This window comes from Micromys minutus (genome assembly GCF_963924665.1).
Source record: "Micromys minutus genome assembly, chromosome: 9".
NCBI classification, from domain to species: Eukaryota; Metazoa; Chordata; class Mammalia; order Rodentia; family Muridae; genus Micromys; species Micromys minutus.
The window spans coordinates 4,370,564-4,514,742 of record NC_137978.1 but is presented as its reverse complement, the minus strand read 5'-3'; the positions used below and the strand labels follow the sequence as shown (position 1 = coordinate 4,514,742).

At 39.5% G+C, this 144,179-nt stretch overlaps 1 protein-coding gene and 1 pseudogene across 3 annotated transcripts; both read left to right on the top strand.

Moving 5' to 3' along the window:
• Positions 1–60,772: 60,772 nt before the first annotated feature.
• Positions 60,773–140,831, top strand: LEPR (leptin receptor; the record flags this gene model as incomplete). 2 transcript variants are annotated; one of them, XM_080921068.1, is made up of 19 exons in its annotated part: positions 60,773–61,047; positions 70,363–70,422; positions 74,361–74,699; positions 77,593–77,716; positions 85,299–85,504; positions 89,533–89,675; positions 91,300–91,444; positions 96,834–97,124; positions 97,267–97,384; positions 99,838–100,037; positions 101,528–101,676; positions 101,972–102,131; positions 102,247–102,329; positions 117,246–117,462; positions 119,988–120,170; positions 124,316–124,411; positions 126,244–126,349; positions 127,404–127,479; positions 140,025–140,831. In XM_080921068.1, the coding sequence occupies exons 2-19, from the start codon at positions 70,383–70,385 to the stop codon at positions 140,829–140,831; spliced, it is 3,483 nt and encodes a 1,160-aa protein (XP_080777194.1). In that variant the 5' UTR covers positions 60,773–61,047; positions 70,363–70,382. The 2 variants fall into 2 exon arrangements, with proteins under 2 accessions (XP_080777194.1, XP_080777195.1); XM_080921069.1 differs by lacking the exon at positions 140,025–140,831 and adding an exon at positions 137,552–139,205.
• On the top strand, positions 76,926–77,352 carry LOC308424164 (large ribosomal subunit protein uL22-like; annotated as a pseudogene). The gene has a single exon. The product of its transcript is annotated as a large ribosomal subunit protein uL22-like (transcript).
• Positions 140,832–144,179: the final 3,348 nt, after the last annotated feature.

The window sequence follows — 144,179 nt, the reverse complement described above, 5'->3', positions numbered from 1 at the left end:
GGACTTATGTTTGTGTGCTTTTCTTCTTTTGGTTTCCTTGCGTGATTATTATTATTATTATTATTATTATTATTATTATTATTATTATTATTATTATTATTGGTTTCCCTGCATGGTTATTATTATTATTATTATTATTATTATTATTATTATTATTATTATTATTATTATTATTATTTATTTTGCTTTTCCTTGGGTGTAGTTTCCTTCCTTGTGTTGGATTTTTCCATTTATCATCCTTTGTAGGACTGAATTTGTGGGCAGATTTTGTGTAAATTTGGTTTTGTCCTGGAATATTTTGGTTTCTCCATCTATGGTAATTGAGAGTTTTGCTGGATATAGTAACCTGGGCTGGCATTTGTGTTCTCTTATGGACTGTATGATGTCTGTCCAGGATCTTCTAGCTTTCATAGTCTCTGTTAAGAAGTCAGGTGTAATTCTGATTGGTCTGCCTTTATATGTTACTTGTTTTCTTTTTCCCCTTACAGCTTTTAGGATTTTTTCTTTGTTTCGAATATTTGGTGTTTTGACTATTATGTGTCAGGAGTTTCTTTTCTGGTCCAATTTATTTGGAGTTCTGTAGGCTTCCTGTATGTTCATGGTCATCTTGTTCTTAAGGTCAGGGAAGTTTTCTTCTATAATTTTGTTGAAGATATTTACTGTGCCTTTTAGTTGATATTCTTCACCCTCTTCCACACCTATTATCCTTAGGTTTGGTCTTCTCTTTGTGTCCTAGATCTCCTGGACATTTTGGGTTAGGAGATTTTTTTGTTTTTGCATAGTTTCTGAATGTTTTGTTTATGTTTTCTGTGTTGTCTTCTGCCCCTGAGATTCCCTCTTCCATCCCTTGTAGCCTGTTGGTGATGCTTGCATCTGTGACTCTTGATTTCTTTTCTTTTCTTTTTTTTTTTTTTTTTTTTTTTTTTTAGTTTTCTATCTCCAGAGTTGTCTCTTTTTGTGTTTTTATTGTTTCTATTTCTATTTTCAATTCTTTCATCTGTTTGGTTGTGTTTTCCTGTAGTTCTTTGACAGATTTTTCCTGTAATTGTTTAAGGGAGTTATTTTGTGCATCTCCAAGATCCCCATCATCATCATGAAGTATGATTTCAAGTCTAAGTCGTGTTTTTCTGGTGTGCTTGGTAATCCACTACTTGCTGTGGTGGGAGAGCTGGGTTCTGATGTTGCCAGGTTGTCTTGGTTTCCGTTGCTTAGGTTCGTTTGCTTTCCTCTTGCCATGTTATCTGTGATTATATATGATATTGTTGTCTCTGCATGAAGCCTGTCTCTCCTGTGGATCTGAGGGCCCATGGGCTCAGGAAGGAAATTGCTTCTCGGTGTTTGTAGGTCGGCAGTGAGTTCTGATGGCAGTGACTTGGTTCTGTCTCTGTGGGTTCAGGTGGGGGGTGCTCTTTTGAGGCCATTCTGGAGCTCAGCTGTGTGCAGGAAGGTCCCAATCCAGGAGTGCACCATGCTAGTCCGCCTCCAGGGGCTCCAGGCTATCCCTCCTGACACAGCCTGAAGGGTGTGTGGGATACCCTCTGGTGGCTCAGTTACAAGAGCACTTCCAAGGCTGTTCTGGGGTCTCTGCGGTCTGTGGGCGGTACCGAGTCTTGATGGCAGTCACCTGGCTCTCTTGAGTGGGCTCAGGTGGGAGAGCGCTTGCAAGGCTTTTCTGTGGGCTGAGCCATGTGCAGACGGGTACTGAGTCTTCCTTCCGCTTAGGATAGAAAGCGTTCTTCCGAGCTCCCAGGGATCTGTGCACAGGCGGGCTGACTGTCCCCGTGCAAGTGGTCTGGGCCTGGCCTTGGGCCGGAAGTGTGCACCCCTGTTCAGTCCTGCTGATTGAACAGAGAGTTCTGTGCAGCCTTTCCCGAGGTAGAATGTGAGCAGAAGTTGACTCACCCTTATGCTTAGAATGGAAAGCCCGCATTTTCTTTATTGACGTTTCAGATTATCCCCTTTACTGGTTTTACCTCTGAAATCCCCCTGTTCCTTCTCCTCTTCCCCCTGCTTCTATGAGAGTGCTCCCCCACCAACCCAATTCCATTCCACTTCCCTGCCCTGGCATTTCCCTACACTGGTTGGTTCATTGAGCCTTCACAGGGCCAAGGACCTCTCCTCTCATATGCAGCTGGAGCCATGGGTCCCTCCATGTGTACTCTTTGGTTGGTGGTTTAGGCTCTGGGAGTTCTAGGGTGTCTGGCTGGATGATATTGTTTTTCTTCCTATGGGGTTAAAAACTCCTGTAGCTCCCAGAGGAACTCTTGGTCCTCATGTATATAGGGAAGATAGGATCTGATGTTCACAAGTGGGTTTGGTCAACTAGATCTCAAGTTGGTTGTTTGTGTTATCTCACCAGCTGCATGGTTCAGTTACTAGAAACAGAAACTTGGCAATGCTGATGTAAGTAGAAAAGGTCCCAAAAAAGAACAGTTCCCAAGGAAAGCCAATAGGTAACAATCTTGAAGAAACAACCTGTAGCACTGGGAATACAGGCCTGGTGGGAGACTTGAGACTGTTCCCTGTAGCATAGCACACCTCAGAGATTGCAATGGGTCCCTTCAATGTTGACTATCCAATAATGGATGCTAGGGCATGTCTCACACTTCCAAATTAGTGGATAATAAATGTATGCATTAATTTTCCTTTCTCAAAAAATTAAAATTTAGCAGTGCTAATAATTGTCATGCAGTTATTAATTACCAATGCTTTGGCTGTCATCTATGTATCTCTAATGGCCATAAATTAAAGCATGAATATACTAGGCTTCTATCTCGAGACTTCATTCTCTCTATCACCATATTCTACCCAGAGGTCTTAAGACCTCTCCCAAAAGTCTGCTTGTTCTCGACATAACCTCAGGTCTTTAGCACATGTTACAGAACAGCCTGTACTCCAACAAGCCAGGTTTCAGCACCTACCTCCACCCCAACAACCCCTTTCTTGGATTGTTTTTGATTCAGAATCTCAGCATGGAGCTCTGGCTGTTCTGGAATTCACTAGGGTAGGTTCAAATTCACTGAGATCCTCCTGCCTCTGCCTCCTGTGTGCTGGAATTAAAGTTGTGCACTACCACATCCAATCTTGTCATCCACCTTTAATTAGCCAGCTAAAAGAGCCAAATAAATAGTGAACTGATAAAAACTAAAATGAAAGAGAGAGGAGGGAAGGGGAGAGAGGCCAACAGACATAGAGACAGAGAAAGAGAGTGAGAGATGGATTGAGAGTTTCTTAATAGGGCTACACTGGGAAGAGGGAAAAAGATGCAATGATGTCAGTCCATCTTTCCTAATGTGAAGTTTGGGATTAAACATTTAGATCTACGTTTAATTAAGCAGTCTGGCCAAGGTGTTGTCATGTCTGTTACTCTCTCTGTTCCAGTCTTTTCTCAAGGAAGTCTGACAAGTTACCAGCACTGTGTAATGCTTATTTCAGGTGTGGTTTGAATAGGTTTGGTCCCTATAAACTCATGTGTTTGAAAGTTTGGCTCACAGGGAATGGCATTATTAGGAAGTGTGGCCTTGTTGAAATAGGTGTGTCCTGTGACTTGGAGGAAGTGAGTCACTGTGGGGTCCCATGCTCAAGCTTCCCCCAGTGTGGAAGAGACAGTCCCCTCCTCCCAGTGACACACTTCCTTTTATCAGACTTCCCTGAATCCATTCCCAACTGGGAACCGAGTATTCATACATTTGAGCCTATGGGGGATGTTTTCATTCAAACTATCACACTTGTATTTATCTTTTATAGGTAGGTGGCTCACATTTCTATTTCTAGGACAGACTCCTCTCACCCCCATAATACTGTGTATAGCTGGCAGTGTATCCGTTCACTTTAGTCTCCATGAGCAACACCAAAGGTCAAGTTCTTGTTTTTCTTTAAGCCTCTAGTTTCTTGGGCCACAAAACTTGGAATGTTTGAAAAGCTTCTCTGTTTTTAGAATCTTACAAAATTTGCCCTCTACAAATATGCAGTCCATTAGCTTTCGTGTATTCAAGAGCTGTGCAACCACCACCTCTAATTTCAGAATGTGGTCACCATTCCACATGAGGTTGCATATGTGTTAGCAGTTACTCATTTTCCCTTCCCTGCCCCCTTGGAACTCCAGGAAATGCTATGGCTCTGGAGTCTGTCTCTATAGGTAACTAGTGTGCAGTGGGTCTGCGAAGGCAAGCCTGTGTTGCAGCTCCAGATTAAGGTTGGGTTCGAGGACTTAGCTTGCTGTTTTATCTTGTCTCTTAACTCAGCAAAGTAGCTTAAATGGTTAGACAAATGGTTCTCGAAGTGGGTGTACTTACACAATACTTTCCAGAGATTCTATGAAGAGCCCTCATCCCCGTGGCTACTAATGCAACGTACCCTAGCATATTCTGTTGTTTAGGATTCCGGAATTCATGTGCATGTTAAAGTGTACATTTTTAGAAATTGACTTGTTTTCCACTTGATTGCTTTTTTCCAGTTATACATGTTATATCTACAAACCCATCATTCCAATAAGTGGTTATTTAAAATTTCCCCAAACAAGTTAAAATACAAAATAGCCCCTTAATTGCTGTTGTGGTTTGAATATGAAGTGTTTGCCACAGGCTCATGTTTTGAACACTTTGTTCCCAGCTTGTGCTGTTATGGGAGGCCTGGGGAAACTGGGAGATAGAGTCAGCCTGAAAGATAAAGGTCACTGGGCATAGATCCTTGCAGTACTTTGTCCCAGACCCCTTTTCTCTGTGTTCACCATGATGTGAACAGCTTCCGTAGCTCTCCTGCCACCAGCAGGCCCAGAAACTCAGAGCCAAGTCACCAAGAGCTGACCCTCTGAAGCTGATAATTAATGTAGTTAGGAACAATGAAAAGGAGGGAGGTTTGAGAAGCCATGAATGAGGGCACATACCTGTAAGCTACAGCATTCGGGAAACTGAGTCATTAAAATAATGGACAGTGTGGGCAACACACTATTGTACATGGCAACTTCATACAACTTACCTGTCAATCAAGAAAATAAAGATGAAGTGGCCAACACAAAATGAACTTCTTTGGTGGAGAAGTGGGCTTTTGTTTCCTTCCTTCCTTCCTTCCTTTCTTCCTTCCTTCCTTCCTTCCTTCCTTCCTTCCTTCCTTCCTTCCTTCCTTCCTTCCTTCCTTCCTTCCTTCCTTCCTATCTTTTGTTGTTATTTTTGTATTGATTTTTTCCCCCTTTGAGAGAGATCGAACATGAGACTGAGTAGAAAGGAAGGGAGGATATGGGAGGGGCTGAGGATGTGGGAGGGGCTGAGGATGTGGGAGGGGCTGAGGATGTGGGAGGAGCTAAGGGAGGGAAAAGAGTATGATCAAAATGTATTGTATGAAAACATTTAATAAAAGAAGAAATTTTTCTACACTTCCACTGTTTCCCTCTTTTTCTATTTAGATCAGTTTGTGAATCCATTTACCATGCCCCCTCCCCAGCAAGGTGTGGTCCAGAGCCCAGAGAATACATGTTGACATTTCTAGCTTCTTGTGTCCCAGAACAAAGAAATTGATGAGCAACACATGGGTAGTGATAGAAATAGAAACAAGTTTATTAAAGTAAAAAAGGGAGGGACATTTATGAGGATGGGAATGGGTTAGAGAGCTGGGCCAGGTCCATGGCCCAAAAGCCTGTGGCCATAGACTTGTCCTGTATACCCTGGTTACCCAGTGTCCACTTCATCCCTCACTCAAAGATCATGGGAATTTTCTAGAAATCACACCCTCTATTTTATTACAGGTAGCCCAGGTGTAAAGGGGGTTCCAGCCTTTGCCAGCTGACTTCTTTTGTGTTAATATTTTTGAATAAAAATGTCAAATATTTCTGTGTGTGTGTGTGTGTAATGTGGGTGCTTGTTTGTGAGTATAATTGTGGGTACACACATTCCAGGACACACTGAAGATCAAAGAACAAATCTCAAGTGTTAACTGTAATCTTTCTTTTGTTTGAGACAGGGTCTCTTTGTTGTTTGTTGCTGTATGTGCTAGGCTAGTTGGCTGAGGAACCTCAGAGAGTCTTCTGTGCCAGTATCTCATCTCTTGCTAGAAGCACTAGAATTACCAATGGGTGCTAATGAGCTCATCTTATTGTGGGTCTTTATGTGGCTTGTGAAGATTTGATTTCAAGTTTTCATGTTATATAACAAGTATATCTTCCCAACTTTCATGTATTTAATCTTGATGCCTCCTTTTCCACCCTTACTGTCCCATATAAGCACCAGTCTTAGTCCAGAAACTAATATTGCAAAACCTATCTGAAGTGATGGCTAATTTTATATGCCAATTTGACTGGGTCATGGTGCCAAAATAATGATTAACTGTTGTTTTGGATGTGTCTGTGAAACATTTCTGGATGACATTAACATTTGACTAATTTGTCCCAGGGAAGTAGATTTCTTTCTCCAGAAGTGTGGGGGGAGAAAAAGAAAAAAGAGCCAAATAAAAGAGACTTTCCTCTTTCTGTCTCATTCTTAGAGGTGGGGTACTAGTCTTCCCTTGCCTTTGGACTTGGACTCAACTGAATTGACATCATTGACACTCTTGGTTCTCAGCCTTTGGACACAGATCAGGACAATACTTGAGTGTCCTAGGCATTCAGCATGCTGACTAGAGATATTGGCAAATCTCAGTCTGTATAATCATATGAACTAATTTTTCATAAAAAGTCAGTCAGTCAGTCTGTCTGTCTATCTACTTATCTATCATCCACCATTTCAATTGGGTTTGTTTCACTAGAAGCCCTATTTTCTTTTTCTTGTTCATTTTTTTTAAATTCACCTCATCTGACTTTGGTTTTTTAAAATTAATTAATTCCATGTATGATTACAGTGTTGCTGTCCCCAGATACACCAGAAGAGGGCATTGGATCCCCACCACAGATAGTTGTGAGCTACCATGTGGCCTCCAGGAAGTGAACTCCAGACCTCTGGAAGAGCAGCCAGCGTTCTCTTAATCACTGAGCCATCTCTCCAGCCCATTACTTCAGTTGTTTTATGCGTCCTGTTTCTAGTTGCCATATGGCAACTCCAATTCCAGTTTTCCTGGCATTGAAACCCAAGACATTCTAGAGAATCCAAATCTGAAGTCAGGGAACAAGCTTATAGTCTTCCTACTGATTTTCATCATTAGTTACCGATGAGATGCTCATTGCCTTGAATTACATGATCCCTACCTGATGGGGTGGAGGCACTATTGGTACAAAAGTGGCTTTAAACCATTTGCCTACTTCCCTTCTTAGATCTTTCACTTTCCTGTAGTTTTCAAAGGAACAGGATGTAGTCTTCACTGCTTTGAGGATCTTCAGATATGTATCTATCCAGTGAATGGGGTTCATTATTAACATGTCAATTTTCCAAAAATTGATCTACAAATCAGTTCAGTGTCATCACATTTCTAAAAAAGTAATGAAGAAAATGTACTAGTGCTTGGTAGGCAGAGGTAGGCAGATCTCCAAGTTTGGTTAGCCTATTCTGGAGTTAAGTTCCAGGTCAACCAGGGCCATGCAGAGGAAACCCTGTCTTTAAAAAAAAGAAAGAAAACAAACAAACAAACAAACAAACAAACAAACAAACAAACAAAAAACACCCAAAAATAACTCCAAAGAAATAACCCCTCTAAAACAAACCCCTCAAAACAAGAGAGAAAATTAATATACTATTTTAATTTTAGATGTGTTGAGGATACCCATATAAATTAGTTGATCAGAATCCAAAATAGAAATATATCTATCCATAAATGGTCAATGTTTGATTAGAAAAAAAATTTCTAAAAATAAATCAAGACATGTAAGTTCTGTGATCTTATGAAACATGCTTTTAACTGGGCAAGATAGAGACTTTTTTTTTAAAAGAAAGATTTATGTATATAAGTACACAGTAGTAGCCATCTTCAGACACACCAGAAGAGGGCATTAGATCCTGATACAAATGGTTGGGAACCACCATGTGGTTGTTGGGAATTGAACTCAGGACCTCTAGAAGAGAAGTCAGTGCTCTTAACTGTTGAGCCACTTCTCCAGTACTCTCCCTTCCCCCACAGAAACTCTTATAAAGAAAAATATTTAATTTGGGCCAGCTTCAGAGTTCAGAGGTTTAATCAATTATTCTCATGGTGGGAAGCATTGCAGTGTGAAGGCAGACATAGTACTAGAGAGGTAGCTGACAGTTCTACATCTGGATTGGCTGGAAGAGAGTGACACTGGCCTTGGCTTGAGCATCTGAAACCTCAAGCCCACCCCCCAGTGACATATTTCCTCTAACAAGGCCATACCTACTTCAACTAGGCCACACCTCCTAATAGGCCCACTCCATATGAGCCTATGGGGGCCATTTTCATTCAAACTACCACAGTGGCTAAGATTGAGCCTAGATACAAGTTAGCAAGCCACATTCTTCTGTGATCTGTTTCAGTTCTTACTTACAAGGTTTCTATTTCAAGTCCCTGCATTGTCTTTCCATGATAATGGATTGTAACTCTGTAAGGCAAATAACTGCTACCCCACTCCAAGTTGCTTTTCATCTTGGTATTTATTACAGTAACAGAAAGCAAACAATAATACCCCTCCTAGATGGCTTTTGGGGGGGGGTAGAGAAGCAAAAAATAAACTACTAATACATTGTGCTAATGAAAGTGAAAAGACAGCTGGTTGTGGTTGTGCATGTTTTTAGTTCCAGCACTCAGGAGGCAGAGGCAGGCAGATCTCTGTGAATTTGAGGGCAGCCTATTCTACAGATTGAGTTACAGGACAGCCAGTCAGGACTGTTAATTAGAGAAGTCGTGTCTTGAAGCTCCCTTTCTCTCCAAAAGAAAGAAAGAGAAAGAAAAGAAGAAAGGAAAGAAAGTGAAAAAGCAATAAAGGAAAAGATATAGACTATTACGAATATGGACTTAGATGTTAATGGAGACTTGTGCCCAAGACACAATAGTCAGGAAAAGCTTACTAAGCGTATGACATCTGAAGGATGTAGAAGACAGCCTAGTCCAGGCAGTAACTAGAGGATAATCCAAAAGGAGGGATAAACAAGTGCAGAGTCCTGAGCTAGAACACATCTCCTCCTGGCTTGAAGCTTGAGGGGTGAATATTATGGTTACTCCATTAAGTGTGGGAGGGCTGGTTATATCCCCCAGGGCCTCAAAGGTCCTTGGAAGGACTTCAACATTTGCTCAGAGATGACAACCTATAACTGTCCTGGCAGGAGTGACGATATCCTAAAGATGTGTTCATCTCCCTGCACCTCTCAGACTGTTGAGATAATAGAACCTAGGGAATTGGAATTTCTCCTGGGAATCTTCATGTTGCTGTTCTGTTACCAGCTAGAGATTTGTTTCCTAGAAAGAGTTTTCCACACAGTGCTGGCAGCTGTGAGGCAGGAGCTGGGTTGATGATTTGCCACATCTTGTCCAGGAAGGGTAGCTTGCCTACCATTTTAATTGACTCTGACGCAGGCCCCTGAAAATGGATTTGTGAGGAGACAGTTACTGGAGCTCTGTGCTTGTTCTTCTTTCCAATATGGCTACACCGAATAAATCTTTCTCTGCTCTACCTCATTACTTTTCTCTGTAATTAGCCTGTTGGGGATAGGTGGCAGAGCCTAACTTGTTAGGGCTGCTAGGGCCTGAGGTTTGACTCTAAAAACTTCTGGTAATGAAGCTAGGACAAGAGGGTTTTGAGAAGGCATGATTTGACTCCTAATGGGCTTACTCTAGTGCATTTTAATTAAAAGTATTCTGTAAAGGGGGAGGAGGATGCTGTTCCAAAAATCACTTTTCCAAATCTGTCTTTGAAAGAAAGAAAAGAGAACAACAAACAACTGCAAACATAAATAAGTGCACTTTGCTCAGGGACAGATGGCTAAAGCAGTGAGAGTGAATCATAGAGTCACAGAATCACAGTTATGTCAGAAGTGCTCAGGAAATAGCTCAGTCCCTAATTAATAATTCTGTGCCGATAAATTTAGCTAGTATCAAGTGGAATGAGATAAGATCTTATGGGAATATGCTTCCAGTAATATTGGCAGAGAATTCTGTATAAATTTTAACTGAAACTCTGTCCTAACAGAGTTAAGCTGGATGTGTCATGTCCTTTGGAATGACTGCTTGGTTCTGGTATTGAGCATAGAGGCAGAGGTGTTGGCATCTGATTTGGTAGAAGGGGTTGAGAGTCAGGTAGAAGAAACTAGGAGACTGTAAAAGTGTGGGTGTTGTGACCCTGTGCCACTTGGGGAACTGCTGTTGGTGTTCACACTTGTTTAAGTCATTGAAAGGTTTTAAGTTTGGAGGCTCAAGGTGTCTTTTATGTAAGAGATTTATTAATGTAATGGAGTCCACTTTAATCCAATATAAATCAAACAGAACTCAAACACCAGGTCAATGCAAATGACAAGAATTTATTGTGACCAGACCCTCCTGCTCGATCAGAGCCACAGAACAGACTCAGAAGCTGAGCTACAGTTCTGAAGAGAAATTGCACTGCATATGTAAAGGATTAACCACAAAGCTATGGGGAGAGAGTGGGTTTGTCCTTATAATAAAAGTTATTCAGCTATTGAGGCATCCTCAGCTCCCCTAGGGTATGGGACCTTGAATTTAGTTTCTCTCTATGATTAAATGGAGTCTGAAAATTAAATGGTAGTTCTTAGAATAAGTTTCCTTTGTTTGAACCAGACATCAGGTGAATAATGCCAGCAACAGACATAGCATGGCAGGCTATGAGACAGAAGTCTCTCCTTTAGGTCTCAAGGGAAGGGAATATTTCATGTCCTACATGAATAATCCACACCATAGACTTATTGCCAGGCTGTGCCTGATTCCTGAGCAACAGGGAATTGAGAGGGAGCCCCATTTTCCAGGAAAAGAATGCAGGACCCAAGCTGTGGAGGAAATAGGAAGAAAGGGTATATCTGGTTGAGGTGCACACACTATAGCAGTATCCCTCCTGATGTGGGGTCTGTTGCCTGAGCTTATAAGAAAATAGCTGGAGTCAAATGAGGTGAAGGTCAGACGGTAACAGAGAAGAACCAGCTCCCAGGGAGTAGGAGAGGTAGGATGGGGTAGGGAGGAGGGGTAGGGACCAAGGATGGGATGGAGGGGAGGAGAGGCAACTCACTAAAATGGTTTTCAGTCAGATCAGCAGCTCCATTTCCTACTTCTGTCGGTGGCCTGTGCTTATAACCATTGAGATGGACATAGGAGGATCCTTGGGAATCTCCAGTTTTCCATCTTAGTTTCAGTTTTTAATTGGTGAGCCTTGGCTTCCAGTGAGAGACCTTATCTTAAAACAACCAACAACAATAATAACAATAAAATGGCAAAATGGGCAGCTGTCTGCAGAACAATACCCATGGTTGACCTCTGGCCTTCACATACATGTACATATACCTCCTCCCCAACACACACACACACTCTCTCTCTCTCTCTCTCTCTCTCTCTCTCTCTCTCTCTCTCTCTCTCTCTCTCTCTCTCTCATACACACACACTCTCTCTCTCTCTCTCTCTCTCTCTCTCTCATACACACACACACACACACACACACACACACACACACATTCTTCTCTCTCTCTCTCACATACACATTCTCTCACACACACAAACCACAAAAAGCAGGTTTATTTTCATACAGAACAGACTCAAAATGTAAAAATCACCACAAAAGCACAGCTGGATAATGAGCTGGAGGACACACGGGCACCCATGACACAAAATGGGCAGATAACTCTTTGAGAGAAATACAGGATTGAAGAAAATTTAATGTTTGTGAGCTAATGCAAATCAGGATGACTACAGATTTTGTTCATCCATCTTAAAGTACAGATGAGACAAACTGAATGCTTGGTATTTTTCAAACCTTTCAATTTGGTATTTGATACTAACAAGTAGTTCCCTCAGACAGGCACAGCATCAGACATTGTAATCTACCCCCAGTCAGTGTATCTCTGAGGCTCCTGTTTGTGCTTTTGACAATTTGGCAGCCATTTTGTCATTGTAAGATATAGATAACGTTTATGAACATGTGCTATGAATGAAACTAGGTCCAAAACAAGTGCTTGCCAAATTCAGAGGTTATAACCCCTGTCCTTTGATGTCAGAATAGTGTATCCTAAGGTCAGTAGTAGAAATTATAATGGCACTTTAGAGATGTCCTATTTCTTGATTTCTTGATGGTTCTCTAATGTGTAGTTGGGTGTGATCTGGGCCACCCCAGTGATTTCCCTATTGACCACTGACATTGAAAATGATCGCTGATCACAGAGCAGTGTCTGCCAGACTTGTAGGGTTTCTTCTTATTCTGTGTTCCAAATTTTGTCTTCATGCTTTTCCAACTTTTGTCATTCTGAACATCTTACATAATTCTATTTTCTTCCTTCTTAGTATTTCTTTTCCCCATGGCTTCTTGTTTACTTTTTGAGTGGTGACCCTAGACTTTGCAATATAAGTTTACATTGAATTTAACTGTACTTCCAAACAACTACACACAGTTTCATGAATACCATGTCTTGTAACAGCAAAACAACCAAATTTTTTCCTTTTTCCTCCTGCCATGGCTACTGTTGATTTTTACTTGTAGGTTAGCATGCATATAAGCACACACAAGGGATAGCCATCCATGCATAACTTCATGTATTTCTGGTGCTTATAGAACAAGAACTAAAAATAAGGACAGTGTTTTGTTTAACTTAACCTCTCCCTTCTCGAGACAATTATATTAGGCATGCCCTAAGTTAATATCTTTACAGATGCGCTGCAGTTCTTGTCTTAAGTTTTCAGCTTTTTATTTTTTGTGTTCTTGGCTTTGGAGGTCTCTGCTATTACGTCATCCAAGACAGAGAGTCTTTAACCACGTCTACTAATAGCCTATCTGAGGCATTGTGTTTTAATGGGTTTTTCCCCCTTTTCTTGCATTTCTTTTGATTTTTTTCTTATTTGATTAAACTCCTAATTTTCTCTTGCTTGCAGGCTGCTTTATTAGTACAGGTTTTCATGTACTAATCACAATTGTTCTAAAGTTTGTGTCAGGCATGCAGGCACCCCTGCTGCCACTGTTGCTGTCTAATGCTTTTTCTTGAAATTAGGTCTTCATCTTTTAGTAGGTTTTCACGCCCTTTCTCCCTCTCCTCTCATCTTGCTCAGGTCAGGACTAAACTCACATTTTTTTTTTTTTTACCTCAGCTTTCTAAATAACTGGGATTAGAAGACTGTATGACAGCAGCAGCTTATATATATAGCTGCGCCTGATGTGCAGGGTACACTGTTGTAAATGGGCCTCTCGTGGCCATTAGGTAGAGGGGAGCAGAGCATACTGTAGACTTTCAGTGAGATCTCAGAGTGAGACGCTCCTAGGGAGGGAGTCTTGAAAGTCTTCCTCTTTAGATATGCAAGGAAGACTAGAACGGGTTAGAATTATCATTTCCCTTAGGCCAATTGGGTTCTGATAAGGCACCAGCTGGTTAGGTGGTTAGCTAGCCTCTCCATAAAGACACATCTTGTTAAGAAGAGAGCACTATCCACAGTCTGAAAAATGTTTCCAAATTGTTTCTGTCTTTCCCTGCACTTCTTGAAAGAAACATGAAAGGTGGGGGAGGGTAGGGAGGGTAGCCCCCCCCCCCCCCCCCCCCGGGCATTTACTCTGCCTGGCCAAGCCCTTTGGGGACAAATTCTCTTACATCTAGGTCGACATGACCTGTCAACACTCAGATTTTCCTTTTGACTCCAGCAACCCACTGATTACAGTTTTCATCTTGCTATCTCCTGTGTAACTAGTTCCTTCAGACTGAAAACATTTACTCCTGGAGGGTTGCTCCCTTACACCTAAGAAGAAAACGCTACTCATAAATCTCAGAAAGATCCTGAAAAATTCAAGATTCATGCCCTCTCTCCCCAAGACTATATAAACAGTAACAATTTCAGGAGATCTGTGTAAATCTCTCTCAGGGAGCTTGGAAGAGGCAGCTTTTATGAGCTGTCACCCATGTTGGTTAGATTTTGGTGTTGTACCTGGCTTCTGGTCATCCATGCTCCTGTGGGTAAATGCTCACTCCCACTCTTTAAGTACACTCCATGCACTCACTGGTTCACTAAGCTAACCTTGGGCAGGACTGTCTCTTTGGTCATTTGTTGGGATGCTGTGCGTAGGGTGAACAGATGATCACATCTCATATCATGTGCAACATTTATTATTCTATCAGGTTCTGCAGAGGTTTCTTGGTTGATAATTTCTAATTGTCTCCCTACATCAAAACAAAACTAAAGAACAAAGCAAAAACCAAGCAGATGGAAGATGGGCTCCATTGTTCATCAGGATGGATTTTGAGTGCTTTCTGTAAGTGGAGGAATATGGGGGACTTTGTTCTGATATGAATTTATCTTAAGAACATAGAAAAAAAAAAAACAGAAGCAAGTCTCTTGGGCTGTCTGGTCAGAAACCATCACTATTAGGTAAACAGTGTACTTTTGGTTGAATTTTTACTTTTTTCCATAAACACTATCTGCAAACAGTGTAGTCCTACGTAGTACTGGGACTATCAAGTCTGGGGCTATACACTGTATCACTCATGCCCTTTGTCATGAATGCTCCTGCCCACGTGGCCAGTCAAGAAAGATCTCAATCTGTTTTCCTAAAAGACCTTTGTCCGAATTTGATGAGCAAACAGAATCATGTTTTGAGGGATACACACACACACACACACACACACACACACACACACACACACACACTCTATGGTGACATTTTGTTGTTCTTTTTTTTTTTTTTTTTTTTTGAGACAGAGTCTCACTGTGTAACTCTGGCTGTCCTGAAACTCATTATGTAGACCAGGCTGGCCTTAAACTCACAGAGAACCTCCAACCTCTGCCTCCCTAATACCTGGCCCAGGACATATTTTAAAATTAGGAAATGGGGACCAAAGGAGGGAAAATGTAGCTGTGGTAAGAGGTTGGGTTGACCTCTTAACTTTCTGAGAAGTATTAGTTTTTGGGAAGTCGACATTGAGTTATTTAGCTGTGTGATTTAATCGCATATAAAGTTGGAATGGATTAACTCATTCAATAAATACTTTTCCTTGTGCCAATACTGTGCTAAGTGTCTGGGCACAATGGAAAACAGTATCAAATGACATTTTATATTTATTTGTGGGAGAGAGACAAATAATCACCACAGAGTTAAACACCTAACTGAAAATTTTGTGGAGATGCAGGAAACTGGAGGAGCCAGCACTGTAAAGGGAGCATGGTGTCAGTGGGGAGAGTCCGGCAGCTTGGAGAGAGACTGACACCTTGAAGCAAGGATCTAAAGATGTATGGATAGTGCTCTGTCCAGGACTGAGGCGGGGCTGTCCTTGGGCAGGAGATCTTGTGTGGGACAGAGTGTGCTTCTGCTTTAATTCATTTCATATTGTGAAAACTTTCCAAACCCTGAAAGAGAAACACAACATCCCCTGCACTTAGAACATCTACTTCCTTAGTGCAGTCTGGCCAGAAATGTGTCAAGAGCAAGCCTTCAAAGGGGCAGATGTCAGCCCTCTGATCTGTAAACAAAATGCCCAAGATAATTCCCTGAGGCCTGAGGCCAGTTTGTAATGTGGCCTTTTCTTCATCCTGGATGAATTTCCAAACATAGTAAAACGGCCTGTGATGAAATACATTTCAAATGACAAGGCAAAGAGCAACTCAGGTTCTCAAAACATGCTCATTAAGGAGAAAGGCATGGATAGAAGTTCTTCCACCAATAGTGTGTCTATGTAAGGCAGTAAAACGACAGTGCCCAGATCCCACACCAGAAATCACAACTGCAGTCTTTTCATATCGGATTTTAACCCATTCAAACAAATTTATTCCTTTGGGTCATTTAGCGACTTCTGTAAGTAAAAAGAAATATATTAATCATGCTCTCCTTTCTTATTAAAGAAAAAAAAAGCCTAATGAATGCCAAAGTCATCAATCCCTCAGGGCTGCTTTACTAAACGAAGTTTTCCCCAGACTGAGAATACAAACAGTTCTTTCTTCATTAATCTCCTGGAAGGCATATGCTACTGAACCCAAGGAGAGTGGAAATGATGGGCATGTGTTCTCACTCTTACCCCACCACTGCAGCTGGAAGTGTGGGCTTTGCCTGCTGGTGACATCATTCTGCAGGGAAGAGAAAGTACACATGTTTCATAGGATCTCTAGTTTCCCTTACTTTACTTTTATAATTCTGACCAAATGTCTCTAGGGATAGATGCTCATTTGGAAGAAAATTTTCTGACAGCTGTCATTGGAGGTAGAGTCTTTGCTCTTTATGTCCAAAAATAGCAGTAATATTATTTGGATCACTTTCCACGTTGCAGGGCTGTGTCAAGAGACTTCATATTCACTGTTTCTAATACTTCCCAGTAGTGGTACTAAGAAGTGGTCATCTTACATACTTATAGGTGACAAACTAATGCAAGGTCACAAAACACAGAAGAGAGGCTTCTTTGGCTAAACTCAACACAGGCCCATTTCCAGATAATACACGTAACTGTTACTTCAAATCTGTGCATTTGACATCACCTCTTACACTGAGTTCTTAGTTTCTTTATTCAATCTTAAGGAGCATGCTTTCTAGCACTCAGATTTTGTTAGGATTATGCCTTCAAAAGATCTTATTTATTCTGTTTGTGTGTCTATTCATCTATCATCTATCTATCTATCTATCTATCTATCTATCTATCTATCATCTATCTATCTATCTATCTATCTATCTATCTATCTATCTATCTATCTATCTACCTATCTATCTATCTATCCATCCATCCACCATCTGTCTTGTCATCCTTCTACATACCTATTCAATCTATTACCTACCTTTTATCCATATCTAAAGAAGAAAACTACATGCAGTATCCTAACTGAGATATATGCATTAGAAAGAAACTTCAGTCTTTTACCAACACTGTAATTTTAAAATAATATAGCAATATATTGTCTAATACATAATTTTGGATAGTTTTAACCTCAGGTTTCAATACTGATTAGTTTCGGGACTCTGGGAATTTTACTTAAAATTTCAAATTCCATACTTTCTTGTCTATACAGTGGAGATGTTGACTTCCCTCATAGCATATTCATAAATTTGGATTTTGGATACAAGAACTTGAAAATGCCATCCTAATAAAACCTCAGCTGAGAGGTTGACAATTTTGTCACCCATCGTCTTAATCCTTCCTGTTTGCTGTCACCTGCAGGCTGGTTAATACTGTCAGTACTCTCAGACTCTCGGCTCAGGTGATAGGGAAGAGAAGCTGTTTGTTCTCATTTGTGGGCACTGGTATTAGAGTTAAGTTTGACAGCCAGGTACAATCTTTTCCTTGTGCTTTTGCCTTTTACTACTAAATACCGTGGTGATTCTTGATTTTAAGCTGCCCTGACCTAATGTTCTATACATCTGATAATGACATAGCTGAATCATTTAATTGTCTCCTAGACTGGAAACTAGGATATCTGGAGCTTCATACTAGCCCTCTACCAAGGGGCTACTATTTTATACTTATAAAACTGAACAAGTATTTGTACTTTCTGTATAGTATTTTATATTAATTCATTGAGACTTTCATATATCTCAATCATAATCATTCTCCCTTCCTTCTCCCATTCCTCCAATACCTCCCAGATCCATGTCTTAGCTTTTTCAGCCTACCCTCAACTTCATGACCCCTCCCTATTTTAATTTTAATTTTTGGACATATTGATTCTGATTTGTGCTACCCATATGTTCATGGGTATAGGGATATGCCCCAGAGCATAGACAATCTACCAGGGACCTCATCTTTTAGAAAACTGACTCTGTCCTAGCATTTCAACTGTTAACTAGTTCCTTTGTTAATAAGTTGGGAGCTTGTGAGTTTCTCCTCCATTTGTATTGGAATGCTGGTCTTGCTTGACCTTGTGAAGTTCTTATGCAGACAACTACAGCTGTTGTGAGGTCATGTGTTAGGTCCAGAAGACACTTTGTCTCAGTCCTCCAAACTTATGGATCTTATCTTTCCATTTCATTTCCCATGATGCTCCCTGAGCCTCATGAGAGAAGTGTGGTCTAGATGTCCCATCAGTGGCCAAGTACACCACAGGCACTTGTTCTCTGTATTTTGATGAGTTGTTTCTACCATAACTGCTATCTGCTGCAGAAACACTTCTTGATGAAGATGGAATGCTAATCATAGCATTAATCTATAGGTACAGAGGATTATATTTAGAAGGTCATTTGATAATATGTCCACTTAGCAAACTAATAGTAGTGAGTTTATTCCTATGGCTTTTGAACTACTTAGCTATAGGTTCTTAAACAGATTTATATCAGGTTGTACTTCTTCCCTTGGAGTGGACCTTAAATCCAGTCAGAAAGCTTAACATTCATGTCACTATGGCATCATGGGCATATCTTGCTAGGCTAGTCTGTACTGTAACTTGCTGGTTTCATGACTGTGTAAGGCTGCGGCTGACTTCTCACCTCCACATTTCTGTGTAGTATTGGTGCTGTGACCACCACAGCCATCAGGGAGAAAGGTTTTCAGGTAGTATTAGATGGATTCCCCCCACCCCACTGGCCTGTGATCAGAGTTTGTGAAGTCTGAAGCAACAATGTTTTACTGTTGCCTGTAATAATTTAAAAAAAAAAAAAAGCAATCCATGCTATCCCTGGCTACTCTCCTGCCCTGGCGGTCTCCCCACCCTCATGGCTAATCCCCATGGCCACAGAACCTACTCACATTCTCAGTCATCTAACCTTCATGGCTGGCTTCTGGCTGAAGCCACTCAGCAACCCCAAAATTCTGTGGCTAGCTGGGGTTGTGCTCTCAAAAGCCTGCACTCCACTTGCTACCTTTCCACTGGAGCTCAGTCCTTGACCAATCTTCCCATTCCAAAGTTTGGCCAAATTCTGCTTGGCCATGTTCTTTCCCTCTGGCCCACCTGAGTCACTGTGGAATAGAAAACACCAGACAATCTTAGTTTAGAATCAATAGATCACACAAACACTGGGCACAGAATCTATCATCCTAAGTTCACCAACTATTCTGTGTTAGAAATCTTCTGGTGGTGGCTCCTGTTGGATTCTGCCACTAGAACTGTCAGTTGAGGCCTTACGTGTTCTCTTTGCTCCCGATGTCCAAAAGGAAGTGCCCTCCTCCTGCATTCCCTCTTCCTCTCTCAGACCCAGAGGGCCGGCCTTCTTCTTACCCAGCGATTGGCTTGTTGTCATCTTTATTATTTAATCAATGAGGGAAAGATTTTGCTACATTTTACCACCAAGTTCTGGTAGGCAATCAAGTCACTACAGTGTATTGTATTGTTTTAGGGGTCTTCAGGATGCGAACGTCTTGAGGAGAGATGTCTTATATCTAGCACTGGGCTTTTTATTTCACAACCTATGACTTTTAGGAGGAGGAAATTATCTTCAGTATAGGGTGACTACATGAAGTGTGTGTGTGCTTGTTGTAAAGATAGCAGATAACCATATGTCTTCATCAATTATCTTAGTGTTGGTCCTCTCCATACCCCTTCCTCTGCTCTACTCCCAGGTTTCTTCCCACTTGAGCCTCTTCCCCACATTGTTCCTTCCTTTCCTTATGGTATATGTTTTGCTATCTATCCACTAAAAGATTTCACTCCCCATGACCCCTTTCTGTTTCTCCATTGCCATCATGTGTGCACTCATGCACTGTGCTTGTGTGTAGGCATGCATGTATGTGTGTGCATGTGTGTAGGCATGCATGTATGTGTGTGCATGTGTGTAGGCATGCAGGTATGTGTGTGCATGTGTGTAGGCATGCAGGTATGTGTGTGCATGTGTGTAGGCATGCAGGTATGTGTGTGCATGTGTGTAGGCATGCAGGTATGTGTGTGCATGTGTGTAGGCATGCAGGTATGTGTGTGCATGTGTGTAGGCATGCATGTATGTGTGTGCATGTGTGTAGGCATGCATGTATGTGTGTGCATGTGTGTAGGCATGCATGTATGTGTGTGCATGTGTGTAGGCATGCATGTATGTGTGTGCATGTGTGTAGGCATGCATGTATGTGTGTGCATGTGTGTAGGCATGCATGTATGTGTGTGCATGTGTGTAGGCATGCATGTATGTGTGTGCATGTGTGTAGGTATGCATGCTTGTGTGTGCATGTGTGTAGGTATCAATGGTGGGCATCTTCCTTTCATCATTCTCGCTGGTGACGTCATTGAGAATGTCTTCCATAAGCAGAGGTGTTTGAATACTCAGCCCCTAGTTTGTGGCACTCTTTAGGTGATGTGGCTTTACTGGAGGAAGTATGTCACTGGGGGGTAGTCTTCAAGAGTTAAAGACTCACACCATTTCTAGTTTGTTTTCTCTGATTCCCGTTTTTGTTTGTTTGCTTTTTTTTTGTTTTCCTCCTCTGTACGTGTTACCTTGATTTGTCTTTGGAATGGGAAGTCTCCCCGGGTTGTATTCAGCTTCTCAGGGAAGATCCCTTAGATAGTTCTTCCCTCTGGCTAGGTGGATCCATGATGCTGATCAACTCAGTAGCTACAAACTTAAAGCATAATATAAAGGTAAGTGTCACCTTATCGATAAGACCTTCCGTCACTGCCTTTCTTAATATTTTAAGCTATCTCTTTACCCCGTCTTTATTAATGCTTAAGTGGCTTCATTGAAAGGTCTCACTTTCTACTACTAAGAACTTTTAGTTGCCTAGAGTAACTAACCTGCCACTCACCTTCTCTCATTCCCTCCAGCAAGTAATTTTGTCTGTATTGCTCATGACAGCATCACCAGTTCCTGGAAGGGAGCTTGCACAGGGAAGTTTTTTTTTTTTTTCTTTCTGATGGTTGCTGTGGTGTGGCAATCAAACCCAGTGCCTTGTACTTCTTAGGCAAGTGCTTAAGTGCTCTGGTTCCCACTCCTGATAACTAGCCTTTGTCTCATTGTCCATGAACAAAGTGTGAATATGTATAAGTTCATAACTGAGTAAAATAACCAAAATACCCTTCACAGGTTTTCTATTTCAAGTCAGACAAGAAGTGCACAGTAATGCTTTGCTAGATAAACATTTTTGGTGATCAAAACCTGGCAGTGTTATCTAAATGCTTCTAAGGAACTCTGGGGGAGGCGCTGAGTTGGTCGTTTGCAACATCAAAGCAGTGTTCATTGTGCTGGAGCCACGTGTCTAAGAGCAGGCATTATATACAAAGACATGATGAAGAGACTATCATCTGCCCTCAAATGGACTCAACAGAAATGTTTTCAAACACACCCAGCTGTTGGTTTCAGGACATAAGCACATAACTTGCCTACATTATCAGTTCTGGGATTCGTTCAAGGCCATGTCCTGATTCCCGAAGCTCCTATCTGTCCTCCACACAGATTGCCTAATTTCTGAACTTTTAAAGCGCAGAGTGCTGCTTTCAGTGTCATTTAGTCATTTCCCCCAACTCTGTCTTTTTGGAGTAGCTTTTAAAGTTGCTTGAACTACTGAGTAAGAGGAGACTGGATTTCTAATTTTGTTCACCGAAATAAATGGAAGGCTTCTTAAAATCAATGCTTAGAAACATGAAGCACACCCTATTATTCACCTGAAGATTGATTTGAAGTCATTACTTGCTGCCTTTCCAAATAAGACAGTAAATATGAATTAGAATCAAATACACAGAAGGGCATGTTTTTGTTATTTTTATATAAAATTTCAGAAGGATAACAGATTTGAAAAATAAAAGTATCAATGAGAGGATTGAGGATAGCGGGTCTTTGGTGTCTCTGGTAGTCACTAGCCCTGAAAGTCCCCTCAATGGCTGGTGGTAGATCCCCCTATCCCAGCTCATAAGCCATAACTCTCGGGTGGAACTATGAGTCTTGCAAGGAAAGCTGAAAGTACACCCAATCCAAAAAGACTGCCCCAGTTTTGTTGAACACTAGAGAATAATGGTAGGTTGATAGGAAGAGGGATTTTGAAGGACCACAGAGCTCACTTTCCCTAAGTGCTTTGCATGGAACTGCACTTCAGTGATATATCCTTAGGTCTTGTTAGTGTCATTTTTGATCTTTCAGAGGCTTAGAAACTGCACGGATATTTTCTTACAGTGATTTGTCTGGAGTCCAGCCTAGAAGTTTAGGTTTTGTTTTGTTATTTATTCTTGAACCAATGATAATCCTCTGGCAGCAGTCCCTTGAGCTCTCCCTCACAGGCATGGCCCAGTATATCTAAGGGAGGTTTAAATAGAAATGAGTAAACTTGGTCTTTCTGAGGATGTAGAGTGAAATTCACTACAATCAAAAAACTTAAATCCACCTCAGTGGAGAGGAGGAAACATATTACCCACAAAAGACAGAAGAAAAATTAGAAGGGTGGACCCTGATGTTGGATTTGGAGTGTGTCAGCAAATTTATCTGTCAAGAAAGAAGAGCCTCCAGAGATGAAGGGAGGTTATGGGAGTTCTAGGAAGTGGGGCACAGCAGGGAGAAGTATGTCCCTGCTTTCTGTCCACCATGAGGTAGGGAATCAACTCTGCCACACCCCTGCTTCCATGATGTTCAGCCCATGTGCACAGGGCCAAGCAACTATGGACCGACCTTGTAAAACACTGAGCCAAATAAATCTTCCCTTGTTTGGTTTCTTTTTGTATGTAAAACTAACATATCATTGTTCAGTTATGTATCTGAGAAAATTACTCACCTACCATACCAGCAGGAGAATGAAGAAAAAATTCACTATCCCATCCACGGAGAAATTAGGCCAGCTAGATCCTGCCTTGTTAAGAAGAAGTGAAAGAAAATACTGTGTAACAATAACACCCCCCCCCCCAAATAGGAGGACTCATTTAGGCTGGGATCCTTGGGTGGCTCTGCTTTAAGCCTGTGGATCACCCAGGCTTCGTTTTAAGCTACTGACTATGTTTGCATCTCCACCATGTGTTTTTAATTATTCTAGAACAAGTAGTCAGGATGAGTCCTCATGGAAAAGACAAAAGTCAAAAGACAAGCTAATATGTACAAAAAAAAAAAAGTTGAGGCCTTGGCTCCAGTCATATCCTCTTCTTTGTTGAACAAAGCCAGTCACATCATCAGGACCAACATCAGTGAGAGTGGGAAGCATTCTTCACCTTCAGTGGAGGCCATTGGAGTGACTGGAAATATCAATCTGAATGTTGACAGATGTACTTTGAAAAAGCATGAAGCTATGAATAAAAGTGTCTACGAATGTTACTCTTTCACAAGGAGTAGCAGTGTATGGAAAGCCCTGGAGAACTTGTTGTATTTTGCTTAGTGTGATGTTCCCCAAGTGTATGTAGCTATTTTGCATTTTACTTCTGTTTTGCAAAGAGTATTTACCTTCATGGAAGTATGTTTGGGAAGTTCTGTCTCAAAGGATACAATTAGACAATATCAGATGCTGTGGCTTGCATCAGAGACTTCTGGCTTGGAATCATTGTAAAGATTTGGAATTCCTTGGTGGGCAGTTGAGGGAAAGGAGGAGCCTTCGGTTTCTGGTCCCGAAGATGGCTGTGTGACCTGTCTTGAGATTGTGATGGGAAAGGACTGGGTGTGCCAGACAGAATCTGTTTGCAAAGAAGAGTCTGCAAAAAGCCAGCAGAAAATGCCTGACATCGTTCTCCTGGGCTCTGCTTGGCTGATAGGAGTGTAGGTTCTGTGGGAGCAAATCATGAATGTGGGCTCCATAGGACTGTTCCCACCTCTGATTTCCAGATTAGGCTTGAGCATAAAGTTCTCTATTGTATAGGGCTGTGTACTGGCTAGTTTTGTGTCAACTTGACACAAGCTGGAGTTAATCACAGAGAAAGGAGCCTCAGTTAAGGAAATGCCTCCATGAGATTCAGCTGTAAGGCATTTTTTTTTCTACTAGTGATCAAGGGAGAGGGCCCAGCCCATTGTGGGTGGTGCCATCCCTGGGCTGGTAGACCTGGGTTCTACAAAAAAGCAAGCTGAGCAAGCCAGGGGAAGCAAGCCAGTAAGTAACATTCCTCCATGGCCTCTGCATCAGCTCCTGCTTCCTGACCTGCTTGAGTTCCAGTTCTGACTTCCTTTTGTGATGAACAGCAATGTGGAAGTGTAAGCTGAATAAACCCTTTCCTCCCCAACTTGCTTCTTGGTCATGAAGTTTTGTGCAGGAATAGAAACCCTGACTAAGACAGGCTGAGAATGTTTTTGATTTAATAGTAGGCTGAAACTCCTTCTGTGTATTAAATTATAATTCATTGATAAAGGAAGGGAAATGATACAGAAATATGAAGTGGAAGGAGAGAGCCTCAGTGGAGGGAAGGAAAAAGATGTGCAACAAAAGTTTTACAGGTTATAGTAGGTTAAAGATGAGGTATGGATTAGGTCATTTGAGAGCAATCAGGAGACTGAGGATATTTAATCCAGGTCGAGGTTTGCTTGGTAGGATTCAGGAAAAGTTGTATTTGCTTAACACAGAGTTTTATTAATAGAGAATCTCCATTCTCATAGGATGAAAGGAACATTTTCAAGCTACCCACAGAATAGTAGAGGGTCAGAACAGGCAGGAGTTTGAAGGTTACTTATCCCAATCTGATAATTTTACAAATGATAGCATTAAAACACAGAAGAGGGTGAAGCTCAAGGTTTTTATGGTTGGAAAAGGTAGAAAAGAATCCATCTTTTCCAGTACAGGGCAATGCAGCTTATTACGCTGACTTTGCAAGTGAGGAAGGAAACAGTGAAGATGAATGAGCCAGGGCTCAAGTTCACATCGAGTGGGCTGCAAGGGCAGGGTGCAGATGCTTACCTTGCTGCCTTTCTGTGCTTATCAAGGGCACTCTGTTTCCCAAGGAAGCTGGGGATATACGTGATGTTCAAGGCTGCTTACATAAACCCTTCATCACGTCATAAACTGAGAATACACTCTGAGAGGCCAGTCTATTTCCCTTTCTGTTAGAAGTGGTGTCACTTCTCAGTATTGTTCTAAAAACAGATTAGTCACAGGGGTCATATAGTGCTTGTATTACCGGCCTGTACAGTCAGCCTTCAACATTGATGATAAAATGTTCTTTTGGAGCCTCTGCAGGCTCTCTTAATGCATCTGTCATGCAATCTGTACAGAGTCTGAGAGTAAAGAGGGTGCGAATGAAGCATGGTGGCAAGTCCTGGCTCTGCCATGAGCTGAAATGTCAAGAGAAATCATCATGGCTTCCCTTTTTGGCAGAGCCAGGACTTGCCACCATCCTAGCAAGTGGCAATCACTATCAGGAAAGTCTCTTATTTCTAAGATGCCAAAATGGATCTTAGGGGATGGAGTTCAGAACCAGAATGAGTGACTTTGTATTTGAACACCATTTTTAAGACCTTAAGGGAAATTTGTGTGTGTGTGTGTGTGTGTGCCTGTATGCAAGTGCTCTGGAGGCCAGAAGTGTTATATCTCCCTGGGGTCAGAGTTGTAGATGGTTGGGAACTGCCCAGTGTGGTTGCTGGGAATCAAACTCAGGTCCTCTGCAAGAATGACACAAACTATAACTTCTATGGCCCTCAACCTTCCCTCCCTAGTGGAGTGAAAGCCTGCATGTTACCAATGCCAAGCTCATGAACAGGAATAGTAAGGTAAAAGATCACAAGTTTTCATTGTGGGCCCAGGAAGGACATAGGCTCGTATGAGCTCATGCTTTTAGCATGACTTTTGGAATGCACAGAGAACATTTGCTTACTATTTCTCTTTAAGGTCTTGGGTTGCTGAAGATGGAGTAGTAAATATTAGATAACTAGAGAGGTATATGAGTCTTATGCATATAATGACATCATCTATGCATATATTATATCTTATATACATATATGATGTGTGCTTGCAGGACATATATATATATATACACATATGGAGAAATAACTGAGTTCAGGTTCTGTCATGATCCAACAGTGAGAAATAGTGGGTCACATTTCAATAAGGACTAATGGTAATATTTTCATATCAGCAGATGCACTTATATTCTTGCTCTAATTATGCATCGTGAATAAAACTAAACATGTCAAGTCTCTGGGTTTTTAAACCACCTTTTCCATTCCACTCCCTACTTCAGCCAAATTAATCAACATTTAGAAACCTATTTTCAAGGGAATTTTTTCCATACTGCTTGGGATCTGGGGTTGCTGTCGTTGGTGAGTATAGTTCTAGGGGAGGGGACCCATGTATTGCTTTTCTCTACACCAAATGCCAGTGCAATAAACCAAGTTTTGCAAGCTAGAAATCAGTTTTCTTTCTTAAAAAAAAACACTTTTAAAAATTGCATTTTCTATTTGTATGTGTACAGATGGGTGTATGTGCCATGGTGTGCCCATGGAGGTCAGAGAGGACAACTTTTGGAAGTTCTCTTTTACCACGTGAGTCCCTGGTATCAAACTCATGTTGTCAGGTTTGGTGGCAATGCCATTACCCACAGAACAAACCCAGATTCATTCATGATAGAAACTATGTAAAGTGAGACTAGTGATTTTGATACCCAATCTGCTAATCTTTCAGTTATTCTCTTGGTTTCTAGAGAATGGTGATGGATACTACCAATTTACAGAAATTTCTGTGCAGGTTAAATTCTGCAAAACACTTCATATAGTCCCTAATGTAACGGGCCATCAGTAAAAACTATTTAGCATTTTCAAAGGCACGTGGCACACTTGTTGGACATCCTGATTTTTAAAACGGTGAGAATTTGCTGGAGGAAACACAATCTTCATGTCCAGGGAAATCTTACCCTTTCCTGGGGGAGAACAGGAATTTCCCTGAGAGGACTTTTTTTTCCCCCCTCTACGAGCAAATTCCCTTGTGCTTCTTAAGTTTTTGTTTTCTTGGCATAGAGTCTGTTTTCCTAATTCACTGTGGGTTTTCTGAACTTTTCCACTTCGAGGATGGTTGTTTTAAACTGGTCTGTGGCAGGAGGCAGGAATGGGATTTAGAGGGAAGGTTTAGGGTCTCTGCCTAAGACAAACATGATGATTTAAGACTCAAGACACTTCCACAGGAATAGTTCATCTTAGAACTTTTCTGTGTGTTTTTGCCTTTGGACTTAGGAAAAAGTTCTTCCTAGCCAGCTGCCGTGCCTTTGAAGGCTGGAGTCCCTGTGTATTGGTCTCCACCCTCTTAAATGATTTGGGGAAGTGTTTTCCAAGCTCTTTCCTGAGTGAGTTTCCTCAAATTTGAGCCAAGAATTAAAATGGAGTGTGACTCTCCAAGTGTAAATAGTTTGTTGCCTGTTCAAACTCACAGGAAGGTGGAGGGAGATGGACAGCTAGCTGTAGGACCTACAGTGTGGATTTTAAGTAGCAGGGTGGAGCACTGTTTAAAAAGCAGGGAAGTTGATGGGCTACCTCTTGATCAGAAAGTAGACTTAAAATCTAAAACGTTAAATTTAAAAACAACTCTTGGCCAAATAGTTCACACACACACACACACACACACACACACACACACACACACACACACACACACACGGGGGTGTTGTGTAATGTGTCTGTTTCTTAAAATATAGATGTGTGTGTAAGGATTTTTTGCCCGCATGTATGCTTGTGTGGTACGTGCATGCCCAGTGCTCACAAAGGCCAGGCCAGAAGAGGGTGTCAGATCCCTTGAAACTGGAATTACTGATGTTTGTGAGCCACCATGTGGGCTCTGGGAATGGAAACTCTAGTCCTCTGTAAGGGCAGCCAGGGCTCTTCAGCACTGAGCCACCTCCCCAGCCCGTGCTTGATTTCTTTGCTGCACCTTCTCTATATTCTTGTTGCTGTTTTCTATTTCAGATATGAAGTTGTTAAAGTTTGTCCTGCATTTTAAAATTACAGTTGTTTCTCCAACTACACAAAATGTGTCAGAGAACATCAGAGGACCCAGCCAATATGTTCATTTGTGCTTAGATGGTAGAAGTCCAGAAAAATCTAACGTGATTATAGTATTCTGAATCAAGAAATGAAATTTTTTAGGCAAACATCTCATGTTAGTAACTCATTACTGATGAACAAATATTTAGGTTACCAATGCCATCTTTTCCTGGTGTTCAGTCAAGCTTTCAAACAAAATTATGATCAAATTCATCAGTCTGTCTCACTGTCTCAGATTTTGTGTTCTAGGAGAAACCCTTTCCCCACATGGCTTTGGCCTAGAGGACTTCTGAATGTCTGGGGCATGAAAAGCAAATCTCTTTTTCAGAAACAGCCAGGTACTGTGGAGAGAGTATGCAGACCATCTTATTACATCTCTCCTCCACCAGGGCAGAGATGGAAACACTGTGAGCTGGGAACATTGAGTTTTTTTTTTTTTACCAGTACCCTTGCCTTTTAGAAGGTACCTGTTAGGAGTACTTAAAGCAAAGTGGATGGCCCCTGAAACTGGGAAGTAAGGTATAAGGCAGCTTTTCTATTTAATTAGCTTTTTGTTTGGATTTGTATTTGCTACTGAGAAAAACTGAATAGGAGCGGAGGTACCCATTTGCTGAAGCAAACAGTTGCTTAGAATCCTTTGATGCTGCCTGAGAATATTGTTTCCAGCTAATCCAAAAGGTAGAGCCAAAAGTCAATTATAGTCACTTGTGATCTTTGCTGTACTGTGTGGCTATGCCAAGGTCTGCTTATGGCAGGGGCTCTCAAACTTCCTAATACTATGACCCTTAATATACTTGATCGTGTAGTGGTGACTCCCAACCACAAATTTATTTTGTTGCTACTTCATAACTGTAATTTTGCTGCTGTTATTAATCATAATGTAAATATCTGATGTGACCCCTGTGTAAGGGTCATTCCATTCCTAAAGGGTTCTCAACCACAGTTTGAGACTTCAGGCTTATAGTGAGAAATACTAACACTGAAACAGTTTAGCCTGTGTACATGTAGGCTTGGGAAGCTCATGGTTTTTACTCTCTCATCCTCAGAGCTCCCAGGCTCAGCACTTAATCATAAATTATTTCCCTCTCTGATATATATTGAACCATATGGCTTTTCTATGAACCATTTTTATGTCTTTCTGATTTTCATTACCACTGCATTCCATTTCATTTTTCATTCCTTAACTATTTGTGGAGTAGTGTAGACCAGTCATTTCCAAATTTGAGAAGTAGATGCAGAAGGATCCAGAATTCAAAGTTGTCTTTGACTAATAGTTAAATTTCAGGATACTTCAGGCTATATGAAACCCTGTTTCAACAGATAAACAGGTAATGGAAATGTGTCACATATACACACAATGGGATTTTATTCAGCTTCCAGGAAAAGAGAAATGATGAATTTTGCAGGAAAGTGGATGGAACTGCAGAATATCATATTATGTGAAGTAACCCACACTGAGAAAGACAAACACTACATATTACTCTTCATACATGGGTTTTGGCTTCTAAAGGTTAAAGATGTGTATTTAAGTGGAAGTGTGAGAAGAAGCCAGGAAACTAGAAAAGGGCCCATGAAGTGATGGAAAAATAAGGAACCAAAGAGGGATGGGGTCAGCCGAACTCATGCCCAGTGAAAAGACAAGGGAGCACCATGGGGGAGGATGAGGTGGAGGAAGAGCAAGCAGGTTGTATTACAACAGATTATATTTTTCTTGCCATTATTTCTAGAATGCTGTCTTCTTAGAGAATTATATTAGGTATTAAAGTGAAAAAGGAAGACCCTGAAAATTAATTAAAATACATTTTAGTACATATTAGTTTATTGAATCAACAAATTGGCTATTCTCCTTCTAGGAGCAGGTTATTGGTTATTATAAATGCCAGATGAAGCCTTTCAAGGAGTATAATCTCTGTATCAGGGTTACTGGATAGAATCTGAAAATTCAAATTTTGCATATGTACATCTTATGTACATCTTACACCAGGAAAGGTCCTGTTCTCAGATTGACTTTATTGAATGATTGTTTGTATTCTTATTTTTCCTACCTTTGGGTCATTGCACTTACAAGGTATTCCCCACAAGCAAGTTCCCTCCCCCCAACCCCATGGCTGGCTTCGGGGGACATGTTTCTGTTGTCATGTGGAAATGCTCTGTCCTCCATCGTCATGGAGAAATCTGACTTCCTTTAAAGATTTGATCTGCCACTTTCCCATCAAGTGCCCGCAGTCTTCCTCTCTTCACACTGGCAGACCTGTGTGGTTGGTTCTTCTGCTTCACTCTCTGGCTGTCCCAGCTTTGCAACCACACATCAGGAACTGCTTTCATAACACACCCAGAGCATTTGCTGGCTCTGTTTTCCTCATTGCTTGCACACTCTTGTGCCTTGCCAATTGTCTGTCTCTCTGTAACATCCCACAACTTATGGCCTGTTTTGTTTGTTTGTTTCTTTTATTTAGTCCTCATGGTGAATTTTAAACTAACTTTTTGTTTTCTAAGTAGGATATACTTGGGGTAAAATTTCTCATTAGTCCCTTGCAGTCCTTTGTCTAAGGGTGGTACCCCAGAAAAATTTCCCATTTTCACGTTATATGTCTTTTAATGAACATAAAATTTACCATGTGCATTACTTAAGTTGCTCTATTGCTTTGTTAGAGACCACGATCAAATGCAATTTGTAGAGGAAAGGGCTTATTTCAGCTTACAGCTAACGAAGGGAAATCAGGACAGGCAGGGGCCTGGAGGGCAGACCACGGAAGGATGCTGTTTACAGTTTTGCTTCTGAGACTTGTGTTCAGCTGCTTTGCTTATATCTCCCAGGACCACCTGCCCAGGGATGGTATGGCCCACTGTAGGCTGGGCATCTTACATGAACCACTAATCAAGACAATTCCACACAGACTTTCCTATTTCCCAGATAACCCTAGAAAAAAATCAAATCCACATGATATGCTAACTCTTTTAAATGTTTGTAGTACAGTTGATCTCTAGAACTCTTGCTGTGTTGTATCCTTTCCTTCTATTTGTACATATCCATTCACTGATTTTACAGTGTTGGGGACAATGCTAGTACTTTCTGTATTCTAGGCAAGCATTCGTCCACTGAGCTCTAATCTTAAACTCCTTGTTTTCACTGTTTACTTTGAGACAGGGTCTTACTATGTTGTCCAGGCTAGTTTTGAATATTCAGTCTTCCTGCCTCAGCTTCCCAAGTCACCAGGATTACAGGCCCACACACCAGGCTTGGCTGAATTTTATGTATCGTGCAAACATTCCCATTTATGTAATCAGAGAGAAACGTCAACAGAGTTAAAAGTTGGCACAGGGGTTGGTTATGTCTGCTTTGGAGTTTTACTTTTTTGGCTTGACTGTTCCTGGTGCTGTTGTTTTGTTCTGGGAGATAGGCAGTGCTGTCTTGTTTACTTTAAGAAGGCAGCAAGCCAGGAACACACAATCAAACAAGGGAAGTTTCTGTACTGGCATAGTATTTTTCCAGTTAAATGGCAACACATAAACTGTAACTTCCTTTCACGTGATGTGGCCACTGTGTACTGGAGTTTAACATTTCACATTGATTAAACCCAGCGCAGCAAATATTTGCATCACTGAGTTGTAAGCTAGGCCTGTGCACAGCAGCAGCTGCATGCTTTTTCATACACTAGCCTCACAGAGTGTAGCTGCCACCTTCTTTCAGACTTAAAGGAAACTCATTGTCTTCCCTCAACATCCCTTTTTTTTTTTTGTTTGCTTGTTTGTTTTTGTTGTTTTTATTTGTGTGCTTGTGTCTGTAGCCCTGGGTGTCCTGAAACTGGCTTTGTAGATTGGGCTGCCCTCAAACTCAGAGCTCTGCCTGTCTGCATTCTGAGAACCAGTATTAAAGAATGCATCACCACCACCCATCTCAGACTCCCACTTTTAAAGGACTTCATTTAGCTCATGTTTCTCATTTGAATTTCTTTCCTTGACATTCTTTTTCTTTCTCCTACATTTTGCTTTCTGTGGCATCCCTCAACCCTCCAAAGTATTATATTTTCCTTCTAAAAAGAAAACCAACCAAACTAATAAAAATAACCTTAAACCAATTGGTTTACACAAGTAACATTTACCCAATATTATTATTATTTTTGAACAGCTTTATTTAAAAAAACAAAGATAAATGTACAAATTTTAAGCATTTTTGCATAAAAGTATACGAATACATTTTTGTCAGTGCTTGCCTTTTTTTCCCCCAAAGGATTGATAGTGTGCATTGAAGTCTTACTAGTTACAATGAGCATAAAGTACATGTAAAACAGGATGTCACCTGAAATTAGTCAAAGTTTTCTTGGTCTGTAAGGATTGAGCATAATGGTTTTTTTTTCTTTTTCTTTTTTCTTTCCTTTTCTTCAAAACTTCACACAGTCTGTGAGTTGTTTCTGGGGTGTTCAGAACTTTCTGGGGTTAGTATCCCATTATCAGTGACTGCATATTATGTCTGTTCAATTGTGACTGAGTTATCTCACTCAGGATGATATTCTCTAGATGCATCCATTTTCTTAAGAATTTCGTTAAGTCATTGTTTCTGATAGCTGAGTAGTACTCCATTGTGTAAGTGTACCACAATTTCTGTATCCATTCATCTAATTAAGAACATCTGGGTTTTTTTCCAGCTTCTAGCTATTATAAATAGAGCTGCTATGAACATTGTGGTACATGTGTCTTTGTTGTGTAATGGAGTGTCTCTGGGGTATATGCCTAAAAGTGGAAGAACTGGATCTTCAGGTAGTACTATGTCAAATTTTCTGAGGAATCCCCAGACTGATTTCCAGAATGGTTGTACCAGCTTACAACCCCACCAACAGTGGAGAAGTGTTCCTCTTTCTCCACATCCTCGCCAGCATCTGCTGTCATCTGAGTTTTGGACCTTGGCCAATCTGACAGGTATGAGGTGGAATCTCAGGGTTGTTTTGATTTGCATTTCCCTGATGGCTAAGAATGTTGAGCACTTCCTTAGATGCTTCTCAGCTATTCGATATTCCTCAATTGAGAACTTTTTGTTTAGCTCTGTACCCCATTTTTAACAGGGTGGTTTGATTCTCTGGTGTCTAGCTTTTTGAGTTCTTTGTATACCATGGATATTAGGCCTCTATCTGATGTGGGGTTGGTAAAGATCATTTCCCACTTTTTTGGCTGCCATTTTGTTTTCTTGACAGTGTCCTTAGCCTTACAGAAACTTGGCAGTCTCATTAAGTCCCATTTGTCAATCTTTGACCTTAGAGCACGAGCCGTTGGTGTTCTGTTCAGGAAATTTTCTCCTGTGCCTATGTGCTCTAAGGTTTTCCCTGCTTTCTTATCTAATAGTTTCAGTGTACCTGGTTTAATGTGGAGATCTTTGATCCACTTGCACTTGAGCTTTGTACAAGGAGATAAGAAAGGGTCTATTTTCATTCTTCTGCATGCTGAGTACCAGTTGGACCAACACCATTTGTTGAATAGCCTGTCCTTTTTCCATTGAATGTTTACAGCTCCTTTGTCAAAAATCAGGTGACCATATATGTGAGGGCTCATTTCTGGATATTCTATTCTATTCCAGTGATCCACATGCCTATTTTTGTACCAGTACCATGCAGTTTTTAGCACAATTGCCTTGTAATATAGCTTGAGGTCAGGGATAGTGATTCCCGCAGATGTTTTCTTGTTGTTGAGAATGGATTTCACTATTCTAGGTCTTTTGTTATTCCAGATGAAATTATACATTGCTCTTGCCAACTCAATGAAGAATTGGGTTGGTATTTTGTATTTTGATGGGGATTGCATTGAATCTGTAGATTGCTTTTGGTAAGATGGCCATTTTTAAAATGTTGATCCTTCCAATCCAGGAGCATGGGAGATCTTTCCATTTTCTGAGATCTTCCTCGATTTCCTTCTTTAGAGGTTTGAAGTTCTTTTCATACAGGTCCTTCACTTGCTTAGTTAGAGTCACACCAAGGTATTTCATATTTTTTGTGACTATTGTGAAGGGTATCTTTTCCCGAATTTCTTTCTCCACATGTTTGTCCTTTGAGTATAGGAAGGCTACCGATTTGTTTGAGTTAATTATATCCAGCCACTTTGCTTACTTGTTTATCAGCTGTAGGAGTTCTCTGGTGGAATTTGTGGGGTCGCTTAAGTACACTATCATGTCATCTGCAAATAGTGTTGTTTTTACTTCTTCCTTTCCAGTTTGTATCCCTTTGATTTCCTTTTGCTGTCTGATTGCTCCGGCCAGGACTACCAGTACTATGTTGAATATGTAGGGGGAGAGTGGGCAGCCTTGTCGAGTCCCTGATTTTAGTGGGATTGCTTTAAGTTTCCCACCATTAAGTTTGATGTTGGCTGTTGGTTTGCTGTATATTGCTTTTATTATGTTTAGGTATGGGCCTTGGATTCCTGTTCTTTCCAAGACTTTTAACATGAAGGGGTGTTGAATTTTGTCAAATGCTTTCTCAGCATCTAGTGAGATGACCATGTGGTTTTTTTCTTTGAGTTTGTTTATATGGTGGATTACATTGATGGATTTCCATATATTAAACCATCCCTGCATCCCAGGGATGTAGCCTACTTGATCATGGTGAGTGATTGTTTGATGTGTTCTTGGATTTGGTTTGCAAGTATTTTGTTGAGTATTTTTGCATCAATGTTCATAAGTGAGATTGGTCTGAAGTTCTCTTTCCTTGTAGGGTCTTTGTGTGGTTTAGGAACGAGGGTTATTGTAGCCTCAAAAAATGAGTTAGGTAGAGTTCTATCTGATTCTATTTTGTAGAATAATTTGGAGAGTATTGGTGTTAGGTCGTCAATAAAAGTTTGATAAAATTCTGCACTGAACCCATCTGGACCTGGGCTTTTTTTGGTTGGAAGGCTTTTGATGACTGCTTCTATTTCTTTAGGTATTATGGGATTATTTAGATGGTTTACCTGGTCCTGGTTTAACTTTAGGATCTTGTATCCATCTAGCAATTCATCCATTTCCTCCAGATTTTCCAGCCTTATTGAGTATAGGCTTTTATAGTAGGATCTGATAGTTTCTGAATTTCTTCAGTTTCAGTAATTATGTCTCTACTTTCCTTTCTGATTTTGTTAATTTGTATACTCTCTCTTTGCCCTCTAGTTAGTCTGGCTAAGGGTTTATCAATCTTGTTAATTTTCTCAAAGAATCAGCTCTTGGTTTTGTTGATTCTTTGAATGGTTTTTGTTTGTTTGTTTATTTGTTTCTATTTGGTTTATTTCTGGCCTAAGTTTGATTATTTTTTGCTGGCTACTCCTCTTAGTGTATCTGCTTCTTTTTGTTCTAGAGCTTTCAACTCTGCTGTCAGGTTGCTAGTGTATGCTCTCTCCAGTTTTTTTTTTTTTTTTTTGGAAGCATTCTGCAGTATGAGTTTTCTTCTCAGTACTGATTTCATTGCATCCCATAGGTTTGAGTATGTTGTGTTTTTATTTTCATTGAATTCTCGAAAATCCTTAATTTTTTTCTTTATTTCTTCTTTGACCCTGATCGTTTAATAGAGTGTTTTTTAGTTTCCATGTGTATATGGGATTTTTTTTGTCTTGTCCTTATTAAAGACCAGCCTTAGACCATGGTGATCTTTAAGGATGAATGGGAGTATTTCAATCTTCTTATATCTATTGAGGCTTGTTTTGTGACCAATTCTGTGGTCAATTTTCAAGAAGGTGCCGTGAGATGCTGAGGAGAAGGTGTATTTTTATTTTAGGATGATATGTTCTGTAGATATCTATTAATTCCAGTTGGTTCATAATCTCTGCTAGTTTTGCAGTGTCCTTGTTCAGTTTCTGTTTCCATTATCTGTCCATTGTTGAGCGTGGGGCATTAAGGTCTCTCACTATTATTGTGTAGGGGGAAATGTATTTTTTGAGCTTTAGTAGGGTTTCTTTTATGAATATCGGTGCTTTTGTATTTGGAGCATATATGTTAAGGATTGAGAGTTCTTCCTGACAGATTTTCCCTATAATGAGTAAAAAGTGTCCTTCCTTATCTTTTTTGATAACTTTTGGTTGGGAATTTACTTTATCGATATTAGACTGGCCACTTCAGCTTGCTTTTTGGGCTGTTTGCTTGGAAGTTTTTTATCCCAACTTTTTACTCTTAGATAGTGTTTTTCTTTGTCTCTGAAATGAGTTTCCTGTATGCAGCAAAATGCTGGGTTTTGTTTATGTATTCAGTCTGATAGCCTGTGTCTTTTTATTGGGGGAATTGAGTCCATTTATGTTAACAGATATCAAGGAATAGTGGTTTCTGTTTCCTGCTATTATTGCTTTTGGAGGTTGAATTGTGCCTGTGTGTCTTTCTTCTTTTGGTTTTCTTGCTTAGGAGTTTTCTTGTTTTTACTAGGATGTAGTTCTCCTCATTGTATTGGGTTTTCCACCTATAATTCGTTGTATTGCTGGGTTAGTGGTCAGATATTGTATAAATTTAGTTTTGTCTTGGAATATCTTAGTCTCTCCATCTATGATGATTGAGAGTTTTGCTGGGTATAGCAGCTTGGGCTGGCATTTGTGCTCTCTTATGGTCTGCATGATGTCTGTCCAGGCTCTTGTAGCTTTCATAGTCTCTGTTGAGAAATTGGGTGTGATTTTGATTGGTCTCCTTTTATATGTTACATGACATTTTTCCCTTACTGCTTTTAGTTTTCTTTCTTTGCTTTGGGCATTTGGTGTTTTGACTATTATGTGTTGGGAGGAATTTCTTTTCTGGTCCACTCTATTTGGAGTTCTGTAGGCTTCTTTTATGCTCATGGTCATCTCATTCTTAAGGGTAGGGAAGTTTTCTTCTACAATTTTGTTGAAGATATTTACTGTGCCTCTTAGTTGATATTCTTCGCCCTCTTCTATTCCTAGTATCCTTAGGTTTGGCCTTCTCATTGTGTCCTGGATCTGCTGGACATTTTGGGTTAGGAGCTTTTTGGTTTTTGCATTTTCTCTGTTTTATCTATGCTTTCAATGTTGTCTTTGGCCCCTGAGATTCTCTCTTCCATCTCTTGTAGTCTGTTGGAAATGCTTGCATCTGTGACTCCTGATTTCTTTTTTAAGTTTTCTACCTCTGGGATTGTCTCTTTTAGTATTTTCTTTATTGTGTCCATTTCAGTTTTAAATTCCTTCTTCCATTCCTTCATTTCTTTGGTTCTGTTTTCCTCTAGTTCTTTGAATTCTTTGAGTGTTTTTCTTGTCTCTTCTTTAAAATCTTGTGATTCTTTATGCTTTTTCTCCCGTCCTTGTTTAAGGATCTCTATCATCATCTTAAGGTAGGATTTGGGGTCTGTGTCTTCTTTTTCTGGAGTGTTTGGCATTCTGCTGTTTGCTGTGATGGGAGAGCTGGGTTCTAATGTTGCCAGGTTGTCTTGGTTTCCCTGGGGTATGTTCTTTCGCCTTCCTCTTGCCATGTTGTTGTCAGTGATATGTTCTCGGCTTTCCCTTGTCCCTGGCCTGTGTCCCTGGATCTCTGCTATTCCTGCTGGCAGATGGTCTGAGCGCCTGTTCTGCACCCAAAATCCACCAACTGGGAACAGAGGGTCTAATGCCGGGTTCCTGTTTCCCTAGATCAAGCAGGGCAGGGGCGCAGTCTCTGTGTGCTTTGCATAGATCTCTCTGCCCCCTGGCTACTCGGAATGCCTTCTCACCAGGCCTGTGTCCCTGGATCTCTGCTGTTCCTGGTGGTGGATGGTCTGAGGGCCTACCCAATATTGTAATATCATAATGCCAAAAAGCATTACCTGGGTATTAGGCACCCTGTGCATATCCTTTCTCAGCTGTGGCAGTGACACTGAGCTCAGACTTCTCTGTGCCCCGGTCTTTACCATAGCACCACATTCTTCTCATTTCCTTTATTGTGCATGTCTAGGATCTTAATTTTCTGCTGTTTCTTGGTTCTTTGATTATCAATATATAGCACTCTATCTTATCCTAGCTCTTGTCTAGAGTTTTGCAGGACTATTTTTTGTTCAGATACTGGAAACATTTTTGTCTTTTAGAGTAAAAAAGTTAGCTATACACTTAAGAAGTGTTTAGTTTTTTCAAAATTATTTTTAGCAGCTTTATATCTAAATAAATGAATCAAAGATAGAGATTTCCTTAGTAACCTATTTGTGTCCCCTTTCTTAACATCTTTTTAAAAATTACATTGAAAACTGTGTAAGTGTTTCTGTGAGTGTATGTCATACGTGTATGGATGTTTGTGGAGGAAGGAGTTGTAGGCAGGTATGAGCTACCCAGTATCGAGATGGTAACCTAACTTGGATCTTCTGGAAGAGCAGCAAGCAGTCTTAACTACTGAGCCATTTTTCCAGTTCACTCATTAGCATCTTAAATCACGGTATGAGTCATTTATTATTATTCATTCACTTACTGATATCAGCTCATTACCAATTATCATGATCAATGAGCCAGTATCAATAAGTGGTGATTAAGTCTAGATTTCTTTAAAAACCTCCCTTCTCAATTCCTCTTTACTTTTGAGGGTCTCCCCAATGAGCTAGATTGCTTTACTGTCACATCTCGAGAGGCCTTATGGTACCTTCTACAGCTTCATTTTTGATGGCCTCACTAACTTTTAGGTCTGATGATTCAGTACTTGCGAACTTTTTTCTTTTTTGAAATTTGTCTGATTTTTTTCTTTTTCATGATTGAACTAGAGTGATATATTGTTTGGGGGAAGAAGGTCCTGTGAAGTTTTCTTCATGGAAGGTTCCCCATGGTGTATCCTTATGGGTGTGTTGACCTTCTCCCTTGGGTGGTGTGTTTATTAGGTTTGTCAGCTGTAAAATTACACCCACAACCTTGGTTATACATTATACTTCTTGGGATGAACTTACTGCAGCCCACACTTAAAGATGTGGCAGAAGAGGAGCCACACAAATGTTTTGAATCTCTCAGAAAGGCAGATTTGTTCCTTTGGTGGTTATGGGCACTCAGCCATTCTCTTATGTCACTGTAGAACTCACTCATATTTGTACTTACATATATAATCCAGCACTACTTGATTTAGTTTTTTTCTAAAATTGACCCTTCTGTGGTCATCTCCAACTTGTATCTGTTGACTCCTTGTTCCTGCTGTCAGAATGGCTTGTTTTATTTGTGTTTTTCTTTCATTAGCTTCTGGCATGATAGGATTATTTAAACCTAATTGGTAAATTTTTCTATAGTCATAGAAACTAGCTCTTTCTCTAAGAATTTCTGGTTTGTTATGTTGGAGAATGTTTTAGAATCCAGGATCTAAATGTCTGAGATCTTCTGCTTGTGAGTTGTCATTGCTTCTGCACCTTACAGAGAAAGGAACATGTGTTTTAATTTCAGTTTCTGTTATAGTCTTATGTCTGTAGGTGCTTCTGTTTGTATCTGTTCATTTCAACATCCAGCTAGGCATAAGTTCCCTTGCTCTTGCCTTTATTAATCTCAGCATGAATCCAAGCTGTAGCCAAATGAGTCATCCCAGCCTTTTTCCTCTTCTTGTCTGTGCTTCCTCCTCAGTGAGATATGGAACTCTCATCTGCCACACACTATTTGGTGGTGGATAGTGTTTCACAGTAATTTTCCTACTCTCAGTAGGATACAACTAGCGTCTTAGGGTTTTTTACTGCTGTCAACAGGCACCATGACCAAAGCAACTCCTATAAGGACAACATTTAACTGGGGATGGCTTACAGGTTCTGAGGTTCAGTCCATCATCATCAAGGTGGGAGCATGGCAGCATCCAGGCAGGGATGGCGCAGGAGTTGCTGAGAGTTCTATATATTCATCTGAAGGCTGCTAGGAGAATACTGACTTCCAGGAAGTTAGGACTAGGGTATTATAGCCCATGCCCACGGCGACACACCTACTTCAACAAGGCCACACCTCCTAATATTGCCTTATACAAACCATCACAGCTGAAGAACCAAGACTGTGATACAAATTAGAAGTTTCTGTCAAGTACAGCTATACAAATATTAGTCCAACTCCTTGATAGAGTAAGACAAATCCTCAATTTGGCCCATTGATTTTAGTTAGAATCATTCAAAATAACACCCCTATCTTGCAACCAAAATTATAAGACTGGAAAAATGGCAAGAAGAAAAAGCTAAGTGGGATGTCTTTTGATCTTGTCCTGCCTGAGTCAGTAAGTGTGTAAGTACAGGGCAAGGCATGGGTAGAAAAGGATGGTAGGGGTTTCACTCATCTGAGGAATGAGAGTCAGGGTTATCTGCCATTAAGCCACCTCAACAACCAGAGACAGTAGCTGAGAGCAAAGAGAAGCTGGACTAGAAAGTAAAGGAGGGAGGTAAGAACCAGCAGTGACTGACCATGCTAGACAGACATCACAACAACTTAAGATCTTGTTAGGAATGCAGACCCTGATTCCAATCAGACCTGAAACAAAATTCATTTTAAGAGGACTGTATGCACATTACAACTTGAAAAGTTTTGCATTAGAGGAATTTTTATAATGTACATCCATTGAGAAGCTTATCCTTGGTAATATTTGGTCAGTTATCTCAAATTTGACTCTGGTAGCTTTAAACCTAAGTTACTCTTTATTGTGTATATCAACTATTTAAATACTTACAGATAGGATTCAAATGTTTCTTTGGGTTTCTCTGTGATTTGAGAATAGGAACCCTTCCTGTCCCAGCTTGCCTGTGATACCTTTGCTTGTGGGATGATTTTTACATGAATACCAGGGATGTGAGGCTGTGTCTCCCTTTGCCCTCAGAATGGGCAGAATAGGAGTGAGCAAGAACATCCTGAGCTAAGAGTGTGCATCCAAGCCCCAGAACAAAGAAACAGGATGAGGGCACTTGTTTCAGCTTTCCTGATTATTTTCTGCAGATAGTGGCTTTCCCTTAATTTTCCATCCTCCCAGGCACGGCTTTTCAAACTCGGTCTTTTAGTTTCTAAATGAAAGTACCCTGTTTATTCTGCTGCCTAACTTATATGACAAGACTAGAATGTATACTTTTTGAGAGACTTTTGTTTCTTTGCATTTTAACCTTACTAGCATATAATGTCTTCTTAATAAATGGTGACCACACTGATGAATTGGTGAATGAGGTGATGTGATTATCAAACTTTTGTTGTCATGTTTTAAAAACCTACAGTGTGCATCTGTCCCCCACCGAGGGGGCATGATCAGTTAGGCAGGACATTGCATAGCTGTCCAACCACTGTGGAGTTATTGTCAATTCTAATTCAGACTTTATATTTGATGATCTGAGCCTAGTTATAGCAGTCAAGAGTATGGTCCTCACTGTTATAGCTGTATTCAGAAGGCCAAAATAACCTGTACTAAGTCAATTTAGCTAACCAATACGGTGGCATTTGCTTCAAATGACATTTTTAGAGTTTTTCTGTTGGGGTATGGAGGCTTTCCAAGGCTTGGAAGCCCTTCCTGACTCAATACATTTCCACTTCCTTCCTTCCTATCATTCTACTGATTCAGTAGAAACCATGTTCATTGTGGAAACTGCCCTTTATAACCATGACCAAGGCTGAAGAGGGGAGAGATGAATACAGAGTACATGGATAACGCAGTGATCCCGGACGTCAGTGGGAAGCATGGCATTTTCTGGTATTGGATATAATAGGTAGAGGCAGAGGAAGGAGAAAACAGACTGGCCCTTTTGCCATGGCAACGATAAGAGCATTTATTACATAAACAGAAGAAGGAAATGCATTTATTTGGTCCCTGTGCTTTTCTTTCCTAATACCTAAGCCCTCTCTCCAATTTTTAGTTTAGTTTAGACTCTTTAGACAGCAGCCAACTACCTCACAATGACATCAATGGTTCCTCTAAATGTCCATGTTATGCAGGTATATGCTGACTTCATGTTTTATTATCTAGTATAAATATACAATGTTGTCTTTAAAAGCTCAGGAAGAATACCCCGAGTCTTCTTTAATCAGACACAAAGAGATGCTCCCTTTCAAAGTCTGTCTTCATCTGGAGGCAATCTGCTTACAAGCAGAAATCAAAGCTAAGATTTCTTTCTAGTTGTGTCATTAGAAAACTCTCTGGTTCATTCATGTCTGTCTCAAGAGTAAATGGTCAATGGGGGCATCTCTGACAAAGAAGGCCTGTGTGGTTATAGTTGAAAAAGAAAACCAGTGCACACTTGAGCTGAAGCCTTCGTCTCAGGTGCCTCAGAGGGCACTTGTCTTTACTGTGTTGCTGTGTTGCTGATGTCCACTGGTCTACTGCAAAGGGGAGAGGCTATTAAACATTTATGAATCAAACATTGCATTTTCAGAGCTAGGAAGATGAGGGATGCAGATAGCAAGATTGCCAGAGCATAGCTGTGTTTCCCAAACTTTTGGGGAGTCTACAAACTGAAGAAAAAAAAAAAAAACAAACCTCTTGAGCCTCATTCAGTGAATTTTGCAAATAGCCCACACCTTCAGCAGGAGCTGCATAACGTTTGGCATAAGCTGATGACATTTCTTATCCACAGGAACCTAAAATAGATCTGATCAATGGGAACACATATTGACTTTATCTTTCACTGTGGTGCTAGGGATGGACTCCAGGGCCTTGTGCATATGAAACAGTGCTCTGAGCTGGAGGTCCATAGCACACATTTACTAACTAAGAAAGCTATTTAACATTTCAGAGACTCAGTTTTCACAACAGTCATTACAATCAGAATCAATTCTACCACAAGGAAGGATTGTTATGGTTAGCACCAAACATAGAGGTGGGTTTCCAAGCACAGCACGTTGCTGTCCCCACTGTGGTTTGGATCTGAAGAATCTGTTGAGTATTCTACTGTCTTTATCATCTTTGGCTGCAACTTTGCTTTTCTTTTAGGATTTCTGTACATTTCATATACAACCTTCCTAATGTATGTTTCTTGAATTGTATCTCAATTTTCAGAGATAGGTTCAAAATCCTTATTGCAAAACATTTAAGGACAAAGTTTGATATCCAGTAACTCGTCCATTTATGTCCCACATTCTATTGATTTTGGAGACTGAGGACCACTATGTCTCTTCCATTTCCAAAGAGAAAACAAGAAATAATTGCTCCCTGGAGGAGTAGTCATTTTGTGCTGCACTTCACCTCCCTGAAATGTATATGCTGAGGTCCCGTGCATAATTAACTCTGCACATAAATGTATTTGGATCGAGGACCATCAGGGTGGAGCTTCTGGAGGGACAGGCTTGCAGAAAAGCCCTGTCAACACAGCAATAGCATCCATCCATCATGACAAAGACAGGCTGTGGAGGGACATAACCTACAAGTACCTTGATCTTGGATTCCAGCCTTCAGAACATGAAGAAAATAAAGTTTTATTGTTTGATATACAAAATAGTTGATAGATGAATAGATTAATTTTTAAAGTGATTTAACTATTTGGCCATTAGCATGGTTCTGGTGCTGTGCTGTGCTTAGGACAAAGCTTCATTATGGAGCTGATGTTCCAGTAGGTAGAGAAAGGCAGTAGCTATAAATCAGTAAAATATGTCACACAGGACCAAAAGCTACAAACAGAAATGAAGGAATTTATCACACCAGGGTTGCAATTTTGTGTATATAACAGCTTCATTGTGGATGTGACATTTTAGTAAACATCTGAATTAGATAGAGATGGATAGGAACGTGGAACAAGAGAGAATCTCATGTGCAGGGGCTAACAGTGGGACTCCCATCTGGGACTGTGTTGTGGAGAGCAGTGAGTGGCCAGTGGAGCTGACATGTGAAGGTCAGGAAAGGGCAACACATGCAGAAGAAGCAAGCTAGACTCCAGAGTGGATACAGAGAAGAATGGAAAAATGGTGGATGAGGGCCATGGAGGGAGGGAGGGACAGAGACAGACAGACAGGCAGACAGGCAGAGAGGAGAGATAGACAGGCAGAGAGACAGAGAGGCAGACACACACCCACACACACACACAGACTGGGACAGAGACCGAGACAGAGAGACTGAAAGATAAAATCTAGTCTTGAAAGGGTCATATACCATAAGAGTTTATCTGTAGGTCATTTCAGAGAGGCAAAACTACAAAGACAACAAATAGATCTCAGTTGCTACTTGGACCAAGGGAAGGAGGAAGATTTTATGTAAGTGTGGCTTTTTTGCCTGGTGTAATGGTTGATTCTGTCAACACTATGCATGGATCTGTCTAAGCCATAGCATTTTATTTATAGTATACAGTAGCCCTTAATATATAAAAATTTTTAAATATCAGTCAGGAAGACCCTAAAATAGAATATGGAACATGAAAAAACAGTTCATATTTTCTAATCCTCAGAGGGACTGGGGAGAGAAGTTGCTGACCCAGGTACCTTTGGAAACGAATATAGGGATGATCCACAAGCCCTGTAGTCTGGCTGACAGTCTCTTTCTGTGAGGGAGGCAGTGAATAACTTAAAGCAGATGTTTCTTGGAATCAAACAGGTGAATGAACAGTTAGGCGAACGGTTTCTAGCCATTGATAAAAGAGCTTATAAACTAGTGAGGTGAGATGACAGAGCTGACCTTCGTGGTCATGGATAAGAGTAGAAACCAAGATGAATTTATGCTGATATAATAGTTACATAGGTTAACATGTCATGTGAGCTGGAAGGGTGTAGAAGCAAGAACACATTCAGTCTTATCCAGATCTTCCTAATACCATTCCAATAAAAGGCACCAGGCATCTTTAGAGGAATTACTCATTCAATAGCAGGAGATACACAGTGAGCATAGAACAGGTTATTGTAGCACAAAGCAAAGAAATACTTTAAAAATATACCTACAATGATGAGCTTTGTTAAAGGGAAACAAAAACCACATTTTGGGGCTTTTAATGGTCCAAAAAGCAGTTGGGTGTCATTGAAAAGAATTATTGACTTATAATCTAGAACAGAAAGTAATATTTATGTCTACTGATATAGATAAATAATTCAACACACCAGTAAGTGGTTGAAAACAGATCTTCTGTGCAGGGGAGCTTCAAGGACACAAAGCTGACTCTGCAGTCCTCAAGAGAGGGCAATACAAGATGATGATTTCTTCCCAAAGAATGGATTGTGGAGAGGAGGAAGGGTCACTTTAAGAGGTAAAACCTGATTGTTACCTCAGGCCTGTGGCTAAGACAAATATTGGGAGGAAGGGGTGCTCTTGGTGTGACACAATGAGGAGGGGTGGGGAGCACATTACCTCCCTGGTGTTCACACAGCCATAGACCAATTGTGAGAACACAGGCAGTGGCTGAGGTTGATCTCACAAGATCCAGACTCCTCCGGGCTATCAGTTCTATCTAAACCCATCGAAGCCTGGGTGTGTGTGGGGGGTGAGGGGTGGGAGGGTCTGTGGCAGGAAAGGTTGCTTGGGCAAAAGAGAAAATATGAATAATGTGTGGAGTTAGTATTTGTTTATTGATTAGACCAGTGCACTCTATGAATGGAGGGTGCAGGTCAGGAGGGAGACTCAGTTTCAGGACAATTGTACTTTTATATAATCATTTTTTTTTGTAAATTAACAGCTTCTAAAATAACATAATATGATAATATAAAAAACAATGTTCTTGGAAAAAAAAAAAAAACCCTTCCCTCGTTTTACCCATGCCAACCAGTCTTGTGTGTAGGGTGATAGGAGCCAGGCACCAGAGGTTCCTAAAGCTCCCTGCAGTCTGGGATGCTCTGGTAAGAGTGCCACTCCGTAACTCATGACAGATGTTCTGAATGGAATGAAGTGTTTGTTTCTATTTTACACCTTTGTGCGGCAGTATTTTTATTAAGAGAGATAAATATAAAGTCCTGGAACAAGTTACCCATTTGAGCACCACTTGATGCTGTGCCATTAGATACTAAGCCATTAATTGAGGAAGTATCAAGTGTAATTACAAGCATCATTAGATCTTAAAATTACTCCTATAACTTTCCTCTATTAAAATGGAAAAAGGAAGGATGGAGAGATAACTCAGTGGTTAAAATTTTTGCTGCACACACATGACAGTACAGTTCCAATCCCAAGAATCCATGTAAAAGTTGACTATCATGGCACACATCTATAAGTGCAGTACTGGCAGGTGTGTGTGTGTGTGTGTGTGTGTGTGTAGGTGGATTCCAGTGGCTTTTTTGGCTAGCCAATCTAGCTTAAGCAGCAAGTTGTAGGTTAGTGGGAAACTGTCTCAAAAAGTAAGGGGAAGAACAATAAAATAAGACACCCAGTGTACTGGCTGGTTTTGTGTCAATATGACACAAGCTGGAGTTATCACAGAGAAAGGAACCTCAGTTGAGAAAATGCCTCCATGAGATCCAGCTGTAAGGCATTTTCTCAACTAGTGATCAAGGGGGCGGGCCCAGCCCATTGTGGGTGGTGCCATCCCTGGGCTGGTAGACCTGGGTTCTATAAGAAAGCAGGCTGAGCAAGCCATGGGAAGCAAGCCAGTAAGTGACATCCCTCCATCAGCTCCTGCTTCCTGACCTGCTTGAGTTCTGGTTCTGACTTCCTTTGGTGATGAACAGTGATATGGAAGTGTAAGCTGGATAAACCCTTTCTTCTCCAGCTTGCTTTTTGGTCCCGATCGATGCTTTGTGCAGGAATAGAAAGCCCGACTAAGAAATCCAGCATCCACTTCTAGCCTCTATTTACACATGCACCCTCAATACCTGTGGTTCTCAACCTAGGTCTCAACCCTCTTGTGGATAGCACATTAGATATCTTACATACCAGATATTTGCATCACAAGTTCTAACAGAAAAATAACAGTTACTAAGTAGCAGAAATAATTTTATGGTTGGAGCGGGCAGGGGGGGGGTGGTGGTGGTGGGGGTCACCACAACATGAGGAACTGTTTTAAAGAATTGCAACATTAGGAACGTTGGGAACACTGCTCTACACAAAGAGTCATTTATGTGCATACATAAACTGTACTCTGTATAATTCCTACTCTGCTCTCCATTGCCAGAGCCCATCAGTACTTTATAGTGCAGGGCTCCCTAAATCACTTCTGTGCCTTGAGTCCTTTGGCAATGCTGAGATGCCACTTCATATAAAGACAGTAGAGGGTAGAAGTATGTATGGTAGAGGGCAAGGGGGTAGAAGTATGTATGGCCATTTCATAAGTTGTTGGAAATTCTATCCTGATCCCAACTGAAAATTCATTGAACAATCTTTTATAAAACTCAAACCAGCAACTCACACAGTAGTTTTTAAATCATGCATTCTGACATAGATACACTAGTTTGTTGCTTACATGCTGAATGAAGAAAACGGCAGAAAAATATTAAAAGTCTTTGTTTTTCATAATTACACATTCAGGTTCCTGTAAGAGGAAACTTCATATGTACAGTAACATACAGTAACATAGGGTTTCATATCTGAGTGATGTTCGCTGGGGCAGCAGACCTTGGAGGTCTGCACAGTGTACACATAGTAAGTATATGCCCAGTGCTGAGATTCTGTAAACCCCACCCATCAATTACCTGGCAGTAGCCAGGTGTGTTCCACCCCAGTGACCTGACACTATAAAAGGGGCTGCTTGACCCCTCCTCTCTTGCTCTTGCTCTCTCCCCTATCCCTCCTCTTCCCTTCCCTTCTCCACCTCTCTCCATGTCCTCGTGACCAGCCTCTACTCCTCTATTCCTCTCTTCTCTGTCTCTCTCTGCCTCTACCCTCTTAATTCTCCTATGACTTGAATAAACTATTCTGTACAATACCATCATGTGGCTGGTCCCTCAGGGGGAAGGGATTTCCAACATGAGCCCCCAGAGGCATCTCCCTTGTCCCCAGGCCTCACCGCACCTCCATGGGCCATATCCCTCCCCTCATTTCATCCTTTTCATAACATTGGTCCCAAAATCCAGGACATCATCTTTTAACAACATTGGTGCCCCGTGACTTTTCCTTACATTGGTACCCCATGTGTGGAGATTAGGTTTCCTCACGACCAGCTATCTCTTTTTCCTTTCATTCTGTGTCTTTTCCTTACACCCAGAGCCAAGGCTATGATGAAATCACACACTGTGACCCAGGCTACTGTTGCCAGAAAAACCTTGCATTTATTTAACATATTATTTATGCTAAATATGTTCATTTAAAACATTTATTTATGCTTCAGTTTGAATTGATTTTTAGTTGTTATGGCATTTCCCCCTACAATCTTCAAATTCATTTCTACTGTACCATATGGAATCTCGGTCCCCAGTGTATGAAGCTAAGCTCTGGTGGCCTCCATGGCTCCTGCTTTTCACCTTGTCTGGCCTGCTCTCTGATCCCGGGACTGACACATCTACTGCAGTCTTCAGGCATATTACTTTGACCTTTGGTTGATTCAGGCAGGATGGTGGAAAGTCAGCATCTCTTTGCTCCACTCTTCTTTCTCTCTGCTAATCAATTCCAGCTCTCATTTCAGCCTGGAACATGATTCTCTTCCCCCAGTCTGCAAGACTAACAGCTTCCAGCTGTTGCTAGTTTCTAGATAACTCTTTCTCTCTCAATATGTGTGTGTGTGTGTGTGTGTGTGTGTGTGTGTGTTTTAGTGTCTTCTGTAAAATATATATTTACAATTTTCCTATCCCTTTATAAGCTGTCTTTTTACTAAAATACTTTGAATCTGACCCTATGAAGGTATTACTTATTTCTGTTAGAATATTGATAGCTATGATTAGCATATATTCTTGGGATTGATGAGTTCCCTCTCTCCTTTTAAGCTAAGACAACGTCCTACATTGAACTTAAAAAGAGACCTTGGGGCTTCAGCCTCAAGAGTGGCCGAAGTTAGGTTACAAATTTGACTCTCTTTTTTTTCTTTCAATTCTCACTCTGGCCTTGGGGAACTTGATGTTTGACCGAGCTGGTCTTGGACAGTGGGGCCTCAATGTGGACCCAGTACACCAGATTCAGTGAAGGACACTTTGGGGGGGGGCATAGAAGAAAAGTTTGGGCCAGTGGTGAATAAACTTTTTGTAAAAAGGTACAAAGTAATGAATGGTAGAGGCAATGGTAAAATGTCTTTTGTGTATGTGTTTATAGATATGCTAAACATTTAGAGGAGCAAAGATAATTCTCATAGATGGTTTAGGTCTTTGTACACAGATTTGAGGTAGTCTAATTGGACAAGAGAGAAGGAATGGGTTTCAGAAAAACAGTCCTCTCCCTTGTCTGGGATCATTTGGTGAAAGACAGAAAAATGAATGTAATCTGTTCCAGAGGTCTCCTAGGGACAAGGGGAAGTCAGGAGATGTCCTGACTCTCTGGTTCCCACTGGAGAAATCTCTAGTTCTGTTCTGGGTCCCTTAGGAAATGTACTGGTTGGTTTTGTGTCAACTTGACACAAGCTGGAGTTATCACAGAAAAAGGAGCCTCAGTTGAGGAAATGCCTCTATGAGATCCAGCTGTGAGGCATTTTCTCAACCAGTGATCAAGGGGGGAGTACCCAGCCCATTATGGGGGTGCTGTCCCTGGGCTGGTAGACCTGGGTTCTATAAGAAATTAAGTTGAGCAAGGCTGGGGAAGCAAACCAGTAAGTGACCCCCCTCCACGTCCTTTGCATCAGCTCCTGCTTCCTGACCTGCATGACTTCCAGTCCTGACTTCCTTTAATGATGAGCAGCAATGTGGATGCGTAAGCTGAATAAATCCTTTCCTCCCCAACTTGCTTCTTGGTCCTGATGTTTTGTGCAGGAATAGAAACCCTGACTAAGACAGGAAAGAGATCAGGGTCCCTTTGACACATTTAGTTCTCTTCTCTCTCATGTGTGTTTGTCTCTTGGTGTGCCAAGCTGTCTTTCACATGTGTCAATTTGTGTGTCTTAATTGAGTGTTGCTTTGTGTTTCATGTTCAAAAGAAAAAATGATTAAAACGTTATATCTTGGCTGTTCGCCCCTTGATTTAGTTTTAACTCATGTTTAAAAGGGTAAAATTAAAAAATAAAAATAGAAAGCAGGCCTTTTGGGGCCCTGCAACTGAAGTTAATAGTTTAGCTTAGCTGGAGACCTGCTAGGAGCTGGTCCCTCTTATGTGCAGGGTCTGGCCATGGCTACTGCACTACAGGGAAAAACTGTACAAGTTTTGTTTCAGCAGACTGAGAAAGAAAAGAAGAGGGTCAATGGGCCTCCTGGAAGTTGTTCTGGATGCGGACAGATAGGGCATCAAGTGAGGAGTTGTCCAAATTGAACTAAGGAAGATAGTAATGAGAAGAAACCAGGACTTTGTCTTAGATGCAAAAGAGAGATGCATTGGGCTAGTGAATGCAGGTCAAAGAGAGATAGGAAATCCTCTCCCCCAGGAAAGTGGGAGAGGGGGCTGGCCCCACGCCCTGAAACAATATTGTGGGGCAATGCAGTTCATTCCCTAGCAAAACAATCCTTTCAGGACCTCTTCTGAGCCACCCCAGGCAGCACGGAATTGGACCTTGGTCTCTTTGCCTATACAGCATTAACCTCCAAAATGGAGATGCAGGCTCTTCCTACTGGAATATATGGTCTGATCGATGATTGCCCCAGGAGTTATAGATGCAGATTATACTGGGGAAATTAAAATTATGACCTCTTCACCTACTCATATTTCAGTCATCCAACCCAGGCAGTAAATTGCCTGATTAATTCTTGTGACATTGGTTATGACAAGGTATAGGGTTAATACCCGTGTTCAAGGAGCAAAAGGACTTGGTTCTTCAGATACTTATTGGTACAAGCTATAAAAGCTGAAAGACCTGAATTAGTCTTAAAAATAAATAGAAAAAGATTTATGAGGCTACTGTATACAAGAGCAGATGTATCAGTAATAACCTCTATTCATTGGCTGGTACCTTGGCCTAAAATGGTTGCCCTACAAGAGATAGGGCAAAGTCAAAGTCCCGAACAAAACAGTGATCTCTTACAATGGGAAGATGAGGAAAATCACCAAGGATATTTTCAGCCTTATGTTTCTAATTTGCCTGTTAATTTGTGGAAAAGGGATAAAATGAAGGACATGGGAGTCCTTCTATATAGTCCAAATAATAAAGTTATGCTACAAGTGTTTGATTGTGGTTATTTGCCTAACCAAGGGTTGAGAAAACAAAATCAGATTAAAGCCCATTGCAGTTGGTGTAAGATATAGAGCCCATTGACAAGCTGGCACACCATGCAGATTAGATCACTTATGATGTCCCCGTGTGGGCTAATCTGAGGTCTCTTGCTTCAGAAAAAAACTTGGCCCCTCAGTAGCTAGTGCAGGAGCAATTGCAAGCTGGTCACATTGAGCCTTCCTTCTAATTCCCCCCTAGAATTCACCTGTATTTGTAATTAAGTAGAAATCAAACAAGTAGAGATTGCTGCAGCTTTGCAAAGGGTTGAGGAGGCTGTGGAATTTACAGGAGCAGTACTGCCTGGTTTACCTGCTTCAGCTGCCATTCCAAAGAATTATCATAGATTTTAAAAGACTGTATTTATACTATTCCTTTGCATCTTCATGATTGTAAAGGGTTTGCTTTTAGCATGAAAGCCCTGAGCTAATAGATGTCTTTGAAAAGTTGCCTCAAGCAATGGCGGCTGGCCTTAATTTAGAATCCTCAATGTTTACTGCTGTGGATGCTTTGTTAGCTGAAGTTTTTGCTCTTACAATGAGCTTTATAATTTTGGGGAGCGATTGTTGCTCCAGAAAGGGATCCAAATCTTTGGGAAAGGCCTGGATTAAGTACACTCGTATCTGAAGTTCAGGGCAGAACACCTAGAATTGAAGCTCAGGTCAGTACACTTAAAATTGTAGCTCTTGACTGGGCAGGCTCAGCGGATGTTGTTCCTGATCTTCACACCTGGCCTCCAGAAAGAGGTTTACAGGACTTTTGAGTATTAACTTGCTTGTTCCCTGACTCAAAACTGAAGTCTTTCTGCATGTAATTAAAGTGGTCTAAAAGAGGACTGAATAAAGGTTTCCTTCAGCCTCAAGAGTGGCTGAGTCATGTTACAAAAAAAAAAAAAAAAAAAAAACGGTGCTGCTGGTAGAGAAAATTATTTTCTCTGAATCCTTGTTTAGCAAAGGCAAGAACAGGGAGTGCAAGGTGGATTTCCACATATTTTTGAAATTTCACTTTTGAAGTATGGAGCCTGGGAACCATTCATCTAAATGAGAACCAACTTGGAATACAAAAGGAATTCAGCCACAATTCATTTTTAACCACAAGAATCTTAGACAACTAGTAACAGTCGCCAGTGATAGTCACTGTGGACACTCAAGTTTCTAGGGTCCCACTGTTTGCATAACTTATGGTCTGCTTCCTGGAAAGAGGAAATAGAATCAAGGGAGTGAAAAAAAATTCAAGTGGTTCTTTTCTGTTTCCATTGCCACAGGAAATGTTAGGCCATGTGGTGTTTGAGCCTTGAAAACAGAATTGTGTTTAATTGGAAACTTGGTTGAGGTGGCAAGTCAGGAGGGCACTGGGGAGTTTTTTTTTGGATATTCTCTGTATTTACTTTTCAGATGCTATCCCCTTTTCCCCAACGCCCCCCCCCCCATTGCCTCCATGAAGGTGCTCCCTCTCCCCCCTCAGCACCTTGGATTTCCCCTATACTGGGAGAATTAGCCTTTACTGGACCAAAGGCCTCTCCTCCCATTGATGCCAGAGAATGTCATCCTCTGCTGCATATGCACCTGGAGCCATGGGGCTCTCAGTGTGAACTCAGTGGTTGGTGTTTTACTTCAAAACCACCTACTCATTGGTGGTGGGTTTGGTTAGTTGATAATTTTGTTCTTCCCATGGGGTTGAAGACCCTTTCAGCTCCTTCAGTCCTTTCTCTAGCACCTTCATTGGGGTCCCCATGTTCAGTCCGATGGTTAGCTGCAAGCATTCTCCTCTGTATCAGCAGAGCCTTTGAGGAAGCATCCATATCATGTTCCTGTCAGTAAGTACTACTTTGCATCAGCAATAGTGCTTGGGTTTAGTGGCTGCATATGGGGTGTATCCCCAGGTGACACAGTCTCTGGATGGACTTTTCTCCAATCCCTGTTCCTCTATTTGTTCCTTTATTTCATCCTATGAGTGTTTTGTTCTCTCTCCTAAGAAGGACTGAGGCATCCACCTTCTGGCTTTCCTACTCTTTGAGCTTCATAATTTCTGTGAATTGTTTCTTGGGTATTCAGAGCCTTTTGAGCTAGTATCCGCTTATCAGTGAGTACATACTAATGAGTGTTCATTTATGACTGGGTTACCTCACAAGCAGTTTCACAAGCAGTTCATAGATGGCTCAGTGAGTATGGATGTTTGGTGACAGTTGTTAGAAATTCTAGGTTTGTGGGTTAGTGGGGGATAGACATGGTTGGTAGGGGAGGTGAGTAAAAAAAAAATTCAGGTTCATGTATAAGAAATGTTTATGTTTTCACCATAACCAAGCTTTTGATTATCAACAATGACTGCAGTTCACTTATAAATGAACCCATCACTAAGCAACACACACACACTGGACATTTGTATTTATTGGTGTTTTAAACTAAATGTGTTGCCTAATGTCAAGTACATCTAATCAATAATTGAAACAAGAATGTTGAAGCAACCTATGATCGGGTGATGTGCAAGAACTGAAGGCATGTATTTACACCAGTGTTCTTAAATTTAAATCATTCCAAGTTGAGAATGTAATGTCCTATTTGTTGAATTAAACCATGGTTAACTTTTATCCTGCCAAGTTATTGACATTTGAATTTTCTCTTGTTTAGAAACAGTTCTGTGTGTTTTTTCTCATTACCTTTCTTCTCTGTGACACAAATACAAGACAATCTTTTAAAATTAGTTTTTCTTTGTGCATATCTGAAATGGAACTTTAAAAGCTTTGTCACAGGGGCTAGAGAGAATACTCAGTGGTTAAGAGCACTTGCTGCTCCAGAGTTTAGTTGCCAGTGCCCCCCAGTACTCACAGTCATGTATCTGTAGCTCCAGTTCCAGAGAACCTGACACCCTCTTTGAGCCCCTGAGGCTCCTGCATGCATGTGATATGTGTCAACCATGCAGACAAAACACTCATACACATTAAAACAATAAATTATAAATCTTAGCTATAGAGAATTTGTTCTATAGCTATAATCTAAATGCCAGCTGTTATTTGTTTGACATGAGAGAATAAATGAAGTCATGAATTTTCTTTTGACATTTTTACTATGGAAGCCAAATGATAGGAGCTTTTGCTTTTTTTACTTCCTCCTTTTACTTTTTGTCAGGAAGTAGTTTATGTTAAACCCAGGAGATGACTTCAGTAGGTTTTTCTATTATGTGGAGGGAGTTGGTCATAGAGTGTATGATATTCGTATCAAGAATTCGTATCAAAAGCTTGTCAAGGTGGTTCACATCAGTCACTGTGCCCTTTGTTATGGGCAGAGGCAGGAAGACCATGGGTTCTAGGCATAATAGCAACAACAAGAAGTTTGAAATTTTAAAAACAGTAAGACAGTGGAGATTCCCAGTGATTTTTAGGGCTGCTGGGGACCACACATATCTGACTTCCTGGAACTTGAGTATTGAAATACCCCTGTTTTAGGAGATAATACAACCACTGTCTTTTGACCTGCCTGTTAATGTTGGGTGGGGTTCTACAGGGTGTGAGTAATAGAAATGTATCTGGGATTATTGTAAATGAAAAAAAAGGAAGCAGAGAGTGAGATAACTCTAGAAGATAACCAAAATAACCATTCCCAATGGTACAAGGCCCAGCAGAACCATGTGAAGAAAATGTGGGACTGCTCCTTGGTTCTGTGTGTCATCCCAAGTGCTTGGCTCTGCCTTCTAGAACCAACCAACCAACTCCTTTTTTATGTATACTTATAACCCATTGTATTTTTGGTACATTACCAAAAGGAGATGTCATAGCACATTGTGTTTTGAGGCTTAAAAAATATCAATCTCTGAAAACTGAGATGCAACATTGATGTTGCACGGATTAAAGGGCCCTGCACCCTCGGGAGAATTCTATCAAGAGTGACATACAGTAGGGATTTGTGCTTGGTGGCATTTAAAATCAAATGTGCTCTAGAAGACCAAAAACAGGCAGTATAAAACCAGAACACAGAGTCTCAAGTTCCCAGTAAATTCAGATTGAGTCTGGTGGGAAGAATCAACAGATGCTTTCAGTGAGTCTGGAGAGAAATGTGCTGAGAGACTTGGTGCAACAGAAAGGGCTACCATCTCTTTTCACTCAACTTAGCAAAGTTTAGAAGAAGAAAAAGAATTCCTGAGCAAAAGATGAATATCATAGCTGCCTTGGAAGCCTCAGTATGGTGCTATATTGTGTTGGGCACATGTCTCTGAGCACTTCGGGGAGGCATTGAATAAACAAGGACAGTCATTGGTCTCAAGTAACTTTTGGCAGGCATCCATGTAGATCAACACCTGAAAACAGAAGAGGCAGAGGCCAAATTCAACAGATGTTCAGGGTTCAGAATCTTTGTTCATACTAACCCTGTCTTCTTTTTCCTCTCATGGTCCCCTGCTTGGAAGTTAGATATGAAAACAAAACAAAAACGATGAACAGGAATTCTTTAACAGTTTATATCAGTTGGTAAACAGATATAATTGAAAAAAATGGAGCCACAATATATGACATTTATTTATATGGCTTGAAATTCTAATTCTGTGTCTCACTGCAGGTCATTCTTCTCACATGGCAGAGAACATGGATGCTCTTCAGCTATAGCTCACAACCACACATGCAGATGGCCCTGTATCAATTATAGGTTGACTTTAGGATCTTCACATATGCCAAGATCTGTGGATCCTCAAGTTTCTTACAGAAATAGCCAAGCGTTTGCACTTTAAGCTAGGTACCTTCTCCCATATACTATAACATCCTGTAGATTAGTGAGAACACCTAGTATATTATAGAGATGTATCATTAAGGGATAATGACAGGAAAATACCAACATATACTCAGTATACACACAATTGAAAAATATTGTTATTGTGTTGCTGGTTGAACCTGGGGATGCGTGTAGGCAAACAGCACTCCTGCCTTGGATGGCACATCTTGGTATCTCATCCCAGATCCTATTTGAAAAGACTCAGAACAATCTGGACTGACCTGTGTCCAATAACTTTCCCATGCTCTATCCCAGCTGGAGTCAAAGGCAGAGGTTACTGTGACAGGTTCAGCTTGGGCCACATGTTGTGTGCGGAACTTTCTTTGCAGCCAAGCTATTGCCCCTGGCAGATTGACTAGACCCAAGTGCTTGGAGTCACGGGAAATGGGGTACTTTCTTTGAGCAGAGGAGAGAGAAGGGAGCTGACTGAGAAAGTTCCTCAGAGCCACACCCAGGACCAAGGCAAGAGATAATTTATCTCTCATGATCCATTAATTCCAAATTAGGGCTCTAGAAAAATAACCTACTCTTCACTGTGAATTTGTAACCTCTTTTCTAGGTACCTAGGAGACTTGGATTATCACTCAGTGACTAGGCCTGGTGGGCTTCCCATTATATTTCTGCAGAGAACAAGGTGCTTGATGCTATGTGAAAACTGGCTTGGGGTGTGTGTGTGTCTCTCTCTCTCTGTGTGTGTGTATATATATACAGATAGATCTTCAGAAAAATCAGAAGTATTGGGCATTTTTAGTTCTGTAGGGACATGAATTGAAAAGCATTTCTCTGAAAACTGTATTTGGTTGCAAAATTCTCATTTCAGCCCAGTCATGGATGATGCTTCAAGAGAGTTCCCAATGTTTATTATCAAAACTTTCTCATTATATTTCAGGGGCAAGGAAATAACAGATTTGGTTCACATGTAAAACTTGGTGAATTTATGAAATTTTCTTAAAGTCTGGTACCGTACTGAACTGGTCTTAATGAAAGATCCTGAAGAGGGAAAAGTCATGTTCTTGTACTGATATTTAATCCTTGATGAAATAGTTTTCATTCTTAATACAAAATTACAAATGTTACCTGCGTGTGCGCATGTGGTGTGGGTGGTGTGTGTATGGTGTGTGAGCGTGCCTGTACATGCATAGAGGTCAGTGGAGGGTCTCAGCTGTCCTACCACTCACTACCTGAACCCGTACTTTTACTGAGGATGAAACCCAGGGCCTCAAGTTAACTAGGCAAGTGCTCCACTGTTGAGCAAAACCCCCAAACCCCAGAAGCCCAATATTTTTTAGCTGGTCAAGCAGCCAGCAAACTCTGGCAATTCCCCTGCCTCCAGCCTCATAAATGTTGGCATAACAGAGGTATGTTAGACTGTTCCTGGTTTGTCACATGGGTATTGGGTTCTGAGCTCTGATGTTCCTATATGTGCAGCAAACATTTTTAACCACTGAGCCATCTGTCCAGCCTGTTGTTCCTTAGTTTTTTGTTTTTTTAATTGAAGTATAAGAAGGGCTATGAACTTCCCTGGCAGTCAAGTTAATATGATTTTTCTGTATCCTTGCCAACAGCATTCTCTAGGGGGAGTAATTTAGATTAAATGTGTTATGGATTGTGGTACTAGGTAAGAAAACAGACTGAAAAGTGACTGGGCTGCCTCAGTCTCTCGGGTTCTACTTCCTAGGGCTCATTTAATAAGGGCACATAGTCCCATATAAGCTGTTTTCAAGTGGCCCTCTTGCCTGACTGTGAAATTAGCATAGAAACACTGCTGGTAAGAGGAAACTCAAGAGTTACCTCTGCCTCCTGCCTCTTCCTGTTGCCTCTTACCTCCTGCCTCTTGCTTCTTCCTCCTGCCTCTTCCTTTTGCCTCTTACCTCTCTCTTGACTCTTGCTCTTTCTCCTGGGTCAAAAAGGCTGGGATTAAGGTCATATGCCAACACATCCAGCTAGTATAAAGATTTATTTTTTAAAAATTTTATTTGTGTGTGCACATCACTATTTGGATGTGTATGTGGGTCAGAAGACAGTGTCAAGAGTCCCTGAGGCTGGAGTTAAAGGCATTTGTGAGCTACCATGTAAGTTCTGGGAACCAAACTCCAGTCCTTTACAAGAACAGCAAATGCTCTTAAGCACTGATTTATCTCTCTAGTCTCTTTGTGCTTGATAGCTTAGGGCTTGATAGTCATTTGTTCTGAATATATATTTGCTCCCCCCATGTTTGTGTCTTTTCATGGAATGTATTTATTCAAAAAACATTCATAGAGCAACAACACGAGTATTATATTATATAATATATCACACGTAGTGCACAACATATACTATCATATATAATGATCAGCAGAGGAACTGGTTAACTCTGAACCCGGAGGTAGTACTTATTAGAAGAGCCTTTGGACATCATTGATTTAAAGAAAGAATTGCTAGTGTGTGAATTAGCTTAGCTTGCTTTGGTCATAGTATCTTGTTTATCAAATGTTAGCGCTCAGATTTGCTTATTTTTTTAACATTTTATTTTTCTTTCATTGAGTATTAACTATTTTTGTTTAGTTTGCTTACCTGCTATAGTCTTTAGAAAAGTGAGAGTATTTTAGGGATACTATGTGTGTTACTGTGGAAAATTGATCTTAGGCTTTCATTAAATAATTTTTACATTATCTGCTCTGAACTTTCCCCTTTAAAATGTATTTACAGTGCAGACAGAAGGGCTAGCTACTACTTCTTTAAGTAAATGGGTCTGTCAGTTATCAGCTAATGGCATGCCATGTGACCACAACTTAAAATACCATTGTACAAAGCTTTTCTTTGCTACTATTTACTTGGGCCTCAGAATCCATTATTTAATTAATTGGTTTTCTTATTTTTCCAGCAAATGCAGCCCAGTACAATTAAATATACAAAGGTCCAAGACTTTGCTTGAGTATTTATTGATTGTATTAGTGAATTTCTTAAAGAAAACAACTTATTGACATCTTTTCAGTTTCCAGGTACAACCCTTTTTTTATTGTTAGATGTAGGAGTCCATGTACCCATGTTACAAAGTTCAGTCTTGTGTATGCATTCGTATGTGTGTGTGTGTGTGTGTGTGTGTGTGTGTGTGTGTGTACACAACAGGCAACTCATTTCTGGAATGTTAGTAAGTCCAGTTCACCAACTACAGGCTGGTTCCTGGATGAATCCGTGAGGCCCGAAAGTCACCCAGTGTGATTCAGTATGGTGGTTACATCCCTGTTAGTTTTTACATGGTAGGAATGGAAGAGTCAAAGCTGATGAGGAAAGAGGTGATCCTAGGGAGAGCCAGTCATGGAAGTCACGGGCAGGCATTCAAGAAGAGCAGCATCAAAATTACCACCATAGTAATCAAGCAATGTTTATGTTCTGAACCTAACAACCAAAATAGTCAGAAAAAGTATTTTACCCAGTTCATGTGACTGTAAGCTCAGCCATGATTGATTGTGCCCAGTGGGGTTTGCATCTGTGTAAATGGGCAGTCTATTGATTTTTTTTTCAAAAGAGAAAATAGGTGAACACATTAATTTATTTTTTACACTACATTTCCTTTTAGGGATTTTTTTCCCATTCTTTTGAAAAATATGGAGTGAGTCAGGGTGTTACTGTTTTGCTCTGGTAAATTCTATGTCATTATAGAGATGGTTTTCAGTGTGGTGACAGTGCTCAACAGATTGGTTGTGGTTTCTATTTACCCCTTCATAATTCTTCACCACGACTGAGATCAGTAACCAAGTACAGAGCCAGCAGGATGGAGAATCAAAGGTGTCTGTGTCCAGGTGGGATACACTTTGGCAGCAGTGATGGTTCGCAGTATGCTGTGGTTAGCCTCGAAGCAGTGCTTGGGATTCAAACAGAAATGGAGAAGTTGAGGTTTGTATTTTTCCCGAGGCAGTCATTTTTTACAATGCACAGGGATTCTTTTTCTTTTTTTCTTTTAGCAAACACACACACACACACACACACACACACACACACACACACACACACACGTGTATATATATCCTTTTGCTTCCCTTCACCCCCTCCACCAAAGCTTAGCATTTTAAGGTTAATATTGCCTACCTCAGATGCCCATGAAACCTATTAGTGGGCAGTTGTGGCATTTCTGAAGAAAGTGGCTTCAACATATGATCCGCAGGACCACCACTTGTCAGAAAAGTATCACTGGTTCTGAAAGCCCTTATCTATAGGCCGGAGTTCTATTAGATTCCATGGGTGGCAGTTTCTGTAATAGCTCATCTCATGGAGAAGGAGCTGTGCTCTCAGTCCTGTTGTGGCTGGGTTAATTCAGGCAACTGCAGAGCCCAGTTTTGATGGTCTTCCTAGGAGAACACTGGTCAAATTAACCTTGAGAGGCCTTTGCTTGTAACAGATCTGCCCAGTAGAGTACTTCTACTCATTTCTACTCTTTCATCTTTACTGGTTTTCTTTCAGATCAACTTTACAGCTGGGAATTTTATAAATGCTTGTGTCCTCCTTCCCCAAGTTCAAAGAGTAATATAACGCATCATTTCCTCAATAAACACTTATTAAGGAAGTAAACAGATAAGTGAATACACATTTTGAGCAGAGAGCGACAAATGTCTATGTACATTGAGATTGGATTCTAAGGACAGATTTTTTTTTTTAATTTAATTTAATTTTGTAACTTGCTACATCAAATGCCATTGAGTTCCAGGATGGAAAACGAAGTGGTCATTAATCAACCAGATGCAGGAATGCCCTCCTTCTCTTTGGGACAAGTAAGGCTGAGGTGATGGCTAATGCACATCAGGGGATTGGGAGCTCAGGACTTGCCTATTTGGGGGTCTATCCTGGCTCTCTTTCCCACTTCCCACTTTCCTTGAGATTATTACTGCAGCATTTCCCACACTTGCTGTAGAAGCCCGAGAGGACAGAATCAGCCCCCCAAAGCGTCGCCCAAGCGCCCGCCTCGGCCATGCGCGCAGCGTCCCCGACGCGCAGTCACCTGAGTGGCCAGTGACCCGCAGCGTCGCGCCCGCGCACGAGTGGCCGGTACCTTCTGAGCCAGTGGCACAGAGCCCAGGCAATCCCTGCCTTACGCCACTTCGGGACACAGGTGGGACCCTGGCGCGGGGCCACCTTAGGCAGTGCAGGACGCAGGACCTCTGCAGGAAGCAGACTGGGGCGGTAACTGTGGAGGGCCACTCAACTTCTCCAGGCCTCCGGCTACTTTGGAAACTGCCTGGGGCTGCTACATCAACCCCTACGTCCCGAGGCGAGGCGGAAAGATGGTGGGTTGATTTGAAAGACAAGGGAAAAAATGTGTTGTAGGGCGGGCTAAGTTTCCTACCCTCTAACCCCCTTCCGAGCAAATTAAAAACAAAACAAATAGAAAAGCCAGCCCTCCAGCCAACCAAAGCCCCAAGCAGAGCCCCAGCCGGAGCACTCCTTTAAAAGGATTTGCAGTGGTGAGGAAAAAACCAGACCCGACCGAGGAATCGTTCTGGAAATTCAGGTATGTTGACGCCACCTAAGACACTGGGTATCTGGGCGCAACGCTACTTGTGGACTCCTATCTGTTCTTCCGAGGGGACTGAAGGGTCTGTGAGTATCCAGACAGTGACGCAAGCACAGCGACAGCGCTCCGAACCAGAGACATAGAACCTGAGTCCTGCAGTAGTTTCTGATTTATCTTAAGGGGTGGGTGCTTAGCTTAACCTTCATGGGGTTTCTTCCTCTATCACATTTAGAGGGTTGGATTCATTTAATTTCTGATAGCCTTTTAATAATATTTCAGGTATACCCTATATTAAAAAATATAGACTTCTGTAATTGCCAATCTTGCTAATTTCATGAAACGAAAAGATGCCACTGGTCTTGGGGTTGGGGTTTTTATGTGCATTGACAGTCTGTTTTCAGGATTTTTTCAGTTAATGGTGGTAGAGAAATCATTGTATTTCTAAAGAACTTGGAAATATATAGTTTATATGAGAACAGATCACCTGGCACTAAAAGAATCATGTTACCTTTAAACCAATGTCTGCAACATTGAAGAACTGAAAAGAAATAGGAAGAAAGAAAGAAGTACTTAAGTTGCATAAATAACTTGTAGCTTTAGCATAGCACTTTTTTGTATTGTTTATTTGGAAGAAAAAAATTGTAGCTTTTTTCATCACACTCGTGGTACTCGTGGCTTTTTAGCATAAGGTTGTGTGCAGAATGTTTAAAAATTGGTGTTCCAGACCACTTCAGAGTGTCTGAAATGAATCTCCGTAACTGACAGAGACAACAGCTTCAGTGATACGTTTTATAATTTTGGAATGAATCCCAGAAAAGAGGTTAACTAAACAGGTCAACCAGAAATTAGGAACACAAACACACACACACACACACACACACACACACACACACACACACACACACACAGAGAGAGAGAGAGAGAGAGAGAGAGAGAGAGAGAGAGAGAGAGAGAGAGAGACAGAGAGAGAGACAGAGAGAGACAGAGGGAGGGGGGAGAGGCAGAGTTGTACTATAACGTAGCAGTGTACTCTTCAGTTTAATTTTGAAAAAACAGAACACCTTGAGTCATATGAAGGCATATATTGAGACAGTAGCTTTTTTCACCACATACAATATTTTACTGTTAGCATTAAAAAAATTATTTGGATTTAGATACTGCCAGTTTGGTTAGGTTGTAGAAGCATTTCTAGCTTTTTTTTTTTTTTGGCTATGGTCTAAGATGTCTTACCACCCACAAATGCTTTGTGTGCAATCTGAGAGAACAAAATGCATTTGAAATACTCCTTTATGAACACATTTTAACTTATTTTCAGTTTTTTCAGTCTTTTGGCTGGAAATGGTGTTGACCAGCCCCTCCTTTGTCTTTCTTACAGTACCTCCTGAATCAGAGGGTCCTCTCCTTTGAAATTCGAGCAGAGTGAAGTAGATTCCCTGCTGATTAGCCTGGGAGTCTTAGAGCTCAGATACCCTGCTAGTGCTGGCTTAAAAAACAACGGGAACACTGCAGGCATCTGTGGAACTTGGCAGGGCCCCTTTCCTCTTTTGCAATGTGGGGCTTTACTCTCCTATGAATTTATCGAGGAAAAAACAGTCATTGCTTCACACTTAGATCACTAATGTAGGACCAAATCATTTGTGTTTGTGAAGTGGGAGGTCTTGGAAATAAGACCTAAACATATCCAGAAGAAAAAACAAAAACATCAAAAAAAAAAAAAAAAAACAAAAAAACAAAAAAAAACAAAATAAGTCAATTCTTTTGGCAGATACTGTATTGCATTTTTTTTTATCCTTAGAAGCAAACTAAAAACATGTCCTGTGGAGTAAAAAATGAAGAAAAGGCTTATTTATGCTTAGTTTGAATTCTTAAGATTTTATGTGATTTACAAATTCCAATTTTAATTAAATTAGAAAAGTGCAAATGTTCACCTACTGGCCAGACTTTGTAATACATGCTTTTGGGGTTTCTATTTAAATTTGATCTTTTATAGTTTAGAATATTCCTTCTGAAGAACACACCCACTCACCACCACCACCACCAAACAAACAATATCTAGCTCAGGCTGACCTCAGACTCACTTCATTGTTGAGGATGACCTTTGATTTCTCACGTCTCTGCTTCCTGGGTGCTGGGATTACAGGTCTGGACCACCTGGTGTATGGGGTGCTGGGAATCAAACCCAGGGCTTCCTAGGCAAGCACTCTTGCCTAGGAAGGAGTGAGTGACACCCACAGCTCTTCTAAGTGTTTTAGCAGATGCAGTACTGTCTGTTGTCTTTTCACACCTGTGATCTTAGTCTTTAACTATTGTTTAACATTCGAACCCTGACAAATATAGCGGGAAATGAATAAAGTGACTGTATCGTCTGGTAAGCCATATGGCATATCATTGCAAGGAGCAATGATATGACAAATGCTTTTCTAGTCATTAAGAAAGATAACTTGAGGACACCCAGACTTGTTGCTTGCTTCTTTACCACAAGCTTTGTTTTGCCTATTTTAAAAGAAACAATTACATGGATGTTGAATTTATCTTTTTGTAGATTATTTAGGCTATATACTATGTCTATAATATTTTTTCTATTCAAAGCAAAATATTATTAATGAACTGTTTATATTCTCTGTGTTTTACTTTTTTTCTTAAACTTATTCCTATCCAACATTAGTTTTGAATATTCTGCCCAAGTTCTTTAATGTCTAGGGAGCTGTCAGGTCTCTGATGACATCAACTTTGCCATTTAGTCTCAGTGTTCATTCAGTTTCACCTACTAGCAGCCTTGTCCTGGCTGTCCCATCTTCTACCTGATATCCAGGATGGCATGGTATACTTCCCAGACTTCTCTTTCCCAGGCTCCACCCTTCTGTCTGCTCTGGTGGTCTCCTCTTCAGAGCTCTGTTCTCTTGGTCCTCTTGAAAATTCCTTGTGATCTCTGTATATTGAGGACTTAGACTGGGATAGTTCATGTTTTGGCTTCCTGTGCTGAGCCTCGGAACTCTTTTCCCAGCTTCCTGCTCAGCATTTTCTCTAGGCTGTCTATATATATACATTCTACTTGAATGTGTTCTAAATAGAATTGTCATGATATCTTGTCCCTCTCATCATCAGTTTTCAAATTAGTTAGGCCCTTAAACCGGGGCGTTATTGTTGATTCTTTACATTCTACCATAACTCATATATAAATCCTCTTTGCATTATTTAAAAATAAATCCAGACCACAATCTCTTCTTTTTACTTTAGTGGCCATTACAGTCTACCCTTACCTTTCTGTTATTCCAAGGACCTATTTATTAGTCTGTTTGTGTCCTTTATTTCTTTAATTTATTCTTTAAAAAGTTTTTCTTTTAAAATATATGTGAGGGGGCAGCAGAGATGGCTCAGCAGTTAAGAATGTTTGCTGCTCTTCCAGAAAATTGTGAATCAGTTCCTAGTACTCATATTGGGCAGCTCACAATCAACTAACTTTTTTTTTTTTAAAATAATCAACTAACTCTTAATTCTATGGGACTCTAATACCCTCATTTGGTCTTTGTGGGTATGCACATGCATATTCACAAACATAATACACTTATGAAGAAATAATAAAATAAAGTGAAATTTATGTGTTAATGGACACTTTGTCTACATGTATGTAGGTGTACCATGTGTGTCCCTGGTGCCCATGGAGGTCTGAAGAGAGTGTCATTCACTGCAACTGCAGTTATAGATGGTTGTGAGCTATCATGTGGGTGCTTGGAATCAAATCACACACGGGTTCTATGGAAGAGCTAACCACTGAACCATTTCTACAGTCCATAAAATAAAAATATTACTAAAACATACACATCAGGTCATGACCCTTTTCTGCTCCAAATGCTCTGGCAGCTCTCCAGTTCTTATGTTGCCAAAGCCCTAATCTCTGTCATACTTACAAGATCCCTCTGTGCTCTCATCCTCCCTCTTCCTTTCTCTTCTTCCTCCTCCTGGGCTTCTGTCGTTCCCTGAGTATATCAGCAACCATATTTGTACTTTAGCCTCTTCTGCTTGGAGTGTCTGGAATGTCTACGTGGTTTGCTCTGTTATACACATTTCCCGTAAGTCTGTTCCAATGTCTCCAGGCAATAGTTGAAGTGGCCTGGCTTCCTACTTTGCAATGAGTACATTCCCTGTTTCTTTCCTTTGCTTTTTTCTCTATAGCATTTATTCATGCTCTTAAATGCTATGCGTGTGCTTCTTAGCTCCATTACCACTAGGCTGAGAACTTCACAAGGGCAGAAGTTTTAATTTTGCATATGTGTTCCATCAGTCTTAACTCTAGGACTTAGGAGTAGTGTGTCAGACTTGTTCAAGATTTTTGTTTGTTTTTGTTTTCCTCCTATTGACTGACTGTTCTGAAGAGCTGTTTTCATTGACAGAGATTCAGTGGTTCTCAACCTTCCAAACCCAGCAACTCTTTAATACAGTTCCTCCTGTTGGTTGTGGTGACCTCTAACCATAACATTATTGTGTTGCTACTTCATGGATGTAATTTTGCTACTGTTATGAATCATAAGCCAAATATCTGATGTACAGTATATCTGATATGTGACACCACCCTAGGGGTCATGAACCACGTCAATAGATGAAGGCATTAGTTATTTTTGAGATTATATGATCAAATATATGACAAGGTTAAGGTAGGGAAATCCTAATTTAGGTCTTAGTTGCTTGTTTTGGTGCAGTGTTGCAGACCAGCATGGAAGCAGGAAGGTTTGGAGGAAGACAACTTATCAGATCACAGCAGACCAGCTAAGATAATATACCCTGTAGGACCCACTCCTAGTGACCTACCTTCTTAAGTTAGATGACCCCTCCACCCAAACCTTAAGAACTTCCTGTTCTGTGGAGGTGTAGAGCAAGGGTTCAAACCAGTCTCTTGAGATTCAAAGTGTAGGAAAGAATGGAATAGTTTACAAAGTCTAATCTCAATTTGGATACACAGTTTTCCCCCTTTATCTCCCTGCCCTCTTCCTTTTATACTGTTGCTGTAACAGAATGCCACAGGTTGAGGACTTTATAAAGAAGAGAATGTAAACAATATTCTGCTTAGGATTCTGCAGGTGGAAAATCCAACAGCAAAAGGCCACACCAACATGTATGCTTTGAGGAACATATTTGAACAATGGAAGCTGATAAATCTAGTAGACTACAAGAATTTGGGTACATGGTATAAAATAAACTTTATAGGAAAAAAGTAAGGTTGAATTAAGTTCTCAACCAACAAACCCTAAACAAATCAAAGCAAGCAGAGCCTGCTAACATATGCCTTTACTCAACACTTGTAGGAGGATCTATGTGGATTTGAGGCCAGTCTGGTCTATATAGGGAGTTCCAGGCCAGCCTGCATAGTGAGACCCTGTTAAGTATGGTAATTATTTATACTAAATAATAGCCAAAGGTTTGAATCAGTAGACTTTACCTTCTTCCCTGATCTTAATTCACTTCTGGGGAACTTACGAGTTTAAAAAAATATAATATGATTCACTCTTTCTAAATAGTTTAGTTCTTACACACATAAATATGAATATACCACAGAAAGTGTGAGGAGGTCAGAGGACATCTGTGGGAGTCAGTTTTCTTCTTCCACCTGTGGGTCCTGGGGATTGAACTCATGCTGTCAGGCTTGGCAGGGGCTGATTTTGCCGATAGAACTGCTGTGCTAACTCCTGGTTTAAAAATTCAAACTTTATTATTATAAGAAAAGTACAGAAAAGTAAATATTTTAGTTAAGGAATTCTCTTTTAAGAGAATTTTTAAAGATTTATTTTGTTTTATAGTTGTGCAGGTTTGAACATGTGGGTTTAGGTTCCCACCGAGGTCAGAAGAGGGCGTCAGGTCTGCTAGAGTTGGAGTACAGGGCTGTGTGAGTCGCCTTATGTGGGCCTTCCTCAGCAGGAGCAGTGCCTGTTCTTACTGCTGAGCCCTGCCCACAAGCCTCATGTTTTCTTTTTCTTCCATGCTGTTTCTCTTGTGTGATAGGCTTTTTCTTACCCTGGTGACACAAATATAGGCCATATTAGATCAGATTAAAAGTTGATAAAAGGCAGGTTTATTAGGAGGTATCTTTCTGGTAGGTTCACTGATGTTACAGGTGCAGGTCAATGAGGTAACACATCTAGGCTAAAGCAAGGGGGTTTTATGGATCTAGGCAAGGAGTGATGATGCTAGGAGTTAGGACTGTGTCCATACATGTTCAAACTGAGCCTCTGGTGGGTACTCTTGAGTGAGTTGCCAACAGCATGGAGACAAGGTGTGAGGACATGTTAACCCACAGTTTTGTCTCAGGAATGGGGGATTTTCTGTGTGAGGGTTTGGGGGAAGGAGGACAGCATCCTACCAAGATGATGGGAATTTTTTGTTTTGTTTTGTTTTATTTTGTTTTGTTCTGAGACATGATATAACGCTGGCTAGCCTGAAACTCACTATAAAGCCCAGACTGGCTTCAATTTTTATGGCTACATACTGTCTCTTCCTTTCTAAATGCTACCATTATAGGAATGTATCACCCTACCTGGGAAGAAGTCTTTTTTACTTTACAGAAGTTTTCAGGGGCTGGAAACAAGGCTCAATGGTTAAGAGCACTGGCTGTTTCTCCAGAGGTCCTGGGTTTGATTCCCAGCACCCAGATGGTGATTTGCTACTGCTTGGAACTCTTTTGGCTTCTTCAGGCACCAGGTATAATGATGGGAATGTATGGCAAATTCCTATTTTTAGTGAAGAATTAAAAGTAGGCATAGGAAAAATTGTAGGGTCACTAAAAATAGATGAAGCTGTATATATTTTGTTAAAATTTTGACTCTTGAAGTAGTGGCTCATGTATATTTAAATAAAATGCTTAATGTCTTTTATTTAAGTATGAAATAGAAGCTTCTTTAGCAAAAAGTGCAGAAACATTAGTAGCAGATGGAGTTACTTGAGATGTTTGTTAAAGGAAGCAGAATGCCAAAGTTACTTTTCTAATTTACAAGTGTCTCCACAGACTCAGAGATTGGAGATCACTGAAGCAAGTTGTAAATGATTTTCATTTAGTTTAATCCCTCATTCAGATACTGACTGAGACTATTTTGTTTTATATTTGTGGATTTGGTAGATCAAAATGACAATGTAATCATTAGTTATAAAAATGAACCATCTGATCTTCCTCTGGAAACCCATAATGTGATCACTCAGTAGAACATAGAGTCTGAGAGTAATAACAGAGGAGTTATTGATGTGTTTACTAGGCCCTCGGTAATGGGTGCACACTGCAGGGTGGATGGCTGGCTGGATATCCAAAAGTCATGTGCATTCCTTTAGATCCGACTATGAATCAGCTTCTGGATTCTCTATAAAGATTTCTTCAAATTTTGTACATTTCAACCAGCCACTTTGCTCTGCCTGAATTCCTAAATAGTCTTAAAGAGCATTGTTTTTAAGCTACAGGGCTGTCTATCATCTATGTCAATGTATTCAATAATATTTACAAGTACCTACTATGTTTCTGAGAAGATATAAACATTTTATTTTTAAAACACAAATATGGATTTGGAGGGAGATGGATCAGCTGGCAAAATACCTGCCACATGAGCAGAGGGACCCAAGTTTTCACTCCTAGAACCAGTGAAGAGCTGGAGACAGTGTTATTCTCTTGTAAGTCTGGTACTGGAGGGTTAGACATAAGATCCTTGACATTCATTGGCCAACCAGCCTAACTGAATTTATGAGCTTTAGGCCTAGTGAGAGACTTGTATCAAAAAAAAAAAAAAAAAAAAAAAAAAAAAAAAAAGATAAGTGGAAAGCAGTTGAGGAAAGACACCAGGTCAAGCTCATGCCACCACATGCATGCACACTCAAATGGATGCCTCTCATATGCACATACACACACATCTACACCAGCAAGTGCACAAAGCACACCCTCATAATACACATATGCATATACTACACACACTATAACATGCACATAACATAATGCACATATATAAACACAAATGCATCTATATAGATTGAACATTGCATAGATATCACACACCCATTGTGTTAGCTAGTTTTATATCAACTTGACATAAGCTTGAGTCATTTTGGAAGAGGAACTCTTAATGGAGAAAGTGCCCTCACCAGATTGGCTTATGGTAAAGCCTGTTGTGCTGTTTTTTTGATTGATTATTGATGTGAGAGGGGCCAGCTTCCTGTGGGCATTGGTAGTTCTGGGTGCTATAAGAGAGCTGGTGGACTAAGCTGGTAAACTTCTGCTTTAGTTCCTCCAGGTTCCTGCAGTTTGTACCTTAACTTCTTTGATGATGATAGATTGTTGGTGTGGAAGTACAAATGAGATAAACCCTTTGTTCCCAAGTTGCCCACAGTAATGGAAGCCCCCAATATACAAATACTCTACTTAATACCCTACACTCACAAACACACACACCTACACACATACACATAGACCACACATATACACCACATATTGCTTACATGCATACATACTATATACACATATAAACATATCACAATAATATACACAACCACACTTATACATCATACATACATACACACATAGATACACACACATATATATCACATATACACACATACATGTAATAGACCATACTTACACAACATACGTTATGGTTTGCATATGCTTGGTCCAGGGAGGGGCACTTGTAGAAGGTGTGGCCTTGTTGAAGGAAGTGTGTCACTCTGGGGGTGGGCTCGGAGACACTCCTCGTAGCTTCCTGAGGATGCTCAGTTGGTCCCTGGCTTCCTTTGGGTGAACATGTATAACTCACAGCTCCTCCTGCACCATGCCTGCCTGGATGCTGCCATGCTCTTGTCTTGATGATAATGGACTGCACCTCTGAACCTGTAAGCCAGCCTCAATTAAATGTTGTTATTTATAAGACTTGCCTTGGTCATGGTATCTGTTCACAGCAATAAAACCCTATAATTAAGACAATACATATATACCCTACACATATATACACACCATACGTCCCATAAACACACCATATACATATTTAACACATACATCATGCCCTATCAACACCACATGCTTATTCACCACACACATACACACACCACCACCACCACCATATTTAACATATATACCATAATCTCTCTATAAACACATACACGTATGACACACATACACAGGAGCCAATATAATTTAATGTGAAATGGTTCTCTGATATTGACCCAGTATATTCAAACCTGGAAGTCTGAAGACTTATTTGTAGTCTTCTTTTCTTTTGTATTTTCCATAGACTGCAAGTACATATGACTTTTTCTATGTATACTGATTTGTTTTTGATTTATTGTTTCCAGGTGTACATCTCTGAAGTAAGATGAAGTGTCAGAAATTCTATGTGGTTTTGTTACACTGGGGTAAGTCACATATATATACCTTTGTGTATTTGGAAGGATATTTCTATAGACTGGTTTTTAAAGAGAAACTTTATGTTGGACAACGTGTTTTGTGGTCACGAGCCGTGTATATAAATAGCTGCTCTGTAGTTCCTTGAGCAGGATTCTGCCCTGTCAAAGAAGACAAGTATAACACTTTGTTTCAGTTTTATCTATTTGAATTTTTTGTGAGACTGGGCAATTAATTGACTATATTTCTAATGAGATTTTTAGTTCATAAATTTCAACAATCTCATTGGATTTTATTGGTCCTGCAGACCCAGAAGTGCCAATGGTGTCTAAGCCCAAGGGTCTGAGACACACACACACACACACACACACATACACACACACACACACACACACGCACGCACACGCACACACACACACACACAGATACACACTACACAACTATATTCACATGTATAAACACAGGTGTATACTTTTGTAATTATGACAATATGATGTTCTGAGGGGATGTTATCAAAAAATGGTTCTCAGATTGGCTAATGCTTGTCCGTTTTGTCTTTTTGAGAATTGCCTTTCTAACAGGAGGCAGGTAATGTAGCGTTTTTGTTTTAGTTTATCTGGTGATTAGTGATACACAGACACACATATATAAAATAACAAATGCATTTGTTTTATTGTTCTTGTGCTTTGCTTGCATGTATGTCTGTGCACCACATGCATGCCTGGTGTCCATGGAGACCAAAGGAGGGTGTCTGAATCTCTGGAACTAGAGTTACAGAACATTGTAAAGCTCCATGTATGTGCTGGGAATTGAACCTGGGTCCTCTGGAAGAGCAGCAAGTGCTTTTAAGTGCTGAACCATCTCTCCAGCTCCTTGTACATCTTCTTTTGGCAGATGTTTGCTTGTGTTATTTTTACAGTACTTTTAATACTCTAAATTCATACATGTATAAAATGAATCTTTGTCATATTCAAGTCTCTCTTCATAGTCCTAGTAACTATATCTCCCTCCCAACTTTATGTCTCCCCACTTTTCCCAATCAGTGCTGAAGATTTGTGGCCCCTTGTTGTTTTTGGATATTAATTCCATCTTAGACATACAATTTACAAACATTTCACCCCATTTTGAGGTTTGACATATGTTGTGTATTTCCTTTACAGTGACAAATCTAGAGTCTGAATCTAGAATCTTTGTTTATTTTTGCTGTAATTGCCAATTACTTAGGAGTATGTCCCTAAACATCACCTAGCTCAGTGTCAGTTTCTTCTGGCTTTAGGAGTGTTTTGTCATAGTTGCAGGTTTGTTATTTTGGCTAATGATCCTTCTTAAGTTAATTTTGTATATGATGAAAAATGAGGGTACTCTTTTTCTCTCCCTTATTCCCTCTCTACCTCCCTCCCTCCTTCTCTCCCTCCTTCTCTCCCTCCTTCTCTCCCTCCTTCTCTCCCTCCTTCTCTCCCTCCTTCTCTCCCTCCTTCTCTCCCTCCTTCTCTCCCTCCTTCTCTCCCTCCCTTCCTCCCTCCCTCCTTCCTTTCTTTCTTCCTTCCTTCCTTTCTTCTTTGGCTTATGTATATCCATTTTATCCAGTGCCATTTACTAAAGGGACCATGAATTCTCCAGTGCATTTTTTGGTAGGCAGTTTGTTGAAGCTTAGTTGGTTCGAGAAACACAGATTTATTTCAGAGTTCTTGGTTGTGAGTCATTGATTCAGGCGTCTTTTCATGTCATCACTGAGCTGCTTTAGCTGGTCCTATGTTTGGAATCAGATTTATTCTGTTTTCTTCTTTCAAAATAAAGTTTCTCGGTAGCACTGGCTGTCCTAGAACTTGCCCTGAGGACTGCTGGCATCAAACTCAGAGGTCTGCCTGCTTCTACCTTTCAAGTGCTACAACTTCAGGCATGCTTTGCCATGCATTGCTGAAGTCAGCTTTGTTTTTGATCTTGAAGTTCTCTGGCTTTTTGGTAGTCCTTTATGGTTTCATGTGAACTTTTGTACTGTTTATTTCTATTTCTGTTAAAAATGTTTTTGACATTTTGATATGGATTGTATTGAATTTGTGCACTGATTGGGGTAGTACATTTAAAAAAATAGCTATTTTTTTTAATTGTATGAAAATAGAGCATTTTTAACTTGATGCTTTTAAAAATGTAGTTATTATAAATGGAACCTCCCCTCTGTTTTTATTCAGTTCCCCTCTTTTGAGACAGGGCTCGCACAATGTTGCCCAAGCTGGTCTCCAAACTGATGATCCTCCTGCCTCAGACACCTGAGTAGCAGGAACTGCAAATGTTCTGCAAGTATATGTTTTTGAAGATTCTGCATTTTGATTATTGTCATCTGAAGTCTATAGCTCATATCAGGGTTCACTTTTGTCCATCCTGGGCCTTAGACAAATGCAAGATGACATTTCCCCATTACTATAGAAATCGGTGCTCCTGCCTGCTTATTTTCCACATCCTGCTTACTCATTCTTCTGCTCCCGTGAAATTCTGGCAACTGCTGTCCTCGGTGGAATCGTGCAGATTGTGTTATTGTGATGGGTTCCTAGGGACATACATGTAAATGTCCCCTGTTTCTTCATGGCTTGATTTTTTTTAAAAATCTTTTTTTAATTGGATATTTTATGTATTTACATTTTAAATGTTATTCCTTTTCCCTGTTCCCCCATCTCCGACTCCCCTTCCCCCTGCTTCCATGAAGATGCTCCCACTCCCACCTCATTGCTCTGTCATTCTCCTACACAGGAGCAATGAGCCTTCACAGGACCAAAAGTTTCTCCTTCTATTGATGCCAGACAATGCTATCTTCTGCTATATATGTGGCTGGAACATGGGTCTCTCCATGTGTACTCATTGGTTTATTCCCTGGGAGCTCTGGGGGTTTAAATTGGTTGATATTGATGTTCTTCCCTTGGAGTTACAAACCCCTTCAGCTCTTTCAGTCTTTTCTCCAGCTCCTCCATTGGGATCCCCATGCTCAGTCTCATGGTTAGGTGTAAGCATCCTCATCCGTATGGCTCTGGCATTCTCTTTGAACTGAATATTATGCCTTTGTCTGTATTATGCAGTTTATTTATCCATTTAGATATCAAAGAACATTGTTTGCTTCTGGTTTTTTTTTTTTTTACACTTTCTTCAAAATCCTCATACAATCCAAATCCATACACAACTCTCTATGTTGGTGAATATACACAGCGAGAAAGTCGCCAGATTATTTGAATTCATTTATGTAATGAAGGTGTATAGCAAGCATATAGTTTATTTTCAAAAAATACTTATTTAAAGATAAGTGTAAAACTTGAGGCTTTTTTGGCTACAGTTTTGTGAGTGTTCTTAGTTCTATGTTTAAAAGGTCATGGTTCGTCCACAGTCTGAGTTTCCTGGAGGGAGTGTGTTGTGTATCATTTCCTGGAGAGGGTATGGGGGCGCTTCCTGTGTGACAGCATATATCAGGAGGCTCCTGGGAAGGAGATCTCAAACTGTCTCTAAGTCAAAGACAAACTCTCTGAAAGTGATCAGTGAAAATTGTTAACTTACTATTGTGATTCTTCTAATGAATTTTAAGAGTGCTTTAGTGCTTATTGATAAATTAAGCACTCTGATATTTCTTATTTATTCTGAAAGCTAGATCATTTTCACATAAAAAGAAAGAGGATTGATGTAAATTTTCTCATACTAAGATGTAAACTTGTTAAATTAATGAGGAAAATTGATGCAAGAATTTCCAGAGGGGAGATGCCAAAGAATGGAATTAGTTCAGTAAATATATCAATTTCTCAGGTCTACCACACTGGAAGGTATAAAGGGTTGTTTATTAGACAGTGATTCAGCACTCTGAAGGGTAAATATTTCTACTCAGAAATGCTGTATCATTTAATCTCAAGTACTTCCTAGTTAATCTTCAACAAAATGATGGCTTGTTTTCTGTGTCTTTTTCCTGTCCTAACAGAATTTCTTTATGTGATAACAGCACTTAACCTGCCATTTCCAATCTCTCCGAGGAGATTTAAGTTGTTGTGTGCACCACAAAACAGAACCAATATAACTGATGACTCCTTGCCCTCACCCGCTGGAGTACCAAACAGTGCTTCAGCTTTAAAGGAAACTTCTGAAGCAGTTGTTGAAGCTAGATTTAATTCCAGTGGTGTCTACATTTCTGAGCTATCCAAAACAATTTTCCACTGTTGCTTGGGGAATGAGCAAGGTCAAAACTGCTCTGCAGTCACAGACAACACTGAAGGGAAGACACTGGCTTCAGTGGTGAAGGCTTTAGTTTTTCGTCAGCTAGGTAAGTACTTTGCTGCCCCAGGTACATGCAGTGTTGTGTTCTGCCTGCATTCAGCAAAATGTTTCCATTCTCTGAAACTTCTATGGATTAGATGTCTTTTATGTAATTAACATATATGATAATTTTATATTAGTATTAAAATTAGGATTCATTGTGTGACTAGTAATTATGCTCTGATCATTTTTATCCTATTAAAACTGTCATTAAGGGAACTCTTTTACCCGTAAATGTACTGTTTGGAATCTTAAATTTTCTTTGAAGCAGAAAAATGCATATTTCAAATAGGTATAAAACATCAAATTTTTAGCAACACTGTTGAAGTAACTAAATTTAAAAATATTTATGAATTATAATTAATTGTGCAGGCTAAGAATCTCCCTGAAACAATACATGTTATGCTGAGTGAGTTTAATTGTTGTCTTAAGAATTATATAGCCATAAAGCTTAGTTAATTTTGTGTATGAAAATTAAAACAACAAAATTATTTTTAAGTTTTCTGAAATGACAGAGAAGACTTAATTGAGTCAATTAGATGAAAAGACCAAAAATATGGAAAAATAAGCAAGGACCCTGGCATGGTGTTGGGATTTCACAGTAGATGCTAATGACTTTCCAGACAAGATAATTCTTCAGGCTCACCTCTGTACTGCAGAACATTTAATGACAGCCATAGCCTCTACCCAGTCATAAAATATCTCCAGCTACCATAGTGACATGTGAGAGATGAAGACACGCAGAAGGACTGTGAGTTCCAGTCCAGCCTGGGCTACAAAGTGAGACCCTGTCTCAACAGGCAAACCAAACTAAAAACAAATCTTCAGATGTTGCCAGATGTTCCCCCATCTACCCAGTTGCTCACTTTTGATTATGTGGAAAGAAGCACCCCATGTTGAAACCAGTTTAAGAGTAAGAAGGTTTTGGAGAGGTGGCTCAGTGGGTAAGAACACTTGCTACTCCTGCAGAAGACACAGATGCTGTTTCTGCCATTCAAGTCAGAAGACTCCCAACCATCTCTAACCCCTGTTCTAGGTGATCTGATGCCATCTTCTGGCCTCTGTGGGCACTGCATACCTTTGGTTCACTTGAACACATACAGACACACACACACACACACACACACACACAGAGCAAGAGAGCGAGAGCGAGAGAGAGAGAGAGAGAGAGAGAGAGAGAGAGAGAGAGAGAGAGAGAGAGAGAGAGACAGACAGACAGACAGACAGACAGACAGAGGAGGCAGGGAGAAAGAAATACAAATAAATCATCACAGAAAGAATAATGTTGAAATCTATATTGTAAAACTAGATTTTAAAAACAAGTAAGTAGGAATAATTTCAATTCGATTTATAAATGTTAATATTTTGTATGAAGCTTTTTAACTAGTAAAGGAATGTCTTAGCCAATCCATTTATTTTTAAGTATGCCAAGAATGAAGGAGTCTATTGAGTCTTGAATGATAAAAAAAGTTACCACATTCTTCTGGAGCAGGAATGATGACCATACTGTGTATTTTAACTCTGTATGAGAATGACTAATAACAAGTCACTTTCCAAGAGAACTGTTTTTGTGACTAAATTAATAGGGCAAGTAGTGAGTATCAAAGACTTAAATTTGTTATTTTTTCACATAGTTTTCTCCTTTCTCCAGGTGCCCAGGAACTGACATACTTCTCATTTGGACAAGTGTGTCAATGTTGTCTCGTTAGTTTTGTCTTGTTAGTCATTCATTTTTTAAAAAAATATTTACTTACATTTTTTTTATTTATACATACATATGTATTTCTCTTTAAACCATGACACATGTATTCAGTTGCCCATGGAGGCCAGAAAATGCTCTCCCACGTTAGAAGCTGGATTTACAATGGGTTACAGGTAGTTGTCTTATTTGATGCAGGGATTTCCCTTGAAAAGTAAACATTCACTAAGGTAACTAAAAATGAGTCTCATCCAATTTAGGTGGCTTGAGATTAAAACCAAGTTGAGACTTGGCGTCAGGTTGTGGAGGTGAATCCTCTGCCATCGCGACTTCGGGAGCGCTGGCGTCACCATCCCGGCATCTGAGCTCGAAGGGCCATGGGTCTTCGGCACAGGCGGCTGTGCTGTGTGACCTGTAGAGACGGTTCGCTACTCCCTTGACCCAGAAAACCCCACAAAATCATGCAAATCTAGAGGTTCAAACCTTCGTGTTCATTTTAAGAACACCCGGGAAACTGTCCAGGCCATTAAGGGCATGCATATCCGTAAAGCCACCAAGTATCTGAAGGATGTCACTTTAAAGAAGCAATATGTGCCATTCCGGCGTTATAGTGGTGGCGCCCAGGCCAAACAGTGGGGCTGTACACAGGGATGGTGGCCAAAAAAGAGTGCTGAGTTTTTGCTGCATATGCTTAAGAACACAGAGTAACGCTGAACTTAAGGGTTTAGATGTAGATTCTCTAGTCACTGAACACATCCAGGTGAACAAGGCACCTAAGATGAGCCGGGGAACCTACAGAGCTCATGGCCGAATTAACCCATACATGAGCTCCCCCTGTCACATTGAGATGATCCTCACTGAGAAGGAACAGATCGTTCCAAAACCAGAGGAGGAGGTTGCACAGAAGAAAAAGATATCCCAGAAGAAACTGAAGAAACAAAAGCTCATGGCACGGGAATAAATTCAGCATAAAATAAATGCAGTTAAAGTAAAAAAAAAGTTGAGAAATAATAATGGAATTTAAGTCCCTGATCTGCAACAGGTTGGGGTATGATGGGGCTGAGGGACTAAAGGAGGGTGGAAGACACTGGGAGGCTCATCAGGTACATCCTACCGGCCTGGTTTCCTCTCAGAATGGCAGTGGATTTCCCTGGGTTGTTGAGAGTGTTTTCTGGTTTAATGCAGTTTATGTTTAATGCAGGTGTAAACTGGGACATACAGTGCTGGATGAAAGGGGACTTGACATTATTCATCTGTCATATGGAAGCATTACTTAAGAACCCTTTCAAGAATTATGACCCTAAGGTCCATCTTTTATATGATCTGTGAGTACTGATGAAATTAATTTGGCTGGCCATATGACCTGATTTGTTTAAAGCACAGAAGTGGATTATGACCCTCTCCCACCTTTGCACCTCTTTTTGCAGATGTGTACATTGTAGAGAGTGGTTTGGATGTCTTTTATACAAATCTTCTCCATTATGTTTTCCCTCTCTCTTCCTGTTTATTTAGGCACAGAGACACTGCAGATATGAATGGAGAAGGCACGTGCGTGGGTGTTGTCAGATATGCCTCTGAATTACCTAATGTGTTTATTGTATGAATTATCCCATGCTCTTTTTGATGATCCCCATCCACTTGCTAGATGTGAGAGGTTACTGTGTATAAACCACATTAAAAACATTGCCAACCAGAATAGCTTTAAAAATTTGATATTGACCAAAAGAAGTTAAACGGATGGGTAGCAGTTGGAGGTATGTTAGAAGGACTGTAGTCTTATTGAGGGATTGATGTGATGAAGAAGGTGATGAGGCTCTAGCTTTCTAATGATCTGGTGAATTCATGAAGTCAGTAGAACTCAGAACTGCCATGGCAGGAGGACTTGGGTTTATAGGCAGTCCCCCTTCTAGGAGCAGCCTTCTGCGGGAGGCTGGCTAGATTAGAGATATGTTCAGGAGAATACCCAATTGAAAGAGCTGATAATGGAATGAGGAAAAAAGTGAAGACCCTAGTTTCCATTGTGTGCTAATTAATTGAACTATCAAGTCTTAGTCAGGGTTTCTATTCATGACCAAAAAGCAAGTTGGGGAGGAAAAGGTTTATTCAGCTTACACTGTCCACATTGCTGTTCATCACCAAAGGAAGTAGGACTGGAACTCAAGCAGGTCAGGAAGCAGGAGCTGATGCAGAGGCCATGGAGGGATGTCACTTACTGGCTTGCTTCCCTTGGCTTGCTCAGCCTGCTTTTCTTATAGAACCTAGGCATGGTACCACCCACAATGGGCTGGGCCCTTCCCCCTTGATCACTAGTTGAGAAAATGCCTTACAGCTGGATCTCATGGAGGCATTTCCTCAACTGAGGCTCCTTTCTCTGTGATTAACTTTGGCTTATGTCAAGTTGACACAAAACCAGCCAGTACATAAAAACAAAAGAAGCTTCATATAGCTCTCTATTTTAACGATTCTGGGAGAGTGCAACGTGCTTAAAATGAAAACAAACCTTTCATTTCTATCTTTAAAAACACTTGCATAGTAAGAGCTAGAAGATCGAGAGAAGAGCTGTAAAAAGCCATCTTCTGGACAGGGCACAGATACTGAAATCACAGACTCACAGTAGCTGTTGGTTACTTGCACTGAGCCTGCTCAAGACTGGCTCTGTCAATAATCAGTCATGGATATGGGATGGTTTCATGGGGGCTCTATTCTATTTGTTAGTTACTTTTTGTGATAAAACATTGTGACCAAAGCAATTTATAAAAGAAAGTGTTAACTTAAGCTTATGGTTTCAGAGGGTTAAGGTCCATGATGACTGAGTGAAGATGAGGCAGCAGGGATAACCCAACATTTCAAAATACGAAGTAGGAGGCAGAGGGTACCTTGGGAATGGTGCTAGTCTTTTGAAGCCTCAAAGCCAACCCCTAGTTGAGGAGCCACTTCCTCCTACTAAGCTATACTTCCCAATCCTTCCAAAATAGTTCCACTAATTGGGAACCAAATATTCAAATGTATGAGTCTATGGGGGGCATTCTTATTCAAATAACCACACCCTCTAATACTGAACTACAGATAGATTCTGGGAGAGGAGGAGTCATTGTTTTTACTTGTTTACCCACTGCTGAGCCTATCAGGCCCAGTGATTATTCTGGTGGCCTTGGCTAATGTCAGTGGGTAACAACATAAGACAAAAAGACATGGATTAATGGGTTTAGTCCAGGCATATTGAAAGGCATGTGCTCATGACTAAGCACAGGTGTCCCTTCCATCTCTTGTCTGAAAGGCAGGTGGTAAAAGGACACTTCTTATAACACAGAAGAAGCTCCAGAGATAAGTCTGAAGATAGTGACAGTGTACTCACGTATATAAAAAAAATAAAATTCCAACAGGAAGTGCTGGTGATAAAAGGAAGAATAAATGTTTGTGAGACTTTTAGCTCATGCCATATTTACTTATTGGCTTTATCAAAAATGTGTTTTTTGTCAAGTGGAATTCAGGTTGTGTTCACCCAGATGGCCACGTGAACTATTACGTACATTGAGCCCCTCTGTGGTCTCAGTTGGTGGCTAAAGTGATTGGTAAGGCAATTTCTTTGGCATATGCAGTCTATCCATATGAAAGGAGGAAAATTATTTTTACAGTGATTGAATAAAGAGTCCTAGGCTTGAGAGATTTACAGCTATAATTTAGGTAGAGTTTAGTTGATTTCTCTGAGTCACTCTGGTCAAAGGGGACCACTGATTTAATAATAAACTCTAAATCCAAATAAGAATACATAGTTTACTGCATTTCTCCTTAGTTCTTCCTTCCTACCTGATACCAGGAAAGCACTATGCTGACTATCTTATGCATTCAAAACCCTTGGTGATTCATTGTGAGCTAACATGCACAAATCATCATATATAGTCCATCATATACTTATGGAGAGAAATCACATGATTATCTCAAGTGATGCAGAAAAGGCCTTTGACAGAGTTTAATATTCCTTTGTGGAAGAAAGCCTTGAAGAAATCAGGAATAGAAGGAAGACACCTCAACATAAAAACCATGAATGACAGACCTATAGCAGTGTGTATGTATGTGTGCATCTCAGTGTATATCTATATTATTTATATGTGGGTTTGTAGGTCATGAGTCTATATAGGGGATCATGAGAGGAAAGGAAGATATTTTAAGGAAGGGCAGGGAATATGATAATGAGAAATTGGAAAGCAAAGGTGGAGAACTAACCGAGGTAGAGAGGGAAGCAGCTGCAGATGCAAGGAGGCCATATAGGAGCAGTAGAGAAGGAAATGGCTGAGAACAAAGTGGAAGGGCACATAGCTATGAAGAAGCCACAGTGAAACTGAGTACCTTGTATTATTACCTAAGCTATTAGTTAAAATGAAAAGAAAACCTCAAAAAGGTATATAAAAAAAGAAACAGCTGAGAGGAAGTGTCATTGTGTCAAATATGAAGAGTTACCATCTTAATTTCTGTGGTACACTTTTGGCTCACCAAGACCTTGGAACATGCACATATTTGTAAAAGTAGAAAGCTGCTGAGTTGCAGTTGTCCCCCAATAGGAGTGCTCCCAATGCCTCCCTTCGGTGCTCCACTAACATGTCTGTAAATAGTGAAATGTGAGTGAGTATAGTGCAGGTGGTGCTTGGTCAGCACAGCTATGTTAACCATATTAATTTATCTTTTAACATATAAGATAGCTGCAGATGTAAAAATAATGACATGTTTAGAAATACTGTATCTGTACCTCCATTGTTACCCTTGGAGTAATTGCTGGGACAGATTACTGAAAGGTCAAGTTTGACAGTCCTTGTACCTGGGATAAATTGCCTGACACATGAAAAACATAATTAGTTTCTAGTTAATTTTCCATTTTGGCCAATTTAGAAAAAAAGAAAACAAGCTAATCAAATTATGATATAGTATATTTCACAACTAACTGTTTGTACTGGTTAGATTTTGCCAATTTGATACAAATCTAGACATACTTGGGACATACTTACAGTTGAAGGACTGCCCCATTACACTGGCCTATGTTCATGTCTGTGCAGCATTTTCTTGATGGTTGATTGATGTGGGAGGACCCAGCTCTCCTTGACAGTGACATTCTGGGCAAGTGGGCTCAGGTTATATAGAAATCAAACCAATAAGCAGAAGTCCTCTGTGATTTCTGCTTCAAACTCCTGCTTTGAGTTTCTGTGGTTACATTCCCCTGTGATGGCCTTGACTATACACCAAATAAACCCTTTCCCCCTCAAACTGTCTTTGGTCCTTTTTTGTTTATAATAGAAAAGACAACTAAAATGATTTAATTTTTAAATGAGAATGATCATGATTGTCAGTGGAAAATACTTCCAAAGGTCAGATGAAGAAATCCCTGGCCTATATCTAGTTGTTAGGGCATTCAGTCTCCCACATGGGCAGTTGCTCTCTGTGGCATAATCTGTCAGGATTTCCAGACCTTGTGTCATATTCTATGTATGCTATATATTTAGGGTCATCCTAAGGAGCCTCGTAAAATGTTCTACTCAGAATAGAAGCTTTGTGAATTATCATTTTCATGTTTAGATTTTAAAGATTAGTTTTGGTGTCTGGTCATGAGTGCTGGTTGCATTTATGGGTAGGAAGCTCTTTGCTTCTTTCATCAATGGGGAACCTCTGTTTCTGGGGTGCTTATGCCCAGAAAGGTAGTTTCTTCTGAAAGGCTGGGGGCTTTTTACTGATTCCAGGCTGTTGGTTACGGTTGATTGAGTGTCATGGCAGAATCTTTAGCTTCTAGATCCAACCTCTGTTTGGAAACCACTTTAACATCTGAATGCTTTGATAATGATTTTATGCATAGTGCTTTGTATATCAAAGCTTTATGACTAAGCTTACTTATTTAGAAATGTTGAGACTTGCCTTAAAATAGTACTCAAAGGTATTATTTTATTTTAAGGAAATTGTCCCCTTGTTCCATTAAAATTCACAAGAGACATTTTTCAAAGTGTGAAAAAAGTGTATTTTTCAGGAGCTAAAATCTGATGTTTAAAAAGGATTTAAAAACCTATAAATATATCCTTGAAGGAAAAACATTGTTTGAGCTCAGATATTAATGTTTGTCTGAGCACTTGAAGGACAGATGCTCAAAGAAATGTGATATTCCAGGACTGCTTCAGACATTTATTTTAGACTAGGGAGGGAGTTCTTCCCTTTCTTTTGTAAGGTCCCTACTGCATACAACCGCATTCTGAGCCGAGTGTGGACAATAGTGCTTAATCACATGCTTTTATTCCTAGAGAGACCATACACATTACTATTTGTTCTAGATAGGGAGCCCATGGCAGACCAAAGTGAGGATACCATCAAGGTCCAACTTGGTTAACCAATGAGTTTTATTGGGGTTAATTATAGGAATATGGGTGAGGGGTCACATCACTGAATCCCATCCCAGCGTGAACGACTGCTCACTAAAGCCGGAGACCTGGGGCACCCTGCACACTTCCAAGTGACTCAGTTGGTCTCAACCTCTTCTAGTTATCTTGGCCTGGTTTCTGCTGCTTATTGTTTCCTCTGGGGGAAGGGGTTAGTATGTGTGGGGGGGGACTAGTGAATTTGATCAGTTTCAGGGACTTTCTGAAACTTTGAGTTATTTACCTTCTAAGTTAAAGAACATTCCTGTATGATAGAATGTTTGTCTGTTAGGAAACCTCTACACATTATACTTCATTGTTGTAAAAACATAAAACTCTACAGCCACGTTTAAAAGTGTGGCCATATAATAAAAGGAGAGGGCACATGAACTAAGGAGTATCCAGTAGAAATCAAGAGAAGGCAGTAGAGAGTGCAGAACATTTGCAAATGTACAAGCACAGACAGAAGGACTGAAGGTTGAATGTGGTTGAGCTAGGAAGCCATTAAACACAGGACCATGCACCAGGTCAGGTAAGGAAGCACTGTCTGCCAAGTCATACCTGCGTGTTTGGACCTTCCAGGCTACTAAAGGCTGATTCTCTCCTGTCGCTCACCATTTTTGTTTGTTTGTATTTGTTTTTGTTTTCTTTAAATCAGCATATGGTGATTGCAAAACCTACATGTATGATCTTCAGTGCCTTGGTTTCACTGATCTGATTAACCTTACCTAATTTGCCCACTGTCAAGTACATTCTTTGATGCCATTTATAAACATGCTCTGTCTAGAAACTCGATGTGTAGAATTCCACACTTTGACTAGCTCTCCTCTCAACTATGCTATTTCCATCCCCACATAACTTCAGGAATAAGTCTTACCTTCTCTTTCTTGAGGTACTTAGTCTCATCTGATGACCTCCCCCTTTTTTTAACCCTTTCTTAATGGGAGACACCAGAGTTCCTTTTGAATGTTCACTGGACATATTCAGCTCTTCTTGTGCTTGTGTCCAATATTAATTGACACAATGTTAAGATAGTCTTGTTTATCTCCCTTTCTACCAGGAAAGGCCTGACCCCAGGTTACCCATGTGATGACATAAAGATTCTGGATGTTGCTTAACCAAGGAGAATCACACAAGTATTTTCAAGTGATCCAGGGTCTCATCCTACCACACTGGCCTACCACAGTTTTAGGATTCATTCTAAAAGCTTAGTTATTCCTGTAGATAAGCCCTTCTCCCTTCTGTCTTTGCCCAGAGTCACTTTTTGACTTTAACTTACTTCTGGAGAGGCTAGTTACTTTCTAATTTCCATCTCCTCATGTGAGAAAGCTAGACATATTTTGGTTAGCTGTCAGGGCAACAAGGATAGAACTTTCCCTCTTTACTTCCAACCCTGTCTTCTATTTATTCCTTTGGCAATATTAGAAAAGTTCCTCTTCAGAATTTAAATTGCTCTGTGAAAAAGTAGAGGGATCCAGGCTATATGCAGGCCCACTAAGGCAAAGCTTTTTCCTCCCTTTCAAAAGAACAGAATCTGTGTTCTACTTCTGGCCCTGGAAAGACTTGACCTTCTTTCTGTTTAAGAGTTAAACCTCTGTTTAAGAGTTAATCTAGCTGCCCCATCAACAACTGGGCAAGGAGTCTATTCTTCTCTTATTCCCAGAAGTAGGTTGCTATTTATGCCTCTTACCTAAATCTACCAGACTTCCCATGAGATTTCTTTCTGCTTATGGCTTTCTTTTTCTTTCTTCTTCTTGTTCTTGCTGATTCTCCATTTGTTTGGAGAAAGAACTTGATATAGTACAGTTCACTTTCTTGGTAAGAGCCCTAGGTCCGAACCTCCCACCTCGGCTGAGCCAGTGGGTCTTAGATAGAGTATAATGTTTGTGTATTTTTAAAGACCCAGAATTCATGATTTTTTCAAATGAGGTCTAAGAATCACTATTCCTTGTATTATTTGGTATTAGTAAGGTAAAGTTTTGTGAGACCATTCTTACAACTCACTGGTATGAAGCATCAAATAGGCAATTTGCAAAGCTAAGATAGGTAAAGTTCTGATTCAAGAATTGGGGACTGGAGTTTACTGTCAACTTTTCTAAGTGAGGACTTTAGATAGTACACTTTGATGGTATTCTTACACTACTTTAGCTTAGGTCTGGTTTAGAGAATGCTAATGATTTTATAGAGAAAATTTCTGGGAAGAAAAAAATTGTACCAAAAGTCAGAGGACCAAATGTACCTTCTATGAACTATTGGTGCTGTTAACAATGAATTTTAAGTTCTAAATACTTATGTCACTAACTAGGATATTTTCACTGTGGGTGGTATGTTAGGGCTGTGGCTTCTCTTTCTGATTAGTGCCTTTGCCCCCTTGCTTATGGCATCTTGGCAGTCAATCTGCTCCAACTCTCTATTTTTTCTGATATAGCCCACCTTTAACCTGGATTTGATGTCCTGCTTTTCAAACCTGCCCAGTCTCCATACCCATCTTACATTTTGCTCTTATATTTCAATATAGGGCTGAAGTCATAGATGATTTGCCTCTGCCCTTCCTCAAAGACAGCTTTCAGATTGTCCAGTGTAACTGCAGTGTTCGGGAATGTGAATGCCATGTGCCGGTGCCCAGAGCCAAAGTCAACCATGCTCTTCTGATGTATTTAGAAATCATATCTGCTGGTGTGAGTTTTCAGTCACCTCTAATGTCACTGCAGCCCATGCTTGTTGGTAAGTTACACTTCAGAGTGACAGTGGCCCAAAAAAGTTAATCACGCAAAAATGTTGAAAGTTTACTTGTGGGTTAAAAATTGTCACTGACTTACTGTGATCCCTACTGAACAACACAGGGGATGTAGTCCTAGGGTGTTATAGGCAACTTCTTGATGTGTTCACAGCAGTAAACGTCTCTAATGTTAGCACTGAAATGGTCTTTTGAAGTAGCTGTGGCTCCTTTAAGTCTTGGATTTAGTGAAAGGTGTGTAGTGTTTGATCATCATCTGTTTATAACTCAGGTAACTATTTTTGAAAATTATTAAAAACATTTTTACCTGAATTTATTTCTCCAATAAATAAATATATCTGAGAAGTCCTGCGTGCAGGAATTAGTATTGAGGCTGGAGACCCTGTGAAGAATGGGGCAGGGTTTCTACTCACACAGCAGAGCTCACACATGAGCAGAGTCAATATAGAGCAGTAAACAGTCAAGCCGTCCACTGTGCAGCCCAAGTACAAGACCACCTCACATGGATGGAGCACCTCATTTTTTATTGCGAAGATCCTCAAGCCTTCTTTAATAAACTTACATATTTAATTCATAGTTGTGAATAACATAGGCAGGTATTAAGGTACTTACTTAGTTTAATATACACAGTGATGTACATTTGTGTTCAGTTATGTGTTACTTAGCAGCTTTACTATCTTTTATTTCTGAAATGATAACATGCATTTCTTCATATGTGTGCCTCTGTGTGGGCAGGTGCATGTGGAGGCCAAAGGTCAATGTTGAATTTTCTTCATTTTTCTTCCTTATTTTATTTTATTTTACTTTGTTGTGGGAGAATTTCTCACTGAGACTGGAGCCCAATAGTTTGGTCGTGAGCTCCAGAGATCTCCCTGTCTAGGAATGTAGGCACACACCATCATTCCTATGTTTTATGTGGACGCAGGGGATCCTAATTCACGTGATAGGTACTTTACCTGGTGAGTATTCTCACCACCCTCTAAGCAGCTCTCCACATTTGCCTTTGAATTATGGCTTTTGATGCCCCCGAACAAACTTTTCTATCCCTCTCTCAGAATTACACAGTTCCAAACATTGCTTTTTATGCGACTTAAGATGGTACTTTTGGGCCCTTGCTTAACAAAGTTAACAATAGGATTTCCAAGTAATTTGTTCTCTAGAGACATAAGCATGGCTCTTTTGCAACACAATGATAATAATAGCCAAGAAATTCAATTGTGGAATTACATCACAGGAAAAAAATGATAAAATATTATTTAGTGTCATATTCTTGTCTTTTCAAAACTAGGTAATTTTACAAAGCACTTAGCTCAGCACTGCATTTAATTTGATTTCCAAGAAGAGTAGTTAAGGTAACATGTGGGCATTTAATTTATATGTATTCAGAAATTCTTAATTTTGTTCTAATACATAGATATTAGAAAAAATCAATTTATTATATTTGAACTTGAAATATCCAAAATTCGTAAGTGCTCTGAAAGAATGAAGGCATATTATGTAGTAGTGTTGACTTGGGGGATTGTCATTTCTGTTATGATGGCCAATGGTCTATTTAGTGTTAACTAAATGAAGAAGAGGGATACATGTATAACTCCAGAGTAAGAAACGCTTCAAGCCAGAACACATTACCTTTATCAAAGACAAAATCCCTGTGATGAAATGAGGAGCACTTGGAAGTCCCCACATGTAGAGTTAATGGAGTGTGCCTCATAGGAAATTGGATTGGAGTTATTGGCCAGAGTTAGAGATTTTGGATTTGATGGTATTCATATGGAAACTTTTGATAAGGGGTTGATAGGATCAGATTGTGATATGATTGCAATATCTGTATGTTCAGATTTTATTCTACCTTGTGAAGAATGTAATTATTAAAGGAAAAGAACAGGTGTTCGGTAGGAAGAGCCTAGATGGGATTGGCTATCAGTTTAGGGCTGTAGTAATAAAAATAGATGGAATTGACGAGATTCCTTTGTAGGAGCTGAAGCACAGAGAGGATTTAAGGTTTTTACCCTTCAGTTTGCCCCTAAAAACTTCATCAGTGAAAACACTGGTTCTTCAGAGAGGAATTGGGTGTGTATGCAGAAATCAAGGTCAGTTTGTGTTTGAGATGACTCTTAGAATCCTATGAGGTATTGATTAGGCAGTTAGATATAAGACTCCGAAGTTCAGGGAGAATACACACACACACACACACACACACACACACACACACACATCCTTGGGAGTTGTTAGCATATGAGTTCTTTCAGATCATCCAGTTAGAATTCTGGAAGAAAACCACTAACAGACTCTAGTAAGAACTAAGGAGACTGCATTGTCTTAGAAACTGTGGATAAAAAACATTCACTGAAGGTGTGTGGAGCTGTGTACACACTGTGCCGGGAGGCAGAACAAACTTAATTGGAGAGTGACATCAGAAGAATGAGGGAGTGGCAGCAGTGCTGAGCTGAGTATAGGCCAGCCGGGAAACATCTTTACATAATATGTAAGGAAATAATGTTTTCCTTGAGTGTATACTGGTAGAAGATAGGAAACATGAGAGAATCTGCCATTGTTTGTAATTTCATTATTCTTTGCTGTATTTTTAAAAAAGTTTCTGTGTTGTTTTTGTTCATGGGAACACAGTAAAATTGACTTGTTGGTTAGTGTTTAGTTCCCCTTGTTTATAATAATGTAAACTTGTAACAAGTCACAAAAAATAAGTGTCTTCAGATTTGAATAAAGGAAAAGACAAAACAACATCTCTAAATTCCTGAACAGATAGTATGCGTCAGAACTATACCAGTCTTGGTTGAAAATACAATTGGGAGCAGTAGATGTGTGTTATTGTGATGGTAATGTCCACAAGCTCATCAGTTCAAATTCATTGTACTCACCTTGCAAATAGAGACATGATGAAGTGAAAATAAATGTACAGTTTGGAATCCACACACACTTCTTTTTAATACACAATATTTGCTAATTTCACAAGTATGGAGGACTGGAGGCATGGCTCAACATTTGAAGCACTTCTAGAGGACTCAGGTTTAGTTCCCTGAACCCATGGCCTGTAGCCATTGGAGTCTCCAACTTTGCTTTCTGGTTTCCTAGGGCAACTAAATGCATATACCCATGCACAGGCACATATACACATATATGTAGACAACAATGGGATAAGTTTTACAAAACAATTAAAAATAAATTTGTGATAAGCCCCTTGAACTTCAGAAGTTAAACATTTTCAGTATTCTCTTGCAATGTGAGTTTTAATGGCTGCTTGAATTCATACCTTTAGGGTAAAAACCGTAATTTGTTAAAGTAGTCTTTGCCTATAAGATGTTTAAATTGTTTCTTCACATATTTAAAGTATTTTCTTATTGGTTGATATAATCAAGTACTTATATACACATGGATATACAGATAGAAATATATACATGCACATTTGAATTAAAAAATCATTTACTTAGTTAAAATCCCCATTAAGCTCAGAAACTCCACTCCCATGTCTGTAGAGACACAGGTCCTTCTAACAGTGCATTTATTGCACGGTCATATTTGTTCTGAGTTGAGTAGGTGTGCTTGGATGGCTCTCTTACATGGATAGTTATGCTGACTTTGTCCAGGCCCAGGCATTTTCTGAATACTGTTCTGCCGACCGTTCTTGTCGTGACCAGCAAGAGCAACCGCAGTGACTAGGATCAGGCAGAGACTTTAAGACTGGAAATTATTAGCAACATGAAGTTAGGTAGACTTTTTATAGAAGGCAGTCACATTTATCAAAACCATCTCATTTGCTGGTTTATAGCCTTTCCCACACAGGGGAGAGAGTGAAAACAGGGTTTGCTGGGATGAGTGTGGTACAGGGGAAGGGCCCATTCTGCACCTCTGCTTTAACTGTGCAATTAACCCTCAAATAAGGTAACTTTTTTAACTATTTGAAAGGCAAGATATTCATCTCAACTTCATCTTATTCATATATGATTGCCCTGAAAATTGGCCAGCTTAAAAGTCTTTCTTTCTTTTCTTATTTTTTAAGTGAAACCCGACCCACCACTAGGTTTGCATATGGAAGTCACAGATGATGGTAATTTAAAGATTTCTTGGGACAACCAAACAATAGCACCATTTCCACTTCAATATCAGGTGAAATATTTAGAGAATTCTACAACTGTAAAAGAAGTAAGTATATTTTGGTAAAGAAAGTGAAATTTTAAGAAGCAATTAAAGATTCTTAAGTCTCTTAGTAATTACCCTTGTCTGTGTTTTCTAGAGTAAAATAGAGTATTTTCACTATTACACACTGAGATTGGCAGTTTACGCTCAACTAGAAGCCACATGTAATTTTATTTTTGAGACAGGGTTTCTCTATGTTGTTCTGGCTGTCCTGGAACTTGCTCTGTAGACCAGGTTGGCCTTAAAAATTCAGAGGTCTGCCTGCCTCTGGCTCCTGAGTACTGACTGGAATTAAAGGTGTATGTCACCTCTGCCTGGCAGTTACAGCATTTTAACTTAGAAGTGTTTTTATCTGTAGACTGCTGATTTACATTGCATCTTTACCTTTTCATTGCTTAGTGTGCTGACAATGTATGTATTTCTGTGGTGAAACTGATCAGCATCCTCTTTCGCTTATACACTGAAGTGGTTTTTGAGGGTCTGTTTGTTTCCTGGAGTTGTCCTAGATGCAGTAGGGATACCTCAGGTTTCAGAGTTGGGTAAGAGGATGATGAAACATCAGCATAGTAAGTGTGGGTTGGGGCAGGCCTCATTGGGAAGGTGACATTTGAGCAAAGATTTGAAGGAGATGGCTGTCTAGGTATCTGGGGAACTGGACGACAAACAGATAGACCAGTGTGGCTGAGGCTGAGTAGAGAGAACTGTGCCCGTGGATGCTATCAGAGGAGAGGGTGGGGAGGAGAACTCAAGTGGCCCATGGAGTCATGGAAAATCTTCCATGGTACGTAGTAAACATAAGCATTACATCATTCTAAGGTAAAAAAGAAAATTGATCTTTTTAGAATTGTGTTACTTTTCTAAGGCCTTACTTTTGCAGAGAGAAGTTTAGGAACCCTTGGTGTTGGGTGTCTAAACAAATGCAGAGTGAAGGCTCTTGTACTTTCTCATTAGGAAGTTGGAGATTACAAGATTGTAAATGTGAAGGTCCTGATACCGATCTATGTGTACCTTATCCTTTTTCATAAGTTTTAACCTATGTTTCCTTTCTTCATCTCATGGCCTTGAAGGGGTCATGGAGTTCAATTGAAGTACATTTTTTTAGAAACTGAAAGAGCAGCCCCGTTCCTAACTGGAATTCAGTTTCTGCCAGGGTTTTGGCCTTGGACGCTTTCTCCTCTAGTTTATAAGAGGTGTGTTGACTCATACACTGTAGTTCACACATCATTCATGTCCCTCTTCTGTGCAACTTTCCTTCAGGACCCTTACAGGTCTCTCTACATCTCTCCACATTGTTTTCTACCAGTGTGACTGGTGGCGAAATCGCTACAAGATTCCCAATAACTTTGAGATAGTTTCTCAAAAATTTTAAAGACCATATGGGCGTTAGTCGGTTACTACTTGTCAGTCATCACCTTTGTTGCTCAATCTACAGGCTCTTTAACTTTTTCACTGACAGGTACATAGTATTTCTTTTTCATTTGGTCATTGGTTTCTGTTTTAATTCTGTATTCGGACAGTTCATCTGTAAGATCATAACTCTTTGAAATTTGCTTAGGTTTATGTATTATCAGTTTTGAAAAATATTCCACACCAACTTGATGTTCTGATATTTCAACATAACATCTGACAGGCTGCTGAAATTGTCTCAGCTACATCTCTGCTGCTAAATAGTGTGCTTCCTGGATCTTCATATGAGGTCCAGGTGAGGAGCAAGAGACTGGATGGCTCAGGAGTCTGGAGTGACTGGAGTTTACCTCAAGTCTTTACTACACAAGGTAGGCCTTGTAAAGCTCTGGAAATACTTTCCCAGACCTTGCCTTTTTTGCCATTGGTAACATTGGGAACATCTTTAAATTTTATTTTCCACAAGCAAAAGGGGGAAATATTAAAATTGTATTTGAAAATCTTTTTAGAGACCAGGTCTGACTTTGAACTAACTAACATTCTTCCTGCAGAATTCAGAGTCTCTTGAGTACAGTGATTATAAACATGGGTGCCTGTGCCCAGATACATTTTTTCTTAAATCCCAATCAGGCTAATCTGTTGATGAAAATTCGTGTCTGAATTCCAATGTGTGTGCTGCTAAAACACGTTCTTATTGAGTTATTTTTTTAATATGAAAAGAGAAATACTTAAGCTGGGATGATGACCCATGCCTGTGCATTTAGCATTCTGAAGCATGAGGCAGAAGGATGATGAGTTTTGAGGCCAGCCTTGGCTACAGAGTAAAAAACTCCAAAAAAGGGTCCAAAGTTAGCTTGAAATTTTCCCTTTAAGAATCCAGGACATACCATTTATGTTGATAGTTTTAAATTTATGTTTAGAATCTAATTGTATTCATTTAACATAAACATAAGATGTTAAAAATGCTTAACTTTAGAGGTAGGAGTGTGTGTGTGTGTGTGTGTGTGTGTGTGTGTGTGTATGTGTGTGTAATTTTGCTGTTTTCTACTACTATTCACCTTATTTTTTAAGATGGGGTCTCTTCCTGGTCCTGAAACTTGCTGACTCAGCTGGACTAGCTGGCTGGGACAGCCACTAGACTCCTCTCATCTCTACTTTCCAGGACCAAGATCCCAGGCTAAGTGTTTTGTGGTTTTGAGCTCCTGAACTCAGATTCTTAGGCTTGTGCAGCAAGCATTTCGGTTACTAGTTCATCTTACCAGCCTGTTTTAGGAGTTTTTAGAATAAAGTCTTAACCCTTTCAGAGTTGTTTTTTTTTTTTTTCTTTTAAATTTCTCTGTGTATTTTTTTATTAGCTATAATTAACACAGAAAGATGGGCTGAAGAGCTCACAGGCTATATAATTTCACAAGATATATTTCAGGGGAAATCTGAAAGAATCATCTTCATTAGCAACATCCTAGGGTTTTGGTACATGTATAGCGGGGAAAGGTGACCTCTAATTTTTGGCAGACGGCATTCATTCATGAAGCAAGATATGTACATCACTGTTCCTTGAGCAGGGGACAGGCCAGTTGGTGGTTCTAGGAGTGGTCTCAAACCAGGTAGAGGCGCTCTAGTTTCTAGAGGTGAGGCTACAGGTGGGGATGCTCTGGTGGGTACTAGGTTTCCAGCAATGCTTGCAGTAGCAGCAACAGCAGCAGCTGCTATGGTTAGGTGTTCCTTTCTTATGCAGTCATTGCCTGCTGGGATGGACTCAGGCCCCTTGCACAGGGCCAAGTAATCCAGCAAGGATCTGGGGATTATGATCACCAGTTGCCCCCCTGATCCCAGGATCTTTTGTAGTGCCATTGAATAGCACCAGAGCAATGCTAATATCTTTAGAGGGTGACTGTTCCATAATGGTAGATACTATGTTTTCCTAATGCAGTGACAGCAAACCCTAAAACTGTTTTTCTTTTCTACTTTCTTCCCATTCTGTTTATTTTGCCTTCTTGGTTTGATCTCTATAGATTCATAATAACTACAGAGGATCAAGCTTGTATTTGTGCCAAAAGGCCTTGAGGTGTCAGTGAGGATCCAGTGATCTCGAAGGCTGCCTCTCATTCTGTAGTCAGTATCCTGTGGCTGTTTCCTGCAGACATGTCTGCTGTTCTACAATGTTCAGTGTCCTGTAGTAAAATTTGATTCTACCCCTACAGCAGGTTTTCCTACCAACAATGCAAGCTTGGCAGAAGCCGACAAATATTTCCCATGGTGGGTGGGTCCTGTTCCTTTCTTGTAATCAGCTACCTTGATGTTCATAACTGCTTTAACAACTTGTTGGTATTAGCTAGCAATGCCCAGCACAGCTCTACCTGGAAATCCACCCCAGAGCTTATTACTACCAGGTCCACTGTAGGTACATCTGACACACTTGGATGCTCACTAAGGCTATCATACATTTGACCTAGACTTCCACCTCTGGCACATGTGATTCAGCAGTTCTTTTCAGGTGTGAGCGATCTCCTGGCTTCTCTGTCTCCCTGCAGTGACTCAGAGACCTGTGTGTCTGGCCTCCAGCCTCCTTTCTTCCCTGCCTACTTTCCAAGTTACCTTTAACATCAGAGATGCTGCTATGTACTTTCAGTTTTCTCAGAGAGGTGAGATGAGGTGTACCTCAGAGCCCTGAAAATCCTGTGTGGTTTCAACCCCTGCAACACTTGAGTTGTGAATTCAGGAAGACACCTAATTGTGTCTTTGGTAGTCTGTGTGTTCATTTTTACTCAGGTCCGTTGTGTTTACGCAGAAATAGCAATGTAAAAATACTAAGCACAATCAATCCATTTCATTCAACAAGTTTTCTTACTGATTACTTAGTATTTAAGAAGTGGTAATTAGTTAGAAAACAAGTTGCATCAGTGTCTTAGAAGCATTGATTTTGGAGTGTACAAGTTTATGCAAGGACCTACATTATGATTTCTTTGGAGAGGCTATTAACCTTTCTATGCCTCAGTTTTCTTGTCATAAAATCAGGCTGTGTTTCTATGAATAATGTGAAAATAATACAACAATGTGCATATTACAGCACTTGACTCTTAAACATTTAGTATCAGATACACTTCTAGTTTACAAATTCACAGCCTAGATATTCAGAATCTCAAAACCTAGAGATGGAAAGATGCTGCCTGTGCCCTGGACTGCTTGATGCCAATCCTACCTGCCCCTGGGGGTTGGAGGTGAGGTGGAGCAGAGTCAAAGACACAGATTCCAACACTGCTGCGAGCTCCGTTAATATCCTTCACCCACATTCTACTGGTCCCAAGAAAGCATCTCTTCTAAATAGCAGTTCCCAATTGTCTTGCATTGTCTACACCAGCGATCCTTGGTTTCTCAGGCAGTCCTCAATTAGGTCCTCCTGCAGCAGATGCTTTTGTGGCTGCACACCCCCTGATGTTTACATAGAGGTGTCCCCACCATTCCTGCTACAGGAAGGTAGACACTAATTGCTTGATGTAACATGAGATTGTGAGAATGAATGAAACTTGAGTGTTGAACAATTGGCTCAGGGTAGTAGACTCAGGGGCTTATGGCATGAGGAGACTTGGACAAAGATAATTTTTTATCTTTATCCCTCAAATAGGTTTCTGCTGTCACTATGTGTGTAATAGGATGCTGATAATGTGGGTTTTGAACTTTTTGATTGTTTCCTAAGGGAAGCTGAATCTTCTATGATCTGGTCTTCCTGACCTGCTCTGTTCTATAAGTCACATGGGAGGGGGAGAGAAATGACAGTATCTCAGGTGGAGGCTTCTGTGTGGAATATGGGGCCAGGTGGGGAGGGAAGGGGGAAGCTGTACAAAGGGAATAGAAGGCTATGATGCCCCCTAGAGTTTTTTCTTTATTAACTACCTAGCAACGTGGAAATGTAGAAAGCTTTTTGTTGTTGTTTTATTTTATAAGAAAAATGTAAAACTTCCCCTTTATTAAAAAAAAAGAGGCAATGCTAAAAGAATCAGTGTTATCTTTCAAAGTTTGCTAGGGTTCAAAACCAAATATGAATGCTTTTCTAGAAACTTCATTTAATGTTACTGGTTGATTTGCTGCATTTTTGGATCAGTATTTGATCTCACTCAGTTTAGGTCTTTAGGTGAATATGTTTCTAGTTCTTTACAATTCATGTCAGTATCTGCAAGTTTAACTTTGCTTGGTTTCTTCAAATGCCAGCTCATGTTTGCATTCTCATATTGTATCACCAGATTATTTTACAAAGCACACACCACACACACACACACACACACACACACACACCTACACCTTTGTTGGTCTGTTTGCTTGTGCAAAAGCCAATCATGTGACTTTTAACAGCTAGACTTTTATACATCACTCTGGTGTAATTCTAACCTTCAAACATCCAAACAGAAACATACCCCAACAACAACAACAACCAAAATATGAGTAAATACCCACTGTCCAGTCAAAAATCTCCCCGAAAAAAAATCAAATTTAAAAGATGAAAATCTTATTTTGGCTCATATTTTTGGTTTTAGTTGTGACCTTGTTGTTTAAAGGTGACAACATAGTCCATCAGCAGTGGGAGACGGTAGGAGAGAAAGGCTGTTGAAAGTGAAGAGATATGAGGGCACCTGGGTCCAGTCCCTGCCATGGGCACACTTCTGGTGACCTGACTCCCTGCACTACACTGTCCCTCATGAAGCTCTCAACGATCCCGGCTAGTACCCCAGTCTTTAGCTTATGAGCCTGTGGAGACATTTAAGGTCTCAATCATGACACTGCCTCCTTAACTCAGATGGCTCAGCTGCTGGTAGGTGAGGGTTAAGAGAAAAGAACTCATCACGTAAGAAACAAACTAAGACACTGGCACTTGTAGCAGGAACAAAAACCTGTCCACTCATGTAAATCCCCAAAGATTTCTCTTTATGTTATCATCCACTGTGCTGATGTAATGGTTGGTGATGTGTGCTGATGTGAGTCTGCGTAATCAGGCTCTGTGTTTTCTCTTTATGAAGAGAAATAAGCATGTCTGTGCTAGAACACATGCTACATGTAGGCTGGAGAGATGGCTCAGTGGTTAAGAGCCCTGACTGCTCTTGCAGAGGTTCCCATCAACCATATGATGGCTTATCTATAATGAGATCTGATGCCCTCTTCTGGTATGTCTGAAGACAGCAACTCATATACATAAAATTAAATGTTTTTTTTTTTTTTTTTTTTTTTTTTTTTTTTAAAAACAAAACCAAACAAACAAAGCACATGCAATGCTTTACTGATTTATACAGGTGAGTCTCTTATTCTCTCATGTCAATCCTGTGGACTGAATTCAGGTGATCAGGCTTGGTGGCAAGTACCTTACCTGCCAAGCCTTTTCTCCTCATTATTTATTTACTTACTTACTCTCCTGTGTGTGCCCACACATGCACATTCAGCTTCAGCAGTCTGGTGGAAAGTGAATTACTGTGCAAGCATATATTTATTTAGTTAATTTTGCATGTTGCTTGGAGAATGACAGTTGCTAAGACATAGTTGCAAAGAGTAATCTCCATATTCGGTAGCTTGTCCTGCTTCTCAAGGAGGCTCTGCTCATTTGAGAGCAAGGGTTCATGCAACTCAGGGCTGCCCACAGCAGCAGCAAGGTTCTCAGTGTACACCTTTGATTTTGGCAGGATAACCAGGATGTGGGAATCTCGTTCCTGTGGTAAGACTGCTCATATAATGGTTTCTCTTTTCACCTGAACACCTACCTTCCTTTCTTTATTACAGATGTCATGTACTTTCCACCCAAAATTCTGACAAGTGTTGGATCAAATGCTTCCTTCCGTTGCATCTATAAAAATGAGAACCAGATTGTTTTCTCAAAACAAATAGTTTGGTGGATGAATCTAGCTGAGAAAATACCTGAGATACAGTATAGCATTGTGAGTGACCGAGTTAGCAAAGTTACTTTCTCCAACCTGAAAGCCACCAGACCTCGAGGGAAGTTTACTTATGATGCGGTGTACTGCTGCAATGAGCAGGCGTGCCATCACCGCTACGCTGAATTATATGTGATCGGTAAGAGTCGCAAGGCCTCGTCCACTCTGTCCTATGAGATCACTTGTTATCATGGACTGTGTTAGATGTGAGGAAAATGTTTTTTTTTTCATGATTTTTGGTGTTTTTACTTTATATTAATATTTTAATGTGTTTTAAATAGATGTCAATATCAATATATCATGTGAAACTGATGGATACTTAACTAAAATGACTTGCAGATGGTCACCCAGCACAATCAAATCACTAGTGGGAAGCACTGTTCAGTTGAGGTATCACAGGTATGTATTGTGTTTTCTTCCTTGTTTTTCTCTGGGCATGACAGAGTTAAATTTTTTGTTAATATTTTACTATAATAAAAATCTGGTGCATTTTTCTCCCTGAGCATAAGTTTGAATATAATTCATTAGAAAGATTGTAAGGAATTACATAAATTGTAATCTTTGAAAGCATTTACATTTAAGGATAAAAACAATTGTATTTTGTTTTAACTTTATATTATCATGTTTACTAACCAAATTCCTGGGATTACATTTTTAACTCTTGAGTGACACGCAAGGGAGTTATTTTATATGCAATACATTTGACTCAGAGAACAGGCTAAAGTTGGTTGTGCACTGTTTTAAAAAGCCTGACATCATTCAGCTAAAGGTCAGTATATAAGAAAAGAGACAGAGGAACAAGATTCTGCAGGATGCGATTGTCTATTTGGTCTTGATTTTTTAGAATGAAGTGAATTAAGTAAGAACCGGCTGTGGTTAATATCGGTAATGGGTTCTTCAAAGAGAAATTTGTGCTCGTTTACTTTTTACCGTTCTTTGTTTAAAAATGATTTAAGACATCTGTGAATAATATCTCCCCTCGTCTCAGCACAATGTGTGTCCTAAATGATGTCTTCCTAGTGGAGAGAAGGCACATGCGTTTTTGTTAGTAAAGCCTTTCATAGTATTTGTCCAGGATATTTGCTGCTCTTACACTCTGTTCTCCGATATTTAAATTTGCACTGGAGAAGTTCAGTTTGTATAAAGCACCCATTTATTCTTAAAGTCTAAAATTTCAACGCGGAAAGTATATTCCTTCTCTTCAGTCCTGTGATCTGAGCTCTGTGCCTCACGCTCTGAGTTGATTCCTCTGTGGTATTAGATGAAAAATGTCAATTTTTGCATTTCTTAGATAGAAAAAAAAATCAGTGCCTTTATCCTATAGGTTATGAATATTTTAACACCAATTGGAAGTTTGTGATAGACTTTTTTATTATATATGACTTTCCATGCCTTCTCATATCCAAATGTATGTCTGTGGAAAACCACTTAAGCGCCACAGCTCATTTCCCATCCTAACATTCATGGGATCATCATATAACCAACTACAAATCCTTAATGAGTACTTGAGCCACCCAAGGGCTAATTTCTGTGTCCGTAAAATGAAGAGAATGGTAGGATTTATGTGCTTTTGGGGGAAATTAATGACTTTTCATTTTGTTGTAGTTAAGTAACATGACTCTTCCTAGGAAACATTCCATTTGAGCAATCAATAAACGGTTACTACTGTCATGATGGTGAAGCTAACCATTCCAAGTTAGACCTTTTCCCCTGTGTTTCCATATTGATATTGTGCTACACACTGATTACACATCTGTCTGTCATTGTATTCCTCACCCATCAATTATCTGAACACAAACACATACACACACACACATACACACACACACACACACACACACGTTGATAACCTTGAGGAGGAAATATTACAAAGATGTTTAATGGGAAACAATTTTAGTGTTTTAGCTTTCTTTTTCTTTATTTTTCTTTTCATTCCTGTAGAGAATCGTCAGAGCTTTAGTCATCTGAGTACCATTTTCAGAGCAAATAGTGACAGGAGGGCTGTTTCTAAGAGAAGAAACTCTTTGTGTGCTGTGAGGAAGCAGGCCTGATTTGGTTATGACTCCTAATGTTTAAAGAAATTTTATTTCTGAGAAAATGAGTGAATTTTTTTTTTTTTTTTTGGGAGATAGAGGTTTGTGAAAGGGGTCATGACGTGCAGGCTGAGAACCAACACACCAGAGACCTGTATCAGTGACATAATTGTTGAAGTAAAGATTAAAAGTAGGACTTGGAGGACTCCTGGGGTGGAAGGAAAGCAAGTTTGTTTTTGCTTTTTTTTTTTTTTTTTTTTTTTGTTATTTTGTTTTTGCTTTAAACAGTGTGTTAAATTCCCACAGAAATGGAGCATGTAACTGACAGTAATATCTGCTTTGACAGGCAGGGATCGAATACTTTCTAGTCCAAACTGATGTAATGAAAACAATACCAAATTCTGATCCTTACGTGAATCCAGTTACCAAGTAGCATCAAAAAATCATCTTATAGTTGGGGCATCAGCACAGACAGCATAAAGAAATGTGTTAGAGTCGCAGAGGAAGGAAGGCTGAGAACTTGGCTCTCGCATGACCACCACACCTGCAGCTCTGTGCTTAATTTGCCTTCTCGACAACTCTTCTCACATTTGTCTTTTACCAGTCACTTCCCATGCAGTGTTTTTATAGTCACCATGGAAAGACTAAGATTCAGCTAGTGCTCAGAACTCCAGAGGCCCTTTCTATCAACAGCATCACTTTTTAGACAGAGAAAATGATGTTTGTCAAACAAAAAAATCTGAATTCTAAGTGTCTTTTCAAAATCAGTACTACATATTAACTGGCTACTTTAAAAAAAATATATATATATCTTTTAAGGCGCAGCCTGTATTGTCCCGATACTCCATCTATTCATCCTACATCTGAGCTCAAAAACTGCATCTTACAGAGAGATGGCTTTTATGAATGTGTTTTCCAGCCAATCTTTCTATTATCTGGCTATACAATGTGGATCAGGATCAACCATTCTTTAGGTTCACTTGACTCTCCACCAACGTGTGTCCTTCCTGACTCTGTAGGTATGTCAATCTATGTTACATATTTTCCTTAGATTTGGATGTTGTTTTCTAATTGAACTATAATTTGAAGAAAGAAAATTGTTTCTGTTTATGGAGTAATTGAGAAGATGATTGGCCTTAGAAGCTTTCTAGTTTTGAGTTATTACCATTTTGAATTAATTTTTATATTGTTCATAGCATATTTGTCTATAAATATGGGTAATAGATTTATAGCAGCTGGGTATTTCCATATAGCACTTGATGCATGTGTCATTGTGAGAGCAATTTAATGAGGTTTCTAGTGTAGTTCTGAGAGAATTTGCTATTATAATCTGGAAGTTTTGTTTGATAATCTAAAGGCTTCAAAACGTTAATTTGAAAGACTGTAAGAAACATTTGAAATGGCCATTTCTTTTGTTGCTATAGATTATTTTGTTAGGAAATTATACCAAAAATCAGTATATTGTTTTCATAATTTTTAAAATCAGTCAGCATATATTTGAAATAGAATCTACATTTTGTTAACTATAGGATGAATTTATTTGAACTACTAGCTATATCTGCTTTTTTGATAAAGGTGCCTACTTAATTATGTTTTCGTTTGCGTGATTCCCCTGTGTTTTTACTAAACTTGATACATTTCAGTTACTCAGTATGCCAGGGTTAGGGCCATGAACATCCCCATACAACATGGAATCCACAACATGCTATCTGAATGACACTGGCTGTTTTGCTTTCCAAAACTAAAACAGGTTAAATCTGGCTCATCTTGCCTTAGGGAGAGAATGATGTAGAAATAAAGCTTCAAGCTGTAAATCTCTGTGGTCCCTCTTTCTAGTTTTTAAAACTTGTGTTAGGCAGGGACACCTTCTGTGTCACCCATCACACGCCCCTGTACTACAGCTCGGCAAGTCACTCAAGCCATGTGAGCCACTGAAGCACAGCCAAAGAACTGACTCCTACACCGTCTCAAATGCTTGACATTCCTTTCTTGGAAAGAAATGGCCTTTTTTTAGGGAGAAACATTTTATCATCTTCCTGGCTTGGAGAAGAATACTTTCATGAACTGTGAGGACTTTAATGATCATAAGAAACTACATAACAATGACAAATTGGAGGCATTTTGTCCTGATCGGCCTAAAGTACTAGTGTTGGTTTCTTAAGTGATCAAAAATTATTGCTCAAACAAGAGATTGCACTTTTTGCACAATGGTTATGTTCAGAAGTGAGACTTGGAGGGAAAGTGATGGCAAACACTCATGTGCAGTCTAGGCCTTCTTTCTTCCCTGTGAATCAATGTTGTTCTGGTGGGATCTGAGATAGGAGGGTGTGCCCTCTGGAGAAAAGGTCCTACCAGCTAGTTCGAAAGTATAGTACTTAAGCAATTTAACATGTTGCTATAGCAGCAGAACCCATTGTTCCATTCATGGGGTGCAACCCATGGTTAAGACAAGACCTTTAAAAGGATGTTTGTTATTATTACGTAATATTATTTTTTTTTAATTTTTTAGTAAAACCTCTACCTCCATCTAATGTAAAAGCAGAGATTACTATAAACACTGGATTATTGAAAGTATCTTGGGAAAAGCCAGTCTTTCCAGAGAATAACCTTCAGTTCCAGATTCGATATGGCTTAAATGGAAGAGAAATACAGTGGAAGGTACCTTTTATTTCAAATGGATTTTCTTTCTCTCTGTAAATTGGAGTCTCTCTTTATAGCCCAAGCTAACCTCAAAGTCTTTCTGTAGCTCAGTCTGGCCTAGAACTTGTGAACCCCTGCAGGACTACTAGATGCTATCTAAATGTTTTATGAGCATATATTAATCATACTTCATAGTGGGTTTTATCACATACAAAAGTGGTCTTAAGTTGGGAATGGTGTTAAGGTTTAAAATGAAAGTGCACTTCAGGACCCACAGGAGGCAGGTATGTTGACAATGTGACTTCCTTTACAGACACATGAGGTATTCGATGCAAAATCAAAGTCTGCCAGCTTGCCGGTGTCAGATCTCTGTGTGGTTTATGTGGTGCAGGTCCGCTGCCAGCGGTTGGATGGACTCGGGTACTGGAGTAATTGGAGCAGTCTAGCCCACACACTTGTCATAGATGTAAAAGGTCTGTGAACTTTTGTTTAACTTTCTTGAGAATGCAGAAGTGTGTGCTTTACACATGACTGAAAACATTCCTCCTGAGAACACATATCTGAGTCAAGCGTTTTGTTATTTTGCAGTTCCTATGAGAGGGCCTGAATTTTGGAGAATAATGGATGGAGATGTCACTAGAAAGGAGAGAAATGTCACCTTGCTTTGGAAGGTATTTCTAATTTCTACCTTTTATTTTATTCTGAATGTATGCTTGTCTATACTTTGTTCATAGCCTTGTCATTGTTTATCTCACAAATAAGCCCAGATCTTTTGCTGTAAAACATTTTGGGGTTGTAGTTATCAGAGCTGACCATCTTGAGTGTTGATATCATTAGGAGTCTTTATTATTTTCTCAGTTAAATTATAATTGTGTTGAAATTTTGCTAAAGTCTTGAGCTCTTTGGGCTCCACATTTGTCATAAGGGTTAAGATTACTAAGTGATAATTAGTGTTGCTTTAAGTCCACAATTAGATTTCAGTTGAATGCTCAACAGTGTAATGCTTCATCACACTTGAAGCATGTAAGATGTCAGAGAGTATTGACCTATGTGATGGCATAGGATGAGTGTTTTCCATAATGATCAATTTGGAAATGCCAAAGTAGTCATTCTCCTAAAGAGCTGATTTCTATCCCAAGTAAGTAATTTCATCAGTAGACGTGAAGCTGGAGACTGATTTAGGAAAGTATACATAAGGTAGGCAATGTTGTGTTTATTATATAAATGTGAAATGAATTTCTCTCCCCAAGAGGGAGCTAATGCATGTTTTAAAATGATTTCCAGATCTAAGACCAATTCCCACATAAAAATTGGGCTATATAAGAGTTTGGTATACTTAGTTTGTAATTCCAGTTACTATATGATGTTTGTTGACATGGTAATGCAATTTTTAAATGGTCTCCATTTTGAGCTTTTTACTTGAAAGTGATATTAAGAATTGGCCAGTGGTATTTATTAGATAGTGAGTGTTCTATATAGAGGGATAAACTGTGACAGTGCTCAGCCATTGCTAGGGTCAGCCATGAACAGAATCTAAGTAGAGGTTGTTTTTTTTTTTTTTTTTTTTTTTTTTTGTCTATTTTTGTCTTGATCTATCTTTGTCCTCATAGCTATAACAACTGCCCCCTGCCCCAGGCTACAGCCCACCACCTTCCTCATGATCCCAATGCGCCCTTGAACAAAACAATGGTTTTTCTTTCCAGATATTTCCCATTCTTTCCTTATGCCTGATTCCCATGTTTTCTCAGTGATATTGCCTGATGTTACTTTCTGTAAGAACAAGAACAGTTTGTACATGCTTTTTCTAGCTTGGCAGCCATCTGTGGTTTTATGGCTTAAGTTGTGTTCAGTATGATGCAAAAACCTAAATTTTCACTTTTACTTAATTTAATGAATTGAAATTTAAATGGCCCCAAGCAGCTGGGGACTATCTTATTGGAAAGTAGAACGATGTAGGTTCTTCAGGGTTGATCTGAAGACAGGGATAGCACCTTTACTAACTAACAGACTCTCAAAGTACTTGAGTGCCTTTTCATGGGTAGATTATCTATCCTTCAGTAGCTAACTTTCTGTTTTGTGTTCCTTTGGTGTTTCGGGGGTTATGGTTCCTGTGCTAGTCACATGCTGCATCACTAACCATGTACCTGGATAAAAAGCTTGTAAAGAAGAACGGTTTATCTTAGCTCATGGTTTCTAAGCTCTATGTTATGCTGGTGCCATACTTTGGGACCATTATGATGGGAGCAGACAACACCCCCACTCAATAGCAGCAGGGACTTGAAAGAGAGAAAGAAAGCAGAGAAGGGCTGTAATACTCCCTTTGTGGGATTCCTCTAATGTCCTTATTCTTTTCCCCTGTGGTCTAAAGTTTGTATATCCTCTCATTGGCTGTGGGGGAGATATTAGAGATCCAAACCATGTTGGTTCCCCAATCTAGGTTCTAAAACTGGAATAAGTTTTTTTTTTCTTTTTTTTTTTTTTCATTTGTCTACAATTTTCAGGATGTCATTGATTTTAATAGCAGAGTAGTACTCCATTGTGCAGACATGTCCATTATTTGCTTGAGGGACATATAAGGTTTTTTGCAGTTTCTGGCTATAACTGTAAATGTGCTATGAAGAAAACTGAGCAAGTTATTAATAAAAATTTTATCCCATTAATGTTCTCTACCTCCACAGAGAATAATAAAGACATAAATGCAGAAATGATTAGACTTTAATACATTTGAATAAGGAAACAAATGCAGTTCCCAATCTTCTATAAATCTGTTACTCTCCTCAAAGATGCAAGAATATTGAAAGTCCATGTCTACCCATTAGAGAGCGTGCCCAACCCTATCCAAATATCACAGATAAGGTCTAGTTCATTCCTATCAAATTTCTTTGTTTAGAATTATGTCAAGTTATTTTCTTTTTTTTAATTGAAGAACTTTATTTAAAAAAAACAAAGATAAATGTACAAATTTTAAGCATTTTTGCATAAAAGTATATGAATACATTTTTGTCATTGCTTGGCTTTTTTTAAAATAAGGTTTCATAGTGGGTATTGAGATCTTACTAGTTACAATTAGCATAAAGTACATGTAAAACAGGATGTAACCCGAAATTAGTCAAAGTTTTCTTGGTTTGTAAGGATTGAGCATAATGGTTTTTTCTTTTTCTTTTTTTCTTTTCTTTTCTTCAAAACTTCACACAGTCTGTGGGTTGTTTCTGGGGTGTTCAGAACTTTCTGGGGTTAGTATCCCATTATCAGTGACTGCATGTTATGTCTGTTCAATTGTGACTGGGTTACCTCACTCAGGATGATATTCTCTAGATGCAACCATTTTCTTTTTTTGAGTAGAGGAAAGCTACTGATTTGTGTGAGTTAATTTTATATCCAGCTACTTTGCTGAAGTTATCAGCTGTAGGAGTTCTCTGGTGGAATTTTTGGGGTCGCTTAAGTACACTATCATGTCATCTGCAAATAGTGATGTTTTTACTTCTTCCTTTCCAATTTGTATCCCTTTGATTTCCTTTTGCTGTCTAATTGCTCCGGCCAGGACTTCCAGTACTATGTTGAATAGGTAGGGGGAGAGTGGGTAGCCTTGTCTAGTCCCTGATTTTATTGGTATTGCTACAAGTTTCCCACCATTAAGTTTGATGTTGGCTGTTGGTTTGCTGTATATTGCTTTTATTATGTTTAGGTATGGGCCTTGGATTCCTGTTCTTTCCAAGACTTTTAACATGAAGGGGTGTTGAATTTTGTCAAATGCTTTCTCAACATCTAGTGAGATGACCATGTGGTTTTTTTCTTTGAGTTTGTTTATATGGTGGATTACATTGATGGATTTCTGTATATTAAACCATCCCTGCATCCCAGGGATGAAGCCTACTTGATCATGGTGAATGATTGTCTTGTTGTCTTCTTGGACTCGGTTTGCAAGGATTTTGTTGAGTATTTTTGCATCACTGTTCATAAGTGAGGTTGGTCTGAAGTTCTCTTTCCTTGTAGGGTCTTTGTGTGCTTTAGGAACGAGGGTTATTGTAGCCTCAAAAAATGAGTTAGGTACACTTCCATCTGATTCTATTTTGTGGAATAGTTTGGAGAGTATTGGTATTATGTCGTCAAGAAATGTCTGATAAAACTCTGCACTGAACCCATCTAGACCTGGGCTTTTTTTGGTTGGGAGGCTTTTGATGACTGCTTCTATTTCTTTAGGTGTTATGGGATTATTTAGATGGTTTACCTGGTCCTGGTTTAACTTTAGTATCTGGTATCTGTCTAGGAATTGATCCATTTCCTCTAGATTTTCCAGCTTTGTTGAGTAAAAGCTTTTGTAGTAGGATCTGATGATTTCTTGAATATCCTCAGTTTCAGTTGTTATTTCTCCACTTTCCTTCCTGATTTTGTTAATTTGTATACTCTCTCTTTGCCCTCTAGTTAGTCTGGCTAAGGGTTTATCAATCTTGTTAATTTTTTTCTCAAAGAATCAGCTCTTGGTTTTGTTGATTTTTTTTTGAATGGTTTTTTTTTTTGTTTGTTTGTTTCTATTTGGTCTATTTCTGGCCTAAGTGTGATTATTTCTTGCCATCTACTCCTCTTGGGTGTATCTGCTTCCTTTTGTTCTAGAGCTTTCAGCTGTGCTGTCAAGTTACTGATGTATGCGCTCTCCAGTTTCTTTTTGGAAGCACTCTGCACTATGAGTTTTCCTCTCAGTACTGCTTTTATTGCATCCCATAGGTTTGGGTATGTTGTATTTTCATTTTCATTGAATTCTAGAAAATCCTTAATTTCTTTCTTTATTTCTTCTTTGATGCTGCTATCGTTTAATAGAGCATTGTTTAGTTTCCATGTGTATATGGGCTTTTTGTTGTCTTTGTTGTTATTAAAGACCAGCCTTAGACCATGGTGATCTTTAAGGATGCATGGGAGTATTTCAATCTTCTTGTATCTATTGAGGCTTGTTTAGTGACCAATTATGTGGTCAATTTTCAAGAAGGTGCCGTGAGGTGCTGAGAAGAAGGTGTATTTTTTTGTTTTAGGATGATATGTTCTGTAGATATCTATTAATTCCTGTTGGTTTATAACCTCTGCTAGTTTTACTGTGTCCTTGTTCTGTTTTGTTTCCATGATCTGTCCATTGCTGAGAGTGGGGTATTAAAGTCTCCCACTATTATTGTGTGGAGCACAATGTATTTTTTGAGCTTTAGTAGGGTTTCTTTTATGAATGTGGGTGCTTTTGTATTTGGAGCATATATGTTAAGGATTAAGAGGTCCTCCTGAGAAATTTCCCCTGTAATGAGTAAAAAGTGTCCTTCCATATCTTTTTTGATAACTTTTGTTTGAAAATCTACTTTATTCAATATTAGAATGGCCACTCCAGCTTGTTTCTTTGGGGCCATTTGCTTGGAAGTTTTTACCCAACCTTTTACTCTGAGATACTGTCTGTCTTTCTCTCTGAGATGAGTTTCCTGTATGCATCAAAATGCTGGGTTTTGTTTATGTATCCAGTCTGATAGCCTATGTCTTTTTATTGGGGAATTGAGTCCATTTATGTTAACAGATATCAAGGAATAGTGGTTTCTGTTTCCTGCTATTTTTGCTTTTGGAGGTTAAATTTTGCCTGTATGTCTTCTTTTGGTTTTCTTGCTTAGCAGTTTTCTTGTTTTTATTAGGATGTAGTTCCCCTCGTGTATTGGGTTTTCTTCCTATAATTAGTTATAGTGCTGGGTTTGTGGTCAGATATTGTGTAAATTTAGTTTTGTCTTGGAATATCTTAGTCTCTCCATCTATGGTGATTGAGAGTTTTGCTGGGTATAGCAGCTTTGGCTGGCAACTGTGCTCTCTTAGGGTCTGCATGATGTCTGTGCAGGCTCTTTTTTTTTTTTTTTTTTTTTTAAACGACTTTATTTTGCAAAACAAAGATAAATGTAAAGATTTTAAACATTTTTTGCTTAAAATTATACATTTTTGTCAGTACTGTTTTTTCAGACATTAAAATAAATTTTACATAAAACCATGTGAATATGTTTTTTAGTCAGTACTTGATTTTTTTCAAGGGCTTGACAGTATGCATTGAAAACGTACTAGTTGCAATAAGCGTAAAGTACATGCAAAAAAAAACGGAACATGGGAATAGTCAAAGTCTTCTTGTTTTATGAATATATGTATATTTTTTTGTTTTCTTTATTTCTTGGACTTCATACAGTCTGTGAGTTGTTTCTGGGGGAGTGCAAGCCTCTGGGGTTAACATCCCAATATCAGTGACTGCATATTATGTCTGTTCTTTTGTGACTGGGTTATGTCACTCAGGATGATATTCTCTAGATGCAGCAATTTTCTTAAAAATTTGGTTAAGTCATTGTTTCTGGTGGCTGAGTAGTATTCCATTGTGTATATGTACCACAATTTTTGTATCCATTCATCTTCTGAAGGACATCTGGGTTCCTTCCAGCTTCTGGCTATTATAAATAGAGCCGCTATGAACATTGTGGTGCATATATCTTTGTTGTGTATTAAAGTGTCTCTGGGGTATATGCCCAGAAGTGGAATAGCTGGGTCTTCAGGTAGTACTATATCCAATTTTCTGAGGTATCGCCAGACAGATTTCCAGAGTGGTTGTATTAGCTTGCAACCCCACCAACAGTGGAGAAGTGTTCCTATTTCTCCGCAGCCTCGCCAGCATCTGCTGTCATCTGAGTTTTGGATCTTGGCCAATCTGACTGGTGTGAGGTGGAATCTTAGGGTTGTTTTGATTTGCATTTCCCTGATGGCTAAGGATGTCGAGCACTTCCTCAGATGTTTTTCGGCCATTCGGTGTTCCTCAACTGAAAATGATTTGTTTAGCTCTGTACCCCATTTTTTAATAGGATCATTTGATTCTCTGGTGTCTAGCTTTTTGAGTTCCTTGTACACCTTGGATATTAGGCCTCTATCTGATGTGGTGTTGGTAAAGATCTTTTCCCATTCTGTTGGTTGCCGTTTTGTTTTCTTGACAATGTCCTTAGCCTTACAGAAACTTTGCAATCTCATTAAGTCCCATTTGTAAATCTTTGACCTTAGAGCTTGAGCCATTGGTGTTTTGTTCAGGAAATTTTCTCCTGTACCTATGTGTTCTAAGGTTTTCCCTACTTTCTCATCTAATAGTTCCAGTGTATCTGGTTTAATGTGGAGATCTTTAATCCACTTACACTTGAGCTTTGTACAAGGAGATAAGAACGGGTCTATTTTCATTCTTTTGCATGCTGAGTGCCAGTTGGACCAGCACCATTTGTTGAATAGGCTGTCCTTTTTCCATTGAATGTTTACTGCTCCTTTGTCAAAAATCAGGTGACCATATACATGAGGGCTCATTTCTGGATCTTCTATTCTATTCCATTTATCCACTTGCCTATTTCTGTACCAGTACCATGCAGTTTTCAGCACAATTGCCTTGTAATATAGCTTGAGGTCAGGGATAGTGATTCCCGCAGATGTTTTTTTGTTGTTGAGGATGGATTTTGCTATTCTAGGTCTTTTGTTATTCCATATGAAATTGCACATTGATCTTTCCCATTCCATGAAGAACTGGGTTGGAATTTTGATGGGAATTGCATTGAATCTGTAGATTGCTTTTGGTAGGATGGCCATTTTTAAGATATGTTGATCTTTCCAATCCATGAGCATGGGAGATCTTTCCATTTTCTGAGATCCTCCTCAATTTCTTTCTTTAGAGGTTTGAAGTTCTTGTCGTACAGGTCCTTCACTTCCTTAGTTAGAGTCACACCAAGGTATTTCATAGTTTTTGTAACTATTGTGAAGGGTACCTTTTCCCTAATTTCTTTCTCCACATGTTTGTCCTTTGAGTAGAGGAAGGCTACTGATTTGTTTGAGTTAATTTTGTATCCAGCCACTTTGCTGAACTTGTTTATCAGCTGTAGGAGTTCTCTGGTGGAATTTTTGGGGTCACTCAAGTACACTATCATGTCATCGGCAAAGAGTGATGTTTTTACCTCTTCCTTTCCGATTTGTATCCCCTTGATCTCCTTTTGCTGTCTAATTGCTCCAGCCAGGACTTCCAGTACTATGTTGAATAGGTAGGGGGAGAGTGGGCAGCCTTGTCGAGTCCCTGATTTTAGTGGGATTGCTTCAAGTTTCTCGACATTAAGTTTGATGTTGGCTGTTGGTTTGCTGTATATTGCTTTTATTATGTTTAAATATGGGCCTTGGATTCCTGTTCTTTCCAGGACTTTTAACATGAAGGGGTGTTGGATTTTGTCGAATGCTTTCTCAGCGTCTAGTGAGATGACCATGTGATTTTGGTCTTTAAGTTTGTTTATATGGTGGATTACATTGATGAATTTCCTTATGTTAAACCATCCCTGCATCCCAGGGATGAAGCCTACTTGGTCATGATGAATGATGGTTTTGATGTGTTCTTGGATTCGGTTTGCAAGGATTTTGTTGAGTATTTTTGCATCAATGTTCATAAGTGAGATTGGTCTGAAGTTCTCTTTCCTTGTAGGGTCTTTGTGTGGCTTAGGTATGAGGGTTATTGTAGCCTCAAAAAATGAGTTGGGTAATATTCCATCTGATTCTATCTTTTGGAATAGTTTGGCGAATATTGGTGTTATATCCCCAATAAATGTCTGATAAAATTCTGCACTGAACCCGTCTGGACCTGGGCTTTTTTTTGGTTGGGAGGCTTTTGATGACTTCTTCTATTTCTTTAGGTGTTATAGGGTTATTTAGATGGTTTACTTGGTCCTGGTTAAACTTTGGGACCTTGTATCTGTCTAGGAATTCGTCCATTTCCTCCAGATTTTCCAATTTTGTGGAGTATAAGTTTTTGTAGTAGGATCTGATGATTTCTTGAATTTCCTTAGTTTCAGTTGTTATGTCACCACTTTCCTTTCTGATTTTGTTAATTTGGATACTCTCTCTTTGCCCTTTAGTTAGTCTGGCTAGGGGTTTATCAATCTTGTTGATTTTCTCAAAGAACCAACTCTTTGTTTTGTTGATTTTTTTCAATGGTTTTTTTTTTGTTTCTATTTGGTCTATTTCTGCCCTAATTTTGATTATTTCTTGCAGTCTACTCTTTTTGGGTATATCTGCTTCCTTTTGTTCTAGGGCTTTTAGCTGTGCTGTCAGGTTGCTGATGTGAGCTCTCTCCAGTTTCTTCTTGGAAGCACTTAGGGCAATGAGTTTTCCTCTCAATGCTGCTTTCATTGCATCCCATAGGTTTGGATATGTTGTGTTTTCGTTTTCGTTGAATTCTATAAAGTCCTTAATTTCTTTCTTTATTTCTTCTTTGACCCTGCTATCCTTTAACAGAGCATTGTTTAGTTTCCATGTGTATGTGGGCATTTTGTTGTCTTTGTTGTTGTTAAAGACCAGCCGTAGACCATGGTGATCTGAGAGGATGCATGGGAGTATTTCAATCTTCTTATATCGATGAAGGCTCGTTCTGTGTCCAATTATGTGGTCAATTTTCGAGAAGGTGCCATGGGGTGGTGAGAAGAAGGTGTATTCTTTTACTTTAGGATAGTATGTTCTGTATATATCTATTATTTCTAGTTGGTTCAAAGTCTCTGCTAGTTTTGCAGTGTCCTTGTTCAGTTTCTGTTTCCCTGATCTGTCCATTGGTGAGAGTGGGGTGTTAAAGTCTCCCACTATTATTGTGTGGGGTGAAATGTATTTTTTGAGCTTTAGTAGAGTTTCTTTTATGAATGTGGGTGATATTTTATTTGGAGCATATATGTTAAGGATTGAGAGTTCCTCCTGACAGATTTCCCCGGTAATGAGTAAAAAGTGTCCTTCTTTATCTTTTTTGATAACTTTTGGTTGGAAGTTTACTTTATTCGATATTAGAATAGCCACTCCAGCTTGCTTCTTGGAGGTGTTTGCTTGGAAGTTTTTTTTCCCACCTTTTTACTCTGAGATAGTGTCTGTCTCTGTGTCCGAGATGAGTTTCCTGTATGCAGCAAAAGGCTGGATTTTGTTTATGTATCCAGTCTGATAGTCTATGTCTCTTTATTGGGGAGTTGAGACCATTTATGTTAATAGATATCAAGGAATAATTGTTTCTGTTTCCTGCCATTTTTGCTTTTTTGGGTTGAGTTGTGTCTGTGTTTTTTTCTTCTTTTAGTTTTCTTGTTTAGGAGTTTTCTTGTTTTTACTAGGCTGTATTTTCCCTCCTTGTATTGGGTTTTCCACCTATAATTTGTTGTAGTGCTGGGTTTGTGGTCAGATATTGTGTGAATTTTGATTTGTCTTGAAATATCTTTGTCTCTCCATCTATGGTGATTGATAGTTTTGCTGGGTATAGCAGCTTGGGCTGGCACTTGTGCTCTCTTAAGGAGTGCATGATGTCTGTCCAGGCTCTTCTAGCTTTCATAGTCTCTGTTGAGAAATCGGGTGTGAGTCTGATTGGTCTGCCTTTATATGTTATCTGACCTTTTTCACCTTACTGCTTTTAGTATTCTTTCTTTACTTTGGGCACTTGATGTTTTTACTATTATGTGTCGGGAGGTATTTTTTTTCTGGTCCAACCTATTTGGAGTTCTGAAGGCTTCTTTTATGCTCGTGGTCATCTCATTCTTGAGGGTTGGGAAGTTTTCTTCTATGATTTTGTTGAAGATATTTACTGTGCCTCTTAGTTGATACTCTTCTCCCTCTTCTATTCCTATTATCCTTAGGTTCGGTCTTCTCATTGTGTCTTGTATTTCCTTGACATTTTGGGTTAGGAGCTTTTTGTTTTTTGCATCTTCTCTGGCTGTTTTGTCTATGTTTGCAATGTTGTCTTCTGCCCCCGAGATTCTCTCCTTGATCTCTTGTAATCTGTTGGAAATGCTTGCTTCTGTGACTCCTGATTTCTTTTTTTGGTGTTCTGACTCTAGGGTTATCTCTTTTAGCGCTTTCTTTATTGTGTCAATTTCTGTTTTAATTTCCCTCTTCCATTCCTTTATTTCTTTGGTTCTGTTTTCATCTCGTTCTTTGAGTTCTTTGAGTGTTTTTCTTGTTTCTTCTTTAAAAGCTTCTGAATCTTTTTGCTTTTCCTCCCTTTCTTGTTTAAGTAACTCTATCAGCGTCTTGAGGCATGATTTCAGGTCTGTGTCTTCTTTCTCTGGAGTGTTTGGAATTCCGATGTTTGCTACTATCGGAGAGCTGGGTTCTGGTGTTGCTAGATTGTCTTGGTTTCCTTGGGATATACTCTTTCTCTTTCCTCTTGCCATTTTGTTGTCAGTGTTATGTTCTTGCCTTTCCCTTGTATCTGGTCTGTGTCCCTGGTACACTTTCCGTGTGCACTCCGCAGAGATCTCTCTACTCCCCGGCAGCCCAGGTTCCAGGTGGCAGCTGGGCCAGGCTCCGCTCTGCGTACTGAAGTTGCGTCCGGGTGGGAACAGATGTTCCTAAGATCTGTTCCTGGTCACAGATGCTCAGCCTCTCTGAGCCACCTTTCCGGCTGGCAGGTGGGCCAGGCTCTGCTCTGTGTCCTGAAGTCGTCTCAGGGTGGGAACAGAAGTTCCTAAGATCTGTTCCTGGTCACAGATGCTCAGCCTCTCCGAGCCACCTTTCCGGCTGGCAGTTGGGCCAGGCTCCGCTCTGCGTCCTGAAGTCGTCTCCGGGTGGGAACAGAAGTTCCTAAGATCTGTTCCAGGTCACAGTTGCTCAGCCTGTACGAGCCGCCTTTCCGGCTGGCGGTTGGGCCAGGCTCCGCTCTGCCGAATTATTAGATTCTTAACACTATGATCATGGGTTTCTGAAGGCACAGCATCATCTAAGGTTGACTCAAACAGTTTGTACTGGGCCTTTGGATTTCACGAGTCTCAGTGACCTCGAGACGACCATATGACAATGTCCACTTATACTAAAAGAGGAGCACTTTTCCTTGGGGCCTCTAATCCCAGCACTCGGAAGGCGGGGACAGGCATTCAGTCTAGCAGAAACCGCACCTCCCGCCCTCACACCAGACACATGCCACGTGCACTTGGACAAAAAAAAAAAAAAAAAAAAAAACAGACTTGCACTCTTAGGCCTGTGCGCTCACCCCTGCACTTAAACTCAGAAGCCCTGTCCAGGCTCTTGTAGCTTTCATAGTCTCTGTTGAGAAATTGGGTGTGATTCTGATTGATCTGCCTTTATATGTTACATGGCTTTTTTCACTTACTGCTTTTAGTATTTTTTCTTCACTTTGGGCACTTGGCGTTTTGACTATTATGTGTCGGGAGGAATTTCTTTTTTTGTCCAACCTATTTGCAGTTCTGTAGGCTTGTTTTATGCTTATGGTCATCTCATTTTTAAGGGTGGGGATGTTTTCTTCTACAATTTTGTTGAAGATGTTTACTGTGCCTCTTAGTTGATATTCTTCACCCTCTTCTATTCCTATTATCCTTAGGTTTGGTCTTCTCATTGTGTCCTGGATCTCCTGGACATTTTGGTTTAGGAGCTTTTTGGTTTTTGCATCTTCTCTGACTGTTTTGTCTATGTTTTTAATGTTGTCTTTGACCCCCCATATTCTCTCTTTCCTCTCTTGTGACAGTCTGCTGGAAATGCTTGCATCTGTGACTCCTGATTTCTGTTTTAGGTTTTCTACCTCTGGGGTTGTCTCTTTTAGTGTTTTCTTTATTGTGTCCATTTCTGTTTTAAATTCCTGCTTCCATTTCTTCATCTCTTTGTTTCTGTTTTCCTATAGTTCTTTAAGTTCTTTGAGTGTTTTTCTTGTTTCCCTTTTAAAAGCTTCTAATTCTTTATGCTTTTTCCTCCCATTCTTTTTTAAGGATCTCTGTCATCATCTTGGTATGATTTCAGGTCTGAATCTTCTTTTTCTGGAATGTTTGGCATTCTGCTGTTTGCTGTGATGGGAGAAGTGGATTCTGGTGTTGCTAGGTTGTCTTGGTTTCCCTAGGGTACGTTCTTTTGCTTTCTTCTTGCCATCTTGTTGTCTGCAATTATATGTGGTCTTGTTGTCAGTGATTGGTTTTTGCCTCTCCCTTGTACCTGGCCTGTGTTGAGGGCCGAAGGCTGCGCCCTTACAAGATGGTGCTGGTTTCAGGTGCCATGAATCAGCTAAAGTGTGGTAAATAACCACTGGGCACATGTGCAAAGAGTGGTGCAAGCCGAGTCACCGCCCATCCCGGGGCGTCACGATCAGACCATTAGTGGGCAGCCAATCACACAGGGACACGCCACCCTTGCGGGTATAAATTAGGGTGCCTTTTCCTGTCTGGTGTCTTCCTCTTCAAGATGCAATAAAGGTTTTGCTGCAGAAGGATCCTGGTGTCTGCGTGTGTTCTTGCTGGTGAGACAAGTTGCTCGGGACAGATCTCCACTGTTCTTGGTGGCGGATGGTCTTAGCGCCCTTTCTCAAGATTTTTCTAAGGGTATGTAGCCTAAGGACTCAGCATCTCACACAGTTATAGGGTGAGTGTATATGTGGTTTTTATTAAAAAGAAAAAAACAAAACAAAACAAAAACCCTACCAAGTTCTGAATTTCTGGCAAGATGGCTTAGGGGATACTTACTATCATACATGATGGCCTGAATTTGATCTCTAGGACCTATATGGTGGAAGGGAAGAACTGATTCCCCACAGGTTGTCTTCTGACCTTCACGTGAGTGCCATGACACACACACACACACACACACACACACACACACACACACACACTTGCACCAAAAAATACATGTAATTTTAAAAATAAATAAAAAAAGTTCTCTGCTTTTACATGTAAAACTTTTAGGATAGTTTTAGACTTGGAAATTAGCCAAGAACATAAAGAATTTTGTCAAATCTACATATTTTGTTTCACTATAAATAACACTTTACATTAATATACTACATTTGTTTGTTAATTAAAAAATCCTGATGTCATTGTAATTAAAGTCCATAATGGATTCTAGGCAAGCTGGAATTTTATATAATGTCTCCCAAATATTCTGATGTTAGCTCATGATTAGATCCCTATATGGGGCTTTGTTTACAAAGTACACATTTTTAAAGCAACATTTAGGGTGCCAGAATAAAGCGAAATACCATCTTAGGACAGCTGAGCTGATGTGACTCTAGCTGAGGTGGCTTTGGAGGTGGTCCAGCCTCTCACTGTACAGTGACTCCCTTTCTGTGTTGTACTCTTTGGAATGAAGTCACAGTGACAAGCTGCTGCTGAGGCATGAGTTAGGTCTCTGCTAACTATAAAATGTGAGTAGAGAATCTACAACTTGATTTAGAATTATTTCTCATGGCTGACTCTATGGTGCATTATATTTATTATCCAATTATTTTTGTCACTGAGGACTGAATATTTAGTAATGCATTTGGCTCTAATATGGATTGAGGTTTTTTTTTTTTTTTCCTAGAAATTCTTCTGATTTTGGAGGTTGTGGATTTTGGAATACTTGTGCATTCTTTACCTGTAAAATTTATTTAATTAAGCATTAAGAGTTTTGCAATTCAACATGCTCTGAGATCTAAAACTTCTTGGGCATTATGGTAATACTTTACGAATCTAGAGATACTCAGCCTGAACTATTTAACTACATTTTCACAGTTTTCCTACTCTAGTCATTAGAAACTCTGAATTGAGCCTTGTCTTTGACACATTCTCATCACTGGAGGTATGCAAACAAAACAAAACCAAACAAAAAACAATTCCGGGCAACAGTTTTTACATTCTTGTATTTGATATCTATTTATTGTATGCTATGTGGACACTGGATTACCTCTGACACGTATAAATATGTCTTCTTGTTGAGGCTGAAGCATCCTCACTGCAATGAAAATTTTATTCCTTTGCCTTTCCAAGATCAGAATTTACTTTAATAAAGTTAAACATTGAAAGAATGACCATCATGTTGGAGATATTGCTAGAATACATCATTTTGCCAACAAACCTGATGCCTTGAGTTTGATTGCCAGAATCCACATGGATATGAGTACACTGTCACTGTCTTTGAACACAAGAGGAATCTTTCATAACAGATATAGGTCACACACACACACACACACACACACACACACACACACACACAGGAGGGGGGGAGAGAGAAATTCCCAGGGCCCCCAAATAGCCTCTACTATTTGTTAACCTTCAAGGTTTTCTCTTTGTCTGTTTTGTAAAACCTCTTGTTGCTCTTGCTCTGAATCATCTCCTCCCGGCCCCCATCCCGAGAGAAACAATGGCAGATTTACTTGGGTTCACAAAATGGTGGTGGCATCTGAACTTTCTTGGTTCTTTGCAGTTCTTTTACTTGCTTGTTAGACGAGGAGACTTCCTTTTCACTTTGTGATAGGAGTGGTAAACCTTAGTACTCCCTACATATTCTTATTATTTCAAATGTCCTAATTGCATTTTACTTCACTGTCTTTAAGGGATTTAGGCTCTGGGTTTGAAGAAAAAAAAAATCAAGAATGTAAAGCTAATTTCCCTGTGCTGGTTAACCGCTAGCTGTGCTCAGGATTCCTGCATTGTAGTTTCGACTCTCCCCTCCCCGAGCCTGAGCACTAGACTGGGTAGTTCCTGGATTGATCTAACTTTTGTTTCTTGGTGGGAATTTGTAATAAGAACTCCATGAGTTCTGGAATATATACTGGTCTGTGTGCTAATTAAATCTTGTGCTTCTTACAGCCTCTGATGAGAAATGACTCACTGTGCAGTGTGAGGAGGTATGTGGTGAAGCATCGTACTGCCCATAACGGGACATGGTCAGAAGATGTAGGAAATCAGACCAGTCTTACTTTCCTGTGGGCAGAACCAGCACATACGGTTACAGTTTTGGCCATCAATTCCATCGGTGCTTCCCTTGTGAATTTTAACCTTACGTTCTCATGGCCCATGAGTAAAGGTAAGAAGATGTTGAGTAGTTGACCACCCCAGTCAATTTATTTATTTATTTATTTATTTTTAAAGATTTATTTACTATTATATTTATATGAGTACACTGTAGCTGTCTTCAGACACACCAGAAGAGGGCATCAGATCCCATTACAGATGGTTGTGAGCCACCATGTGGGTGCTGGGAATTGAACTCAGGACCTCTGGAAGAGCAGTCAGTATGCTCTTAACCGCTGAGCCATCTCTACAGCCCCAATTTATTTATTTTTATGGTGGTTCATACATAATCCTCTTACTTACTGTTTCAGCAATACTATTAAATTGTGATGTGGCATGACTCTTCTTCTGCAACACTACAACTATATCATTCTTGTTCCCCTCCTCTAGTTCTCCTCATGAACCCCTCCAGAATTTATGGTCTCTTTTGTTAATTGAATATTATACACACATAATATAACTTACTGAGTCAGTTTTTTGTGAGGAAACTCATCCATGGAGGAAATCGAGTCTTCCTGTCACAGCAGACACTGATCACCTGTAGCTGTTCATCTAGGGGTGGGACCATATGGAATTTCCCTTGTCACATTGGTATGCCAACTGGTGTTGCATTTATGCTGATCTTTTTCAGGCAGCCATATGGTTTAGAGTTCATGTCTAGGGGACATTATCAAAAGTAGATACCCTGGGTGTCTGGCTCCTACAGTCTCTCCTTCTCCTCTTCCATGATTTTTTCTGAGCCTTAGGAGGATAGATTGCACTGCAGACATATTAGTTGGGGTTGGACATCTCCTTTTAGGATGTAATCTCTGCACAGGCCTTCTTACCTACTTTATCTTCCTAGTGGTCCAACATCTACTTCTATCTTACTTTCTTCTCTGTGTGAGAAATACATTGCAAACGAATAATCAACTATGCTCATCTGTACAAGATTTCTGCAATGGCATTATCAGCAATAGACCATTCTAGTGAATATAATACTTAAACTCTTTGAGGTAACAAAGATGGGCTACATGCTCTCTAAAAATTAGAATGTTGAGCATTTTATATATAAATATAAGGTATTTTGTTACATATAGTTTTTGTATGTATATACTATATATGCTATGGTATATATTTGCATGTAGTATATTTAAAGTTTTTACTTATTATGGACTTTATGTGATGTGAGTAGGTGAACATCTCACCTTTAGCAATGTTAGTACATTTGATTAGTCTTAGTGTTGATGCTTTCTTTAAAAATATATTTTAAAACTAATTAATTTTGGAAGGAAAAACATGCCAGAGTATGTATGTAGAAGTCAAAGTACAACTTGTGGGAGTGAGTCCTCTCCTTCCAACATGTGGATCCTAAGAAATCTAACTGAGGTTGTTGGGGTGGATGATAGTGTCTTTATCTGCTCGTCCTCCTTTCTGGCCTAAGAGTCGCTCTTGATGGGAGCTTCTAATCTGGATTTGGGTCAAAATATAATTTTAAATAGAAAATAATACTTTCTGGTATCTCTACCAAGCTTCTAGCCTTCTAAAAGGTCACTCTTTTAATGAAGTCTTTAATTGTTGTTTGAATATGTTGTATCTCCTTTTTAAAGTTTAAGGTATAGTCTAAATTTGTAAGAATAGTTTATTATTTTTAATTAAAAATATTGCTGCATATCTTTGTGAGTGTGTGCATTGTGGTGTATATTTTTTGGGCACACATACCACAGTGTGTGTGTATGTCAGAACAACTTAGTGGAATTGATTTCACCTTCGACCTTTATGTAGGTCTGGTAGATTGGGATAGGATCTCTGGATGGCCTGGAACTTACTATGTTGACCAGTCTAGCCTTAAACTCATAAAGATATGCTTGTTTCTCTATCCTGTCCATGTTGGGATAGAAGGCATGTGCCAACATGCCTGGACAGAAATGATTTTTTTTTTTTTTTTTTTTTGGAAAAAAGTTAACAGGAACTTAATCTTGGAATAAGGACAGAGAAAACATCTTGAGGGATTACTGTTGATTGGGAACTAAGTTTGGGATGGAGAAGTTTTAGCTTCCAGTAGATGCACACTTGGTCAGGTTTTCATAGCTCAGGGGAAGAGATGAAACAAAACAAGGGCAACTTCTGCATAGAAAAACACACTCAGCAGAGAGTGGGTTGAGATAGGGCCTGTAGCTCTGATAGGAATGGCCTCCTCAGATGTGGAAATCCACAAAGAACTTCTGAAGGACTCTGCTAAGGACATTCTTTGAAGGTATCACTCACCAGTAGGAGAGAAGAGCATGTGGGAATCAGAGAGTATGGTTAATAGACTTGTGTGGGATTCCAGCTGAGAACCATGTTAACCCTAATCAAAATTCTGTTTTTAGATTTAGGATAGAATTGTTTTTCTTCTCTGTGTCATAGACTCCTGAATTCTACTCCTGTGATCTTCATGACATTTGTATAAATTGTCTGACTCCTCTTCCTTCTTAATTACTCTGGGTAGTTTCTCAAAGCAGGTAGTACATTTTCATTCATCTTGAATTTAAAATAAATTCCTTCTCTTCCCTTCAGTGAGTGCTGTGAAGTCACTCAGTGCTTATCCCCTGAGCAGCAGCTGTGTCATCCTTTCCTGGACACTGTCACCTGATGATTATATTCTGTCATACCTGGTTATTGAATGGAAGAACCTTAATGAAGATGATGGGATGAAATGGCTTAGAATCCCTCCAAATGTTAAGAAGTATTATATTTATGGTATGTGTACTGTGCTTTTCATGGATTAGTATGATACTGTAGACTGGCAATTCTGATAAAGCATTTAATGACAACCTCAAAATAATAATTCCAAGCTACCAACTGAATTAAGATCCTCTTATCTGGTCAGAATGTTTGCTGTATTTCTGTGAGTATTTTTCTTTTATGTTTTACACAGATGCAATCAGATGTCCTAAACCTGCCCAACTCTTTCTGTCAGAATGTGACAATCATATAACCTTTTATAAGTACATAAGGCCCATAAGTTGAGCCTGCGTTGTTTCCATCTTACCTTTCAATGTCTTATAAGGTCTAACGCCAAATTTTGTTCCAACTTAGTGACAACTATTGCCACTAAGCAGTATCTGGTGGGAGTGCTAGGCTGGAAGTCTGAGGACTTTGAAACTGCTGACCTAGGTCAGATTTGTTCCTCCAAGAATGGCCAATTACCTTGAGAGGTAAATGTTTAGAACAGCAACAGCTCCAGACAGAGCCTGACAGAAGTGGGGAGGATTAAGTAGGGAGCCTGGGGGTTGCTTACTTACACAATCTAGATGACCTACACTTTTTTTTTTTTAGTCTAAATACCTACAGTTTATCTTCAGGCTAAACTTTTGTATAAATTACAGGCAGAGAAATACATTTACTGTCACTGTTGTTGGTAGTTACTCTATACTGTAGGTCAGAGGAATGATGAACGCAGATCTCTCAGAGCTTCGATGCTTGTGGGCAGCTGTTCTCATATTGTTAGTATCTATGAGAATCATTGCCAGATCTGTCTTGAACATGGCTGTCAAATGTTCATTTGAAAAATGCTCATTTCTCATATATTGAGATCTCAAGACAAGAGAACTCTTGGTCTCCATTCCATTCATTGTGTGACTTTTGCAGACTTTTCAATGGGAACACTAAGCAAGCTAAATTCACAATGGAAGAAAACCTTCCCTATTCTGAAGATGATAAGAGAAGGGAGAACATATTATTCTGGAGTAGGACATTCAGGAACAAAAAAACCCATGCCTTGAACTTGAACAAATTGGCTCTCCCTGGAGCGTGTCCCTGAAAAACTAGTCATTTGTGTCTTAGGAGTTTTAAAACTTATTTAAAAATCAATACTATTACTGGTAAACTTTGGAGTGCTTAGGTTATTTTTGAAATTCCTTTAGCCATTGTGGTTGTTTGAATATGCTTGGCCCATAGGGAATGGTACTGTTAGGAGGCGTGGCCTTGTTGGAGGAAGTGTGTCACTGTGGGGTTAGATTTGGAGGTCTCTTCTTATACTCAGGCTGGCTCCAGCCATTGTAGAAGAGAGCTAGCATCCTCAAATCAAGATGCAGAACTCTTAGCTCCTTCTCCAGCCCAGTATCTGCCTTCATGCTGCCCTGCTTCCCTCTATGATGATAGTGGATTAAACCTCCAAAACTGTAAGCCAGCCCCAATAAAATGTTTGCCTTTATAAGATTTGCCTTGGTCCTGGTGTTAATGGATACCCTAACTAAAACAGAAGTTGGCACGAGGGATTGAGTGTTGCTGTGATAGGTCTGACCATGCTTTTGTTTGGAGGAATGTGGATTTTGGGACTTTGGAAAGAAGTGGAATGCTTTAAGTAGAGCATAATAGGCCATTTTAGTAGGTATATGGAAGGCAGTGGTGCAGAGGGTGATTTGAACTGTGGAAGTCTGGCTCTAGAGGTTTCAGAGAAGGGTTTTAGTATATAGCCTAGAGACTGTTCTTGTAATATTTTAGTGAAGAATGTGGCTGCTTTTTGCCTTTATCTGAAGTGACTGCCTGAGGCTAAGGTGAAGAGATTCAGATTAATTGCATTGACAAAAGAAGTCCCAGAAGAGGCCAGCATCGACTTTGTCCTCTGGTTTAACTTTATGAGGAGCATTTCCATCAAGTGTAGCTTAGAAGGGAAACATACAAAATATGGTTCATGTAATAAAAGGGCACCTGAAAGTCCAATGGAGCTCTATCCTGTGATCCATGTTGGGGCAGGACCCCAACCAGCTAAGCTTATTGTTTATATGTTTGCAGTTGACCAAGGGATAGTTACATATGTTAGGCATTATTATTACCTAGTTATTGTTTTCATTTGAACTTTTAGTCTGAAATAATTACAATCCAGAAATGGAGGGCACACCGTGATCCAGATTGTGAAGTTGGAAAACAGAGGCTTTCTATCTAGATTCTGAGGAATAGAAGCCATGGAAAGCTTACACCTAGGTATGGTGGTACATACCTTTAATCCCAAGAGTCAGAGGCAAACAGATCTCTGAGTTCAAGGCCAGCCTGGTACAGAGAAAATTTCAAGTAGAGAAAAGCTTAGGTCTATGAGTGGTGTTACACACTTTTAATCCCAGAACTCATGAGACAGGCATGTAGATCTCTGAGTTCAAAGTCCATCTACTGAGCAAGGTTCCAATACAACCAAGCTTAGGCAGTGAGGGAGTTTGGAAACAGACAACTGGTGGTGATATAATAGAATAAGGGGGCATGTTTCAGCTCCAGGAATACCTCTGCAGCCTTGGTCATGAGGCACTAGCTTTAGACTCAGGAATACATGGGGTTACTGGGACAATTGATGCTGGTTATCTGGAGGTAGGAAATTAGTAGTGATTAAGAATAGACCAGCATCACAGAAATGAAATCTTCTAGGAAGGTGTTTTCTGAGATTACAAAGAAGCTGTGTCCTAGAGATAGCCAGGGTTGTACCTCGTGCTGCAGCTGGAGTTGATAATGTGTAAGAGTCACCCAGGTACTACCTGTTTTGGAGGCATGAAGGGGCAATGGAGAGCAGCTTGGTACTGTGAGAGGCCATGGAAGGTCACTGGTGAAGATGAAGCCTCAGTTGTAGTTGATGGCTCAGGACTGAAGGGATCATGCAAAGATTCTGAGGCGTGGCACAATGAAGAGAGCCCATGAGAGGCCATTGGCAAAGCCTAGTTTTAATGGAAGTTCCCAGTGTATTGAAGATACCAGTACCATGGGATGATCACCATGAACAGCAGCAGTGGAGTACAGTCAACCTGAACCTAGAGTTCTACAGAGGGAAGAGGTAGAGATGTGACCCAAGCCCTTGGGAAGAGCCCAGAAGATCATGTGTGAATTTCAGACATTGGAACAAGAAGCTATAAAGTTGAAGTAGCCTTGCAGACACCAAAGTGTTAGATTTTTTCAGAGTCATGGGATGCCTGCCAAGAGAAGCTGCTAATATAGATTGGAACCAGCCAACAAGAATGAAATTAGTTGCTTCTGAATGACAGACAGATCTGCCAACAGAGAGTGAAAGGATTTGAAGATTTAAAGGGTGCTTTGACATCAGACATGGAGATGTAGAGTTTGGAATTTGACCAGCTGGTTTTGGTCTTGCTTTAGTCCAGTATTTTCTCAGTATAATATTTTGGAATGGTAATGTATATTCTGTGCTGTTGGATATATCTGATCTGCTTTTTTATTTCCCAGAAGAAAGATTGATTTTATAGGGGATTACAATTAGGAGATTGCATGAACTTTGGACTCTGAGCTTTTAAACATTAATGAGACTGTGACAGACTGTGGGGATTTTTAAGGTTGGGCTAAATGTATTTTGTATTATGCTGTGTTTAGGTGTGGCCTCCATAATAGACTCACATGTATGAACAAGCCTATGGGGGCCAGGAAGTGGAATGTGGTGGCTTGAATATTTTTGGCCCATAGGGAATGGTACTGTTAGGAGGTATGGCCTTGTTGGAGGAAGTGTGTCACTGTAGGGTAGGGCTTTGGAGGTGTCCTCCTATGCTCAGGCTTCACCCACTGTGGAAGAGAGCTTCCTCCTAGCTGCCTGAGAATGCCAGTCTCTCCTGGTTGCCTTCAAATCAAGATGCAGAACTCTCAGCTCCTTCTCCAGCACCATGTCTGCCTGCATGCTGCCATGCTTCCTGCCATAAGGATAATGGACTAAACCTCTGAAACTGTGAGCCAGCCCCAATTTGAATGTATATGAGTTGCCTTGATCATGGTGTCTCTTCATAACAATGGAAGCCCTAACTAAGATAGCCATCAAGCCAATCCTTAAATAATGACTAATGTGCAGACAGAATAACCTGCAGTTTCTTCTACAGGTTTCATTCTTAATTAACATGAACTTTTTTTCCTTTTTTCAGATAATTTTATTCCCATTGAGAAATACCAGTTTAGTCTTTACCCAGTATTTATGGAAGGAGTTGGAAAACCAAAGATAATTAATGGATTCACCAAAGGTAAACAAAACAAAACAAAACAAAAAACAGAAAAAAAAACAACTATATTCCTTTTAAAAAAGTATTTGGGTTTGTTACAATTGTTAGTAGTGATGCTCTGCACATGTGCCCCACCCCCAAGCAGAGGCCAGTACCCCTCTCCTTCTCCAGGTCCCGGGGATTGAACTCAAGTCTTTAGGATTGCGTACAAATGCTTTTGTTACTGAGGTCACTCCTAGGCAGGCCCTACTCTTCTTTTCACTTTGTAATGGCTGACTGGTTTTGTGTGTCAACTTGACACAAGCTGGAGTTATCACAAAGAAAGGAGCCTCCCTTGAGGAAATGCCTCCATGAGATCCAGATGTAAGGCATTTTCTGAATTAGTGATCAAGATGGGGAGGCTCTCTTTTTGTGTGATGCCATCCCTGGGCTGGTAGACCTGAGTTCTATAAGAAAGAAAGCTGAGCAAACCAGGGGAAGCAAGTCAGTAAGCAGCATCCCTCCATGGCCTCTGCATCAGCTCCTGCTTCCTGACCTGCCTGAGTTCCAGTCCTGACTTCCTTTGGTGATGAACAGCAATGTGGAAGTGTGAGCTGGACAAACCCTTTCCTCCCCAACTTGCTTCTTGGTCATGATGCTTGCTTGTGCAGGAATAGAAACCTGACTGAGACACACTCTATATACTTCTAGGTTTGTCAGTAGTTAGGCCATCACTGAATACTTCCTTCCTCAGAGGAGCATGAAAGAGCTACATTGGGTTGTTCAAGGACATTTTATTTTTTAATTAATTAATTGTTTGGAATTGGATAGTAATATTCACCGGGCACCTTCTCTTTGGATTACTGCACTTATTCATGTTTTAATTTTTATTACTTCTTAAGGTATTAAGCCCAAGTAACTCAGTCATAGTTTCAAAGCAAAACATTTTAATGGCTTCAAGAATAATTATAAACAACAAATAATTTACTATTTAACAAGTATCTGTTGAACATTTTCTATAGACTGGAGATCAAGCGATGAACATGTCTGTCATTGTAGAACTTAGGTCTCATTGCTGCCCAGGCAGTGATGGTCAGTGAATGCATTATTTAAGATACAGTACCGGGTAAAGGTCAGGGAAGGGTAAATACAGTGAGAATAAGACAGAGAGTTAAAATATGGCAGGGAAAGGATGATCTTTCTGTGGGCTCCAGTGCTTGATCAAAGCTCCTAGTACAGAAGGGAAAAACATTGTAAGCTGGGGTGCTGTGTGCCATACCCCAAGGACTGAATGAGGTAGCTGAAGCAGTATCAAGAACATCATGCCAGAATGGCTCATGCAAAGAACCTGAGGCCTTAAACAGCAAAGATACAGGTGTGTCTACAGCTAAGTAGATGAAGCTTGGCTGCTGCTGCACACAGAATCTGCAGTAGCCGATGTTGAAATTAAAAATGGCTAGATGGAGAGGCTGGGCAAGTACATATTAAAACAATGTTTTACTAAACTTCAAGTATAATACTAGAAAAACAACTATTAATGTGGCTACATTGTGTTTTATTTCCCCTTTAAAATATTTATTTTAATTTTTACATTTATGACTGTTTTCCTGAATGTGTATGTGTATGGGAATCTGATATCAGACATCCTGACAAATGGAGTTACACATGGTTGTAGGCTACCCTGTGGTTACTGGCAACTGAACCGCAGCCCTCTGTAAAGGCACTAAGAGCTTGTGCTCATAGCCTCTGAGCCATCTCTGCAGCCTCTCTTTTCTTCTTTGTCAAGGTTTTTTATGTTTGAAGTACTATAGTCATATGTGGAGTTAGAATGTGTCATGCAATGATTTTACAGAATAGTTTCATGTCTCTTTCAGATGATATCGACAAGCAACAGAATGATGCAGGGTTGTATGTCATTGTACCCATAATTATTTCTTCTTGTGTCCTGCTGCTCGGAACACTATTAATGTCACACCAGAGGTATTTCACTTGGATAAAGGCCTTTGCCATAAAGAGTGTAACTTAAGCATATTAAAAGATTGGTGTAATCTTAACTCAAAATATTAATAAATATAAATGTATTAGAAAGGTTTTTGTATATATTCCACATGACAGAAAAGGAAGGTAGTGTTCAGGAAATCTCTTTTCATCTTGATATGAAAGCATTCAATTAAAGACAGATCTCAGCTTAATTTTTTTTCTGAAAACTGAGTTGTAGTGGTGGCTTTAATCTTAGCAGCTGGAAGGCAGACACGTGTGGATCTCTGAGTTCCAGACCAGCCTAGTCTACAGGGTGAGTTCCAGGACTGCCAGAGCTGCACAGAGAAACCCTGTCTCAACAAACAAACAACAACTAAAATTCATATATGCTTTCAGGAATTAGCTGACTGATAACAGGAAATGCTGGACAGTGTGCTCATAGGCTTGGTAAAAATGATTTTTAAGCTCTACAGTCGGGAAAGAAGATGTGAGATCATGAGACGCTAAGTGTAGATGTTTCATGGGGGAGCAGATGCACTCCATTATGGCAGTGAGCATCCTCAGAGGGCTCCGGATCTCTATGTCAATTCAGAAAGCTACAAGGTGTCTGCTTTAATAAATGGCCTTGAGTTTCCTGGTGGCTCTGTGGAGACACCTAGACCATGGGTGATCTCACACATGCCAGATCTATAAAAGCTTTAGTCCTCAATCAAAAGAGTGAGGAGGGAAGACATTACAACATGGCCTTGAGTTTTAGTTGTATGAGTAGGGTGGGACCATATCACATGGACTTATTTCTCATATCCCATGTGATGGCCATTTAAAATAGTTTCTAAGGAAAACCTTTATGAGGAAGTTAGTACAGAACCTGGGACACCTCTTAAGATGGGGTCCTCATAAAAGTTTAGTGAACACTTTGTGGAATCAAATGTAAATATGGATCTGGCCTTACTGAGCGAATCCAGAGGACCAAAGCTTATCATGTATATTAACTGCTAATGTTTTTACAGTCTGAACAATTTTGTAATCATGGTGCTTTATTTCTCCTTTGCAGAATGAAAAAGTTGTTTTGGGATGATGTTCCAAACCCCAAGAATTGTTCCTGGGCACAAGGACTTAATTTCAAAAAGGTCACTTAAGTATTTTAACCCAGATATCTACTAAGGTTGCAGTTTAGATACCATATTACTTATCGATCTTTAAACATCTTTAAAATGCTTTGTTTTGTTCAGTTCATTTTATCAAGTCTGCTCATCCTTTGTCTTCAGCAATAGATGGGTTTGGGATTTGATCAGAGGAAACGAGCTTCAGTAGCTTCTCACATGAGAGTTGACAACATGTCTATCTTTTTCTTTCTGGTCACTGTACATAAAAATTAATACTATAGAGGAAGGAACATTACAGATGGTGAATAGACAGTTGACTAAATGGGCTTTCTTTAGTCAAAAGGCTTAGAATCAATAAGTTTCTGCTATTCAGTACTCACCATGACTTACGAGTACAGTGTTACTTTTAGACACTACAATCTGACTTAAGGATGCAGTATAATAAAACTTATAGTGATGGAGATTTGTAGTTGAAAGAAGGTGACGGTTGCAGCATTTAAAGTTTTTAATAAGTATCAGTCATTATTTTATGTTACTGCTTTACATTTGTATATTGTAGACCGTTGCTGCCTTTGTGTTGACCCTGGGCTAGTCTATCATAAAAGTAGGAAAGAAAAATCAAAAAAGAGCAAAGCTTATTATACTGGTTAAGTCCTTATTTCAGAACCAAGAATAGTTTTCCCATTTGGAGAAGTATATTTATCTTCTAGCCTAGAACAAACACCACACACACACACACACACACACACACACACATGAATGAAACCAAATTCGTGGAAAACATTTTGTTTTGAAAATAGAATGCTTGAAAAACGTTCTCCCATTTGTTTAAAGTGCTATTTGCAGCCTACTAAGCCATTGTCCCAGCATTCAAACGGCATATGACTTGCAGTCCACAGAGCACTGCTTTGCAGCATGTCCATGAATGAACAAGCTCATATTCTTTTACACACCATCAACAGCTCTGGTTAAAGCAGTCTTCAAGCAGATGATAGAATGCCCTGATTTCAAAGAGACTGCTGTGTAATTCTGTGTTTAATCATTCTAATATAATTGCATTTAATTTTTGCTTTTCCTAATGCTAGCCACATTCCTTTGGCTCTTCAGCTGTGCTGTCTCATTCTCTAACCCTAGACTCCTTTTATTTCAACAGTGTTCTGATTTTTCTCAAATAACATCACTCTTCTTTCTCTTCCACAATTAATTCATATAATAACATTTATCATAATTGTAAGATCTCAGATGCATGTATTGTTCAATAGGCACAGAGTATGTGTTTATAGGTAAGGAGAGATCACTGCTAAACTCTAGATGAACAGATTTTTTAAAGAAACCATTTTTGTATCCTGAGCGAGATAACCCAGTCACAAAAGAACAGACATAATATGCAGTCACTGATAGTGGGATGCTAACCCCAGAGGCTCGGACTGCCCCAGAAACAACCCACAGACTGTGTGAAGCTCAAGAAAAAAAGAAAAGAAAACAAACAAACAAACAAAAAAACATTATGCTCAATCCTTACACACCAAGAAAACGGTGACTAATTCCAGGTTACATCCTGTTTTACATGTACTTTTTGCTCATTGTAACTAATAAGACCTTACTGTAGAATATCAAACCTTAAAAAAAAAAAAAAGCCAAGCACTGACAAAAATGTATTTGTATACATTTATGCAAAAATGTTTAAATTTTTTTTCTTTTATCTTTGTTTTTTAAAATAAAGTTAAAAAAAAGAAACCATTTTTGTGCTCTAAGAAATAAGAGTGGGGCTGAGCAGAGTCACCAGGTTGAAGGAATAAGAACCTGTCTTTTTTGTTCTCTGCAGTGCTTGTTAATGTTTTACTCAAATATTCACTAATATACTAATTTTTATTAGTTTATAGTACTACCATAAACCTAGTCTCTTCCAATTACTTTGCTATACCTTGGGGCTATATTGATAAGAAAAACTGTATATGCTCCTGGACTGAATGTATCATCTGGTAGGGAAGATAAACACTAGTTCATCATTAGAAATAATGTCACAGCCATAAGCTATAATGTGTTATGGGTTAGGATGTGTGACCTGTCTTGGAGCATGGATGGGTATTAGTGGGCACAGGGAAGAAAGTGACATTAGCTCTGGGGGTTGGGGGTGTACATCTAGAATGCATATCAGTTTTGGAAGGCTGAGGAATAAGGATTAAATTGTGTATTCCAGACCAGCCAGGACTGCATAATGGTATTGAGGACTGGATGGTTTACATAGGAATGCTGTCTCAACAAACATACAAAAGGAAATAAAAAGACAAAAATAGGAAGGGAGAGAAGAAGGGGTGAAAAGGGAATTGATGTTGAGTCAGATCTGGCTTTGTGATACAAAGGTAGACACCTGGATGGTCACCTGCTAAAGAATTCTCAAAAGGGAAACACAGTTGACAGACTGGGCACATTTTCTTCATAAATATGAGTGTTTTTTTTTAAAATAAAAAAACAACTAAATGCCTATCAAATAAAGAATGGAAAGCTTCACTGTGTACTGATGAATTCAGGGCAGTCACCAGACCGCCTCGTAAAAGGAAGTTAAAACTCTCCCTGCAGCAACCTTCATACTACTGTAAAAAAGGAATTTGTTTTTCATGAAACAGAGATATGCCAGACTGACCTGAGCAAATGCAGTTTGAAGCTGTACCAGATAAATATTTCTTCCTTTCCAGATAATGCCTGGCAAAAATTAGAGGATATAGGGTGGATAAACCAGCAAATGTCTTTAGACTCTGGACCACCTGGCTGTCTCATGTCTTCCCTATTGGAGCTAAGTGTGGTGTTACATTTAGCAGTATGTCTGGTAGATATTTTAAGTAAATTGAAATGTCACCCTAAGTTTACAGATTCTGGTAAATGAAAGTGAATTTTAGAAATTATTTTATTTATGTGTGTGTGTGTGCACATATGTGTGCAGGTACCCACCAATATCTTAAGAGGGCACCAGATGCCCCAGAGCTGGAACTGACAGTTATGAGCTGCCTGATATGAGTTCTGGGAAATGAACTCGGGTCCTCTGGAAGAGCTGGAAGCACTGTTAACTGCTGAGCCATCTTTCCAGTCCCCAATGTATAGATTAAAAAAAAAAAAAAGTGGGTTGTGAATATCCTTTTATGAGAAATTCCCTTTTACCTTTGCAAATAATTTACTTTCTTATTTTCAGTATATGTAGTCACATATTTATTTACTTAATTTATTTTTAAGACATAATAAAGATGTAGTATTAAGAATAAATCAATAAGCAAGGTGGTGTTGGTACATGCCTTTATTCCCAGTACCCAGGAGGCAGACAGGTGGATCTCCATGAGTTTGAGGCATGCCTGCTCTACAAAGTGAATTCCAGAACACCCAGGGCTATACACAAAAAAACCCTGTCTCAAAAAAAACCCCTCAAACAAACAAAAAACAATCAATCAATCAATGATAAGACAGTCTGAGGATGGGGCCTGGTGTGGTCTTTTGAAACTTCAAAGCTCACCCACAATGACATACCTCCTCTAACAAGGCCATATTTACTTCAACAAGGGCATATCTCTTGATTCTTCTAACACTTCCCAAACCATTCATCAACTATGAACTAAGCTTGAAAATATGATCTATGGAGGTTGTTTTCATTCAATCCACCACATTCTACTCCCTGGTCCCCATAAGCTTATATGTATATCATAATGCAAAAATTTTTTCAGTCCAAATTCAAAAGTCTTCATAGTCTTTCATAGTATCCACACTGTTTCAAAGTCCAAAGTTCATGTGTTTTTTTGAGACTCAAGGAAATCTCTTTTAACTATAGCCCCATATACAGTGAAAGTGGAAAAAATCACATGACACATTTCCAACACACAATGGTACAGAATGTGTGTGTATATATAGATATATATATATATATCTGTGTGTATGTATATATGTATATGTATATATGTATGTATGTATGTGTATACACACACACACACACACACACACACACACACACACACACACATTGCCATTCCTAAAGGGAGGAAAGGGTACATAATAAGGAACTATTGGCCCAAACAAGACTGAAACCCATCAGGGCAAACTCCAAATTCTGTATCTCCCATGTCTGCTGTCAAAGGACTCTTCAAATCTCCCAACTCCTTTTAGCTTCATTGACTTCAACACATTTCTCTCTCTCAGGCTGGTACCACCCCATGTTTGCTGCTCTCCTTGGTAGGTATCCAGTGATTCTGGCATCTCCAATATCTTGGTGTCTGCAACACAATTCAGGCTTCATCTCCACAGCTTCACAATGGTTCCTTTGGGCCTCCATGTAGGAGGATGCCCTGTCAAATGCATTGTTTTAGTAGCTTTTCTTAAGCTTGGAGGAAGAGTCCATAATTCTTTTCCTGTATCCTTGACTATAACTGAAGGTGCCAAGTTCTTCTCCTTTTTGGGTCTTCATCTGGAACCTTCTCTTGTATTATACTCGAATAAGCTTTCAGTTGTTGATGGATTTTTTTTTTTTTTTTTTTTTTTGCCACTTAAGCTTTCCTTTACTTTCTTTTCAGAAGTTGTAAACTTGACTGGATAGAATCTTGCCCTGAGATTGCCACTACCTTTTTTTTCTGTTTAGAATCAAACTTAATAAAATAGTGTCTTTAAACACTTTATTTTCTTGAGCACAGGATTTAGCTCTAACGTTACCTTTACTGGCTAGTCTTTTTCTCCTCATACTGTATATTTTGTATTTTTCCTTACCTCACTTGCTTGGTTTTTATTGTAGATCAATGATAAGCCCAGTCAATAGTTGGCTGTCCTGAAATGTCCTCTGCCAGTGCCGTTAATCTAAACCTTTTCCAGTTTAGCTTCCATCATACTTTTAGGAAAAGGACAGGACCATGACAGACCTTCAACAAGTTTATACCTGGTAGAACAAGGCAATACCTTGGAATCTTTCTAATCAAGCAGTTTATCAACTAGGAAATGAGCATGCAAATATATGAGCCTATGGGACCCACTTTAAACTACCAAGTCTACTAAACTAAATATGCAAATTAAAGCAAATTAAAGTTGTAAAAGCCAGTAGTTTAAAATCTTTTGAAAGAAAAAGAACAACTTGGGAAATGTCTCAGTGCTCTTACCATAGAAGGAGGTGGAGTTTGAACCCTGGAACCAGTATAAAGCTTGGCTCAGCAGCATGATGTCTGTACTCCCAGTGATCTCAGGGTGTGCAGTAGCTGGGGTCAGAAAATCCCAGGAAGTTGCAGGCTAGCACCTGATAGGAACAATGTCTGGAAAGCAAGAATGGGCACTTCCTTACTCTTAGGCTCACTCTCAAACATTTTTAATTTCATGTCAGACATGATGATAAATAGTATGGTGGTGCCATGTTGTTAAACATTTGTCCCAAGATCTTTTTGTATACAATACTTCCTGCTGTCTTTAAATTTGTATATAATAAACACACATCCAAGCAGAGCACTATAGTGCATAGGTGTGCTGCTTCGTGCAGAGCACTTGTGTAGCATGTATGCATAGGTGTGCTGCTTCGTGCAGAGCACTTGTCTAGCATGCACAAGCTCTGAGTTCAGTCTTTAGCTTAGAAAAACTTATGCCTCTATACTAACACTGTATCTTAAAAAAAACTAAAATGACCCAATGTAATATCTTTAATTTTTTCATATTTGTCTCATGTCTCACAATAGGAAGTACAGATCCATTTTGTCCTGCTTTTCCTCCTCCCTGCCCCTTCTTTTCCTCTATAGATTCCCCCTTTTAGAACATGCGTCTAGGCTTTCCTGCCTGCACTCAGGTGTGTGTCACTAATGAGCAGTAGTGCTTTAAGTGGTCCTAAAGGTTGGCATACTGACCTTGTCATTCCAAGCTTTGCTGAGCTTTCTCTAGGTTGACAGGGTTTTGTCCCACTCACAGACACCTGCTGGTACCTAGATCTTGTGAGCACATCATGTTTATGCTCACCCTCCTCACCCCCACGGGAAAGTTCATCAGCAGTGCTAGTAGAAAGCATGGCTGCCAGTGCTTATTCTGGTGCTTGCCCTGGCATTCCTGTTTGCTCTCATATGGGTCTGAAAGAATACAGAAAGAATACAAGTGTGTAGCTTTGTGTAGAAGACTAATGATGGTATAGTCTCCTGTTTCATCTGTCTCATAAATGACAATACTTTTAACTGTTTTGCTTTTAATCTTCTTGACAGTTTACTTATATATCCCGAAATGCTTTGTGCTCTTAGAACGGAATGTTGATACTGCCATGGGCTCACAGACACTGGGCATTTACTCATCTGCACACTGTTCTTTAAGGTTTTCAGTCCTCTGAAACTTTTCATAAATTTTGTTTTTTCTTCAAAGAGAAACATTTGAGCTACTATTTTTTTAAAAAAATACATACATGTCTTACACATTTTTTAGCCTTTGTAAATTGTTATTACACTGTACCTTATTTTGTATATGGGTTTATTATTTAAAACAAGGGAACTAATAAACATCCTTTATGTTGTTTTCAGTGTAACTTTTGTTCCATGAAGAGCCAAGTAATGTGATTGATACATATCTTGGTGATTCCAATAGCAAAGAAGAATTTTAAAATGAGAACTCTTACAATTGAACCATTTAATTAAATCATTTTAATAGCTTAGTTTTAATTTGTGTGCATTGGTGTTTTGCCTACAAGATGTCTGTGTGAGGGTGTTGGAACCCTTGGAATGGGGTTACAGACAGTTGTGAGCTGCCCTACGGATGCCAAGAATTAAACCCAGATCCTCTGGGATAAAAACCAGTGCTCTGAACCACTGAGCCGTCTCTCCAGCCCCCTTAGATCAAATGTTAACCGACTTATTTCCTCCTTTTAGGGCTTCTCCTTTTATTTCTGTTCCTAAAATTTCTTATTTACTTATCTACCTGTCTACTATTCTGTCTGGCATCATAATCTTGTGTTTTTCTAGTATATATATATTGTCTTATGCAGGTCCTATTTACATTGGGAACTTTCTGCAGTGACCTATGCCAAGAAATTCCTTTGTCATTCTATTCCTGTCACTTTTAGACTTCAGTAAAATGAGAGTAGGTCATCTGGAATGTTTAGCACTGTCAGAGTTCTTCCCTGGATTTGCTTTTCTCGTTTTCTTTGATTAGATAACCACCTGTGTGGCAAACTACACTCCATGTGTCTCTGCCTTAGGGTTTTTATTGCTATAGACAATAAAAAGAGACAGCATGACCACAGCAACTCTTATAAAAGAAATCATTTAATTGACGGCAGCTTACAGTTCAGACATTTAGACTGTTATCATAGTTGGAAGCACGGTGGCACACAGGCAGAAGTAGAGTTCTATATCTGGATCTATGGGCAGCAGGCAGAGACAGTGACACTGGACATAGCCTGAGCATTTGAAAACTCAATCCCACCCCACTTCCTCCAACAAGGTTACATCTCCTAATAGTGCCACTCCCTGTGGGCCTGTGGGGGCCATTTTCCTTTAAAGCACCACTATCTGGAAGCTGATGTTGCTCTACAGAGTCAGGTGGCCACTCAAGCACCTCCCTGCCCCCTTTGCGGGTCAGTTGTAGTTTCCTCTTTTTTGAAAGCATTCTAGTTTCAATGTTCTGGAATTTTTGATTAAGGTTTTTTTTTTTCCCATTTGACTTTAGTAAGGAGTTTCAAACTGTCTCCCGTTAGCATTAAGGAACTCCACTGTTTCTATGTGCCTTTCTCCTTTGTGTCTTTCCTTGCCGTCACCATGGCTGTTGGCTGTTAGACACTCTTGCATAGCTGGGTTTGTTGTTTTATGTTTTGATACATCATTACTTTACATTACTCAATATGACTGTGGGTCTTTACAACCCAGGGATTTATCTTTACCATCAAGCACGGGGTCAGAACATTCTGTTCTGTTTTCATGTCTCAGTCTTGTTAGAGCTGTCAATTATAGGACCTCTGTTTTAAAATTCTCTATTCCATGAAATTTGTGTTTCTGTTAAGTCATGTGTTCCCTTGTACCTTGAATTTTATTATGTCAGAATCCCTTTCCTTCTAATGTCTTGCAGTCCTTTGCTTTCCACTCACGTGTGAAGAAGCACAAGGGTAGAACTGGGAATTGAGTGCAAACTGTTGGGAATTGCTACCCCGTGTGTATATAGCTTTGGTTCCTGACACCTCTATCCTTGCTGTATTTCATAGCTATGCTCTTCCTGAATTTGGGTCATTCATTGTATATTTTCTTTCTCTGGTCCTGTGGATTTGATTCATTCTTGTTCTGGAATTGTAGCAGTCTCAGGGATGAGACCAGCAGGTACGTCAGTTCTGCTCTCTGAGATCAGAGTCCTCTGTGTCCTTCCTCTGTGTACTCCAAGAATCAACTGTAGAGGTTGAAGCCTTGATTAGAAAAATGTGTTTCAGTATAAATTCAAAATACTTTCCTTTTTTTGTAATTTCAATTTCACGGCATAAATGACCTCAACTTTTCTCAATTTATTTCATACAGTTTTTGTTTTTTTTCCCTTCTAAATCTCAAAAGAGTTTATGTCTGTTTTATTTCACCTTTGATTTGCTTCATGAAATAAATTTTAAAAATTTATTAACTTTCTTATTAAAAAATTAATAAAAACACCACACACCAAAATTAACCAGACCACAAACTTATACACTTAATGAATTGGTTGAAACAGTTAGAATTGGCAGTTGGAATAGAAGCTGTGGAGCTTTGCTTTAAATTATTTATTTTACAGTATTTTAAGTGTTCCCTTCCTTTTCCTGTACTTTCCTATTTATCTTCTACTTCTCCCTTCCTTCCCTCCCCTGAGGTCTTATGCTGTTGTGTATACTCTCTTCATCCCGACTCTGTTCCTATGTGTATATCTATTTCAGTTTTGTAGTAGTGATTTTAATAATTCCCTTTATGAATAAATCTAGATCTTTGGTACTAAAGGCTTCCTTGACTTTGGACATGTCCTAGCAATCTAGACAGACAACATAACAACTGTGGATCTGGGTAGAAATCTGGAAACAGAGAGGTTCTCCTTGGAAATGTGCAGAAGAGCAGGCTAGTTTTTGGAGTCAGAATTTTATTTAGAGAGAGCCAGTCTCTGTCACTCATAACACTGGCCTAGCAGCTTGTGTCTCAAGGCCTTTATTTTTGTCTCCCTTTGTAATCTCAAGCAATAAGGAGCCAGGAGAGATCATGAACTCATCAGGTTAAATCTCTGCAGGTAGGCAAAGGACGATGGAGGTTCCCTCTTCTTCCTGTCTGTGTTTAGGACATTTTCTTTTATATTTACTGTAAAAAGAACTAGGTCAGGGTGTTCACTTTGCTCTAGTTACCTGCATGATCTTAACTTAATAGTCTTGCAGTCTTCAATCCATGGTTGAAGAAAGAGAAGAGGTTTGTATCAAAAGATTTATGGAGAAATGGACTTTTAAATGCTTATGATAATTTATCTGTGATTCCACTCTTAACTATCATGTAACTTTAATTTCTTAAAAATCAGTACTTTAGCCAGGTGGTGTTGGTGCTCAGTTTTAATCCTGGCACTCTGGAAGCACAGGCCGGGTATCTCTGTTGGACTACACAGTGAGTTCCAGAAATAGGACCAGGGCAACACAGAGAAACACTGCCTTAAGAAATAATAATAATAATAATAATAATAATAATAATAATAATAATAATAATAATAATAATAATAAATCAGTGTCTAAAGTCAGTGTGGTGTTTTTGAGTGAAGTCCATTTTCTTTCAGTTTTTATCTCTCAATCCTTACTCTTCCTTATCTTCTCAAACTCTTCAGTGTGCCTGTTGGTTTTACCTAACCTCTTATTCATTGAGCCCTTGTTCTTATACCTCGTCTGCTATTGCTACTATAGTCTTTCTTGTTGGAGTGACCAAGCTGTTCTTAGAGTATGTATGAAGTTCAGTAAGGACATGAGAGTAGTCCCTCAAGACACCAACCCTCCACTTTCCAAGGTGTGTCAGTATGATACAACATGAGAACATAAAGCCTGTGACCATGAAAAGACAAGGGGTTGGAGATCTTTCATCTCTAGCTTTCTAAACAAGGTTTTTATTTTGCTTTCTTATTTTGTTCTATTTTATTTAAACAGAGAGCGGACACTCTTTGAAGTATCTCATGACCACTACAGATGAACCCAATCTACCAACTTCCCAACAGTCCATACAGTATTAGAAGATGTTTACATTTTGAAGGAAGGAAGCAAACCTAAACTATGGTTTGAATGACTAAGAAATAATATTTGATGAGTTTAATAGAGAAGTATATATTTGTGGCTACAATGTAGGTTTGATATAGTTCAGTTGGGTCATATGTTTTATTTTCAAGGCATCTAAAGTTTAAAGTTAATATTCATGGACTCTGCTTTCTATTTTTTATTTTTTAAGTCATAAAATGATAATGGTGCAACTATTGCTTTCAGAACCTATTTTGTTATAGATCACCAAATATGGCAAATAATGACTTCACTAAGTGAACTCTAATAGGCAACTTCTGACACACAGCTTTATACAAATTCAAATTTCAAGGAAAGAATTCCATTTCTATTTCTGTGTGTGAAAGTTTCCATATAAGACTTCTGACAGACGGATATAAGCAGGGAAAGGAGACTTTCTGGAGTTTTACAAATAATTCACAGTGAAGACAGGGCGTTTCTCCCTAAGAACATATCAATTGCAATGTTTGTATGACATTGATATAGCATAGGCTTTATTGCTTACATCCAAACTAAGTAAATCTGTTAGGCACAAATAACATTCAAATTTAAGATATATGAGTCACTTAGATAATTTTATCTGGATGTCTAAATTTTTAAAATTAAGACACTAGGAAAGCTGTATTCCTTTTTCTTTTACTATTAACAAATAACATTATAATATATAGTACAACTGTGAATTTATAAAGGTTATTGTTTTAGATTTTCCACAAAATAGAGGTAAATAAAATTTGAACAAAGAAGTTTCCTGACCACTGATAATAGTTCAGACATATGTGGTTAAAAAAAAAAAACAAAAAAAAAAAAAAACAAAAAAACTGTTGCTTAGTGAAACCTTCCCTATGACTCCATTTAAGAAAGCAATGACTTATTCCATAATTAATTACTCATTAAGAAGCTTTAGGGACCATAGAATATATGAAACAGATAATTTGAGGAAGACTCATGTGGTCAACTGCATGGTCTATGTGGGTTTGATTTTTCCTTATTGGTAGAGCAAGTAGATCAGATGGTGAGTTCATTTAAATTTTGGAACAAGTTGAAAATATATAAATAGTAGAATCATTGAGGGACAAATGAAATGTTTGAAGGAACTTACAAAGGCTTTGTCAAACAAAATGGGAGTAGGATCAATTTTCTCATCGTATAACTGTATTATCATTCAGTATTCTAACTAATATAGGTCTCTGCCATTATTCCTATATTTACTGTTTGTTTGGGATACTTATTCTTGTATGGTTCTAGTCACTACTGTATTTCAGTTACGAATTTGCAATGGCTGTGTTTTTACATGAGATATACTTGCCATTGTGAAGAACATTTGAGTACACTACTATCTCAGGCAATAATTCAAAATTCATTTTAGTAGCTTAAAACACTGCAACATTCAAATGCTGAGTTACATGTACAATCTATGAATTGAACACATTTTTATTTGGTTGTGATATATCTGCAGTAGTTTTCATTTTGCATTTTGATGTGTTTGCCTTGTTTGTACTAAGCTTTTTGTACATAGATTTTTGATATGTAGCTGCTTGGCATGAATTCATTGTTATGTAACCCTTGTTCATATAAAAAATCATAACACATTTGTTTTGTGTGCTTGTCTTCATTCCATGTGTTCCAAAGGTTCTATCTTTACATGAAGTTATATATAAAGAATAACAGTTTCAAGTGTGTGGATGTCTCTTTCACTATCAGTGTTTTCAGTAAATGGGTACCACTCTGGCACATATGTTACGCCAGTCACAGTCACTTTACCTTTTGCAGCTTATTTGGTATAAAGAAGATATCAATACCATCTTTGAAAGACCTGTTTTGCTCATTCTCTTGTATTCTAACATGTTCTTGTTTTCATTTGTTTTTTTGTTTGCTTGTTTAATTTTTTGGTTTGGTTGGGTTTTGTTTTTAATTTTGTTTTTTATGTGTTGAGATTAAATATTCATTTTGAGCAAATATAATATAATATAATTGTTTTTCAGAAGAAAGTATTTTCCAGTCACAGTAACCAGTCACTATGAAGAACTAAGTATTTGCAGGCATGGCTCACTTACTTGTAGCCCTTGACCATTATCAAGTGTCAAATTAATCCTTACCCTTGAAGAGAGGTCCATGTGTTTGTGTTCATATCATTTGAAGAACTCAAGCCTGAGTGTTTTTCTTGTCAGATTTTAAAAAACAGACTGTCTCTCCCTTCTGATTTTTGATATTTCAAGTTACCTGTTGCCAACTTTGTAATTTGTGTTTGACTGATGTACATTGCTTTGAACCTTATACACTTGCCTTTTTTTCAAATGTGACTGAATGAAGATGTAACATACTGAGCATTAAAATGTGTCTTTTCTTTTAGCCTGAAACATTTGAGCATCTTTTTACCAAGCATGCAGAATCAGTGATATTTGGTCCTCTTCTTCTGGAGCCTGAACCCATTTCAGAAGAAATCAGTGTCGAAACAGCTTGGAAAAATAAAGATGAGATGGTACCAGCAGCTATGGTCTCGCTTCTTTTGACCACTCCAGACCCCAAAGGGGGTTCTATTTGTAATAGTGACCAGTGCAACAGTGCTAACTTCTTTGGGGCTCAGAGCACCCAGGTAACCTGTGAGGATGAGTGCCAGAGACAGCCCTCAGTTAAATATGCTACACTGGTCAGCAATGTGAAACCAGTGGAAACTGATGAAGAGCAAGGGGCTATACATAGTTCTGTCCACAAGTGCAACTCCCAGAAACATTCCCCACTGAGACAGTCTTTCTCTAGCAGCTCCTGGCAGATAGAGGCCCAGGCAGTTTTCTTCTTATCAGATCATCCACCCAACATGATTTCACCACAACTTTCATTCTCGGGGTTGGGTGAGCTTTTGGAACTGGAGGGAAATTTTCCTGACAAAAATCACAGGGAAAAGTCTGTCTATTATCTAGGAGTCACCTCAGTCAACAAAAGAGAAAATGATGAGGCAGGAGTATTGTGCCCATTCCCAGCCCACTATCTGGTCAGCGACATCAGAATCTTCCAGGAGAGTTGCTCGCACTTTGTAGAAAATAATTTGAATTTTGGTACCTCTGGTAAGAACTTTGTATCTTACATGCCCCAATTTCAAACCTGTTCCACTCACAGTCATACGATAATGGAGAACAAGATGTGTGACTTAACTGTGTAATCTCATCTAAGAAGACTCCAGGTTCCGTTCCAGTAAAGGGTGTCATGTATAATTTTTTATTGTTGTGAATGTGGGAGACAAGTGTCAGAGTCCAGTTTGAAATTATTGTTTCCAAATTAAGTGTGTCTATCTTCTCTCAGTAACACAGATGAAACATGAGGAAGCCTTTATGAATATAATGATGTAGATCAACTCTTATTGAATATACTCCCAAGATATCCTTGCTGGGAGTGTCTCCTGATTCTAGCTAAAAATAAATCCAGAAAGTAGGATCTCTCCAAACATCTGACCTCTGTGGAAAGAACAATTTTCAACATTCTATTGACAGCTGAAGAAAAGGCTTCAAGCTAACATCCCTGAGACAGTTGTCTCAAGGGTATATTTGTGCTACCTTGAATTGTCTTGTGTTTTGCAGATTTATATGTGCACATACAAAGCTAAACTGGTGTTCTTGTGAGTTTTGGAAGTGTGACATTTTTGTAGTTTGTACATCCTGACCATTTTATGTGAAGTATCACTCCATTAAATGGTGAATTTAAGTTGAGAATTGAACCCTAGTCTGAGAAGTTACTCCTTAGAAGAGGAATAGGTTAACTAATTCTTTTGCAACAAATCTAGGATATTGGATGAAATCAAATCAAGAATGACAGTCTTATCACCAACACTTGGATTGCAGCATGAGCAACAATGAGACATGGCCAGCTTTAACTCTTACACTGAAGTGAGGACTTTCTGATAGATTAACACGTCACTCCTTATCATTCTAGAAACGTCATCCCTCCCAATCTGCACTGGGCTACTATATAAGCCAACTGCTGTTTCACAGGTTGTATACTTTAACTTAATCACAGTGATAATTGCACAAGGTACATGCTGTGTATTCCCACTGTATTATTCCCCTGGCAAGATGAGGCAATTAAGTCAGTTGCCCAAAGTCCCAGATTTAGTGGTTGATGGAACCAGAATTTAGATTTAACTCGAATCTTTTAAATTTACTGATTAAATTTTAATCTAAATCTTACATTGACATCCTTAAAAACAAAACAGCTGATGTTACCAAAGAGGGAAACACAGCGATAGGCAAATAAAGCAGACCTGTTCTTGGGCTTGAAAACTAGTGTAGGAATGATGTGTTCATTTCAGTGTTTGATACGGCAAGATGATTCAATGACAGCCTAACAAAGTCAAAACTCAGAAGTTCAATGTCAAGAATTCCAAGAATGTCAGAATAATTGTGAGCACATCAGTGCTTCAGAGTATGCTTATGTGTTTGTTGCCAAGCAGCATCAGCATCTATACTAACCTAAACCTGGCTTGCTGGTTTTACCATTAACCTAGTAGATCCTGCCATGCCCACTCTTTCAATTATAAGTTTATGGATGAGGATTTCTAAGTGATAAGAGAGCTCCCTGAGCCAAGTTAGATTTGTTTTCAGGCTTTGTGTTCATTTTTTGTTCAGAAGTCAGCAAAGTTCTCATATGTCCCGAGTTAGTCAGAAATCTCAGGGTCCCCCCCCCATCAGCTGACAATCACTTTGTCATTAGAAGGCAGAGGGTTGAAGACCACTAGTTAGTATTCCACCCAAAGATATGAGAACTATTTTTGTTTCTACTGGTTTTCAGAAACAAATTATTACATGGTAAAATTGACCTATCATATTTAATATTTGCCTATTGGGTTGAGTATTTATGCCTATTAATCTCTCAGTATAGGAGAGACAAAAAAATTAAATTTGCTCCAGTCAGTGTGTAAATAGAGACTAACCACTGAGCATGTCCATGTCCATGGCTTAGGCTTTTGGGCCCAGAACAATGGGCTAGAGAACCAATCACTATTTTAATCAGTTCAAGGGTACATTTGGTATGTGAGATACAGTGAATTCAAAGAGTCATTGTAGTGTTGTAGGTTTGAGTTAGAGTAATCTAGGGACAGCATAGTGGTCTGAGCTCATAGGTACTGTGCCAGAATGTTTGGTCTAAAAAAAAGTTACATAAAAAGCAAACAGTCCTCTCCAGCCGAGTTCAGAACATGGGTTCAATTACAAAACCTGACCTACGAGTACCCACAAAATAAGATGGTGTTTACTGCCAGTGAGCTTTGTGTCTGACTTTCACTTTGAAAACATTATTTCACTATTACTACACTTTAACCACTGGGTCCTTGTGAAAATTGTTAATTAAGTTTTGTAAAATGTATGGGAAATGTATGGTGTTTGATAACCTAGAATAATCTTACATTTCTTCCCAAGAATTAATTCTATAAATTTTTAAGAGATCAAGGAACTCAACATAAATTCTGGAGTTTTCTTAAATTATAGCTTTTGAACTTTATCAGTTTTTAGTGTTGGGATGTGAATCCAAACCTCACACATGTCTGGCAATGTTTCTAACACACTGAGATACAATTTTCAACATTGGCCTCTAAGAGACTTTCAATGAATATGGAATTTTGAATATTTTTTTTAAAGGCCTTAAGTTGAAAAGCAAAAAGTCTCTTTAAATTCAGATTTTATGGAAAGAGCAATGATAATTTGAGCTATGGCTTCAACTTAAAAACAGTGAGAAAAGAAAGTGTATGTTGAGCTGTCAAGATTTTCTTTGTAGATTAAGTGCACACTCCCAAGGGCAAAGACAAGCAAACAAAAGTCACTCTGCATCTCTAGGGCAGCCCTGCTCCTATTGCAGCCTTATGTTTCACTTTCTGATGCTCTGCAGTTGAGAAAAGATGTCCCTTTCTCCCTAAATTGACTGTTAGACACTAGAATAATTTGGGTGGGAGTTCTTAAGTCAGTGGAAGAGCCTCTGCTTGGAGTGAGGATCTCTACTCTTATTTTTTTCCAGTAAAACTAATTCCTTTCTTGCAAATGTCAAAAATATATTCACATTCCTTCAGTAGTGTGGATATTAGATACCAAGAGCTGCAGGAAAACAAACTTTTGGCTGAGAGAATTATGAGGTGTACACCTAGGAAGCATTGGCGGCATATTGGCCAGTCGACACCTACGGATACAACTCTAGGCCACCTACCAGTGGGTGTTAACAAGCCTCTAATTTTCAGTGATCGTCAAAAGAAATTTAATCTTTCTTCATCTTCTAAGACTTATCTTGATAAATTATTTTAGCACTCTGAAGTAATTCCTGAGAAAACCTATTCTCAAAGTTGAAAGCATAAAATTTAAATGGCCTACTGTACTGTGATTCAGCTGAGACGGCGCATGAGGCGGCCCTTAAGTGTAGCTATGGAGCATGTGAAGAGCCATCAGTAAGTTTACTCTCTTGATCCTCTAGTTTGGAAGACTAAGGGAGCCACCTAAAATACAACTGTTTTACAACTGAGATAATATGATTT